The 119,908-nt window shown below is 43.0% G+C and overlaps 9 protein-coding genes and 1 long non-coding RNA gene across 13 annotated transcripts; 5 read left to right on the top strand and 5 right to left on the bottom strand.

The window, feature by feature from the left end:
* The first annotated feature begins 15,709 nt into the window (after window positions 1-15,709).
* LOC127768270 (zealexin A1 synthase-like) lies at window positions 15,710-18,290 on the top strand. The gene is made up of 2 exons (XM_052293819.1): window positions 15,710-16,627; window positions 17,422-18,290. The coding sequence occupies exons 1-2, from the start codon at window positions 15,710-15,712 to the stop codon at window positions 18,040-18,042; spliced, it is 1,539 nt and encodes a 512-aa protein (XP_052149779.1). The 3' UTR covers window positions 18,043-18,290.
* A 5,936-nt stretch (window positions 18,291-24,226) lies between these two features.
* On the bottom strand, window positions 24,227-27,591 carry LOC127765382 (sugar transport protein MST2). Its single transcript, XM_052290267.1, has 4 exons — window positions 27,262-27,591; window positions 25,850-26,172; window positions 25,119-25,766; window positions 24,227-24,814 (listed from the first exon to the last, which is right to left on the bottom strand). The coding sequence occupies exons 1-4, from the start codon at window positions 27,398-27,400 to the stop codon at window positions 24,356-24,358; spliced, it is 1,569 nt and encodes a 522-aa protein (XP_052146227.1). The 5' UTR covers window positions 27,401-27,591; the 3' UTR covers window positions 24,227-24,355.
* A 5,828-nt stretch (window positions 27,592-33,419) lies between these two features.
* On the bottom strand, window positions 33,420-34,086 carry LOC127765383 (uncharacterized). The gene is made up of 2 exons (XM_052290268.1): window positions 34,033-34,086; window positions 33,420-33,944 (listed from the first exon to the last, which is right to left on the bottom strand). The coding sequence occupies exons 1-2, from the start codon at window positions 34,084-34,086 to the stop codon at window positions 33,420-33,422; spliced, it is 579 nt and encodes a 192-aa protein (XP_052146228.1).
* A 6,262-nt stretch (window positions 34,087-40,348) lies between these two features.
* Window positions 40,349-43,814, top strand: LOC127768054 (uncharacterized). The gene is made up of 3 exons (XR_008016544.1): window positions 40,349-40,866; window positions 42,728-43,001; window positions 43,171-43,814. It is a non-coding gene; the product is annotated as an uncharacterized LOC127768054 (long non-coding RNA).
* Window positions 43,815-57,838: 14,024 nt separating this feature from the next.
* Window positions 57,839-63,934, bottom strand: LOC127766801 (uncharacterized). 3 transcript variants are annotated; one of them, XM_052291948.1, is made up of 8 exons: window positions 63,684-63,934; window positions 63,399-63,593; window positions 61,899-62,577; window positions 60,339-61,687; window positions 60,172-60,226; window positions 59,764-60,077; window positions 58,498-58,596; window positions 57,839-58,402 (listed from the first exon to the last, which is right to left on the bottom strand). In XM_052291948.1, exons 3-8 carry the CDS (start codon window positions 62,497-62,499, stop codon window positions 58,250-58,252), a joined length of 2,571 nt encoding a protein of 856 aa, XP_052147908.1. In that variant the 5' UTR covers window positions 62,500-62,577; window positions 63,399-63,593; window positions 63,684-63,934; the 3' UTR covers window positions 57,839-58,249. The 3 variants fall into 3 exon arrangements, with proteins under 3 accessions (XP_052147908.1, XP_052147907.1, XP_052147906.1); XM_052291947.1 differs by having other exon boundaries at window positions 57,842-58,402; window positions 60,172-60,247; window positions 63,483-63,593; window positions 63,684-63,933; XM_052291946.1 differs by having other exon boundaries at window positions 57,842-58,402; window positions 60,172-60,247; window positions 63,684-63,933.
* Window positions 63,935-70,694: 6,760 nt separating this feature from the next.
* On the top strand, window positions 70,695-73,181 carry LOC127766802 (dolabradiene monooxygenase-like). The gene is made up of 2 exons (XM_052291949.1): window positions 70,695-71,722; window positions 72,274-73,181. Exons 1-2 carry the CDS (start codon window positions 70,799-70,801, stop codon window positions 72,892-72,894), a joined length of 1,545 nt encoding a protein of 514 aa, XP_052147909.1. The 5' UTR covers window positions 70,695-70,798; the 3' UTR covers window positions 72,895-73,181.
* Window positions 73,182-80,720: 7,539 nt separating this feature from the next.
* Window positions 80,721-82,635, top strand: LOC127766803 (dolabradiene monooxygenase-like). The gene is made up of 2 exons (XM_052291951.1): window positions 80,721-81,746; window positions 81,954-82,635. The coding sequence occupies exons 1-2, from the start codon at window positions 80,829-80,831 to the stop codon at window positions 82,572-82,574; spliced, it is 1,539 nt and encodes a 512-aa protein (XP_052147911.1). The 5' UTR covers window positions 80,721-80,828; the 3' UTR covers window positions 82,575-82,635.
* A 21,432-nt stretch (window positions 82,636-104,067) lies between these two features.
* LOC127768882 (uncharacterized) lies at window positions 104,068-106,122 on the top strand. The gene is made up of 3 exons (XM_052294548.1): window positions 104,068-104,296; window positions 105,426-105,520; window positions 105,651-106,122. Exons 1-3 carry the CDS (start codon window positions 104,194-104,196, stop codon window positions 105,924-105,926), a joined length of 474 nt encoding a protein of 157 aa, XP_052150508.1. The 5' UTR covers window positions 104,068-104,193; the 3' UTR covers window positions 105,927-106,122.
* A 463-nt stretch (window positions 106,123-106,585) lies between these two features.
* LOC127768883 (uncharacterized) lies at window positions 106,586-107,743 on the bottom strand. 2 transcript variants are annotated; one of them, XM_052294549.1, is made up of 3 exons: window positions 107,509-107,743; window positions 107,174-107,249; window positions 106,586-107,003 (listed from the first exon to the last, which is right to left on the bottom strand). In XM_052294549.1, the coding sequence occupies exons 1-3, from the start codon at window positions 107,648-107,650 to the stop codon at window positions 106,859-106,861; spliced, it is 363 nt and encodes a 120-aa protein (XP_052150509.1). In that variant the 5' UTR covers window positions 107,651-107,743; the 3' UTR covers window positions 106,586-106,858. The 2 variants fall into 2 exon arrangements, with proteins under 2 accessions (XP_052150509.1, XP_052150510.1); XM_052294550.1 differs by having other exon boundaries at window positions 107,174-107,243; window positions 107,509-107,740.
* An 8,702-nt stretch (window positions 107,744-116,445) lies between these two features.
* Window positions 116,446-117,685, bottom strand: LOC127768214 (probable glutathione S-transferase). Its single transcript, XM_052293748.1, has 2 exons — window positions 117,355-117,685; window positions 116,446-117,010 (listed from the first exon to the last, which is right to left on the bottom strand). The coding sequence occupies exons 1-2, from the start codon at window positions 117,664-117,666 to the stop codon at window positions 116,627-116,629; spliced, it is 696 nt and encodes a 231-aa protein (XP_052149708.1). The 5' UTR covers window positions 117,667-117,685; the 3' UTR covers window positions 116,446-116,626.
* Between the last annotated feature and the right edge of the window lie 2,223 nt (window positions 117,686-119,908).

Below are 119,908 nucleotides of genomic sequence, written 5' to 3' on the forward strand. Positions count from 1 at the left end.
GCGTCTTATATCGTGGAGTGCCAAGTGGAATTTGACCTTTCCTTAATGGCTTTCAAGGTTATTCCAACTTATAGATATTGTTTACACCCAAATTTGGCACCTAGGGATAAAATAGGAAAAATTACCAAAGTTTGGAAATCTGCCGGTTTTTCTCTGATTGGGCCGGTCTGACCGCCGTGTATAGGCTGGTCAGACCGCCGATGCAGGGCCGGTCAGACCGGTGGTGTGTGGCCGGTCTGACTGGCAAAGTCCGAACCCGAGTCTGTTTCGTCGGGTCTCGAGGTTTCCTTGCTCAGGAAGGCATGTTTCGGGTTTCCTTTGGATTATATCCCGAGTTGGACGTGGAGGAGGGCCTGTAGAGGGCAAGACCAATCCCTATATAAGGGGTAAGGCCGGTTCATTGTAAAATCAATCAACTATCAATCAATCGTATCGTTCTTTTACTTTTGCTTCTAGTTCTAGTTTAGTTTGTCTATCTTTGTCGATTTGCGCCGTAAATCGTCCGCCGCCACTGTGAGAGTGCAACACCTCTTTGTAGGTTTGTCCTGAAAACCTTCCGTTTTGCCCACGAGATGGATAGTTATCTATCGTTCTATTTAGATCGGCTCCGCTAGCCGGTTTAGCTTATCAAAACCCATCTTGATTTAGCTTTTGCTAGATTGAGGTGGTTGGCGACTCTAGGATCAGCGCAAAGCTTTAGGTGCTGTGATTGTGCTTGTCAACTTGTCACAAAAAGTCGCCAACATGATTTTTGGCGACTCCACTGGGGAAATCTGCTCAACACCATCTCCACTTCGACGCCGCCATGACTAAGCCGCCATCAACCAAGTCGGAGGTGGAACCATCCAATATCATGCCAATCTCATTGGAGAATCTTGATGGGGAAGCGCGCAAGGCCATGGAGGAGTACATTAAGGCGATCACGCATGAGGCACTGATGAGAACATGCACTAGGACCCGTCAAGGTGTGGTTCTCAAGCCTGGACCGTTGCCTAAACCTATTTTTGATGTGGTAAGTACTGAAGAGGTATCAATCCCTATCCAATAACATGTAGCAAGTACAATAGATTCATCCATTGCTGCTTTAAATAGTAAGATAGATGCATCTTTTGAATCTCGTTTTGATGATTTCTTGAGGAATAAACTCGGTTCTTTTTTAGCCGATTTCTAATCTAAAGATAAAGCCTCTACCAGTGCTAGCAAACCTCCTATAGATCAAATATATAGCAAAACCGATGGAGCGAATATGCAAACAACCGGCGAGGGATGGGCTGCGCACTCAGCTGGTTCGACCGGGCCAGATGGCCGGTCAGACCACAAGTTTTCCGCCGGTCAGACCAGCCAGATGGCCGGTCAGACCGGGTTTTCTCCCGGCGGTCAGACCGGACCCCAAACCGGTCTGACTGCGCCTCTGGATGCCGGTCAGACCGGGCCCTGGACTGGTCAGACCGGTGCAATTATCCCAATACAGGGCGGTAGATCCAATGACAAATAACGGGCTTTTATACCATGTTCGAGCACATGATCCCCTTGTATCTACTGTTAATCCCCAAGCTCCCCCACATGTCCCTAATGTTTACAATGATACTACTAGGGGATATCATCCCGATACTAGGTATGGCCAATATAATTATATTGCGCCGCAACAACCACCTCTTAGGCCACCAAACCCACCACCAAATCAACATAGGCCTGAGAATATGGAGGAATTGATTAGTGGTATTATTAGGGATAAGTTCGGGATTGAAGCTAGGAAATCGTGCTAAGGTTTATCAAAAGCCGTATCCTGATTACTATGACAATATCCCATATCATCGTGGTTATAGAGTTCTCGGATTTACCAAATTTAGTGGTGAGGATAGTAGGATCACATGGGAGCATGTGGGTCAGTTCTTAGAGCAATGTGGTGAGGCTAGTAGTTTTGATACTTTTAAATTGCGCTTGTTTTCTTTATCTTTGTCCGGTACTGCTTTTACATGGTTTACTTCTCTACCGACAAATTCTATTCATACTTGGCCTCAATTAGAGCAAAGATTTCATGATTATTTCTATACTGGTGAAACTGAACTTAGGCTAAGTGATTTGACATCGGTTAGGCAAAAGTACAATGAATCTATCATTGATTATATTAAGAGATTTAGGGATGTTAGAAACCGATGTTATAGCTTGAATATAATTGATAGAGATTTGGCTGATCTTGCTTTTAATGGTTTAATTGCTCCTATTAAAGAAATATTAGAAAGCCAACAGTTTCTTGATGTTAGTCAACTCTTGCAAAAAGCTCTGGCTCAGGAAAGCCGGGTTAAGGATAGTAAGAAATTTGTTAGACCCTATGAGTATTGGCGGTTGTTAAATGCCAATTCTATACCGCCAACATCTGCATAAAGTTCAGATAATAAAATATCCAACATAGTGATAGGTGCTTAATCTCACATATTCCACAAGTGTTGGTGTATATTTGTATGCTGGTGATAAACCCTGAGGTTGGGAGGAAATCTAGACTAAAGTGAGGAGAAATATATATCCATACAAGGATGGGTTGTGAACTTCATCAAAATACCATAGAATCAGCCCAAAATACTAAGGAATGGATAGAGAAGTACCAGAAGAGGAGCCAGGCCAAAGGTCAGGCCAGGGGGGCCCAGCCCAGGTTCGGCCGAACCTTGGTGATCACCGTTGATCCTAGGTTTTGGCTTGGACGCTCCAGATCACTCCCTGATGGCGGTTGCGGGGCAGTTCGGACATTTCCGCTTCGCTAACCATCATATCTACCTCTATATAAAGACCTCACTTCACTCACTTCAACACACACTTCTAAGCTTGAGCTGAATTATAAGAGGCTCTATTGTACTATATTGTATACTAAAATAGGAAGAGAGTAGAGTAGAAGAAGTCGGAAGAATTCCGAAGTTGTCGGTAATCTTCTCTCATTTATTTTATTCTGTTTATTACTCTGAATTCAATATAATATTCTTCCTGAATAATTTAGATTTATCTCGTGAGAATTATCTCTTGGTTAGTTCCTAAATAGCATACGAGATCATTGTTCACTATAGTCCATTTATTTATAGTGATTGCTTTAGTGCTTGATCGGCACTAGAGTAGTTATTAATTGCGTAGACGCGGTGTCTTGGTAATTAATCTCCAGTGGTTGTTGTGTATCCCACAGTATGTTTGAGGTAGGTGTAGAGGTGGTGATAGTCCTCAAGAGCACTTAAGTCCTCCCTGTCCGGGTGCGTAGTAGAGCGATATCTGGGAACAGCGGGTTGCCAGTGCCTGAAGTATTGCGTTAGGATTAAAGTTAAGCTTTCCCTAGACACTGTTTCTCGCTAGTAAATCCTCTCTATCCTGGCCTATCATCTGCTTAGTGTCCTTGGATGAACCGGAAGAAGACCTGACCACACACGTTCCCTTGGATTCGATACCTTTGGAATACTCCGTAGAGAAAGTGCTACATCGGTAATCCGTGCGCTTGTGGATTTCATCTGTGATCGTAAGGAATACCAACAAGCATTTCTAGCGCTGTTGCCGGGGAACGGTTGCTGATCATTTCCGAACCCAGATCATCCTCGTATCTCTTTTTCATTTTTTATTCTTCCTTTACCCCTGCTAACCAGAGAAGTATTCCTGTTAAATTCTTCTCGACTATGGAGCAACCTCTTTTTGAGCTATCTGCTCCTAGGGGCGAATTCTATGAGCCACCTCCTTCATCGGAGCCCATTTATACAACTGGCTATAAAATTTGCCCTGAACTAATCAGCATGGTTAAGGAAAATCCTTTTTCTGGCTTTGATCTAGAAAATACCTACCATCATATGCGAGACTTTGAGCAAATCTGCTCATGCCTTAAGATTCGTGGCATGAGACAGGAGACTGTACGGTGGAGATTGTTTCCATTCTCTCTTCAAGAGAGAGCGAAGCAATGGTACACCTCTATCGTTGGATGTATAAACGGTAGTTGGGAAAAGTTGCGAGACAGATTCTGTCTTACCTTCTTCCCAGTTACTCGTATTACTGCTCTTCGGGTAGAAATTCTCAGTTTCCAGCAGATAAAAAACGAATCAATCGGTGCAGCTTGGTCCAGATACACTAATTTAGTGCAGTTCGGACCAGGATTCTTAAAACAAAGCATACCAATCCTCTAACATGCAGATGACATTAATTATTTTTCTACTCTAAAATGACTTTTTATGTAGTTAAAAACCTCAATATATTATTTTAATTTTTTTTAGCAGAAGTTAGGGCTGAAAATCAACTTTCATAAAAGTGACTTGTACTATCTGGGGTTGCCAAGAAAAAAGAACTAGTGTATAGCCAGATACTAACTTGTTGTGGCTGCAAAGAAAAAATTAAAGAACTAGTGTATAGCAAGATACTAACTTGTAAGATTGGTTACTTTACTATGAAATATCCGGGGACACGGCTTACCTTAACAATTTGGGAGTCTCGTGCGAAATAAACGAGTCCTTATCTTTAAAAATATACTAGCTAATTGCATAATAGATAAGGGATATGCGTATTGTTTATAATACATGGGGTGGGTCTCTATTGTCACTCTGCTTTATTCTATATCTCAACTGCCTTCCAACCATGTTACGAAAGGTAGCATAAGTCCGGTACTCCTTTCTTTAACTATGCCCTGCTATCAAACAAGCAAGAATTGTTTTCAACCAATGAAAACAAGCCCACCCACGTACATATGTAGTGGCGTTCCAGCTAAGCAGAAAAAGAATAATTGCAACAATTCATTTTTTTCTTACTAAATAGAAAAATGAATCCTCAATGACTAGAACGTGCGTTCACATCGTTGTCATGAAATACACTTCTTGGATGTAGTTATGATTGCCATCGAACACTTCGTGGAGTTGAGAAGAAAACAACTCATTCTCGCTGATTCAATGGAACATAAAAAGTGAAATTTGAAGGAAACAAAGGAATCGAGAGATTTTATATATATATCGGAACGTATTGTTTTAAATGGAAACACACATAATTTTTTGAGCCTTGTACGGTGGCATAGCTCGTACGTGCTCAGGGACAGGTCTTCCTGGGGATTCCTATTGATGAAATAAAGGACTTGTAATAAGTATTGGAAATTAAGCTGCAGAAACATAGACGCTAAGCCTATGTTGGCAAGGAATTCTGCGTAGTTGTGGGGAGATTGACCCTTGTTAACTCTAGTCTCAGGCTCTCAGCAGCATACATTTTTTTTTTGCTTCAATACATATTTATATGATGCCATTTTATTTCATGCCTCAAGAGGTTAAAAAGAAATGGAGTACTTTAGGACTTGTGGCAGGAAGACTTGGAAGCCAGGAAATATCATATATATGGTGAGATGGTCTGTTGTATGCAGACCAAAAGTTCGTGGTGACTTGGGGATACTTGATTTAGAAATCATGAACAAAGCCTTGTAAGGTAAATGGCTATGGTGAGAATAAAGAGAATGGTAACTTGGGGAACATATATTTGAACAATAAAAATCTTAGTCAAAGAAGATTCAAAGCTAGCTTCCTTATTTGGGTTCACAAAATAAAAATTGCACAAGGAAGCCTGGAAATGGTCAACGAACTCTATTCTGGGAAGATATCTGGGTGCGTAGTCAATCCCTAGGTGATCAACTCCCTTCCTTATTTAACATATCACACAAGAAATGTGATGGTTGTTAAGGTTCTAATACTGATTTTGGAGTGCTTAAGTTCAGAAGAAGCATCTCTGGTGACAAACTAATCCAATGGAAATTACTGAATAGTAGGTCCCAGAACGTTGTTCTGACTAGTGAAAGGGACAGAATTTGGTGATCTTAATGAAAACATGGAAGTTCAAAACCTACTACTCATTGTTCTGTGATGGTGGGCTCCTCTGTAAGCTCCTTTTATAGATATTTACAAATTCATAACTTACGGTTTCCTTTTAAAAAAGTTTTGGAAGTTCAAAATTCCTGTTAAAATCAAAGTGTTCATGCCGCTACTACTTAAGGAGAGGATGGAAATTATTGCATCCTAACTTAGAGATAACTTGATAAAAGAGAGGATGGAAAGGTAAAGAGAAAAGTTGTTTGTTTTGCTCAGAAGATGAAAGAATTGAGCATTTATTCCTGAAATGTCATACGGCTCATTTTATCTGGAGTGTTTATAAATAGCACTTTTAAGTTTGGGAAAATAGAAAGAATTCACCATAGTACGTTTGAGGTCTGGTTGCTGCCATTCCTTCCAATGTGCGGAGTTTCTTTGGCAAAGCGGCATATGCCAACTAAATATAAGAAGCGGCATGCCAACTAAATACTCTCTCCGTTTCTAAATATTTGACACCGTTAACTTTTTAGCACATGTTTGACCGTTCATCTTATTCAGAAACTTTTATGAAATATGTTAAACTATATGTATACATATAAGTATATTTAACAATGAATCAATGATAGGAAAAGAATTAATAATTACTTAAATTTTAATTTTTTTAATAAGACGAACGATCAAACATATTTAAAAAGTTAACGGTGTCAAATATTTAGTAAACGGAGGGAGTATAAGATTTCTCTTTAGTTAGTAATTCTGCGACGTTGTTGGACGGCCGACAGGATGCTCAGTCGGGGATAGAGAACCAATCGATGTGCCCCTTCTATGAGCAAGAGGAGGAGACGACGGACGCTGTCCTTGTTGACCGTGTCTTTGCTAGGCAAGTTTGGTGCAAGCTGAAGATACTCTCTCTGTCTCTCTAAGCCACCACTCAGTGGTCCAAGGCAGGTGGTGCACTTCCCTTATCTACCTTGTAACCTGGCACTTGTGGAAGGAGAGGAATGCCTGTATATTTGATAGGGTTCTGCCTCAAGTGCCGACGGTGGTGGATGTATTGTAGAAGAAGGGCAACAATGGGTGGCAGCGACTGCCAATCTGGTTGAGGAGCGATTAGGCACATAACTTAGCATAGCATCGCTTCTTTCTCTCTGTCTTAGCTTATATTAGGAGCTTCGCTTGGTTTAGAGTAGCTTATGTTCAATGAGCTATGCGCTCCTCCTAACCTGCCAATGACCGCCTCGGTATGTCACGGTTGTATGCTATTCTTCGAAAATATTTATGTGCAAAGCTTTTGCCTATCGCCGAAATAAATAGTTTAGCAAAGAGAGAAAATAACTGGTGTTATGCGTCTTGCAGCTATTCTTGGGTGGGAGGGGGGTTATTAACTACCACTCTTACATAGTGGCACTCTTGAGATACCACTCTTCCAAATTTCATTACAGAAATGCCACATGAGAGAAAGCTAATATATATAAATTGGCAATTTTATCTAATTAAAGTTAAAATTACTCTTTTGCCCCTATTTTTATATGATGAAGTCACCACAAACGCCTCGCGGTCGAGGAGTACGTCGTCCAGAAATGTCACAAAAGGGAAAGCTACTATATATAAATTGCCAATTTTTTTAATTAAAGTTAAAATTACTCTTTTGCCCCTGTTTATTATATGATGAAGTTACCATGGACATCTCGCGGTCGAGGAGTACGTCGTCCAGAAATGTCACATAAGAGAAAGCTAATATATATAAATTGCCAATTTTATTTAATTAAAGTTAAAACTACTCTTTTGCCCTTGTTTATTATATGATGAAGTCACCACGGACGCCTCGCTGTCAAGGAGTACGTCGTCCACCACTGAAAGAATAAATAGCCGTAAATACGAGAACCCATATCAAATCTAGAATTTAAACGTAGGTGGGCTGATTCCACCACAAAGAACCTACCAGTTGAATTATGTTCGCTATTTGCCATTGGATTTCGTCCTGGTCAATTCTGAAGAAGTCGCAGGCAAGGGGAGAACCGCTGCTAAGCGAGTAGCAATGAAATCTACATCACCAAATAGGCAAATACAGCTGGAGATGGGGCATCAGAAAGTTGCAGTGAAAGAGGAGGTTTCTAGGAAAGCAAGAGAAATATGGTTGCTGAGATGGTTTTTTGAGGCAGGATGGCGCATTTCTATTGTGTTCTGGACTGTGATAATCCTGAACTGCTTGATGAGAGTGCTAGGTTGCTAGATCTTAGTAGTTCTAGCGGGATGAATTCCTGAACTTACGTTAATTTCAGCGGCTATATATCTTTGTGTGATGAGATGGTATCACATAGATGTCATTATAGTTTTCTTGCATTGTCTTTCAATTTCAGCTGTAATAATGAACCTGGTAGTCTGCCATTTCTGTTAATAGAAATGAACCTGGTAAGCTGGTCTTTCCTGCTGGAAGTCCTACAACGTTTTAGCTTCGAAACAAGATGGCACAATTGGGTCTCAAATTTGCTTGCCTCCTCTTCAAAGATTCTCCTCAATGGTTCACCAGGAGAGGAAATAAAGCATTGCAGAGGTTTAAGACAAGGTGATTACCTTTCACCTCTCCTATTTATTCTTGTCATGGAACCGCTGCAAAGAATGATTCGTAAAGCTGAAGAATTGTCTATTCTCATACCGGTGTCAAACAAAATGAGCCGTTTTCGCTGTTCTCTTTATGATGATGATGTTGCTATTTTTGTCCAGCCAACAAAACAAGATCTCGACATGTTGTGCCAGATTTTAATTTCATTTGCCAGAGCATACGGTCTGCACACCAACATTAAAAAGATTGAAATATTCCCAATAGCTTGTGAGGGGGTGGATGTTCAAGATATAACGCAAGTTCTCCTAGGGTCGATAAAAACTTTCCCCTGCCCCTATTTAGGTTTGCCGCTGCATACGTGCAAACTGAGGAAAGTGGACTTCATTCCCTTGATTGACAAATTTGGTGCACGCTTACCAGGTTAGAAAGGAAAGTTTTTCACTTCAGAAAACCGTGAAACTCTTGTTAAATCAGCTCTCACCGTCCTTCCAATATATCATATGATAGGAACCCAAACACCTAAGTGGGTTATTAAACGCATTGATCGTTTTTGTAGAGCATTCCTTTGGAAAAGAGACGACCCCGAGAATATCAGCGCAGGAAGCAGCCTAGTTAATTGGAGCACAGTTTGCATGCCGAAAAATTTAGGAGGCCTCGGAAGTGTAGACCTCAACAAGTTCTCTAGAGCCATTCGTCTTCGCTTTTCTTGGTTCAGTTGGAAGGAGGAAAACAAGCCTTGGTTGGGCTCAGAGTTGCCTTGTGACAATGTCGACAAGAGTCTTTTCCAAGTTGCTACAGAGATCGTGCTAGGAGATGGAAAAAAAGCGTTGTTTTGGGATGACAATTGGCTCTCAAACCAATGCCCAAAACACCTTACTCCAAGGCTTTTCAGCTTAGTAAAATGAAAAAGAAATACAGTGCATCACGAGCTGACTAACAATAATTGGATCTTCTCCTTTCGGTAGATTACTACGATTGAGGAGATCCATGCATTTATTTCTCTAGGAGCCCTCATTCAGAACGTGCACCTCTTTTCAAGTTTGCCAGATGATATCCTTTGGAAGTTCTCATCTAACGGAATTTACACCTAAAAAGCATGCAATTTCAGGGCATATTCGCCACCACCGATTTTACGAAAATCTGGTCAGCTCCTGCTAAGCCAAAACATCACTTTCTTGGCTGGCTCATTCTACACCAAAAAACTCTAAACCGCGCAAAATCTTCATCGACGTGTGGAACAAGATTTGTGTTTGGAAGGGTTTAGGTCAAAATACTTTGCCTAACACCTTAGATTTAAAAAGTTGGTGGAATTTGCTCTCAGCCATTCGACCAAAACCCCAGCAAAAAAGAACTCTAGGGTGCCTAATCACCTTCTGGTTGAACATTTGGTTGGAGTGGAATCAACATATTTTTCAAAATATATGCACGACGACCGACAGAGTGACTTCCCTAATTCTATAGGATCTCGATCTGCGCCATACGGCCTTTGAACCCCCTTGATGTTTCTCTTGTAAATAATTTTCTTTGCCCTTTTTATGTTTGCCTGAACATAAATTTTATTTCTCCTAATATATTCCAGCAGTCCTTCTGCCGTTGTTTTCCTTAAAAAAACAAGAAATGGAAAGGGTGGTCGCCCTACTGTTTCAAAAAAAAAAAGTGTAAAATGCCTAGTATAATTGAGTTGCGCTTGAACTTTAACTTTAGAAAACCGGAGAGCCTAGCTCAGCTCGACTGACTTAATCCCATGTCCTCAAATTTAGGCATATACAAGTTGGTCTCATCTACAAACCCCCTCACCTTACATCGAGAATTAATCCAACGCGCCTCTCTGTCTCTTTCCCTCGACAGTGCATCAGCGCCGTGTCCTCCCACGCCGGCCATCGCTCACGCCTTCTCCTACTCTCACGCTAGTAATCATGCCCAAGACTATGCACCACTCATCGGGAGTTTAATTTGCAGCCTCCATCAACAGGTCCAACCCAAGAGGCAATGAAGCCAGTTATATAGCATCACCGTGATTCTGTGTGCCCCTCTTGGATGAGGATGGCTCCATATAGCAAGTTGTCTGTCTTTTTTCCATGCCTTTGATCTAGACGAGTTGATTGTTTCTTTTTCAATGCCTTTGATCTAGACGAGTTGACTGTCTCTTTTTTCCATGCCTTTGATCTCGAGAACGGGATGAGAAGAGAGACACATAGATGGATGTATCTCCTTCACGTTTTCTGTTCCTTTTTCTCCTTTCCTTGGGATTTTCGATTTTCTTGATTGGATTTTTTTTATCGATGTGTGACTTGTGCTTTGTCATGTATATGCCTGACTGAATGGATTTGTTTTTTCCCCTGTTGTTATTAGCCAATGGAAACCCTGATCATGCGGCCCAAAACCAGAACAGGAGCAAGAAACTTGTGTTGCGTGTTTCAAAGATGGTTAGGCAGCTTCATGCTAAAATGGTCCAAAATGACTTCACTACAATTCAAATTTTCTGAAAATAACACTACGCATGAAGGGATTTTCTCAGCAGTGGTGTCACTGGATTTCTAGAATGGTTGAAGAGGGAAGTGTCCGTATAAAAGTCAATGATGATTTGGGTAATAAATTTGAAACGCACATAGCCCTGCGACAAGGGATCCAATGTCACCTATACTTTTAAATATTGTGGTTGATATGTTAGCGGTTCTCATTGAGAGAGCTAAAGTCGATGGTCAAATTCGAGGACTCATTCCACATTTAGTGGAGGATGGTTTGTCCATTCTACAATATGCCAATGATACAATATTTTTTCTAGATCATGACCTTGAACAGGCCAAAAAACATGAAGGCCATCCCGTATGTGTTCGAACAACTCTTAGAGCTGAAAATAAACTTTCATAAAAGTGAGATTTTTTGCTTTGGGGAGGCCAAGGAAGTGGAGGATCAATATAGACAACTATTTTGTTGTAATTCTAGATCTTTCCCCTTTAAATATCTTGGTTTTCCTATTCATTATCGAAAACTCCGGAATGTTGATTGGAAAGGAGTTAAAGATAGATTTGAGAAAAAACTCAGCACATGAAAGGGGAAAAACATATCATACGGTGGGAGATTGGTCCTTCTAAACTCAGTTATTTCGAGCCTTTCTCTGTTTATGTTATCTTTCTTTGAAATTCCACTAGGTGTGTTTCAAAGATTATATTTCTTTATGTCACTTTCTTTTGGAGTAATGATGACCGGAAAAGAAAAATATAGACTAACTAAGTGGGAAAACATATGTCGACCAAAACATCAAGGTGGACTAGGTGTCCATAACATTGATATCAAAATTAGCTACTTATTAAGCAATTGGATTTTCTAGTTGCTTAATGGTGAAGGCGTATGGCAAGACCTTTTGCGAAATAAAGACTTAAATGGTAAATCATTCTCTGGTATGTCCAGCAAGATAGGTATTTCTTAGTTCTAGGCCGGTTTAATGAAAGTTAAAGACCAATTTCTTAGATTTGGGTCTTTTAGATAATGCAATGGGACAGATATAAGACTTTGGGAAGACACGTGGTTGGAATCGCGTGCTCTCGAAGTTCAATATCCTACTTTATATAATGTCGCTCGAAAGAAGCAATCTACCGTGGCAGAGGTTATGGGCACAATGTCGCAGGATATTTCTTTTAGGAGAGCCATTGTTGGTTAAAATCTAATCGAGTGAAACAATTTGATCCCCAGGCTTTCTAATATAACTCTGTCAAATGAAAAGGACTGTTTTGTATGGTCGCTACATAAAAATGGCCAATTTTCAGTCAACTCTATGTATACCACGATCATGAACTCTAATGTTCGGATCCAAAAGAGAATTCTATGGGACTTCAAGGTTCCACTAAAGATCAAGGTCTTTATGTGGTTTTTTCACAAGAAAATAATTCTATCGAAAGATAACCTGACTAAAAGAAAATTTGTTTGGGGGGGGGGGACAAGCACCGTTCTTTCTGCTATGCATAAAAGACAATCCAACATCTTTTCTTTGAGTGTCATGTTGCTCAATTTGTTTGGAGATGTGTGTTTTTTTTGCTTTTAACATTCCTCCACCCCGTAACACCAAAAATATTTTTGGTAATTAGCTTAGAGGGGTATCTACGTCCATTAAAAAGATGATTCTATTTGGAACTAGTATTATATGTGTTGGTTAATTTGGCGTTGTCGTAATGATAATGTTTTTAATGGTAAACAATTATCTGACCCTATGTAGATTATCTTCATGTCTTCCTATTGGCTCCACTTTTGTTCTACGATGCAACCATAGGAGGAGCATGATACTCGGCGCAATGATGCTACACTCTTGGAATCGGTAGCCAAGGGCCTCCGTGCGCTTGCGAATTTTATCTGTAAGGTTAAGAAATACCAACAAGCAATTCTGGCGCCGTTGCCGGGGAACGGTTGCTATTTATCTCTGAGCCTTGTTCATCCTCATATCCTTTTTTATTTTTTTTCTTCTACCTTAACCCCTGCTATCCGAGAGAAGAATTCCTATAAAACCTTCTCGACCAATGGAGCCATCATCAATTTTCAATTATCTGCTCCGCGGGGTGAATCTTACGAGCCACCTCCTTCATGGGAGCCAATTTTTACATCTGGCTTTGAGATTTGTCCCGAATTAATAAGCATGGTTAAGGAAAATCCTTTTTCTTGTCTCGACGGGGAAAATCTTTACCATCATCTATGGGAATTCGAATGATGGACATCACTAGGATATTAATGTCGGATTGAATTAGAGATATGGTAAGAGTCCGCCATGTGGACTTGTTTGTATTTTATCTTTAGGAAAGTTTGAATCGTGTCCAGAATGGACAAGTTTTGTACTGAGGGTATAAATATAAAGCCCATATCGTTGTAATAGGAGACAACAATCCAATCAATACAACTTTCGATGCATCGCCACCCTTTTCTTTTTGCTTTTCGATGAGTTCTTTGCTTCAAGTCAGGGCATCGACTACGATCTCTCGACAAGAGGTAACTTGTCTCGATGGCTTGCACTATCAGGGCTATTATGTTGCTTTATATGTATTAGTCCTTTTATCGTGACCATTGTTATCACATTATCTTAATTAATTTAGTTTTAGTATCTCAATTTAGTCATATCAGTTGATTCTCGCTTTAGGGTTTATGCCGGTATCGGCTAAATCGCTTTACTAGATTAGATTAGCTAAGGTATCTACCATCGTGAAAAGTGGTTTATTTCTTGATTGTTTAGACTTGTGGTTTCTTTATTTACTTTGAGTTGCATCAACCCTAGTATTGTCTAGAGCCCTAAAAACTAACCTAGAATTAATCATAACTAAGGATAGTATCGGGGTTTCAGCCGATTTTACCTAATATGCATGATAGTGCATGTTTCATGATATATTTTATGTATGTTTGCCATTTATATAGATAGATTGCTCTATATAAATAATCAAGTTAGATTGATCTCGAGTAAACTCTATATTTGGTGATCGATTGCTATTTGACATGTTTATATAGATTGATTTATTTATATAAGTTTGTATTGGATTATTAGCTAGTACATTATCTATCTTTGTTCTAAATATTGATCTATTGGCTATTTTTATAATATTGTCTTAAGGCAATCAACAAAAACAAAAGAGATAGTATTACAGCCGATATGGCATATTTAGGGTTTTGCTTTATTTGTCTATCATAAAGCCGCAACCGATTTGGTTTGCCCGTATCGGCTGGTCCCGACTATACGTCATCGGCTCTATCGGTCGATCGGCTATCATTCATCTAATTACGGTTTATTATCTTTCTTGCTGGTTGCAGGATCAAACCAGCTGGTACGCTCTTGACACTCGACACAAGCCTTGGACCTGCACTAGAGTGAAGCATATTTCCCAGGGCGCCATGTTTTCCGTCAACGAGGGTGTCATTATTCTTACCTTGAATAGAGGGCAGCATAGGTGCCCACTTGGGGTCGGCCAACCCCCTGGCTCGGCCGAACCAGGGGTGGCTCTCCCGTATAAAAGCTATCCCATGACCATTGCTAGCTCTCATTGCCCCGAACCAAGTTGCAGTAGTTTGCTCTTGAGTGTTTCTCCTCCTCCTATAGTTTCTTTCATGATCTTGTCTCAAATTTGAGCATTTCCTTCTTCCTCTTGCATCTCAAGTTACTTGAGTGTCAAAACTACAAGAATGAGTTGTGGCGGTGTCACCATCCCACAAGAACAATGGTTGTGGTGCATTCTCGCCCACAAAAACAATTTTGTGGATTGTTTTTTTTTCTTCCAATTGATTGCAAAAATCGATTCCCCAATCATCATCATCATTTTCCTCATGATTTCCTATTTCAACTCGTCTTTAATTTGCCGGATTTAATTTTAGTTGCCGATGATGGCTGGCCGACGAGCTTTCATAGTTGTTTTTATCCCGAGTTTCGCTTCGTTTTTGGGGGGAAAAAAGGGGAAGACGAGATTGAGTGGATCAAAAGCCCTAAACCAATTTTGGGAGATTGAGAAGGATTCGGCTGGATTTGATGGAGATGATCGACTCTGGCATAGAGGCTCAGGACTGTCTTTCGGAGGTTGAAGACGACAGTTGCTGTGCAAGCTGGACAGGCGGCTCCACTATAGGCTCGGTCGCTCGGACAAAGAGAGAGGATGGCCAAGCGGAGGGAGATAGTGGACTAGCCTCGGGCTAAAAAGGAAGGAATGGGCTTTCGGCCCAAAACCAAGGATGAATGGCTATTAATTTTTTTCAATTATAATGTATATGTAACAATCCTAATGTTTCAATGTTTCAATTTATTGTTCAGCTCTTAATAGCTATTGTACCACTAAAAAAACGTCTTCACCTGTTGCAATGCACGAGCATTTTTTTCTACCATTATACAATATGAATATTACGCATTGATTAGTTTTGTCAGGTTAGTATAGAATTTAAAATTATGTTAGGATTTTAATATATTTTAATTATAATAAAACATAAAAATATACATAATGCTACGTGAGAAAAAATATATATATACGATAGTGCACCATGCTAGCTAGAGCTAAACAATAAGGGAATGGAATTCGGGATGCTACAAACCACACGTTACCTTGGAACCCTCATAATTGTTTGAAGCAGTGAAAGCGAAAACATGAACAAACAAATACGAGTAAATTTCCATGCTGCGATTCTGCGAACAAGAAACCCCCACACTTCTCCCGTTCTCCGGGAGGAAGACGACACCCAAAAACTAAGATTGGGTAGCAATCGCTTCAAAGAAGCCAAGAGCGAGTCCACTTCGTAATTCGTCACCTCTGCTGAAAATTTCACAACACGGCGAAGGAGTCCTTCTTGAGACGGAGGAGCAGCAGCGACAGCGACAGCCATAGTGAGAAATTGCAAGATGGAGTTATCACTGCCATTGCTGATCGGCGTCGTCCTCGCCTTCCTCCTGCTCTTCGTCCTCGTCAACGTCAAGAACTCATGCCGCTCCTGGTGGCCTCCGCCGGAGAAGGAGAAGAAGAAGCTGCGGCTGCCGCCGGGGCCGTGGCAGCTGCCGCTCGTCGGGAGCCTGCACCACGTCCTGCTGTCGCGCCACGCCGACCTGCCACACAGGGCGCTGCGCGAGCTCGCCGGCAAGTACGGCCCGCTCATGATGCTCCGCTTCGGCGCCGTGCCGACGCTCGTCGTGTCGTCGGCCGAGGCCGCCAGGGAGGTGCTCAAGACGTACGACGCCGCCTTCGCCAGCCGCTACCTCACGCCGACCCTGGCCGTCCTCAGCCGCGGCGGCCGCGACATCCTCTTCTCCCCCTACTGCGACCTGTGGCGCCAGCTCCGGAGGATCTGCGTGCACGAGCTCCTCAGCGCGCGCCGCGTCCAGTCGCTCCGCCACGTGCGCGAGGACGAGGCGGCGCGCCTCGTCCGCTCCGTCGCCGCCGAGTGCGCCGCCCGCGGCGGCGCAGCCGTTGTCAGCGTCGGCGAGCTGATCTCCCGCGCGGTGAACGACTCCGTCGTGCGATCCGCCGTCGGCGCCCGGTCGGCGCGGCGCGACGAGTTCGTGCGCGAGCTCGACGAGTCGGTGAGGCTCTCCGGCGGGTTCAACCTGGCCGACCTGTACCCGTCGTCGTGGCTGGCGCGCCGGCTCAGCGGCGCGATGCGGGAGACGGAGCGGTGCAATCGGAGCTTGATGGCCATCATGGACGACATCATCCGGGAGCACGGCGACGGCGAGGAAGACCTCCTCGGCGTACTCCTCAGATTGCAGAGGAACGGCGATGTGCAGTGTCCCCTCACCACCGATTTGATCACTAACGTCGTCTTGGTAATTAAACACACCATCATCTGAGATTTCTTTACACACCATCATCGAAAAATTCACAAGGTATAGGTACTAAATTTTTTTTTCACGCGTAGGGCCCGGGCCCAAATTACCCTAGGCCCAGTTCCGCCACTGAGAAGACATGTCCTACTATGCACATGCACCGTACGCACACATCCACGAAAACAGTCCAGCAATTATAAGTATTTCTAGCTATAAATCTGAATAACTATACGTCCTAATTTATAGCTAAAAATTATTATATTTTGGAACGGAAGTAGTATTTGATTTTGTGCATTTTAGGTGCAGTACCATTCCGTATTAGGTACATAATTATACCAGTTAATTTTGAAACAATTAAACGCTAGTATCAAACTTACTGCTCCCTCCGTCCAAAATATAAGCATTTTTGGACCTCAACACAGTATTTAAGATGCTACTTTGACCAACAACATTTATAAAAGTAAGATTATCTAAATAAAAAGAGTTGCATATTATGATAGTTTGTTTAATAATAAATCTAGCAACATCAATTTTACATGATTGATTTTTTTTTATTTTGTTATTAATGGTCAAAGTCGAAAATGTTTGACTTAGCACTATTTTAAAAATATTTATATTTTGGAATGGAGGGAGTAGCAACTAGTAACATCATCAGATCTACATTTTGAATTTGTTTGCATTTTGCAGTTTAGACAATGATGCTTACCTATTTCTTCTAGAGAAATGAAGAATTCATCATTGCTTCAAATCCAAATGATTACTCTGTGAACTCATTATTGCTTACAAAACCACAGGACATGTTTGCGGCTGGGAGTGAAACCTCGTCTACGACACTTGAGTGGGCCTTAACAGAGCTAGTAAGGAACCCACACATCATGGAAAAGGCCCAATCAGAGGTGCGGGAGATATTTAGGGGAGAAAACAAGCTAACAGAGGAAATGATGGACAAGCTAAGCTACCTCCGCTTGGTGATTCGGGAAACACTCCGACTACATTTACCGGTACCATTCCTTCTTCCTAGGCAGTGCCGTGAGCCATGCTCGGTTATGGGCTATGACATACCAGTGGGAACTAAAGTGCTTGTGAACGCTTGGGCCATAGCTAGGGACAATCAGTATTGGGATGATCCCGAGGTATTCAAACCAGAAAGGTTCGAGAACAATCATGTCGACTTTAAGGGTATAGATTTCGAGTTCATTCCTTTCGGTGCTGGGAGGAGGATATGCCCTGGGATTGCACTTGGGCTAGCCAATATAGAGCTCATGCTTGCCAGCCTCCTATACCATTTTGACTGGGAGTTCCTCGATCGAGACAGGAATGACGAGATTGACTTGTCCGAGACATTTGGTATCACTGCAAAGAGGAAGTCGAAGCTCATGGTGTATGCTACACAACGTATTCCATGTTTGGGTTAACTGTTTTGTGTATGTGAACTCTTGCATAACTAGGCACGTTCTCCATGCTCTTATGGCTCCTCTTTATCTGGTAGACGAAACTTAATTCTCTGGTTACTTATAGATAATGTCACCCTAGGGTGAGTGATGTGAAATGTATTGATTTGAACTAGATAGTACCAAAAATATGTAATTTTGATATATGATAAAAGTGTGCACCATTTTATGATGACAATTAATTATTTTGTAAGTATACCTCTCTCCGAATAAATCTAAACCTGTGTAAATTAGTATGTCTTTGTACATTATCACTATTATTCAGTAGCACGGATTCTCACATCTATAATGTGCCATGGACCAGTTAAAACTGTTACAAATTTTGACTTATGTAACGGGTGGCATAGATGACCGTTATAGATGACCAAAGCACCCTTGAGCCATCATTGAAGCCTCCTCATCTGTAACGGCTCTTAACCAATAGCTATTACAGATGTAATCACTTTTATCTCTAACGATACAAAACTAGAAGCCATTACATATGACCCCTCGTCTATAATGGCTCGTAATCGATATACTGTTCTTTCCCTACGCCCCACGGTGACCTGTGGTGCTAGCTCCGAAGGATCTGCCTATAGATGGCTATAAGGCCCACACGGCACGCCTCGGCCTCGGCACGGGCTAGGCACGAGCCAAGGCGATCGGGCCGGCACGGCACGATCGGCACTTCAGGCCGTGCCGTGCTGGCCCATGGGCTGCACACCAGGCCCAGGCACAGCCCACCAGTTGTCGGGTCATGCCATGCCGGCCTGAAGCACAGGCGGCCTATTGTCTTTTTTAAAATAAGTCTATTTTTCCTCCTTTTTTTTTGCTGTGACATATATATAGCTAAAATAAGTTTATTTTATATCCCTACTCTATGGGCCGTGCCATATAATATGTCTATTTTTTTCTCCCTATTCTCTGTGACGTGCCTTACATATGGCTGAGAATAAGTCTATTTCGCATCCCTTAACTTCGGGCTGAACCATGCATGTCCAGCGTGTTGAGGTACCAGCCCAAGCACGATGGGCCGGGCCACCGCGAGCACGACCCAAGTCGGGCCGTGCCATGCCTGCGCCAGGCCAAAATCACCGGACTTTGGACGGGCCATCAGGCCTCGGTCCATATGACCATCTATACATCTGCCTACTCGAGCTCTTTAGCGCGCCGCGTCCAGTCGCCTCGCCACGTCCGTTAGGACTAGCAGGCGGGGTACCTAGTCCACGCAGTGGTCGGCGAGTGCGCACCGGGTGGCGCCGGCGCCGTGGTCCCCATCAGCGAGAAGATCTCGCGCATGGTGAACGACTCCGTCGTGCGCCCCGCCATCGGGAGCCGGTGCGCGCGGCGCGACGAGTTCCTCCACGTACAAGCTCGTGGTCTCCGTCAGGCTCGCGGGCGGGTTCAACTTGGCCGACCTGTACCCATCGTCGTCGCCAGCGAGCTGGCTCAGCGGCGCGCTGCGGTAGGCCGGCCGAGCGTTGCAGCCGGAGCGTTCGCGCGCTGCGTTAGGCCGGCCGAAACATTTTTCAACATGGACAATTTACGAACTCACGACACTTACAGAAAAAAAAATCACTCTGGAAATTCACAGCACTGTACTGCATTTTCAGCATTATCGTTTTCAGAATTACAATTGAAAATGACCATTTGGCAAAGTCACCATTACAAATTGCCTATTAATCTCAGGAAATATTTTCAGCAGGGAGCGAGACAGCTCAACGACACGTTAGTGGGCAATATCTGAGCTAGTGAGAAATATCCACAAGTCATGCAGAAAGCCCAAACGGAGGTGAGGGAGAAGTTCAGGGATAAGACAAACTAATCAAGGATGACATGAATAGGCTAAGCTACCTACACCTAGTGCTACAAGAAACACTTCGTCTACATGCACGAGGTACTGTTTGGCATACCTCAATTAGGTTCCGAGATTTAGTCCCTCCGAGCTCCCTCATCGAAGACGATGTCCCACATCACCATATACTCCAACCATCGAGCTTTTTTTTCGTGGCTGTACAATCTTTGCATGCCTGATGCAGCTAAACATGAGGAGGAAGTGCACCGGCAACTACATCTCTTGCCGCACCCCATTGAGTGTGATGTTGTTGATGCACTGTCCATGCATCCAACTTTGCAGCATTTTCTTATTATCATTTTGTTTTTCCTTTCCGCCTTAGTCTTCCAAGTATTCGTCTCGGTAGTCAAGTGTGTATGATTGGCCTAGAGTGCCGACAATTGGTATCAGAGCAATGTCAGCACCAGTATCCCTCGACATACCAGGAACAACCGGCAAGTGGAGATGACATTGCTCTGCTACCAGTTGTCACCACTCCAAGCCAATCTAACACACCTGAACACCTGGATGAACTCCTAGAAGATGAAAGCGGAGAGAAAAAGCAAAACGAACGATTTGTGCCACCAAACTTTGCAGCGCTTCTCTATTTAAGAAGAAAAAAAGGAACGACTAAAAATAGTAGTCTTTCGATGCCACCTACATGTGCGCCATGAACCACCCGTACATTGTGCTTCATCGATCCCACACAATCGGTCCATTCCATGGGACTCGGACTCGTGCTGACTAAAACAAAGTGTGCCTCCAGCTACAAACGTGCAGATCAGTAAAAACTTATGATCACTTAATGCATGATTATAATGTTTTCTGTGTATTCATATTATATAAGTTAACAATTAAAACTAATGGAGAACAATCTGGGCTAAACAATATAATTTGGGTTCAGAAGTTTCATTTCTTCTCCTTGTTATCATCTGAACCAACGGGAGATTTAGAAATTTTCTAGAGAGCTTGGGTAAAACATGTGTACAAACAATTTTAGACGTCAGTAACCATTGGGAAAACAAGTTATGCATCTTAGTGGTGTGATTCGTCGGCAAGCACTGGTGGCCGCCTGGGGTCATCGGCACTGGATCTTCTGCTGATTCTGCAAACTTGGATTAATTCGACGCAAGATTTTTGTATGCTATTTTCTTTGTGTTTTAATTTCCCCTCTGCGTGACTATACTTTACATGACACTTTCTATCTTATATATGTGCTGAATCAAGCCAAGACCATTGTGACCTGAATCATCTAATAATAGTTATTACTCGTTTTCTTTGTTTTTCACTAAAAATTCAATCAAAAGTTTGATGTGGTTGGATGTTCATATACTCATGCAGCACAGGCATTTAACAATTAAGAGGTAAATATCCTATCTTACTATAAAGTTATAACCCACTAATTCTAAAGCTCAAAATGCAAACATGCCACCTCATCATCCATTAGCAATAATAACATGCAAAACTTATACAAGTATGCAACATCATCTAGAATTCATTGAATTCTACAAATCATTTTCCTTCACATTATTTTTCATAATATTTTTAAAATATATATATCCATCATTTTTTTAATCCTTAACATATATCCATGACAATTGCTCCTTTGACCATGTTTTGAAGCATAACTACTAATTTGACTCTACTTTTTACAGTTTGCTTATTTGACCTTACTTTTCAAAATTGGAGTTGCCGTCTGACCTTGGTTTCATTTTTGACACCGTTAGGGTTTCATTTATAAAATAGAAAAAAAAATGTTTTTTGAGCCACAAGTGACCAAAATACCCTTGCACACATAAACATTTCCCTTATCCTCTCCCTCTCCTCTCTCTCACCAGACTGGAAATCCTTATCCTCTCCCTACCTCCTCCCGCCGCCCTCCTCGTGCAACGGCAGCCGTGCGGCGGTGGCTACATGAAGAGGAGGGTCGGCAATGGCCCGACGAGGTGGAGGAGCGGCGGCGGCATGGGAGAGATGGCGGCAGCTTGATGAAGAGGAGGAGCGGTGGCGGCGGCTCGACGACGAGGAGGAGGGGCGACAACGGCGGCACACGGAAGGGACCAACGGTGGCGGCGGAGAGGCGCGGATTCGCACCGGCGCCGGCTCGTGGGGGAAGGAGTGGCGGCGACAGCGGCGGAGGAAGCGGATCCGCACCGGTGCCGGCTCGTCAATGGAGTGGCGGCGGCGGTGGAGGGGCGCGGATCCGCGCCAGCGCCAGCTCGTGGAGGGAGAGAGCGGCGGCGGCGGCGGAGGGGCACGGATCCGCGCCGGTTCTGGCTCGTCGAGGGAAGGAGTGGCGGCGGCGGGACACGGTGGTGCGCGGATCCGCGTCGGTGCCGACTCGTGGAGGGAGCGGTGGCGGCAGCGGAGGGGCGTGGATCCACATCGGCGCCGGCTTGCGGTGGAAGGAGTGACGACGGCGGCGGCGGTGGGATGTGGAGGGAGCGGCGGCGGGGTCTGGATGCGCCGGTGCCAGACTTGAGGATTTTTTTGTTGAAATGTTATTGTTGGATGATGTTCTTAGCAAGGATTTCTTTGCATGTTGATACTATCTATATCTATGGATACTGAAGTGTGGCCGGTACTTGAATTTTTCGAAACAACTTTTTGTTCTTCTTCTTCTGAGAAGCCTCTGTTAACAATCAGTGGTAAAGGCATTGTATTGAAAATGGATTTGAATCAATGCTGTCATATTGTTCTAGATCCATTTGTGTGGCGATCTGATTTGTATTCCCAATTGTATTTTTTGGCTAAAATTCAAATCTAATTCAAATTCACACACAACATATCAATTCCAAGTGAAATTTTTTAGAAATTGCATCATGTACACCAAGTGTATAAAATTAGGTTAAATATACAAAAACTCTAAGATAACAGGGTCAAATGAGCAAGGGTATAAACGGTATTTCGACCTCAAATTAACACCGTCAAATTGGTTTCACGAAATGGGGTCATGTCTGATGTCCATAGTTAAAAAGTAGGGTCAAAAAAGTAAACTTAAAAAAATAGGGTCAAATTGGTAGTTAGCTTGTCAAATATGCAATTGCCCATATAATCAAAGTGCGGGATATCATATTTCATATATAATCTCATACAAGGTCTACTAAATGTATTTCTTTCTTAACATAGTTTGACAACCAGTTTTATTTGTTATTAATAACTGATATACTTTTTTACTTTTAGCTCGATTATTAAAAATATATTAAAAGTTACTTAGGAATTTTCACAGTAAAGCGCGGGGAATCATACATGATGAGCGCCGCCACGGTGGCATGGAGAGGAGTGAGTGGATAGAAAATAGAACGGGAATTGATTTAGGGTTACATTCCATGTCAAGTATATATACCGCATATCATGTCATGTCATGATAATTACATGATGTAACTATATGTTGTAATAATTGGCTGTAACTCGTTGAGCAAAAGTCAAGATATTCTATTCTATTATATCTAAAAAAATGATTAGATGGGACAAATGGGACAAGATACATGGATGAGCAAAAGGCATGAGTTATCGACAGGCATAATGCAAACGCCACGCCTGCTGGGATTCGAGCTTGGTTGAGGCGTGCCCACAGGCAAAAAAAAAAAAACAAAAAAAAACAAAAACAAAAACAAAAACAAATAATGAAGCTATATATGGCCGTGCCCAACAAGCATGGTACATACCCACTGGTAAGATTTAGATTATTGGTTCTCATAGACTCTACAGCTCCGGCATCCTTTATCACTGATAGATTATATTCTTGAGTCTCGGTCTGTCTTATTATTCGATGATTTTTCCTCCTCTGGTCCTCCCCCATTTGGTGAGTTTATGGAATTTCAGATACAAAAGGAACATCGATCAGTAGCGCTAAGCATCATATTTGTGTTATAAATTTTCATTGAAGTTAATGTGACCATCAATCTATATATAATATCTATATCTATTTCCCATTGTTGCTTCAAACAATTAATTGTATTAGGGAAATGCAATTCTGGCTTTTTATATTTACGACATTGTGTTTATATTCAGAAATTCATTCTTGCAATCCTTAACAACTACAGGAATCGCGCGACAAACCCATCCATACATTTTGGTTTAACTAGGCTATCATATTATGCCTGTTATCTTTCCGGCAGTTCCTAGCTGATTCAGAATTTAATTTCACGCCATTCCATTTGTCTTTTTGTGTTCGAAATACAGTACGGACGTAAGCGTTCATATATATACACGCGCTCACCCCTTATGATCGCATAACACCATTAATTGGTCTTTTTTCCTATTACCAGTGGGGTGTGAGCTTTCCTAAAAACGTCGATAAACAAAACCATTGCTTTGAGATTCCTATGGGTATTTGAACTTTGCTCCGCGCTACTTCGAGATGCGCATGCTGGATATCAGCAACAAATTAACCAGTCCCAAAATACGCATCTCACATTTGCTACATCTGTATAAAATCAGACAGCAGTGGCATTGTGCATTTCAAACTTTGCTGTTTGCCACTTGAACGTGTGCATCTGCATCCTGGTTACAGTAAAATCTACCCCAAAACCAGTGCGTTCTCCACACGACGGTCATCTTCTCGATCGGCACGCCCTTGGTCTCAGGCAGGAAGGCCGAGACGAAGAGCGTCATCACGAGCACCCATCCGCTAAAGAAGTAGAAGAGGCCGAACCTCATGTGGCAGAGCATCGGGAGGAAGGCCTCCGCGACGGCGAACGTGCAGAGCATGTTCACGGCCACGCTGATGCTCTGCCCCGCCGGCCGGACCTCCAGCGGGAAGATCTCGCTCGGCAGGAGGACGCCAAGCGGGCCCCACGACCAAGCGAAGCCGGCGACGTAGACGCAGATGAACACCACGATGCAGACCGCCAACGCCCTCGAGATGTTGCCATCGCCACTCGTACCAAACACCACACCGATCAGCGTTCCAATGATAACCTGTAGGAATCGATCATAAGCATGCATGCATACACTCGATATGCCTTGACTTTTTTTCTAGCCAAACTTCTTTATGTTAGGAAAATATAGAAGCACTTTTATCACAAAACAAATATATTATCAGAATATATTCAATGCTAGATTCGATGAAACTACTCTGGTGTTTAAAATATTGCTATTTTTTCTATAAATTTAATCAAAGTTTGACTAAATTTAACTAGGAAAAAAGTGACTAATAATATGAACAGAGAGGGAGTAGGTCATAGGTGTATATATATCAGCTTCTATATATATTTGTGTGTACCTGGCTCACAAGCATCTGGCAGCCTCCCTGGAACAAGAGCTTGCGTCGGCCAAGGCTGTCGACGGTGGCGATGGACACGAACGTGGCAACGATATTGACCAGCCCGGTGATGACCGCCGACATGAGCGACGCGTCTCCTCCGAGGCCGATGGTCTTGAACAGCACGGGCGCGTAGAACATGATGACGTTGATGCCGGTGAGCTGCTGGAAGAAGGGGATGAGGACGGCCATGGCGAGCTGCGGCCGGTACCTGCGCTGCAGGACGTCGCGCCACGGCCGTCGTCTCGCGGAGCAGCCGGAATACACCTCGATCTCGCTGGCTGCTGCGACGAGGTCGCCGTACTCGTCGTCCACCTCGTCGGTGCCGCGGATGCGCCGCAGCACCCGCCGCGCCTGCTCGTGGCGGCCACGGTTGATGAGGGAGCTCGGTGAGTCCGGGAGGAAGAGCGAGCCCACGGCGATGACGCATGCCGGGGCGGCAGCGAGGCCGAGGCTGACACGCCACCCCCAGCCACCCCTGATCTTGGCCGCACCGTAGTTGACGAGATTGGCGGAGAAGATGCCCACGGTGATCATCAGCTGGAGGCCGATGTTGAGCATGCCACGCAGCCGCGGTGGCGCCATCTCAGACAAGTATATCGGAGTGGACTACACATTCAAGAACGATCTGTCAAAATGTGTTGTGTTGATGCTGCCAATGTGTGTCTAATTTGATTTCTCCAACGACTTACCAGACCACAGAAGGCGACGCCGATGCCGAGGAGGATGCGGCCGACGATGAGCATGGCGACGTTCCGCGCGGCGCCGTTGAGGGTGGCACCGGCGAGGAAGGAGACGCCGCCGCCGAACATGGACCACTTCCTACCCAGCGCGCGCGTGAAGGACGCGACGAAGAAGGAGGCCACGAGCGCCGCGAGGTACAGCGACGAGGTGAACGCGGTCAGCGGCTGGCTGTTGAACTTGCAGTACTGGCTTGTGCCCTGCGCCGTCTGTTCTTGGTGGAGAACCGACGGGAAGAACTTCCCCAGGAACGTGTCCATCGATGTCACACCACCTGAATGTCGACACTCATTATACTAGCTAGTTTTGCTAAAATTTGGCACCACTTTTATTACTTAATTGATTTCAGTCTTTTCTTTATATATATGTAAGTATGTTTGTATCAAGCCAATCTTCTCTTCTAAATTAGTTAATTAATCTCTTATATATTGTGTATTAGAGAAAACATAGCTTAATTTTTAAAATTAACAATGTAATCATAGTATACTTTTTCAAATTTATAGTTTAAGGGATGTGTAAATGTAGGTAATTTGTACTGTAAACACCAACTTCAAGAAATGGTCATCTTTCGAAAGCAATAGAACAGTTTTCGATCAGGAGCAATTCTGAACTACTCAACCGGCTAGAGTCTCCGGATCAGCCGACCTGAGTTTACCTCGAAGGTTTAACCACATAAAGAAGTGTAGACATGCTGATCATCGATATCAAGTTATCAACAGATATATTCAGTAGGAACTAGCCAAATATCCGTGCTTTGCAACGATTTATTCAAAATAGCAAAAGGTATCCCCTGTTGAAAGTATTAATTTGTTCGTCTTAACAAACAAAAGGATTAATGTCATTATTAGTTTTCAGTATAGATCAATGACTCCAATCATGTTAACAAGATGTCATTTGATATGATGTTAAAATATGTACTCGTCAATAAATTGTGTTGCCTATTAATGGAAACTTAAATTAATTGTGAGGTCTTTTAATTAGGATGGCAAGAAGTAAATTAATAGAAAAATAAAGACTTGCAGCTCACAGAGTAATGCAAGACTAGCTATAAAGAGTAAAAAGCACACAGCTACTCCACAAAAGTACAGACAATGAGACAAACATTGACCAAGCACTCAACTTATACGAACACCATGGTCCACGTATCAGTGGTGGTGGTGGTAGAATGTCTTTTAGAAATAGCATAGATATAGAAGGTCCAAATGATTATCTTAAGAGTTTTTGCATGAAGTCTGTATAAGCAAAGGCTAGCGCTGCTCTTTTCTCCTATGCTTTTTTCTCCCACTACAAGTCACCATGCGTATAATTCCCTCTAACCAGTACATATATACTAAAAGATAGATGAGATAAATCGCATGTTTACCAGAGATGCCGATGTCATAGCCGATGATGAGGCCGCCGGTCGCCGCGACGCCGCAGGTGAGGAAGACGTAGAGGGTAAGCTTGCCGGAGTACACACTGGCCGTATCCTCGGCAACATCAGCTGCGGTTGCAGCTGCCATGGCGCGCGTCGCGTGTGAGCCTTCTCCGACGAGCCGGCCCAGGCGATCTCGTTCGCTTACTTCTCAGTGGATTGATAACGCAGGAGGGATCTGGCGAGATTTTAATCATTGAGTTAGCTAAGCTGTCACATACACAGTCGTGGTACTCCACTGTAGTACAGCACAGAGAAAAAAATGGGGATAAGGAGACCGATTGGAGATGGCAACTCTGACTTGCTTGCTTGCTTTCCATCACTTTCAGCGGTCAAATTAGCTTAGCAACCCCATGCCACCATCGCCGCCAGCTGATGCGTCCTGCGTGCACACTACCACCCTGTCTAGGGTCAAACACACCAACTATATCTACCTATCTATCTATCTATTATATACTAAAAGTCTATTAAACTTCCTATAAACACTCTCAAGCCACCGCATAGCCTCCTACGAATACTCCTAAGTCGCCACGTGGCACTCTACTAAATTAGAAAAAATCTGAGAAAAAAAGAAAAACATCCATCCCTCAATTTCACTTAAAATTTGTGGACCCATCATTTTCAACCATTGGATCAATTAATAAAATAATCCCAACAATCACGCATATACACGCATATACAATCCCTCAATTCCACCTCTACCTCCACGTACGTACGAATCTCCCTCCTGTACGTAATCACGCATATACAAAACTATACGCATGGGCAGTTCCCTTTTCTATCTCTTATTTTATATCAAACACTTCTATGAATAACTTGATAGTTAAATGAACAGAAACTTTAAGCAATATCTCCTGTTTTTATTTTTAAAATTGTTTTAAATTTATAATTAAACTAATAATTTGAGATTAATATTGCTCATATTTTGGTATATACGAAAATACGTAGTTTGGACATAGAACCCTTTCTTTGCATAGCAACCAAACAGCAATAAAACATTTAAATTGGTAGAAATTATATATTGTTGTGAACATTTTACAAGTCTAAATTAGATTGATAGTATCGAAGCAGATAAAAAAAATAAATTCAACCATGAATAGATCAATATAAAAGAATAACTTGTCTACGTACCATACTTCTACATTTTTGCATGTTATCCAAGTTTGCGCTTATGCAATCCAAGTGGACATGAAAATTATGAAAAATATAACTCCCTCCGTCCTAAAATATAACAACTTTTAGTACTCATGATTTGTCCCAAAATATAACTTCTTTACCAAGGGTGTGTTTAGTTCACTCCAAAATTGGAAGTTTAGTTGAAATTGGAACGATGTGACGGAAAAGTTGGAAGTTTGTGTGTGTAGGAAAGTTTTGATGTGTTGGAAAAATTGGAAGTTTGAAGAAAAATTTTAGAACTAAACTCAGCCCAACATTCACTTCTAAACCAATCTCAACCCTCCACCGTTCACTTTTCTCACCTACCTCCACTTCTCAGCCAATAACATCTCTCTATTTAATTCCACCTACTTTCTTAATAACCGTGTCCAACTCTAAAACTTCTTATATTCTGGGATGGAGAGAGTAAAATATGGAGTATATTACTATATACTCATTATCAGTTCACAAATATTCACGGCTAAATTAGATTTATAATGCAAAAAAGTAATATGGCCTATCTTGGTGCTTTACATGACATTAGAGAATTATGAAAAATCATGAAAAAAATTAATAACATAGATTATATCACCATATAAATATGCTTAAGATATAGGATCCAGTCTACTCAGCCCATCAATGAATTAACTAGGATTTTTTATATAGGTGATCCAAATTATACAATTTTTTAAATACTTTAAACATAACATGGTTATAACTCTAAATTGATCAAATGTACATCATAATATATTAATAATGAAGTTTTTTTCCTTTTTCCAAAAGTTTCTTTTCACATATGTTTATATGCATTGGGCTAGGGTTATTTTTGGACCGGGACCACCCCTGGATCTGCCCTCCTATATATGACAACTTCGTAATAATAAATTACCAACAAAAGTGTACTTGAGTCTGCAACACTTAAACATTTATAAATTCTGTACGTCTACCAATTATATTTTTTTAATTGTGCTCTTATTTCAATTTAAATTCATTTTTCAAAGAACATACGAAAGCATATAAAAAGGATGGAGTAAAAGTAAATAGAAGTCTGCTTTTAATTATATGAAATAGTCTTATTAACCATATTTTTAATAGAAAATATCTTCAATTAATACATCCTAAGATATGCTAAATATTCCAAAAAGATATACAAATAGTACAAATGTTAGTTTCATAGGAACCAACTCAATTGTTCTGACATAATATTTTCTTATAAATTCAAGCTGGTACGGTTTTAAGTAATTTTAGTTTATAATTTTATATGTTGCAAGGGTAATTAGAAGAAATTAATAATCAACATACAAATTAATTCCAAACAAATTATTGATAAAGATAGATTTAGAATAGAGTTAACGAATATTACAAGAATAAGTCAACCACATATAACCATTCGTAATAAAAATTTCAAGCAATATTAAATAAAGCGTCCGCGCATTTGCGCGGGTTACCTTACTAGTTCCTAGTTTTAGTAATAGTGTTCTCGGTATTTTTGGAAATTCTCATTTTTTTTAATCTTTCTGTTAGAATTTTTCTATATGCTTATCATGCATCCTCATAAAGTGATGTGGACAAGGGTTCCCGATCTTTCGAAAGGTTCTGATAAATAGTCGATTTGGTGGAGTCGCGACACAAAATCGACTCGGCTTCTAAACGAACACGCTCTTGAGCCCCGCAGTCACTGCACCATGTCTCCTTTGATTATCAACCGTGTCGAAAACCAGTTGACCTCGCCGATAAGGCTAATCCCTGTTTGTGAATTGAAGAACACACAAACAAGAACAAGAAAGAATAGAACCAAATTGTGCATGAATGATTAAGCTCACAAGTTGGGGTCTTACAAACCGAAGGTTGGTGAAACTGTTCTTGACAGATTAATCTAAGCAAAACTCAAACCCTAAAGGTGGCGACAGCTACTAATATATAGAGTTTAGGGTCGTGCAAACAACCCTTGACAACGCAATCCTAACGAGCTCCAACACGATACACGGCCCAAAGACCAAAATACGGCGACGTAGCATCGGAATAGATTCTGAACATCAACTTGTTCGGTCGATTCCCGATGACTTGGAAAGAATTTGGATATGGGACCAGAACCATTGAAAAGGTTATCTTCTTAGCTTTCCATCCATATAAAGAACGCTCCAATCCGAGCTCATATGCAACTTGGGCACCCGTTTTAGTGTAGATTGGTCCTGGACTCTGAAACGTACTCGAAATCGACTTGATGTGGGCCCTCCATCTTGACTTGGACGCCCTTGCTGATCCAGGATTTTAGGGCACTAATGTCAGCACTCACTTATTATATAGTGTTTGGAAGGGCTTCATTTCTAAATATTTTGTAAGCTAAGGTGTCCTTGAACTGTTATTTTTAGCTAGAGCCGGTAGAATATTGCTGTTGTTTCAATGAGCATGTTTATTTCAGACTAACTCTTAAGAGTAATAAGAAATACAAATCCATTATTCTTTTGGTCAGACAACAAGTTATTCAAGTTATTTTCACTAATACGTAAAAATATGGTTAACTTTTAATAGTTGATAATAGAATTATTGGCCTAATTACATGGATAGAAACATTAGCTAAAAGAAATAATTATAGTCAACGGATCAAATATTTTAAACTGCGACATTAGTGGTGGCTGACGGTCAGGGGCGAAGCTAGGATTTGAGATTAGGGGGGTGTAGGGTGAAGATAAACCATGAGACTAAATAACTAATATTGATAGTAAAGGAGGTCAAATAGTTACCGTCAATAATAAGCAATGCGTAAACTAGTCCTTTTAAGAAAAACTTGAATTTCAGCTCTTTAGTAATATCATTGTAAGTTTGAAACTAGTCTTGCTAAATTCTTTTAATGTAAACTATTAAATAATCTCACAAATAAGTATCATCTATTTTACTTTGAAAAAGAGGAGAAATCACAAACTAATTTTGTAAATCATGTTTATTGCTAATATTTTTAGACTTACTAACTAACTAAACTGATAATACTTTCAAGCTACACAAAATAAACTAGATAAATACTTATCTTAGCTAACTTAATATAGAGTAAAAATATGGGGGGTGTAGTGGTGGTAGTGTTTGGATAGGGGGGTGTTGGCACCCTTTGGCACCCCCCTACCTGCGCCACTGCTGACGGTACCAAAACATATAGTCCTCCGTTTCCTGTTATAAAACGTTTTGGTTTTTTTATCTCTTGTCTAAATTTACTAACATACATATGAAGTTGAATATATATATGTAGCACATATGGATGTATGAATGAATCAAGATCTTATAATGTGAAATAGGAAGGATGTTGGAAAATAGATTCAGGCTCCAACACCTACCATACCAGTTAAACTGTTTAAGTTTTCAAAGATGGAGCTATATTGTTTAGCCTCTGAGCAGCTGCAATTTAGCGGTTGGGGTCAACAATCTTGCACTGTCGGGGTAAGTGTGTATAAATGCTAGCAATACACTGGATTGGTTGGATGGCATCTGTGTCATCTGACACCAATGATACTAATATACATCCGCCCCTTTCATAAAGTGAGGAAGCGTGTTTGATTACAGGAAAAAGTACACCGAAGGTCCCTCAGCTTATCATCGAGTTACAAAATCGTCCTCCAACCGCAAAACCGGATACAACGCATCCCCCAACTTACAAAACCAGTGTAAACCAGGTCCCTTAGGCCATTTACAATGCGGTGAGGTGGCGTTCAGCCTCACTGCGCCAGCGCATAGATTCCTTGCCACGTTAGCTTCTGGCACACTTTTCTCAAGTCCGCGCGTCCAACTTTAGTCACGTGTTCCTTGGCCAAATCCAGGGTGAGCGGCGTGAGGAACGGGCACTTGCGCGCATTGTGGAGGTCGTGACCTCGTTTCGTCGTTCTCCCGCGCTCGCGTCGTCGTCGAGTTCATCCTGCCCCGCGTCGTCGTTGAGTTCATCCCACAGGAGAGAAGGGAATCCGGCCTCTGCAGATTCAATCACCAAATACTCCTTCAGTTTCGTCATCACCAAGACGAACAGAAGAAGAGAAAAGCGAGCAGAAGGAAAAAAAAGGAGCAAACATATATGCGAGAAACAGAATATTTGAGAAAGAAGAGAAGAATACCTTCGTTGGAGGCCATGGACGACATTAACTAAACGGGAGGAGCAATTGCTGCCGATGCTTTCTTGCATTGAAGTCGACCAACCGTTGAAGTAGAGAAGAAGCAAACCAAACCAACTCCCGGCGCCGCCTCTCCGCCCGGGCTGGATCTAGCCGCCTGCCGCCGCCGTCTCGTCAGCAAGCGCTGCCCGGAAGGAGAGAGAGAGACACGCCCACGCCATGGGGAGGCCGAAGGGCGGCGCCGCGGCGTCCTCCTCCTCGTCGAAGAAGCCCAAGGCGAAGCCGAAGCAGCGCGGCGGCGCCGCCGCCGCTTCGGGGGAGGAGAGGGTGGCCGCCTCGGCACTGTCACCGCCCGCGCCGCCGTCTCCGCCGCGTTGCCGCCGGCGCGCTCCGCTGAGCCCACCTCGGGGTCATCCGCCGCTAGCGCCCTTCGCCGAGATCGCCTCGGGGTCGTCCGCCTTCGGCTCCCGCGCCGTGTCGCCGCCGGCGGGCCGCCAGATCCGGAGGGGGAGAGGGACGCCGGCGGAGGGGGAGAGGGGTGACGGCGGTGTGTGGGAGGCGCCGGCGGCGCACTAGAGGAGGGAGCAGTTTTGTGGCCTGGTTGGGGAAGGCAGGGAGAGAGAGGAGAGGAGGTAAAAAGTGAGGAGAGAGAAGGGTGGGACCCACTGTGAAGGAAAAAGAAGACCACATGCACTGTGGAGGTTGTTGCTTACAAAGTTCTTAGTCTAGGTGGCAGTGTTGGCTCCTCGAAAATTGGTGACGCACTGTGAGTGCCCTTAGCGGTTTTGACCCCGGTTTTATCTGACGTAGCAGCTGAATCATCGTGGGACCCACGTGGGCCCCACATGTCAGGATGCCACATCAGCAGACCGGCCTCTCCCCTTCCTCTCCTTTCCTCCTCTCTCTCTCTCTCACTCCTCTCTGGACTCTATGCAGGGCCGGCCAGCAGTGGGGAGGAGGTCGCCGGCGCAAGGAGGTCCGACGGCCGGCCGGCGACGCGGCGATGGAGGCACGGGAGAAAGGGAGGGCGGCGACAGGGCGAGGCGGTGTCCACGGATGCGGCGGCGGAGAGGCGGTGGCGGCTACGACACGGGGCGAGGAAGTCCGACGGTCGGCCGGTGACGCGGCGGTGGCACGCTCGTAGTAGTCGTGCTCGGCGCCCATGAGCCCGCCCCACCGCTCCAAGTCCCTGACGGCGAAGCCGCTGCCGTCTGCCGCCGTGAGCTCCACGCCGATCGCCGCTTCCGTGCCGGCCTTCCAGATCCACCCGGTCCCCATGTAGTACAGCATGTACACGCACTTGTTCTTGTCGTTGTCCCCGCCGTCAACCAGCTGTCCACGGCGCGGCAGCGCCGCCACGCCACCCGGCAATCTTGATCCGGCGGCCTGCACGCGCGTATGCAATTAACATGATCAGATCAACTCACAGGTCACAGCAGAGCAGAGAGACGATCAGAAAAGAAAATGCATGTACCAAGACCACCACGGAAACGAGCGAGGCGAAGTGCAAGAATCTGTCAGCAGCCATTGTCAAAGGCTTGAAGAACTCCCTCTATTCCAGAGCAGATCACAAGCAGGTGACAATCATGTAATGCACAAGGAGAGAGAGTATGGGAAGTAAAGTCAAACAAACGAGTACTACATGATGAGCATTTTTAGATGGATTTAGGACTTCACGAGTTGGCTAAAAAACTGATAAATCAGGTACGTTCGCCTCCTCCAGCTCCACGTATGTGAACCTCGCCGGCAACCCGGGGATGAGGACCTCGTCGCCGTCGCCGTCGTCTTCTTCGCGCTGCTGGTCCTCGCTCACATACGACGCCTGCTGCGACGACAGCATCGGCAACTTGAACCAGCTGCGGTTGCCGCCTAGCTGCGGCCATGGCACCACCGCTCGCCCGCCGACGCCGTGTCGCCGCCGCCGCATCGCCGGCCGGCCGTCAGACCTCCTCGCCCCGCGTCGCAGCCGAAGCCGCCTCGCCCTACCGCCGCCCTCCCCTTTCACCTGTGTCTTCGCCGCCACGTCGCCGGCCGACCGTCGGACTTCCTCGCCCCGTGTCGTAGCCACCGCCGCCTCTCTGCCGCCGCATCCGCGGACACCGCCTCGCCCTGCCGCCGCCCTCCTTTTCTTCCGTGCCTCCATTGCCGCGTCGCCGGCCGGCCGTCGGACGAGTCCAGAGAGGAGTGAGAGAGAGAGAGAGAGGAGGAAAGGAGAGGAAGGGGAGAGGCCGGTCTGCTGACGTGGCATCCTGACATGTGGGGCCCACGTGGGTCCCACCATGACTCTGCCGCCATATCAGACAAAACCGCTAAGGGACCTGATTTGCATTGGTTTTATAAGTTGGGGGATGCGTTGTATCCGGTTTTGTGGTTGGAGGACGATTTTGTAACTCGATGATAAGTTGAGGGACCTTCGGTGTACTTTTTCCTTTGATTACACCACATGGGCAGAGGGTAACAGCCCAAGTCGGTTCAATATCTCTCTACTACTCCTACCGTGTGCGATGCTGACAGATCCCTCTTATAAGATTACAATGGCGTATCTAGAATTTTGGATATGGGTGACCCGACTTCAATTATTTTGAAACACCGCAAAGTAACAATGCTAATATATACAATCCAAGAATAATTAACAAAATTAGTCAAAAGTTGATCATGATATATTAATAAAGTATCTTACAAACAATAATTATATAAGAAATTTGAGTTAAAGAAATAGATATGCTACACAAGTTTGGAGAAGATTGCCATACTTTCAACAATCTGTAATACAATAGTATAATATGAGAAGGGTCAACTAAAAGCTGAAAAAAGATTACTAACTTTAGAGTAGTTAATCGGCTAACAAAATAATCAATAAGCTGTTAATCATCTATTCTTGCTTTGCTTACTTACAGATTTCCATCGGCTATCCTTTGCTTGCTTCTAGATCTCGACCTAGCTCCCTTGCTTTGCTTAGCTGCTTGCCGTGATATGTTGTCCGCCGCCGGCCGTCTGCCCGTGTAGGTGACGCATCTTGCAGGATTTTCGTCCATCGTCGTCGGCTCGCCGCCACCGCTGCCGCCGGTCACGGCACCCACACACGCGCTACCCTTGCTGGCTTGCCATCGATTGGCAATTTGCCGCGATCGTGATGCTGATTAGTCCTCCGTGGCGTCGTCACCGCTGGATCGCCGGACGTCGTCGTCGGGAAGGAAACAGCTGAACAGGAGTCCTAACCTAGCTAAGCACTCGTCAGTCGCACGCTGCTACGGTTGATCGAGAATTCGAGATCACGTGAGGCGGGCTGTGGAGAGGGAGCGGAAGCAATGACGCGGCTTTTCTGTTTCACGATTTAACAGCTGGGATTCAGGGGGTTTTTTTTTTCTTACTATCATATATGCATGCTATTTGGGCCTTTGGACCGACAAATATTTGGGTGGTCCGGGGACCAGCCTTTGGATCCACCAATGTGTAAGAATAGCCAAATTATTGTGGAACTCTAACCTCTTTGGTTTTCTACCATTTGAATCATTAAACACGTGTTCTTTTCTTCCTTGACCTCTTTAGGATTTTTTTTTAATGGAAAAACAGTAGAAGAGGCTCATAGAGTTTATGTACAAGAGACTTTACAAGAGGGGAATAGGAAAAAAAAATACAAATTATCAATCCATGATTGCCATATGGGTCAATCTGGTTCCTTTAACCTATGCAAAAGTAGGGTAAAATCCTCTAAGAAAAAGGGAATAAAGATATTGGACGAACTGAGGTACCACCAAGTGATTGGTCGGAATATGGATAATTAGATGAATAGAAAATCTATAGAACGGCGTACCGTTCGAACGGGATAGACTAATCAACGCCCCACACCTCATCTTGGCTCGTTTATGCAGCGTCGTCCACCACCCACCGTGCGCAAGCTACTCCCTCCATCCTCTGTCCCCCTCTCTACGCCCACGACCACTAGCCGCTGGCCACCAGGAGCCGTTTTCTCGCCGCATCGACCGCAACGCCATCTGAGCCGGCCATCGGCGACGTCCCCAGCAAGCCGACATGAGTGCAACAATGGCAGAGCCTGTATGAGGCTAGATGTCCACAGGAAGAAGGGAGAATATGAGGATATGGCTTTTCTAGTAGTTCGTCGCCTGCATCTACTCACAATCTCATCTCTTTTTTTTTGTTCTTGTTGTTGCTGTTGCTTCGATTTCATGCTAAGGAATCAACACATGGATGAGGATATAGTGTGTTGGAGAGAGGAAGAAGATGACTTGTTTGGTACAAATGATACCTCTGGGTACCAGGCTTTGATACTTTTCTTTTTTGTTGGTACCAAGCCTAATATGCAACTACTGGTCTTGACACCTCGTGGATACCAGACCAGGTACCATCAACCTTAGTACCATGGGTATCAGACATACCATGGGTACCAGGTCTGATACCACAAATACCGAATCTAATATCCTAAGTATCGGATCTGATACCTATGGTACCAAACTGATACCTTGGGTATCAACCCGATCTAGTACCTCAGATATTAAGTACCGATACCAGACTAGGTACCACCAACCATAGTACCATGGGTACCAGGTCTGATACCTCAAGTATCGAATCTAGTATCCCAAGTATAGGATCTGATACCTATGATACTAGATCCGTTACAGGTACTAACCAGATCTGATACCTCATGTATCAAGATACGGGTACCAACCAGATCTGGTACCTCTGATACGGGTACCAACCAGATCTGGAACCTCAGGTATCAAGTATCAGATCTGATACGGGTACCAACCAGATCTGGTACCTCAGGTATCAACTATCGGATCTGATACCTGAAAGTTGTGTGGGTACTCAATACGAGCGCATGGATGCGTGGGGGAGCGCAACAAACACGTGAAGGGTATGGGAGAGCGATGCGTACGTGTGGGAGGAAGAGATACAGACGCGTGGGGACACATGCGCATGGTTGGTGGGGGCAACAACTCGTCATTAACTCATTATAATCTATCCCCTTACACGGGATACCGTGATCTAGCAGTTCTCATAAAAATTTGATCTTGATTGTGCTACGCACCCCGCAAGCGCACGGGTGCCACCGAGTAGTGGCGAGTGTCGTGTTATCCACAGGGACTAGGCCATGGCTACTAGTGTTTAGCTAAAGCTAGGTCAAACAACAATTGAGAACAAAGGAAAAAAATAGAAATAAACAACAGGAGAACTCGGAAATTAGGAATCAGATCGTCTGACTTCACCTGGAATGATGGTAGAGAGCAGTCACGCGAATCCCATCGTCCACCCGCAATCGAACGATGGATCTAACGCTACTCCTCTCAGACACTGGGCCTCAGCGACTCGGCCCAACAAGTGCTTCTATGGATAAGGAAAGGGTTCACTGCCACCGCGTCATCCGGACTTGCAGTTGAGGATGGAGGACCGTCCCGTCGCCGTTGTCACCTAGAGCGGCGCCGTCCTCACCGAGAGCAGCGCCGCGCCGTCCTCGCCGAGCGCCGCGCTGTCCCGCCGAGCGCTGCTCCGTCGCCGAGTCATAGGTGCCGATCCAAACGCGCACCCGGTTCTGCAGCAGCCAGATCTCCGCCACCCACTTGCCCCACTGCGGCTGCCCCGCACGCCGTGGTACAGCTTCTGCTGCAGCAGCATGGCCTCGTCAGGCGGCGCAGCAATTGTAGCACGTCTCAAAATGGAGTTGCTCCTCGTCTCAGAATGGATAGGACCCGCTGGAGGGTTGCCACAGCCGTGATTCCAATTAAGCTAGAAGATGTCTGTACGATAGCAGGGATTGGAGTCGACATATCTGAAAATGATGTCTGTAGGATAGCAGTGATTGGAGTCGATATATCTAAAATTTCCAGTGTGTTTTATTCATCGTGTGCTATGTCTGAAATTTTCAGTGAGTAACAGAGGAAGGTTGTCTTGCCTGTGAAGTGACATTTGTGCTAGAGCTAGCAAGACTGTAACTTGTGATTGTCATTGTGTTGTAAATTGTTTGGAATTGAATAAAAGGTAATTTTGAATGTTGCAAGTTCAGATATGCACAAAATGCTCTGCTATTCAGAAATGCAATTCTGCAATTCCCTGAACTTTACACTTCGACGAAAGCAAAAGCTATCCCCCTAAACAATCTGTTATATTTCAGATTGCAGCAACTGTCCATACTACTAGAAATTAGCCAAAACATCATCTGTGATTGGCCCCTGTAAAATAAAAGGTTCAGAAAAACAATTGAGAGAATGTATTGATGGCCATCTATGGTATAGAAAAATGGTGTGTTGGTTTGAAATATTACCGTCAATATCTGAGAGAAGGTATTGATGGCTATGTATGGTTAAGACAATTCTTCCATGGGCAAAGAAGTATTAGGATAAATATTTTGCACTGCTGCACTGTCTTGTACCGTTGCTTCTTTTTCCTTTTTTTTCCCTCCCTTCTTTACAGTTCCTTGTTCCTTCAAATAAAAGAAAATAAAATAGAACATGTTCCCACTTAGCACAGTAAAAGAGAATCAAATACATTTTATGTAATCACATACCTTTGATCCTTTTTCCTTTTTCTTACCTCCCTTCTTACTTCCTTTCTCTGTGGACTTGTGCATCTTATCAAGCCAATTTCTTTTCCGCTTTGAGCTTTTTGTTTGCACCTCCTTTTTCTTTAGGCATGCTGTACTCACCAAATCAATTGGAGGAGTAACATTTGTGGGAGCAGTGACCGGAACCATAGTATCAGCGCATGCATTGATTTCTTCTTCAACTTGCTTGCTAAGGACGTCCAGTGTGTTGTTTACTAATAAGGTAGACTCTAGATGGCTGGCAGCTCTAAGTGCCAAATTGAGAAATTTGCGGGTCATATCTTTGTAGCGAAGCATCTCATTTAATCTTGGGTTCTCTATTATATTTCGCCCATGGTTGTCTTGTACTATCCCACTACGTGCTCCACGTGTCCATCGCTTCAGTACATATTGTGTTGGGAGAGATTTGATATTCATCAGATCAAGGACTTTTAAAGCATGGCTACACAATATTCCAGTTCTACTAAACATCCCACAGCTGCATGTACTAGTTTGCTCTAAAGGATCACCAAAAACTTTGTACTCCTTCTCAAAGGTACAATTTTCATCAAGACTGCCAATTGCCACAAGATAGCAATTTTTGCCTTCCAATGCCGTGCTACATTGTCACATCATGATTTTAGTTTTAGGATTTATAAATTATTTAATAAATTATTATTAGAATTTATATTAAATGTTCATTAATTTACAAGAGAAGTTAAATGTGGGAAATAAAATTTCCTAAATATAAAGCATGGCTGGATTTAATTTTTATTAAATTCTCCAGGGTTAATTATACTCTCTGGAATTTTCTCGGATTTTTCGGAGCTCAATTCCTAATTTTAACCATACAAAGAACATTTCAGTAATTATCCACATATTAAATTAATCATTAAATGGTCTAATTATAATTTTGTTAAGTACTTTGAGTGTCCAAGTATTTTCAGGATTTTTCTTGAAACTATTTGAGCATTGGAAGTATTTTTAACAATTCAAAGATCATTTCAGTGATTATTTTAATTGGAAAAAGTTTTTAAATCCTCTCCTAAGCCGTTGGACTGATTTTAGCCCAACATCTCTCTCCCTCGCGCGCGTGCTGTGCAGCCCAAGTCGGCCCAGCCGAGCTCCTCCTTCTCTTTCTTTCTTTGCTTTGTTTTCAGCCAGCCCAAGAAGAAAAGTCTAATTTGCCTCCCTGCTACAGTGTCGTCTTCAAGCTTGGACAGAGCCCGAGCCAGCCGTCCTGTACCTGTGCAGCCGCCGCTTCCTCCACCAAATCCGCCGCATCCCGTGCTCCGTTTGCAAAATTAGTTGAGGGGAAATATTCCTCTTATCCTCCTCTATCCTTTCCCCCAAGAATCGGACTTTATCCCGAAGAAATCAACGCGGAATCGAATTCGTTTTCGAGTTTATCTCTACAACTAACCCTCGGATTTTCCGGCTTCGATTCCTCTCGGTTGGAGTCCGATCTCTTCAATCCAAGCCTATAAATAGCATCCCCTAGTTGTCCTGTTTCATTTGCCCCATCTCCCGAGCTCTCTCGTGCCCCGTAGGGCCGCCGCCGCGCCACCCAAACCGTCACCGTCGCCGGCCGGCGAACAGCCGCCTCGCGCCGTCGTTTTAGCCGCTGCCGCCGCCTCCTCACGTCGCCGTCGGGTGCACGTGGAAGAGGGGAAGCTCGCCGCCCCTTCGCCGTTGCCACCGGTCACCGGAGAGCCGCCGCCGCCGCACAAGCTCGTCGCCGGTCGTCATCTGTCGTCGTTCGTCGCATTGGTTAGTACCGGTGAGATCGCGTTGTTCTCCTCTACGCGTAGGTACCCTCCAAAAGTCCGGCCGAGTCTTCTAGCGCCGGCGAGGTCGTCGCTGATGTCGAGTCGACATTGATGATGTCAGCGATGACGTCATTAATCCCTTTTTCTTAGTTTTCTCTATTAGATGAAAATCGATTAAACTTCGGAAATTCATAACTAAATCATCGTAACTCGGATTCGAGTGGTTCAAGTTGCTAAATTTTTCTAAAATCATGATCTACATGTTTGTTTACTTTTTATGTACTGTTTATTTAGTTTTTATTAGTCTTTTTCTTCGTTTTGCGTGTTAGCTTGTCGTTTCCGTCGTTGCGAAGGTTCGTGAGTGCGTCGGAAGTGTTCAAGAAGATTAATTGAAGACCGATTATTGCAAGGCAAGTCATACAGATCCCAAACAACCCTTTGAGCATGTTGAACCCGTTTAAAGCTAATGTTTTATTTCAACTTATGCATTATTTTCGAATGTCATTGGGTGGTGAGCCTTTTCCCATTTAATTATGGCCGAAGATGACTGTATTTTCCTATGGGTTATAATTTGATTAGCTAGAATGTTATATATTGGTTTGGTTCAGCTAAATGCTATATATGTATAATTGCTTAGCCATGCTTAGAAACATAAGCTCATTAATGAGATGAATCATACTCCATTATTACTTATGGTTATACTTAATGGTAGCTCACGATGGTTAATCGTGTTATGTTAATTAATTAATAATTAAAACATGATTAAAGGTGGGTTGTGAGCGCATGGTTTTGATGGTTGTGCTCATGACAATTAAGGACCGGTTCACGAGCTACTGTTGTGAAACATTTATCGTGCCAACCACAAGCCAGCGTGGGCAACGGCTTTACTTTTTGTATAGCATTCATTATGGGGTGCCAGACTGAGAAGCGGCGAGAAGTCCGTGGAGGTCACTGGGGAGTCCATGCCTCTAGTTGTAGAGGGGGTGATTATGATCCAGGTATGGTGCACTGTGGTGAGTTGTGCTGTGCAGAGGGTATTGTCACAGCCTCTATTCGGGTACTTTCCAGTATCGCGACGCATGGTAGACATGATGTTGAGGCTGTGTCTTGTGGGTACAGTGGTACACCTCTGGCCAGAGTAAAACTATTCTAAAAGCCGTGCCCGCGGTTATGGGCGAGTTGAGCAATGTTTTTCGTGATTAGTCTCACACCTCTCACAATAATTATTGATGCTATAATTGGTAATAATTTGCTTAGCTCCTGGTTTGGAGTTAGATCTGTACAGCCGGGGTTGGTTGTTCAGGTTTGGTTGGGCCTGTGCATCATTGGGGTGCTGTTCAGTGTTGATTAAAATTGATGATTAATTACTCTATTGTTTTACTACTCTTAAATCTTTGCTAAATGCTGCTTTTGCAAATAAGCCTATATTATGCCATCTTTTGTTTGTGTACCGTTTTCTCACCTCAAACCCTTTCTGACCTCCATAGCTATTCCAAAACATCCAAGCCTCATCTGTACTGCTGAATTCCATGCCAACTTGAGGTAACAAACTAGGGGAAAACCCATCCCTACAGCAAACAAAATATTTAATTTGATGGTGGTATGATAAGCAACTAAAATATATCTGTACGCATTGGGAGAAAGAAACAAGCATGGGTTACACACCCCTTTTCTTCCATCTCATATATCCTGCTTCTATTTTTTGATGAATCGCAAGTTGATGTTTCGTTAAACTATTTCCACACAGGCTAACATAGGAGAGGATGGCAAACAAATTAGAAGATTGTTGCAATCTAAACACACACACATGAAGACTGTGCAAACCTGCGAGCATGATCTTGTTTTCTCTGTTTTTACTGCAGCTGATCGCCTCACCCTCGTGCTCCACGGAGAAGCCGATTGCCTCACCCTCTTGCCGACGCCTCACGTTCGCTCGCGGGAAAAGCAGATGGGATTCGCGACAAAAAGGAAAAGACGGCGCCAAAAAGGGGAGCAACGGGCTGACGATGGTGCGCTTGTTGGGCCTAGGCCCAAATAACAAAGGAGCGAAGCAGCCGGACATGCAGCTCCACGCAAAGGCGTTCGATCGTGAGCTGACGGATGGATTCGCGTGACTGCTCTCTACCATCATTCCAGGTGAAGTCAGACGATCTGATTCCGGAAATTAAACAGGATGAAGAAGAAATTAACTATCGCAGGATCTTAATACTCTCATATATCATAACAACCAGAGATTCATGCATTTGATTAGCACTGACAGAAATTACAAGCTCCAAATATTAAATTCTTAACAAATCTGAAACAGTACAAGTAGGAGGAAGAAGATAGAAATCGTGCAGTAAGAAGGAAAAAGAAGAAGGGGAAGAAGAGGATGCAGCAGCAGCAGGTTACAGATCAGTTGTCAAGGAAGTAGTAGAGGAAGAACAGCAGCAGTAGCAGATTAGGTTGTCTCCACTGTCCCGGTCGATTTGGAAGAGCTGCAGGAGGATGTGTATGACATTTTCAGGCGAATTGGAGCAACTTTCTGGTGGGAGGGGATGTGGAGTAGCTGGAGATGGTGGCTGCCGACGAGGTTAGGCCTGGCCCTCGCTGGTGCCGGAGCTGTAGATGGGATGGGGAAGAAGGGAAGGGAGGAGATGGGGAGGAAGAAGAGAAGGGGAGAAAGAAAATGCCAGGCCCAGTTGTACAGTAGCATTTCTAGGGATTTTAATCCCCATCGATTTGGTTCGCTCTTTGGCACTTTCAACCTTCATCTCCCCAGAAATTATGTTTAGGTCCTTGCTTCACTTGACTTCTTTTGTCTTGCCACACAAAAACTGACATTTGTTTGCTGTTGGAGACCAAAATAGCAGATTACGTGCCTCATCGCGCCATTCTGTAGAAAAGTTAAATAATGTATGAAACCATATAAAAGGGACATATTGTACCACAAATAATGTCTGAAATATGCATTAGGATTAATTTTAGCCCATCATAATAGCAAAACAAGAGGAAGATCATGAGATTAATGATGCAAAAATTGATTGTATCATACCCCCATGCTTAAACATTTGCTTGTCCTCAAGTAAATGAACAATAAGTTTCAAGAACCAGGAAGAAGCAATGTGGTAAACAAAAACTAGTCAGATGAATGTGATAAGTCTCATGGCATACATTTAGTGAACTTTAACATCATGTAGATTAGCTTGAAGTTAGCTTGAACTTACAAAATTAACCATACTGAGTTTGAAGCATACAGAACATAGCTAGCCATGTCAAGTAAAGGAGGTAGGCATACTTAAATGCAAAGGATAAAAATGATACTAAGATATAAGAACCCAAGCAAATCATGGATAACTAAGGTATCTAAAGATCCTCAGGCTAAAACATGATGTTAACCAAATTTTGCAAGGCATTGAAGTTAGTCATAACATCAAGAATGAAAATATCAAAGCTTATGCATAGCTGTTCGAGGTAAAGATTCTAAAACTCATAATCTTTGTGAACAAGTCCAAACTTGAACCTTGATACTCAATTTATTTAAAAAGCATTTTGGAACACTGGGCACATGTGCCACTTACCATTGGAACGACATAATCATTAGTCGGACACCTCAACCCTAATGTGATGGCGGGTGTGCATCAGCTTGCGTGCATGTGCTAGTGCTGGTCGTGATTACTGTATACTTCTTTTGGGGAAGCAATTCACAAACACTAGCTAATTACTACTACTCTGCGCATCTGCCATGCATGACATGACAAGTGCTCCTCACTCATGCAACCATAGATTATGAATGCCTATCCTTTTGGTCACACATAACTACAAACTCCTCTATAATTGCGTGCTTAGCTATACGACATGATGTTGTTATTATAGCTATACTCAGCGGTTGGGCTGGTACCTCAGTATCTTATATTATTATAGTATTTTTTACATGTCAAAATATGACTATCTATAATAGTACCTCGAAAGTATCGTAAAGTATCTATCATGATACATGTGGGTAGCAAACCAAGCACATATCAGCCGGTATATGTGGGTCTCAGTTTTAACATATACCTAGTATGATACCAAGGTATCACGTATGATACCTATTAGCTCTAGTATTTGTGGTACTAAGTGAAGCATCTAGGCACCCGGTGTTAATTTTGGTAATTAATGACAAGCGCTAATTGTGGACTAACCGTTGTCTTTGAGCTATACATTTTAAGTTAGGTCCACATCATATGTGCGCATGGATGATTATCGATGGATTAAAAATGACGGTGCAAAGCAAAGGGAAAGAAGACGGTAAAATTAGCGCTTTAATTTAGAATTGATCGAGGTGTAGGGCGATCAAATTTGCTAGTTTACTTTTAGTTTCGCCGTACTATTAAGAGGGGTAATGACCTAGCAAAGAGATGATTTTATTTGCCACATTAGGTCATTATGCATTTCGACTTGTGCTCACATTTCACACACACTTTTCACTGGGTTCAGCCTGACCAGGAGCGGTCAGACCGGCCACATAGTGGCGGTCTGACCGGAGTGCCCTGGCCGGTCTGACCGGCTCCACAACGGCGGTCTGATCGGCGCATAAGGACGGTCTGACCGGCGGCACTTGCGCGGTCAGACCGGCCCCCTGGAGGCCGAGATGGTGCTGCTCGGGATGGCCGATACAGAGCCGACGGAGCCGTATTCGGTCAAACCGAGCCGATGGCGGTCTGACCGAGCCGAGGCCGGTCTGACCGGCCACCCCATGCTGGTCTGACCGGCCAGGCCGATGGGGCCCTCTGACAGGGCTACAACGGTTAGTTTTCTAGCCGTTGCAGAGTAGCACGGTCTGACCGGCCACATACCTCCGATCAGACCGACAGAGCAAAGAGTTGGGGGATTTCGCCCCCAACGGCTAGTTTTGGTGGGTAGGAGTATAAATACTCCCCCACCAGCAGCAAGGGGGCTCTCTTGGCACCCAATTCAATTGCATACACCCCTTGCACCTCTCTCACACTCACTTGAGCTTTGTGTTCATCCATCTAGTGTGTTAGAGGGTTGTTTAGCCAAGAGTCAAGTGCATTTGCTTCCATTGTAGAGCTAGTGTGGCACTTGATCATCTCCACACCGGGTCATTGCTTGTTACTCTTGGAGGTTGCCGCCTCCTAGACGGCTTGTGGAGGAGTTGCCCGGTGACCTCTCCGAGAAGATTGTGGAGGAGGCCCGGCGCCGGCTTGTGAGTGGTTTGGAGTTCACCACCTTCGGAGTGAAGGAAGAACTACCCCGAGTGATCGAGGCTTGGGTAGTCCTCTCCGCGGGCCGACTCCCGCCTTGCCCACCCCTTGACGAAGGGGGCGTGCGGTGGCTTCGTGGTTGAGCGGTAGTGTTGGGCTCGCCTCAACGGGGAGTAGGAAACCGGGGAGTTTCCGAACCTCGGTGAAAAATCTCTTGTCTCATTGTCTCATTTGATTATCGCATTTACATTTGTGCAATTTACTTTCCTAGAGATATAATTGAGCCACTATCACCCTAGGTTTGCAAAACATAACTTAGTTGCTTAGTTAGAGTTCACCCTCACCAAGCCTAGCAACTTAGGTTAGATTTGATTAGGTGTTATTTATTCTTTAAATCGCCTATTCACCCCCCCTCTAGTCGACATCTCGATTCTACAAGTGGTATCAGAGCTTGGTCTCTATTGATTGGGCTTCACCGCCTAGAGAGAAGATGTCGAACGAGGTGAACCATGTAGGGAAGGCTCCCATGTTTAATGGCACAAACTACTCCACTTGGAAAATTAAAATGTCTACTCACCTCAAAGCTATGAGCTTCCATATTTGGAGTATTGTGGATGTAGGCTTTGCCATCACCGGCACACCCTTGACGGGGATTGATCACCGCAACCTCCAACTCAATGCCCAAGCCATGAATGCCTTGTTCAACTCTTTGAGCCAAGAGGAGTTCGATAGAGTGAGCAAACTTGAGACCGCATATGAGATTTGGAACAAGTTGACGGAGATCCATGAGGGTACAAGTGAGTACAAGGATGCCAAGCTTCATTTCCTCAAGATCCAATATGAGACATTCTCCATGTTGCCTCATGAGAGTGTGAATGACATGTATGGGAGGCTCAATGTCATTGTGAATGATCTCAAGGGGCTTGGGGCAAACTACACCGATCTTGAGGTTGCCCAAAAGATGCTTAGAGCCCTACCGGAGAAGTATGAGACCCTTGTCACCATGCTCATCAACTCGGACATGTCAAGAATGACACCCGCGAGCCTCTTGGGGAAGATCAACACCAATGACATGTACAAGTTGAAGAAGAAGGAGATGGAGGAAGCCTCACCCTCCAAGAAGTGCATTGCTCTCTAAGCCGAAGTTGAAGACAAGAGCAAGAGCAAGGTGAATGAAGTCAATGAAGACTTGGAGGAAGAGATGGTCCTTCTTGCTAAAAGGTTCAATGATCTCTTGGGAAGGAGAAAGGAGAGAGGAAGGGGCTCCAACTCCAATAGGAGAAGAAATAGAAGACCCAACAAGACTCTCTCCAACTTGAGGTGTTTTGAGTGTAGTGAGAAGGGACACTTTGCTTCCAAGTGCCCTTCCAAGGATGATGATGGAGACAAGTCATCCAAGAAGAAGAGTGGAGGCTACAAGCTCATGAAGAAGCTTAAGAAGGAAGGGAAGAATATTGAGGCCTTCATCGGGGAATGCGACTCAAATGAGGAAAGCTCCGCCTCATCCGGGTCCGAGGAAGAAGGTGGTGATGATGCAAGCTCCAAGAAGAAGAAGATGGCCGTTGTTGCCATCAAGGAGGCTCCATCACTCTTCGCTCCACTTTGTCTCATGGCAAAGGGCTCCTCTAAGGTAACATCTCTTAGTGATAGTGAGAGTGATGATGATTGTGATGATGTTTCCTATGATGAGCTTGTGAGTATGTTTGAGGAGCTCCATGCTTATAGTGAGAAGGAGATTGTCAAGTTCAAGGCCCTAAAGAAAGATCATGCTTCTTTGGAGGTCTTGTATGAGGAGCTAAAGACCTCTCATGAGAGACTCACCATTTCTCATGAGAAGCTTAAGGAAGCTCATGACAACCTCCTTTCCACTACTCAACATGGAGCTCACATTGATGTTGGCATATCTTGTGATTTGCTTGATGATAGTGCTACTTGCCATATTGCTCATGTTGCATCATCTAGCATTTCTACCTCTTGTGATGATCTTATGGATATGCCTAGCCCTAGCTCTAGTTCTTGCTCTTGTGTTTCTATTTGTGATGCCTCACTTGTTGTTAAGAACAATGAGCTTAAGGAGCTAGTCGCTAAGCTCAACAAGAGTTTGGAGAGATGCTTCAAGGGTAAGAACACTCTTGACAAGATTTTGAGTGAGCAACAGTGCATCCTTGACAAGGAGGGACTTGGATTCATTCCAAAGAAGGGTAAGAAACCTTCTCACCATGCCACTCGTTTTTTCAAGAGAAATGGTAAGTATTGCTCCAAGTGTCGTGAGGTTGGGCATTTGGTGAGTGATTGCCCCGGAGGTAAGCCTCCTAAGACATGCATGTTCAATTCTCATTAAATGCTTAGGAAGGCTTATGATGGTAGTATTGTTGCTAGATATGTGGGTTCCCCTATACTCGGTGGTAAAAAGAATGCCATTTGGGTGCCCAAAGCTTTGGTCTCTAACCTCCAAGGACCCAAACAAGTTTGGGTACCTAAAAGAGCTTGATCTTCTTTTGTAGGTGAACTACCGCACCGGTGGGAGCCATTGGGTGCTTGATAGTGGATGCACTCAACACATGACCGGTGATAGGGCTATGTTCACCACATTTGAAGTAGGAGGGAATGAACAAGAGAAAGTGACATTTGGAGACAATAGCAAAGGAAAGGTAATTGGGTTAGGTAAAATTGTTATCTCCAATGATTTGTCAATTGAAAATGTCTCTCTTGTTAAATCACTAAATTTCAATTTGCTTTCAGTTGCTCAAATTTGTGATCTTGGCTTGTCATGTGCCTTCTTCCCACAAGAAATTATTGTTTCTAGCCTTCTTGACAAGTCTTGTGTGTTCAAAGGTTTTAGATATGGAAATCTTTATTTGGTTGATTTCAATTCTAGTGAAGCAAATTTGAAAAGTTGTTTAGTTGCAAAAACTTCATTGGGTTGGCTTTGGCATAGGAGGCTAGCTCATGTTGGCATGAATCAATTGAGCAAACTTTCAAAACGTGATCTAGTTGTCGGCTTGAAAGATGTGAAGTTTGAGAAAGATAAGCTTTGTAGTGCTTGTCAAGCCGGCAAGCAAGTTGCATGTTCTCATCCTACTAAGAGTATCATGTCCACATCTAGACCATTGGAGCTCTTGCATATGGATTTGTTTGGCCCAACAACCTATAAGAGCATTGGTGGTAATAGTCATTGTCTTGTGATTGTTGATGATTATTCTCGCCATACTTGGGTGTTCTTTTTGCATGATAAGTCTATTGTTGCCGAGCTTTTCAAAAAGTTTGCAAAAAGGGCCCAAAATGAATTTAGTTGCACTCTTGTGAAAATTAGAAGTGACAATGGTTCCGAATTTAAGAATACCAATATCGAGGATTATTGTGATGATCTTGGTATCAAACACGAACTTTCCGCTACCTACTCACCTCAACAAAATGGTGTAGTGGAAAGGAAAAATCGTACATTGATTGAGATGGCAAGGACTATGCTAGATGAATATGGTGTTTCCGATTCCTTTTGGGCGGAAGCTATAAACACTGCTTGCCATGCAACCAATAGGCTTTATTTGCATCGTCTCTTGAAAAAGACTTCCTATGAGCTAATTGTTGGGAGGAAGCCAAATGTCGCCTATTTTCGAGTCTTTGGTTGCAAGTGTTATATTTACCCAAAGGGTGTTAGACTAACCAAATTTGAAAGTCGGTGTGATGAAGGGTTTCTTCTAGGTTATGCCTCAAATAGCAAGGCATACCGGGTCTACAACAAGAACAAAGGTATTGTGGAAGAAACCGCCGATGTTCAATTTGATGAGACTAATGGCTCCCAAGAGGGGCACGAGAATTTGGATGATGTAGGTGATGAAGGCTTGATGAGAGCTATGAAGAACATGTCTATTGGAGATATCAAGCCTATTGAAGTGGAAGACAAGCCATCCACCTCCACTCAAGATGAGCCATCTACTTCCGCTTCGCCAAGTCAAGCTCAAGTTGAAGTGAAGGAGAAGAAGGCACAAGATTCACCTATGCATCCAAGAATACACACCGCTCTTTCCAAGGATCACCCAATTGACCAAGTGTTGGGTGACATTAGTAAGGGTGTTCAAACTCGATCTCGTGTCGCTTCGATTTGTGAACATTACTTGTTTGTTTCTTGTCTTGAGTCAAAACATGTAGATGAAGCTCTTTGTGATCCGGATTGGATGAATGCTATGCATGAAGAGCTCAACAACTTTGCAAGAAACAAGGTGTGGACTTTGGTTGAAAGATCTAGAGACCATAATGTCATAGGGACAAAGTGGATCTTTAGGAACAAACAAGATGAGAACGGATTGGTGGTGAGAAACAAGGCAAGGTTGGTGGCGCAAGGTTTCACACAAGTTGAAGGTTTGGACTTTGGTAAAACTTTTGCCCCCGTGGCAAGACTTGAGGCTATTCGCATCCTTCTTGCATTTGCATCATGCTTTGATATAAAACTATTTCAAATGGATGTGAAAAGTGTTTTTCTAAATGGTGAAATTGCCGAACTTGTCTTTGTTGAACAACCTCCCGGTTTTGAAGATCCTAAAAATCCTAACCATGTTTACAAACTCTCAAAAGCTCTTTATGGTTTAAAACAAGCTCCTAGGGCTTGGTATGAAATATTGAGAGATTTTCTTTTGTCAAAGGATTTCAAAATTGGAAAAGTTGACACCACTCTTTTCACAAAAATCATTGGTGATGATTTCTTTGTGTGTCAAATTTATGTTGATGACATCATATTTGGTTCTACTAATAAGGTATTTTGCAAGGAATTTGGTGATATGATGTCTAGGGAATTTGAGATGTCCACGATTGGAGAGTTGAGCTTCTTCCTTGAACTTCAAATCAAGCAACTCAAGGATGGGACGTTCGTGAGCCAAACCAAGTACATCAAGGATCTACTCAAGAGGTTTGGCTTAGAGGATGCGAAGCCCATCAAGACACCTATGGCAACCAATGGGCATCTCGACCTTGATGAGGGAGGTAAACCGGTAGATTTAAAGCTTTATCGTTTCATGATTGGTAGCTTGCTTTACCTTACCGCATCTAGGCCGGATATCATGTTTAGTGTTTGCATGTGTGCACGGTTTCAAGCCGCTCCTAAGGAGTGTCACTTAGTGGCCATGAAAAGGATTCTAAGATATTTAAAGCATTCCTCTACTATTGGCTTGTGGTACCCAAAAGGTGCTAAATTTAAGCTTGTTGGCTATTCCGATTCGAATTATGCCGGTTGCAAAGTGGATAGAAAGAGCACATCCGGTAGTTGCCAAATGCTTGGTAGATCCCTTGTGTCATGGTCATCCAAGAAACAAAACTCCGTAGCCCTCTCTACCGCCGAGGCGGAATATGTTTCGGCGGATAGTTGTTGTGCCCAATTGCTTTGGATGAAACAAACCTTGTTGGACTATGGCATATCCTTCACCAAAACCCCACTCCTATGTGACAATGATAGTGCCATAAAAATAGCCAATAACCCGGTCCAACATTCTAGAACCAAGCATATTGACATTCACCATCACTTCCTAAGAGACCATGTTGCCAAGTGTGACATAGTCATTAGCCACATAAGAACCGAGGACCAACTAGCCGACATCTTTACCAAGCCTCTTGATGAAACCCGCTTTTGCAAGTTGAGGAATGAGTTAAATGTCATAGATTTCTCTAATGTGGTTTGAGATGGTGCACTATGGTTGCTTCTTTTGCATTTTGTATATTTGCTCCTATTTGCTCTTATGCTTTGGACTTATTGCCATTTGGTTCTTCATTGCGAAAATGGAGCATGTCACATTAAGGGGGAGTTTTGGACTCTTGCATGTGCTCTACTTCCTTTTATATGTGAGCAAATCAACCAAAAGTGCTAGTAGTGTTTTTCAAAATGCCCAAATCAACATAAGTCAAAACTTTTGCAAAATCAATGATATTTGAAAACTAACTCTTGGAAAATGTTTCAAAAGGGTCCCTATATGTTTTTCAAGCCTCACATTGCTAGAAAAATGATTTTTGAATGAAAAATGCCATTTTGGCTCTCTTTTGAAGAATCTAGATTCTTGTTTTTGGCCAAAATGAGATTAAACCCCAAAATGAGTTTGAGAAGGAATCTGAGAAAAGATTCAAAACAAAGTTGGTAGAGAGGAGGATTTGAAATGTTTTTGGTATTCAAATCATATTCAAAAACCAAATATTTCAAAAGTTGTTTGAAAATCAAATTCGCCCAAAAACCCCTATAGACCATAAAAGGCCACCTCCTAGCACTCAAGTGAGTTTTGTTGCAAATCTTCATAAATTTCAAATATTATGAATGGTTGGCAATATTTCAACTCACACATTTCAAAATTGCTCCAAAAATCAAAATTTTATTGATTTTTATTGAGTGGGGGCAGCCAACTGTGCAAGGGCTGTGCACAGTCGGCTGGGGGGCCAGGCAGTCTGACCGGCGCTATATGCGCGGTCTGACCGGCCTGGTGGCAGCGGTCTGACCGGCCACTAGGGCACAGTCTGACCGGCGGCAACCCGGCGATCTGACCGGCCGCGTAAAGCCGGTCTGACCGGCCGGGGATGGTGGGCCCAGGACTTTGTCCTTTCTTCCTCCTCCTTCTACCCGACCCCTCCTCATCCCATCTCATCTCTTCTCTTCTCCAACTCGAAAAAACTCCTCCTCTCTCCTTTCCCAAACCCTAGCCACCTCCCTCCACCAAATCCATCCGGTTCAACCGTCAAAATCACTCCGGTTACACCGTAAGTGAATCTCCTCCTCTTCCTCTCTCTATTCCATGGATTTGTTTGAGTTTTTATTGAGTTTGTGATCCATGGCATGGAACCCTAGGTGAAGGAAGAGGTGTTCTTCGATTTGCACCAATAGAGGGTAGTTTCTTGGTGTGATTCAACTCCTTCAACCGGTAAATCACTCTCCCTCTTGTGCATTCTCTCAAATCGGTCTATTTCAATTCTAGGGTTAAGGGTAGTTTCCCCATTTGCTTCAATCTTTATGAAATAGACCTACACCTTGATGTTCATGTTCCAATCTTGTGCAACTTTGTCCTAGCAATTTTTTAGAATCATTTGTGTGGATTGTGGAAGGATTCGGTTGTGCTACTGTCAGTAGCGGTCTGACCGGCCGAGAGCCTACGGTCTGACCGGCCGAGACCATCGGTCTGACCGGCCGTGAGCCGCCGGTCTGACCGGCCTATGGCCGTCGGTCTGACCGACTTGGGGCTTGCAGTCTAACCGGCCTTGGCTCTCGGTTTGACCGCCCCTGACAGACAGCACTCCCCCTTCTCCCACTTCACTATGTGGCTTCTAAAATTGTTGCTTATCCATCCTTTGCTCCTTGTTTTTCAGCCATGCCTCACCGCACTCACCATGGTCGTCGTGAGCCCACGCCCGATCCCGTCAGTGAGAATGAGGAATCAAGCGGAGATGAGTATGTTCAAAGTGATGATGACAATATGGAAAATGTTGAGGGTGATGAGATGGAAGTAAGTGATGATGGTGATGACAATGAGAGTGGAAATGGTGAAGATGATGAGGCAAGTGATGATGAGAGTCCTCTCGATTCCTCCATCCAATTTGTGCTTAATTTGAGGAATGCTCAACAATACACTATCCTCCGTCATCATGATCAATTCCGGAGGCCTAACGATTGTAATGATCCAAGATTTCATACACAGTTCCAAAAGTCCGTGTATGAACAAGTGTATGCCAACAAAGCCTTTGCCAAACACAAGTGGATTTCGTGGAGGCACATTGGTGAGACACCGGAGTTTGAGAATTTGCAAGAGATGTTCCGGACCGTTGGGATTGATAGAATTGTCACCATGAAGCAACCTTTTGATGAAGATCTCATCCGGCAATTCTATGCCACCGTATGGGTGTCCGGCGATTGTGATGCAATGAAGTGGATGTCGGGGACCCTCCGATGCTCTATCAACCGCCGTGAATTCAAGGAGCTCTTGCACATTCGCTTCAACAACGGGGATGACCTTCATGATGAGCACACCCACAACCCCTTCCCCATTGATCACTTTTCTCAGTTTTATGAAGAAGGGGGAAGGCACACATATGGCAAGGTGGCGGGTTTGAGGGCTCTCCCAAGTGTGATCAACCGCATAGTAAGGGCCACCATCCTCCCAAGATGCGGCAACAATGATGACATACGCGGAGTTGCTTGGCATGTTATTGATGCCATTATGGATGGTCGTCGGTTTGATGTTATCAACCTTATGATGAAGGAGATTGCCATCTCAAAGGGGACTATTAGACAAGGAATCTATTATGCTCCCTACATAATGAGGTTGATTCAAAGCAAGTTGGGAAAAATTGGTCACAATTTAAAAGAACATAAGGAGTACAAGCCTCGTCTCCAACTCTCCTCCCCTAGAGCTCCTCGTGTGCGCCAACCAACATTTGATCAAGGTGCAAGCTCAAGTGCAGCCCCCCCTCCTCCTCAAGGGTATGATCCAAGTACTTTATTCCATCCACAATATGCCTACTTTGGAATGCAACCAAATGACTTCTTCAACCCGGTCCTTGGGGCTATTAATACCCTAAGTGAAAGCATTCAACGCTTATCCACCGGGCATGAAGCATTGCATGAGGATGTTCGTGGCTTGCGCACCGATGTTGGCAACTTGAATACTTCGGTGGGAAGATTGCATACTAGGGTGGGTGTATTGGATTCTCACGTCCAAACCTTGGAGAGTACCCAAGCTTTTGTCTATCATCGCCGCCGTGATGATTCTCATCCTTCCACTTCGGCGCGTCCTCCTTCTCCTCCACAAGAGTGAAGACCTTTTTGGAGCTTGATGCCAAAAGGGGGAGAATAGTGTGTTTTATGTTTTGTGGGTTGGGACTAGTAGTAGTGAGGTTAGTCACCTCATATTTAATAGGTTAAGGTGGATTGGGCTATATTTAGTATGGGTATGGGCTATTACTCTATATTGTGTGTTCCTTTTTCGTTTTGTTGTTCTCTATGTCATTTGGACCCTTCGTGGTCTTGTAATAGCCTATATTTATTTGTGAGTCTTTTATGTAGTCTTAATGTGAACTTGTGCTATGATGGATGGTTGGTATGACATTGATATATTTGTGACCATCTTATGCTCATGGATGAATATTTCTTGAAGTTCACATTGAGATATTGCTCTTGTGTTTGTGATATGTTGAAATGTGAAATTGAATTGTGCATTGGCTCCATATTTGCTATTTGTGATTGTTATGCATATGTTTAGGGGGAGCTTTTGCTTGTCAATACAATATATGTCCATGTGCTCTATGTTTGATTATATATATTTGTGGTGTTTGTCATCAATTACCAAAAAGGGGGAGATTGAAGCATCTAGGCCCCCGATGTTAATTTTGGTAATTAATGACAAGCGCTAATTGTGGACTAACCGTTGTCTTTGAGCTATACATTTTAAGTTAGGTCCACATCATATGTGCGCATGGATGATTATCGATGGATTAAAATTGACGGTGCAAAGCAAAGGGAAAGAAGACTGTAAAACTAGCGCTTTAATTTAGAATTGATCGAGGTGTAGGGCGATCAAATTTGCTAGTTTATTTTTAGTTTGGCCGTACTATTAAGAGGGGTAATGACCTAGCAAAGAGATGATTTTATTTGCCACATTAGGTCATTATGCATTTAGACTTGTGCTCACATTTCACACACACTTTTCACTGGGTTCGGCCTGACCAGGAGCGGTCAGACCGGCCACATAGTGGCGGTCTGACCGGAGTGCCCTAGCCGGTCTGACCGGCTCCACAACGGCGGTCTGACCGGCGCATAAGGACGGTCTGACCGGCGGCACTTGCGCGGTCAGACCGGCCCCCTGGAGGCCGAGATGGTGCTGCTCGGGATGGCCGATACAAAGCCGACGGAACCGTATTCGGTCAGACCGAGCCGATGGCGGTCTGACCGAGCCGAGGCCGGTCAAACCGGCCACCCCATGCCGGTCTGACCGGCCAGGCCGATGGGGCCCTCTGACAGGGCTACAACGGCTAGTTTTCTAGCCATTGCAGAGTAGCACGGTCTGACCGGCCACATACCTCCGGTCAGACCGGCAGAGCACAGAGTTGGGGGATTTCGCCCCCAACAGCTAGTTTTGGTGGGTGGGAGTATAAATACTCCCCCACCAGCAGCAAGGGGGCACTCTTGGCACCTAATTCAATTGCATACACCCCTTGCACCTCTCTCACACTCACTTGAGCTTTGTGTTCATCCATCTAGTGTGTTAGAGGGTTGTTTAGCCAAGAGTCAAGTGCATTTGCTTCCATTGTAGAGCTAGTGTAGCACTTGATCATCTCCACACTGGGTCATTGCTTGTTACTCTTGGAGGTTGCCGCCTCCTAAACGGCTTGTGGAGGAGTTGCCCGGTGACCTCTCCGAGAAGATTGTGGAGGAGGCCCGGCACCGGTTTGTGAGTGGTTTGGAGTTCACCACCTTCGGAGTGAAGGAAGAACTACCCCGAGTGATCGAGGCTTGGGTAGTCCTCTCCGTGGGCCGGCTCCCGCCTTGCCCACCCCTTGACGAATGGGGCGTGCGGTGGCTTCGTGGTTGAGCGGTGGAGTTGGGCTCGCCTCAACGGGGAGTAGGAAACCGGCGAGTTTCCGAACCTCGGTGAAAAATCTCTTGTCTCATTGTCTCATTTGATTGTCGCATTTACATTTGTGCAATTTACTTTCCTAGAGATATAATTGAGCCACTATCACCCTAGGTTTGCAAAACATAACTTAGTTGCTTAGTTAGAGTTCACCCTCACCAAGCCTAGCAACTTAGGTTAGATTTGATTAGGTGTTATTTATTCTTTAAATCGCCTATTCACCCCCCCCCCCTCTAGTCGACATCTCGATCCTACACTAAGCATGATACATATATGTATTAGGTTGATACCCATAGGTACCGGGTCTGATACTTATATGTACTAGACATGATACCTAGGTACCGGTCGTGATACATGTAGTTACCAAGTCTGATACTTTTAAGTACCGTACATTATACCCAGGTATCAGTCGTGATACATGTAGGTACCAGACATGATACATGTAGGTACCAGATCTGATACTTATATATGTACTAGACATGATACCAGGTACCGGTCGTGATACATGTAGTTACCAAGTCTGATACTTATAAGAACCGTACATTATACCCAGGTATCAGTCGTGATACATGTAGGTACAGATCTCATACTTATATATATGTACTAGACATGGTACCTAGGTACCGGTCATGATACATGTAGTTACCACGTCTGATACTTATAAGTACCATAAATGATACCCAAATATCGGTCGTGATATATGTAGGTACCAGACATGATACCTAGATATATAAGACTCATATACTCACGCTATTTTACCTTGAAACAGGACCGTTCATCATCAGGTCACATAGGATCACATATAGCAATAGAGAATCAAGTCATTTTCTCTTGCTCATGGGCACTGGCAACTTTAACTTCAATTTGATGCATATGGCATCATCAAGGCAGGAGTAGTATTAGACCGTCAGACAGCGACAATAGTAGACTAGTAGTGCATGTACTCCTCCTGTACTACTAGTGCATGCAGTAGTATATGGCAGTCAGTAGTATAGTACGTAGTACTACTATACTAGTACTGCATGCGCAGAGAGTTAATCCGTGGGTCTCGTGGGACCCAAGCGGGAGGAGAGATGGGTAGTTTATCGCGATGCTGGGTTGGACGGTTTGATATCGTGCATAACTTGTACCGTCCTGACGGTATGCCGTTTTATAGCTTTTTAGATGAATTATACAGTCAAATAGAAGTTATACCGCCACTGCAAGTTCTCCTTGAAACTTGGATTTGTTCCCTGAAAATATGTCATGGTAAGAGGACAACAATAATCATATTACAGCAGGTCAATTCTTGTTTACAGATTACAATGTGACCTTCAAATCAAGCAATTCCCAAGCTGCTTTACATGAATTACATGACCTTTTGCATCCAAACAAATAGGACAGGAAAACAATATCGCGCTGGCAATGTTGTCAGCCTAATCCCAGTAAATTCCAAGGCTTTACAGCTAACAAACACTAGTTTTTTGTTGCATCTACATCTTACAATGAACGGAAGCATTCTCCTTCCACTACAATCCGATTGCGAGCAGCTTGTTTGATCTCTTGTTTATCAGAAAGCTTACATTGTTATCATCAATGTCCGTGATAGCAACTAGTAGAAATGATGTTACTCGCTATGGCATTCAGAAAGAAGAGAGTTTTGTCCATCAGTAAACATCTTAACATGACAGAGCTTTCCTCCAGTTTCATCGGCAAATGTTATCTTCTTTCGTTTTCTTGGAACTTCAGAATGAGAAACAGCCTTCTTCCCTGCTAATCTCTGGCATTGAACATTTAAATTGAAAATGTCAGTCGAGTTCAGGAAAACACTCAATACTCCAAAGTTAGCATACAAACTTAAAAGCAGATACCAACCAGTATTTTACAAAAGCGGTTGCAATCTTTGTTCATTATTGTCAACCATTTCCTTGTAGTTCTCTCCACCTCTAATGCATCCTCAGAGGCTGCTCTGATCTGCGCAAGAGAATTATAAGATTGCTGTCAAATAAATATCAAGGTAGATTTGCTTCACTCTCAGCTAAGACCAGATTGGCAGCAAACAAATCTATAGGCTCAACTCTCAAATCTTCTCATTTTTCATATTATGAACAAGACTACCAGGAAGCTACTGCTCATCATGGTTAATATCAATTTCAACAATCTTATCATATCAGAGTTAGTTCACAATTTCTTATGGCAAATAAAGTACTACTCCCTCTGTTCCACATTATAAGATGTTTTGGCCTCCCCATCCCTAGATTCACTAACATCCATATAAATTTGGACACATATATGAAGCACATACATAGATCCATGCATGAATCTATTCAAAACCCAAAATGTCTTATAATGTGAAACATGGAACTTTTTTGAAAGTTAGGAGTAATCACTAGTTGAAAACAGATGAAAAGTTACACCTGCACTATTAATAGGACAAAGGTATGAAGTACATATGTTAAGTGTTGATAAGCCAGTCAGGAATATGCTCCTTTTTAGGAATAGTCTATTTGACAACCCTGAACTTTCAAAGACTAAAAACAACTTGAACTTCTATACTGTGCACTTGTTCGAACCTGAACTACTATTAAGAATAGAGTTGTTTTTTGGACATTCGTGAAATGCGGTTGTAAGATGGGACATAATTCCTTGTATGACAGTATAACTGCAGATTAGTCCACGGTGATTCTATGCAACGAGACTCTTGTACTGATCCTACAATATAATAGCTGGTCCACAAGCTTAGATAGGTACTTATGTGATATTTACATAAAAATAACTAAGGCGCTAATGAAGTGCAAACACAAATGCAGACTCTTATGTTTATGGGGTATCTGAAATTTCCTGCGGAACTTTGGATATCCAAGTAAGGATTCTTCAACCAGTATTAATATTTGAACTAGAATTATTATACTGAGAAATATATTTTTGTGCTCCAGTGTCTAACAGTGTGACTTCATTTCTTTAGCTAATGAAAACTCAACTTTATACTTCTGCCCTACCTATTAAAGTGTGTACGGTGTAACTTCATGAATCATGATTACTACAGCCTAGCTATATTCTAGAATCATCAATTAATCACAGAGCAGCAAAATTAAGTGCAACTCAAAATAGTATGCTCAAATTCCATTTATTAATACTCACCTCAGCAGTGTTGAAAGTAGGTAGCAAAGAATGTGATTCTGATAACAAATTTCCGTCTACTATACTTCTCATGTCATTCAAGCTTCTCATAAGTTTGGATGCAATGTTTTCTATATCATGCATTTGCCTTTGTGAAAACTCAACAGCCTTCTCGGCGTCCAATATAACTGAAGCAGCTTTCATGCAAGTACAAGTAGTCTTTTGGGGGGATGGGGATTCTGTTCCCTTCAGAATTCCTTTGCTTGTAGGGGAGAGGGAACTCCTGCCATTGGGTCTCCTCGTCTTGCCACAATCTTCAAGAAGGATCTTTCTCTCTGAAAGAATAATGGCCGCATCAATAATGGGAAATAGTATTTACTACTCTTATAAAAAATATTAGAAACACTACAAACAGCATAGATTGCTTACTGAGCCTTTGGACCCCGCACAAATCAATACCAGTCAAAGCACTGCAAAGCTTCTCCTGAGAAGTCGGGGACATAATCTTAAAAAAAATTAAAAAAGGGAAAATAAGTATGGCAGATTTATTCATACATTTTTTGTTTCAAGGTTAGGTTAAAACAATGAGAGCAGACCTTTCTCTTGGACAGCAGTTTTTTTGGAGCATGCTCTTCAAGAGCTCCTTCATCAATGAAAGGTTGTAACTTTCCATTTTGTCCATCAGTATCGAGAGAGGCTGCAGTTGAATCCAAAGACCCAGCAGGCATTTCCTGTGTTTCTTCAGGACTCGAGCTCTCTGATGTTACACAAACTTTGTCCAAGTCAGAACAAGATTGTAATAACTGCGGCTGAAGGCCAAATTGTTCTCTTGATCCTTGATCACTGTTAGTTTTACAGATGTCATCATCCACTGTAACCTTTAACTGATCTGTATCCTTTGATAACCACTCTGTAACACAAGGAAGTAAGAGCTGACCACCATGTGGAGCTTTGGATCCAGTGGGTTCTCTGTCAGTGCCCTCACTTACGAATGGGCTTGAAATGATGGCAGCACCTGAGACACCAACAGGAGTTTCAGTTTCAGTACTCTTCCTCTGTGCATGATTATTCAGAGCATCATATACTATACTTTCTAGCCGTCCATCTTGTGCGGTAAAATTGGCAGCTTTCACTGAGTCAAGAGTCTTGTTAAAAGCAAAAGTGCAATCGTTAGTTGCATGTCCAACATCAATAGGTAATACATCCTTTGTTCCAACACTGTGCTGAACTAGTGAATCAAATTGACCATCTGCCTTCATCTGCACAACCTCTGCAAGCGACGTGAAGTTGCTTTCTGCACTTCCACATAAATCAGATTGGATGACCACGGATGGAGACCCCACCTCTGCGTTACACTGATCAGTAGAACTTTCTATAGTCTTTGTGCTTTCCAGTGTACTGCCATGTAGATCTCGTGGATACCAGTATTCATCGATGTCTATATGATCTTCACAAGACATATTAACAGAACATACCAAATAATCATTGACAACTGAAGACTTCTCTTCATCTAAATTTGTTATATTGCCTGATGTTTTATGGCAGTTGCTCATTTCATCAGTGATATCCAATGAAGAAAGACTGTCATTTGTCTTGTTTTGCAGTATAATGTCATCCAAACAGTATGCTTTGATACTGTTAGCTAGCTCACAGGAATCATCAGAAACATCCTTTAGTTCAATCGGTTGAGGGATGACACCACTGTGTTGTTGACATCCATCATACTCTATTGGCTCCCTATGCAACTCAGCAAATGAGTCCTGAAAGGAGTCCTTTCCTGGACTAGATACTCCAACTTGCTCATCAGAGTAAATATCCTCATCCTCAGTCTTGATTTCGCAAAATATGTCTGGGCTTCTACCACTTATTACAGCACCAGTTGATAATGGTGTGTTTTCCATTTCAGCATATAAAATGTTCTCCCCAACTATTTCTTCAGTATTACCTGAAAATAAAGAACATACACAGCATTTACAATATGTTTGAAAAAAAGGAACCTAAGTAGGTCTATTTCAAGAAAAATGTACTGGCGAAAATAAGAAAGAGGTTTTGCAGATTCATCTGCTACATCCAGTTCATCCATATGTTGCATCTATACTGAAAAAAGGGTATTTGTATTGAAAGACTGCGGTATGTTTGGATAAGAAAAGACTCACCAGCAGCAATTGTGGAGTGTTTTACATCTGCAGCACTCCTTTCCATCTTCTCTGCAGTTGACATAGAGTCATGTGATGTTACCTCAAGTGGGGGTAATTTTATAGGCTCAGTCTCCTCTCTCCTCAATGTTGTATCTTGCAGTTTTACAGCATTTAGAGATATTGGTTTGCCCATTGTTCTGTTTGATTTGGTAGGGGATGTCTTCAGCCGCTTCTGTCTGAATGCAATAATGGGCTCATCAAGATCAACTTCCTCTTTTGGTACTTCATCTTCAAGGTTTCTCTTTCCACATTGTCTCTGATTCTTAAAGTCAGGTCTTTCAGAATCAACTTTCAAGGCCCTCCTGTTCTTAGCTTTACACTGAGCTCTTAAATCCTTCAGAGACACATTCTGAAAGTCTTCATCACCAACAGAATCATCATTAAATTCTGGGTTGGAAGGAGATGCAATTTCTTCAAGATCGATGACCTCAGTTTTGACAGGCCCCAAGGTAGGATAGTTCGTTTCAGAATGTTCACCATATATAACATGGATATTCTTGAGCCTAGGAGATCGCCTAGGAGAAATCAGGTTAGTCTTTTTGCAAGCAGCACCAGGCATTGTCACTTTCAAGTAGCAGACTACAGATTCAAACTTGTATCGAAATCAACTTGGCAATTGTAAATGTCAAAAAGTTTCCTGCAGGAGTGAAGAAAACCAGATGTTATGACCAAATGTATGCACAATAGATGAATAACAGAAGCCATATTATCTTTAAGATGAAACATATTCTTTTTCTAGATGAAACAGGGTCATATTCAATTAAAGCAATAGGCAAATCGTGTCATTACGAAATCATAATATATGCTGGGACATTATCATTAGCTCTCCTATTTCCCATCATAGAACAGAAAAATAAGGTGCACATATTATAAAAATAACAGGAAAAAAAGACATAGAAAGTAGCAAGTGGTTTTGCAATAATCAATTTTGTGATTACACAGGAATGCTTCTAATAAACATACGGGAAACTTAGTGCTAGAGTGAATCAATAAGGCTTCGTTCAGCAACAAGGGGGGGAGGGGGGGGATTTCCCCAGGGAGATTCACCCAAGGGGGGGGGGGATTGGGTTAATCCCCTCCCACCACCCAATCCCCTTTCACCCTGAGATTTGCATTTCACATGTTTGGAACGTGGGGATTAGGGGATGACTCTGGAGTAACATTTAAGTATAGAAGTTACAAACTTTAAAGATTGTGTTGTAAAAAATTCAAATTGCAATAAAAAAATCAGGTTTGAAATGAGTCTATAGGGATTAACGATAGCATTGCAGAAAATTCAAAATATTGTATGGTACAATTCAAAATTTCTTTGGAAAATCAGCAAATTTCTGAAAACACCCTAGAAAATTTGAATGAGTGTGCGCCATCACATCTGACATGCTTTTTTTTAAAAATACAGTATCAGGTATAAGCAATGTTAATATGCTAAATCTGTAGGAATTGAAATCAGGCACTTACATATAACCTTCTCTATCAAAAAGTAAAGGATTCCTCTCTACAACAAAACTAGAGTCCCATCTGGTTCCTGTCAAAAGTGCTGACCGCAAAACTAAGATGAAGAGTCCCTCGATGTCCTTGCCGGATCTTGCAGGGAGAGAGTGCGTGCCGCCGGATCTTGTAGCGGGGCAGGGGCAGGGGCACGTGGCGGCAGATCTTGCACGGAGGGGAGGAGGCAACAAACCCGTAAGTAAGCTTCTTGGCGGAGGAGGAGGGCAGCGCCATGGAGAGGGAGTAAGGGCGTACCTGGAGGCTGGGCGGCGGATCTGGACAGCGCGCCGTACAACGGTCGAGAGGGGCGATGTAATTTGCAGGGATGGGAAGCGGCGGCGGCGGCGGCGGTAGTGGGGGAATGGAGGCGGTGGCTGGCGCTGGTGGAGGGGAGGCGGCGGCGGCGGATGAGGCGGAGGCGGCGTTCTTGGCGGCAGAGAAGGGAGGGAGTTTGTGGAATGGAATTTTGAGTAGTAGGGTTTTTCCTCCCTACTGCTGGGCTTCCCGTTCGGAGGCACTGTTTTTATTATTATTATTGCGTTGCGGCGCCCAGCGCCAGGTGGAAGTGGAAAAAGAAGGGGAGGGAAATTTTGGCGCCAGCTAGAGCCTAGAGGAGGAGAGGGTTGGCGGGAAGGAGAAGCAAAATTGCGCGGCCGCCCGCTCCTCCTCCTCCTCGATCAGGTTTCGTTTTAGTACTAAACTAAAATTACCGCGTCAGGTAGCGCGCCCGTTATTTCATACCCCCACATGGCCATATATACTTGTTTCTCCTTTCTGCTAATAGGTTAAACAAGTTTATATGAAAATGTAGAGACAGTTTTAACACCCAAAAATATATTCAATGGTGGTGGTGTAAACTATGTTTTTCTATTAACTCGGTCAAAATCGAAATACTTTAACTTAGAAAAATGCCATGCATTCTAAAACAAATGTATTATCTTGGCATCTAGTTTGTATTAGCTTCTAATAGGCTATTAAATAAAGTATTCAGTGGTTTTATTGCGTGACAAACTTCTGTAGTGCTGCTCCCAAATCTTTCGATTTGGCATTTTCACTTTGATGTTCTGTGCTGCAATTTGATGGTGGGATGTCTCGTCCTAAAATCACCCTAAAATTTTATCGTCTGAATTATTTCTAGAAATTAAAAAAGTCAAAAATAGCCTTCAACAATTAAAAATCACCAAGTTTCAACTCAAATTTGTGTGCGGGGATTTTTTTTTTTAATTCCTCATGCTTGAAATTATTTAAACAATTTCTAATTGAATTTCATAGCATTATAAATATCTTTAACCTTTCTTAGTTTTTATTAAAAGAAAAACTAAAATAAATCTCCCTCCCTTTCCTTGGACCATTTTCAGCCCATCTCTTCCTCTATCTCTCTCCTCCGGGGTGCCCCGGCCTGCTTTTCCTCTCCTTCCTCCTTCCACCGTCGGCCGCACCTACCTCCTTCCCAATCCAGCTGAGCCGCCAGCCCACTACCTCCTCGCGCCACCTATCATGCCGACCAGCCCGAGCCGCCCCCTCCCCAGCCCAGCCGAGCCGCTGCTCCTGTTGCACATGAGGCTGCCACGCTGCACGTGCGATGCACGCGCACAACGTCGTGGGTCTCGCCTGTCCGAGGTGTCTCCTACCTCTAGTCGGCCTCGTCTCTCTCTCCCGTGAACTCAAGCGTCGCCGCCCCCTTGATCTCCCTCCTCAGTTGGTTTCCAAAAACCGGTTTCTTGTGTAGTGGACATCAATTCCCCCCAACAAATCCCACTTAATCCCGCACTAAATCGCACTCAATCGATTTCTTTAACTGGTGTCTTCAATAGGGAGTTTCACTGTCGCTGGTGCCGTTTCCCATCCTCACGGCAGACCGAGCAAGTTTAATAGTATAGTCAACTACTGGCTCCAATTTATCTATAGCCAATCTAACAGCTCATTCATACAGTGGTTACATACTACACTATTAATATCTGGTCCCACCTGTCATACACACACTGTGTCTTGGAGTCCGTGTTATAGCTGGCTACAAATCTGTAGCCCGCTACTCTTCTCTCTTCTCATTTATCTACTTAAAGTATGTTTGCAACTGGCTTATAGCCTGCTATTGTACTTGCTCTAAAGGGAACCCCCAAGACCTCCTCCTCCTCCTCCCATTCCCTGCGCCGCTCGAGCGCCATGCTCGCTCCATCGCCGTCACGCCGCTTCTCTTCGAGTACTGCCGCCGGCGTGCGCTCCAGCCGCCGAGGCTTGGCATCGCAGGTACTTCGCCAAGCCTTGGTTAGGCCACCGCCGGCTTTTCCGTCTCCTCTCCCTCGCCCACGTCGCAGGATTTAGAGTAAAGGTGTCAATTAAATAGGTGGTTCACTATACAATTTTTATTATGTTAACTAGCACATATAATATAGTTTTAATCTCGATCAAATTTTTAGGTGGTCTATAGACCACAGTGCCACCCAGCTAGCTACGCCACTGCCACGTCGTCTCCAAGCTCGGCAAGCCCCGGAGCTCCATCCGCGACGTCAACCCGAGCCGGCCACTTCTTCTTCCTTGTCGCCCTCGCTGTTGTCACCGTCCCCGCTACTCTGGTGAGCCCTGCCGCCGCCCTCACCTCTCCCGTTTCGCGCCGCTGCGCCATGGCTGCCGGTGGAGACCAGTTGCCAAGTCCTCACCAGTCACTGTCATCTATCTCCCTCCCCATTGTTTCTCTGTTTCTCCCCCTCTATCTCTCTCTCTCTCCTCTTCTCTTCTCTGTTACAGTACAGAGTAGACTTTTTTTTACAAAATTAATTCACAAATTTGTAAAATGCCATTCAAATAACACCTAAAATTCAAATGGCTATATCTTGACTATTTGAGCTCGGAATCGACCCGTTCAATTTGCCATTTTTTCCCTTAAACAGTAAAAAACCTATTTTTATGCTTTGTTTATGCATCTTATGGTTTTAATTTATGTTTTGGCCATTTTTCTTTGCGTATGCCGTGTAGACTCTGCAAATCCGGAAGAGCCGCTCTACCTCGAGGTTGATCCAAAATATTTTGGTAGCGAGCAAGGCAAGTCATGTCATTTTGATCATATTGCTGTCCCAATTTACAAAATTATGTTTATTTGAATTATTGCATTTTGTTCTATTAAATTCATGTGCTTATCACTGTTTTATTTAGCCTGACCAATTCTCCTTATTATAGCCTTATTATCTGTATTATTACAATCCTTGATTAACCCTAGGAAAAATAAAACTAGTGAGAACATTATATGTGTGGTGCTTACTAGTAAATTTAGGAATATGCTTAGCTCTGCTTAAATAGAAACATTAGATGTTTTCCAATAATTAGAATTTGGGAATAACTTTTAAATAATGGTTAATATAGTTTAGTGGGTGTTTAGCCATGACATGATATTTCCCCTTCAAAAATCCCCAAACATGTTTTCGGCTAGGCTCGGGGTGCTTGGTTTCGCTATTCACACCTTGGCTGTCATAAGGAATGGTCTTCGGGGTCTCTCTTGCAAAGCATATTCCGTACAACCACATGTTTAATGGGTAAGGCTTAACACATCGTCTAGTACGGTCATAAACAAGGAAAGACACTGATAGGGATGGATGCAGCTCTTGATGGTGGTCGACGTCTCTAGGTGTATGCCGGGGGCATAGACTGTCTGCTCGACCTAAGGCACATAGCGAGGGAAGTCTATGTCGATCCTCTTTGTTTAGAGCAGTACTAAACGATGGGTTATGTCATGGCTTCTATCCGTGCCATGGTGGCATGTGGCACATGGCAACATGTGAGGAAGATGTGCCTGGTGGGTAACGATGTACACCTCTAATTAGAGTATAATCTATTCGAATAACCATGCCCTCGGTTATGAGCAAGTCGAGCAATGTACCTAAGTTAGAGTTTATTTCTATTAAAATTTGAATAACTGGGGTTATCACTTGTTGGACTGGGTTAAGGCAAGATCGTGTTGAAGCGTGGCTTGGTAATAATTTGACTAGAGATAGGTTTGTGTTTTATTTAAATGCATTTAAATATGTACTCTCCATGTCCCATAATATAAGGGATTTTAGATGGATGTGGCACATAATAGTACAATAAATCTGGACTTGGATGGAGGAGTAAATGCTTTGAAATGCTAGTTTTCTGTAACATAGCCTTATAAATAAATTTTTTGCCACCGTTAATTCATAAAGGATAATTTAGGAAAAAAATATTATTAATAAGAATAGCTTAGTAATTGATCCATCACCAATTCTCCATCCACTGCCTAGCGTTCACGATTTCCTTTTCTCGATTCCAGTGTTTAACCCTAATCAATTCCAATCCCAATTAAATGAGCTCGGAGGCAAGGAGTAGGGGCTGCGCGTGCGACGGCGGCGACTAGCAAGCACGTGCGAGGCGGCGATCGGCTGGCGCAAGCAGTGGTTGTGACCAGCGGGTGTGACGGGTGCTGCGGCGGCGGTGATGACAACCGGCTGCCGCATACGTCGGCTGCGACGGGCGCGTGCGGCGGCGGAGACGGTGACCGAGTGCCACATTAGTCTGCTGTGACCGGAGGGCGCATACGGCAGCAGCGACCTCAGCACGTGTGCAGCGGCTGAGACCGGTGGGCGCGTGCAGCCTCGGTGAGCGGCGGGCGCGTACAGCGGTTGCAGGTGTGCAGATGTATATGCACATATCGGTAAAAGTATTACATAAAACTACAGAAAGAAGCACAACGTTCTTCCTCCTTTGCTGCATGAATGCAGCTTGTCTTGAAACAGATAGGAGTAGGATACAGATCTAAAAATAAGACGATTTTGTCCTTAGCCGTACAAATCAATTATAAAATTCAATTATCATTTTAACTTCTACCTTCCATACCTGGCATACCCTTTTAATATCATTCTCCTAGTACCTTCTCTCTTGGAGCGTTAGATCATTAGAGATCAACGATCCTAATTAATTTCCAAGCACATAAGAATATCTCGTTTTAAGAACACTGGTGGAGAAACCATCTTTGATCGGTCGACCCAAATCTACAATAGTCCCGGTTCTATTAAAAACCGGGACTAAAAACGATTTTTAGTCCCGGTTTATAAGAACAACAGGACTAGATGATTTTTAGTCCCGGTTGGTTCCATGTCAGACCGTGTCAGGCGCCTAGGATCTTTAGTCCCGGTTTGTAACACCAACCGGGACTAAAGATCTAACTTTAGTCCCGGTTGTTGTTACTAACCGGGAATAAAAATCAACACGTACTATATAATCTCTATTACTTATCATCTTCTCTCGTCCACACAACAAACTCTATCTCTTTCTTTCTTTATTCCTCTCTAACTCCTGCCTTATCTCTTTCTTCCTTCCTCTCTTTTATTTTTGTGGATCGAGCGAGATCGAGGGCCGGCCGGGGGCGCGGCGGCGCCTGCGCAGCGCGTAGGGCCGCGCGGCAGGGCGGCGGCACGGAGGGCCGCGCGGCGGTGGCCTGCGCGGCAGCGGGCGGCGGCGCACAGGGCTGCGCGGCGGTGTGGCGGCGGGCAGCGCCACGCGGCGGTGGCCGGCTGGCGCGGAGAGGAGGCGGCAGCGGCCGGCCGAGCAGCGCCTCTGTGGTTTTTTTTTTTAGAATTTGTGATTTATTGCATAATTCTGTGATGTATTTGATTTGTGTGCAATGTGAACTTGTGATGTATTTGCGATGAATTTTGTAGAACTTGTGATGTAATTTGATTTGTGTAATATTTTTTTAGGATTTGCGATGTATTTGATTTATGTGTATAAGTAACTTAAAGATTTGTGATGTGAGTTTGGGATGTTACTTTGATTTGGGATTTGGGGATATGCATCCTACTTGATTCGGGAGAAAATAAAAAACAAAAAAAAGGAAAGAGGACCACCTATACTGCTGTTATTTCCTCTTTAACTCCAATCGGGACTAAAGATCCCTATCTTAGGGATCTTTAGTCCCGGTTGGCACCAACCGGGACTAAAGATCGATCTTTAGTCCCGGTTATTTCATCCGGGACTAAAGATAGCGATCTTTAGTGCCGGATTTGTAGTCCTGGTTAGATAACCGGGACTAAAGGGGGTTACAAACCGAGACTACAAAGCACTTCTCCACCAGTGGAATGACGACAATAAACATCTCGCTATCGACGTTGTTACTCAGGATGGGAATGGTTAGGGTCGAACCATTTATCCACTAAACCTATCTGTAAATTTGTCCTAACGGATTTGTAGGGTCGCTCCAAAATTATAAATGGACCAAACGGATCAAACCATTAGAACCTAAGGTTCAAGGGGTTCGACCCAAAATGACTTCACATGTATAAATGTTTCAAAAATTTGTACAAAGCTGCATCGCTATATAATAATTCATTCCTACAAAATTCAACTAAATTTAACAAGTTTTTAGAGTGTGAACGTGAGTTTAAAAATTTTAGGTCCGAGTTTTACATGTAACTAGAATTTTTGGGTCTTAGCAACGCATCGTGGGCCCCACATGTATAAAGGGCTCAAAATTTACACAAAGTTGCTTCTACGTACAATAAATTATCCCACCAAAATTCGACTGAATTCGATAAGTTTTTATAGTGTGGACGTGAGTTTAAAAATTTTGGGCCCGAGTTTTACACACATATAACTAGAATTTTTGGGTCCTAGTAATGCATCGTGGGCCCCAATTGTATAAAGGGCTCAAAATTTATACAAAGTTGCTTCTCTGTGCAATAAATTATCCCACCAAAATTCAACTGAATTCGATAAGTTTTTATAGTGTGAACGCGAGTTTAAAAATTTTGGGTCCGAGCTTTACCCACATGTAATAAGAGTAGCCGATCCATTTGGATATCCATGGATAACCTATTGATATAATGGACTCATGGTGGATCGATCCTATTAAATCATGGATCAACGAACTCACTTAAAATGGTTTAGGTTCAATCCATATCCTAACCATTCCCATCCTGAGTTGTTACGTCGTTTACCACTGAAAAAATAATTGGTTTTAAACATCATATCATAAGTCCACCACAATAAATCTTAGCCGATTAAACCACGCTCAACACTTCACAGCTCTGATTGTGAGTCTACGTAGACAAGTAAGCAACTAGCACAAGTTAATTATTGGCAGTTTGCCATGAAGCGATGAACCGATCCGGATCAGAAATCCAGAGCAGCAAACAATAACGAAGATCATGTTATGGAGCCAAGCCCTCCCCGTGACATGGACACGTTACATGCTGCTTACAACGAGACGACGACAGCACAAGCAGATCAGATATTACATAAAAATAGCCACCACCGATCCATCCTCCAAATCTCGTGGCGGAAGACAAGCCAACCCAACCCGCACCTTCTCGCTGCTTCTACTACTCTTCCCGTGCTACGGTAGCGAAAGGAAAGAGACGCAAATGGAGATGACCCTGCCATTGCTCGGCGCCGCCGTCGTCCTCGCCGCGTTCCTCCTCTTCTTCCTCGTCAAGAACAACCGTTGCTGCTGGTCGCCGGCGGCAGAGAGGCGGCTGCGGTTGCCGCCGGGGCCGTGGCGGCTGCCGCTCGTCGGGAGCCTGCACCACGTCCTGCTGTCGCGCCACGGCGACCTGCCCCACCGGGCGCTGCGCGAGCTCGCCGGGAGGTACGGCGCGCTCATGCTGCTCCGATTCGGCGCCGTGCCGACGCTCGTCGTGTCGTCGGCGGAGGCGGCCAGGGAGGTGCTCAAGACGCACGACGCGTGCTTCGCCAGCCGCCACATGACGCCCACGCTCGCCGTCTTCACCCGCGGCGGCCGGGACATCCTCTTCTCCCCCTACGGCGACCTGTGGCGCCAGCTCCGGAGGATCTGCGTGCTCGAGCTCTTCAGCGGGCGCCGCGTGCAGTCGCTGCGCCACGTCCGCGAGGACGAGGCGGCGCGCCTCGTCCGCGCCGTCGCCGAAGAGTGCGCCATGGGCGGCGGCGGCGCTGTGGTCCCCATCGGCGACATGATGTCCCGCATGGTGAACGACTCCGTCGTGCGCTCCGCCATCGGGGGCCGGTGCGCGCGGCGCGACGAGTTCCTCCGCGAGCTCGAGGTCTCCGTCAGGCTCACCGGCGGGTTCAACCTGGCCGACCTGTACCCGTCGTCGTCGCTGGCGCGCTGGCTCAGCGGCGCGCTCCGGGAGACCGAGCAGTGCAACCGGAGCGTGCGCGCCATCATGGACGACATCATCCGCGAGCGCGCTGCAGGCAAGGACGACGGCGACGGCGAGGACGACCTCCTCGGCGTCCTGCTCAGGCTGCAGAAGAACGGCGGCGTGCAGTGTCCCCTCACCACCGACATGATCGCCACCGTCATCATGGTAATTAACCCCAATTAAGAAGCCGATTATTCCCTGATGCTTATTACAAAACATTTTTAAGATAAAAAGGTTTCGAACTCACCACACACTAAACTGAAATCACTAAATCACTCTGCATGTTCGCTTTCGCTACAGTTTAGAATTGAAAATGACCTCAAGGCTCCGTCACCGAATGTTTGGATATATACATGAAGTATTAAATATAAATAAAAAAACTAATTACACAGATTACGTGTATATACATGAAGTATTAAATATAAATAAAAAAACTAATTACACAGATTACGTGTAAATTACGAGACGAATCTTTTAAACCTAATTGCGTCATGATTTAACAATATGGTGCTACAGTAAACATTTGCTACTGATGGATTAATTAGGCTTAATAAATTTGTATCGCAGTTTACAGGCGGAATCTGTAATTTGTTTTGTTATCCGTCTACGTTTAATACTTCAAATGAGTGTCCGTATATCTGATGTGACACGCCAAAAATTTTCACCCATGGAACTAAACAGGGCCTTAGAAACTACAAATTGCTTATAAATCTCAGGAAATATTTTCGGCCGGGAGCGAGACAGCATCAACAACGCTTGAGTGGGCAATATCGGAGCTAGTGAGAAACCCACAAGTCATGGATAAGGCCCAATCAGAGGTCAGGAAATTGTTCGAGGGACAAGACAGTCTAACCGAGGACGACATGAGCAGGCTAAGCTACCTTCACCTGGTTATACGGGAAACACTTCGCCTACATGCGCCAGCACCATTCCTTCTACCTCGAGAATGCCGTGAGCAGTGTAACGTCATGGGCAACGACATAACCGAAGGAACTCGAGTGCTTGTAAATGCTTGGGCCATTGCAAGGGATACTAGGTATTGGGAGGATCCCGAGATTTTTAAACCAGAGAGATTTAACGCGAATCTCGTTGATTTCAAGGGTAATGATTTCGAGTATATCCCTTTCGGCTCCGGTAGGAGGGTGTGTCCTGGGATAACACTTGGGCTAACTAGTATGGAGCTTGTGCTTGCAAGTTTGCTTTACCACTTCGATTGGGAGCTCCCAGGTGGCAAGAGGTGTGAAGAGATTGATATGTCGGAGGCATTCGGGATCACGGTGCGCAGGAAATCGAAGCTTGTGTTGCACGCTACGCCACGTGTTCCGTGTTTGCATTAACAGTGGTTCGATGCTTTCGCACGTGTATAGACGATGCATGTTATATTTGCAGGATTGTATATTGAAATACTTAAGATTCTTATGATAATGCTATTTAATTATAGATGGAGAAACTACTCCCATCTGGTCATAAAATGCTTCACTTTCATGTATTATCAAATGGACTAGTTTTAAGTTTCGAAGATATATATACAGTATCCAAGATATATGATGTCAGAATCACTTACATTGTATAAGGTATTAAATCAACAAATTTGTCTACATGGTATTGCAACAAATTTGCCTACATGGTATTACCTTTTTTCGCAAATGTATGTATGCCTGTATAAATTAGGAAAATGAATTAGACATCAATCGATCCGTAGGTTACCGGACAGTGCAAACTTTTAGTTCTCCCAAACACATACTCCAGTAAAAACTAGGTGGCCAACTTGGCCATGGTTCGTTCTTTGATCAGGCACCTTTCCAGTTTGCTTTCTCTATATCTGACGTTTTGTTTATTTAAATGTGTGGTATAGGTATGCAGCTCGATGCCATCGCTCGTACATCGGCCAGTAATCCCTTTCTGATGTAGTACACCGAAACAGTGACATGCATTTGCGTGGCCAGGAGAAAAGGGTGTTATAATATAGAGAAAGTTCATTGTATACTTCCTAAAATTTTAACTAATCTCTTCTATATTTCTGAAATTCGCTTACTTCCTCGTATACTTCCAAAATTTGATTTTCATCCCTTAAATGACCCTCCTGTCAGTTGACCGTTTAATTTCTATAAAAATGATCATTTTATCCTTTGGATGAACGTAAAAAAATATAAATTATATAATTGAAAATGTAAAAGTTAGTCGCATGAGACTATTATTGTCGACGTTTGATGTCGCGATTCCGGTATTTGCATAGTATGGGGATCGTTGGGACTAGGATATATGCGAGACTGAGATAAAAGAGATAGGGACGAGAATTTTTATACAGGTTCGGGCCCCTGAATTGTCAGGTAATAACCCTACATCCTATTGGCCGAAGCCGGTCGTTGCTCTTATTCATCATAATCACACCAGTACAATATTTGGGGTAGCCTATCTAACTGTCGTTGACATGGCGGTCTGAAGGTCTGACTCGTAGTCGACAATAGGGTAGTCTTCCTCCTCGAATCCGTGCCCGGCGAGATCAGAGATAGCGCTTTCGTCTCTCCTGACAATATCCAGAGACACCGTAGGGGACTAGCCATGCTTATCCCTGAAGTCGATATCCGGCGTCTTGTCTTGGCGTATGTTGGCTTGTATGTTGTGGCTTCTGTTGTTCCGTGTCTTCTATGGTGGGTGTCCCCTCTCCTCCTAAGGGGTCTTGTATTTATACCCATAGGTGTCCCCTTGTCCAAGTAGAACTAGGGAAACCAATATGGATACAATCCGAGTAGTCCTTGTCGTTTCCATGTTGTCGGTGATATGGGACCGGGGGAATGCGAAGTATGGGGGAGTTACCTCCCGATCCAGCCACGTGGCCCTACAGCCTGGCCCTCCCCCGCACCTCGGAAGACGCAGAGGCAGCCAGGGGGCCTCGGGGTGCCACGTCACGCCCCTCGGGCCCTCGCGCTGCCTCGCCCCGAGGCCCTAGCCTAGCTGCCATGTGGCGAGGGGAGCGAGCGGGGAGGAGACTCAGACTGAACCACTATCAATGCGCGGCGCCCCAACCGTCCCTCACCGCATTTAATGCGGTAAGGGCGGACGTGCAGTGCGGCCCGATTGACCCACGTCAATCGGGCATGACCAGGCCGTGTCGCCGGTCACAGCCGATCGGACGGGCGGCCGTGCCCCCACGATCGCCCCTGTACCCGGCGGAGTGGGGGCAGGTATGCTGCGTCCCATCGAAGCATCATCCGGAGCTCCCTCCATGTGAGAAGGACCGCCATAAGTCTCAGTTCATTTAAGAAGGAATGACGGGGCTGTCCCCCGTGTCACGCGGGGGGCGGCGCTAGGTCCCACTCAAGGACGGACGACTGCTTAGCTTCCGGGCGAAGATACGGATCGTGGTCTGGTCTAAGTAGCATGGGTCCCCCTCTCGTAAAAAAGTTAGGTAGAAGCCGTGCTTGTGGTATCCCCTTGAAATATAAAAGGAGGACCTTGCCCACCGAGGAAGAGGGGGAGGCTCAGAAGGCCTGAACCCTAGGAGAAGAGGAGCGAGAGTGCTCTCCGGAGTTTAGGAACCTTTGTAACACTCAACCATAAATCCCACACACAGGAGTAGGGTATTACGCTCGATAGCGGCCCAAACCTGTATAATCTTGGCACCCGTGCGCGATTTGGAAGCACTTAGGGTGGATACATGATCTCGACAAGCGAGCCCTTTTCCCCAGCCGAACTCACAAAAGGGGGATCTCACGATCACCCGCTAGAGAGGATCACTCCTCGACACATGTAGAACTCTAGTCATCCTTCCTTATGCAAAACTCCTCCTATATCCGAAGGTTGTATCCGTATAAAACATTGTATGTGGTGGGTCTTGCCGAGATTTAGTCAACTACTATTAGGTATGTGGTATCCATAACCCTGACAGTAGCCCCCGACTTCAATGCAAATGAACGAATTCATATTCTCAACCGCAGACCTTGGAGAAACTGTTATCGAGCTCACGTAACCGTTTTCGGTGAGTTCAGAGATAACGTTAGACTTCCCTTATCAGCCTCATGCAGGCACCTATAGGGTTTGTCTGAGTCAATCTCCAACGTCAGCCAAGAAAGTACAAAGCATACGACTAAGTCTCTCGTCTGGCTGTAATCGAAAATCTGGATTGAAGTCAAGAAATTTTATTTCGGCGGGTACACCATCTTTTCACTCCGTATTCCTTGTCGAGATCCACCAACCGTTCTCGAGCAATCGAGAGGGCGTAAAATCTACAACGAAGCCTTGTCAACATTTGTCATACTCGCCTTAGTCGATCTTGGTGTAGGACCATAGAGACATAGAGTCTTCAACAATGTCGAATAGAATTTTCCTGAAATCAATACTCAGAAAAGAATATTAGATAGAAATAGCCCCCGAGCGAACGCTCAAAGGGTGACATGTTATAATATGTATGAAAAACTGAAAATGAATTAAATTTATAGACCAATGTTTTGTATATGAGCGTCAACTCTTTTACCGACTTCGATCAGTCAGTTTGTGAGTCATACACTCTCCCTAGCCCCCAGCCTTGTCATCGGAGAATCGTTCTCGGGAGATAAGGCTCTTGGACCTTTGACTTGCCTCGGTTGAACAAGCACTGATCCTAGCCCCCAGCCGTGAAGTTGGAAAACCCAATTTCTGATTACACGGTTTGGTTAATACGCACGACAAGAACTCTTACACGACCAGATCTTACATGGTCTTTTGTCTCTATAGGATTCGACAAGGCCTTATCGGCTCTGGGTGTCCCTAGCCGAAGTTCCCTTAGGTTCCTCGGAGGCCTTGTCAAGACGGTGTAAAGGGACATGAGGACTGGTTTCAACGCTAGGTGTCATCGTGGTAAGGGATCTCTGGGTAAAACACTTGGTGATATTATGTACCTGATATCAACTTTGTTGTAGTAGAGGTAGTGGGAGAATCGCTACACCTCTAGTCGAGGACCAGGTAGTAGTCGTAACTCGACCACTTGAAGTAAAAATAGTGGGAGAACCGCTACACCGCTGGTCGAGGACCAGGTAGTAGTCGTAACTCGACCACTTAAAGTGGAAATAGTGGGAGAATTGTTACACCGCTGGTCGAGGACCAGGTAGTAGTCGTAACTCAACCACTAGAAGTGAGGTGAGAGAGATCACTACGTCCTACTGGTTTGAGAACCAAGAGTAGGAATCTCTCAATCACCTATAGGGGCGCTAAAGTTGGTTTATTACATGTGCATATCATGTGGCCAGTATGACTCACATACCCAACTTATAGCATATCCGGATGTTCTCTCGCAATCATATCGGGTGATCAAGCCGACGACGTTCGCGAGGAATTATCCGTTAACAACCTTTTCTCGAGTAGTCCAGCCATGGCCGGTGCAATGAGATAGGTCGTCGGTCTTCGTTGGCAGGTTGGGCGCGACGACTCTGCATTTGTCGAGATCGTTCTCGATAATGGGGTGTACTCGACCACAACCTACTCGAGTGCTCAATTGTTCCTTAGTAGATACATGCCGTATGTATCTACGAAATTAGTAAATTAATTTAGAAAATCAATTTACTAAATACCTCTGTCAGCGATGCTAAACCGTATTGAATTTGCATACACCGAGGTCAGCATGCACATGTATCCCATGCATGTACGTGAACATATTCAGCTAACAAGGCCTTGAGTTCTTGTACTGTATCGTGGGTCCTAGTGCATGCTGATGTTGGCGCCATGTACTGTAGTCCAAAGCGATCTTGGCAAGGCAGCAAGGGCGATGTATTGTGATTTTCCGTCCGTTTGGCAAATCACGAGTCCGAGAAGGAGTTTAATCAAAGCATATATCTGCTCTGGGTTAGCCTCACAGTAATCGGACTCGGTTGGTTATAACATGCAGAAAAGTTTGGCGTCGACATCCATCGCGGCGGCGGGGTTGGTCAATTTATGGCGAAGCACCACGACTGACAACCTTAAAATCGACGTGATTCGCAGCGGTGACGTCTTGAAGCTTGGTCGATCTCGCCAGATCGAATAGTTGATGACGATGATTCCGATCTCGTCGGGATATGTACTCCGGTCGGGTTAGATCTCCTCACAGCCGAAGTCGTCGAGTAGCTTATTGTTGAAAAATCCATCTCTTAAACCCATCTCGTCGAAACCTTGAAGCACGAAATCCTCTACCTGGCGCATCACTGTCGATGTTTGATGTCGCGATTCCGGTATTTGCACAGTATGGAAATACGCGAGACTAAGGTAAAAGAGACAGAGACGAGGATTTTTATACAGGTTCGGGCCCCTGAATTGTCAGGTAATAACCCTACATCCTATTGGCCGAAGCCGGTCATTGCTCTTATTCATCATAATCACACCAGTACAATATTTGGAGTAGCCTATCTAACTGTTGTCGACATGGCGGTCTGAAGGTCTGACTCGTAGTCGACAATGGGGTAGTCTTCCTCCTCGAATCCGTGCCCGGCGAGATCAGAGATAGCGCTTTCGTCTCTCCTGACAGTATCCGGAGACACCGTAGGGGACTAACCGTGCTTATCCCTGAAGTCGATATCCGACGTCTTGTCTTGGCGTATGTTGGCTTGTATGTTGTGGCTTCTGTTGTTCCGTGTCTTCTATGGTGGGTGTCCCCTTTCCTCCTAGGGGGTCTTGTATTTATACCCATAGGTGTCCCCTTGTCCAAGTAGAACTAGGGAAACCAATATGGATACAATCCGAGTAGTCCTTGTCGTTTCCATGTAGAACTCTAGCCATCCTTCCTTATGCGAAACTCCTCCTATATCCGAAGGTTGTATCCATATAAGACATGGTATGTGGTGAGTCCTGTCGAGATTTAGTCAACTACTATTAGGTATTAGTTATGTGGTATCCATAACCCTGACAGTTATAGCAATGAATTTGTTGTGCGATACAATATTTATGTCAAAAATTATTTTTAGGTAATGAAATAAAAATATGTATTTATTTTATTTTTTAAAAAGTCATAAAAATATAAGGAGTATTCATACAAATATAGAACTAGGAATGCTCACGATATTTTTATTATGAATGCTCCCGATTAAAAAATCTACTGTCATATTAAATTTCAAATAAAAATTTTAATGTATTACATTTGTTTCATTTTCAAAATTTGTCAAAATTTTCCACACTAATTATTTAGTCTCATTAGTTACATAAAATACACATACTGTGGACTCAGATAAAATTTTCAATCGTTTTTCAAGCTTATATTCAAACCTAAATCATCAAGGGCATTAAAAATATTTGTCACTAAACTTAATAGTGAAATGAAGGAAAATGTAACAGAGGGGTATGGAAGATATATCAAGTTAAAATTTTAGGGGTATGATACAACCTATTATCTCTCTTCCCTATCCTCCGTAGCTCCTCTCAGATATGATACAACCTGTTATCTCTCCCTTCCCTATGCTCCTTGGTTTTCTTCTCTAAGAGCAAGGTCAATATAGTATATAATAGTACTAGCCTATTGTTAGCAAACGGTACCGCCACTGAGGACGGGCGAGCTGGATTTTTCACATTTTGGTCCTTTTGAAAAACTTATTTCGCAAATAGACCCCTAGAAAAACTTATCCCAAAAATGGTCCTTTTTGGGGCGCCAGAGTGGCTGGCGCCGTTGTTCAACAGGACGACGCCAGCCTCTTTGGCGTCGTTCCCCTGCCGATGTGGCGGGGCGATGCTGAGGTGGCTAGGGGGAGTGCGCCAGAGTGGCTGGCGCCCCCCCCCGAAATTTTTTATTTTTGTTTTATTTGTTTGCTATTTTTTTCACGCTTAGGGACACACAAGAACCAACCATAGAAAAATTGAACTCAAATGGACGTAATATGTGACATGTAGAATTTTTCCTCTCCTCTCCTCTCTCCGAACTAGTGCAGAGGAGAGATGTGCAACTTTTTTATTTTTATTTTATTTTTTTGATATTTTTTTCACACTTAGGAACTCACAGGAACCAATCATGTAAAAAATAAACTCAAACCGACGAAACATGTGGCATGTAGAATTTTCCAAAGCTCCACCGAAAAACTTCTCTCCTCGAAAACACAATCTTGCAAGCGGAATTTGGAGGTTTTAATATCGCCGAACCCGGCAAAGCGGGGAGAATCGAATGTAACTTTTTCTGTAGATGTCCGTGCATATATTATTTGCCTGATTCCGAGTCCGTATGAGAAAGTTACGCCTATTTTAATAGATGACATATTTTGTCCGTTTCGGTAGAGTTTTGAAAAATTCTACATGTCACATATTTTGTCCGTTTGAGTTTATTTTCTATACGGTTGGTTCCTATGTTCTCCTAAGTGTGAAAAAAATATCAAAAAAATGAAATAAAAATAAAAAAATTACATCTCTATGTACTGTTTAACTTATATATGTCATTTCATGTGGTTATATTTTGAATTAGATTAAGTAATTTCATATAGTGGTAGAGTGCATTATATTTAACATGCTGATCAAAGAGTTTTACTAAAGGAGTTATGGTCTAATTTTAGTGAAGGTGCAAAGTAGACTAAGTGGTATACTAGATATTTTCAGACTTAGCTAAGTGGTAGTTCGAGTTTAAATTTTTTTTGTGGTTGGTTGTATCGTGATCCTGAGTGTGAAAAAACATCTGAAAAAATAAAATAAAAATGACACCCTTGCAACTCTATACAGAGAAACAGGAATGGAGGCGGCGGCGCCAGCCATGCTGGCGCCCTCCTCCCTAGGGCGGCGCCATCATGGCTGGCGCCCTCCTCCTGCCACGTCGGTTCGTGTGCGCCACGGTGGCAGGAGGACGGCGCCAGAGAGGCTGGCGCCGTCCCGTTGGATGACGGCGCCAGCCACTCTGGCGCCCAAAAAGAACCATTTCTGGGATAAGTTTTTTTAGGGATCTATTTGTGAAATAAATTTTTTAAAAGGACCAAAATGTGAAAAATCCAGGACGGGCGAGACCCCAACGGATCAGCCACCCCCCGTGCCTCCGCCAGAGCCTCCGCTTCCGCCGCCGATCTAGAGCGAGATATTTTATACATGGGTGCAGTTACCGTTGTGTATAGAATACGGTGGGGTCCATCGTATACAATCATTTTTGTTTTTCCACCGATTTTGGCGCACATGTCTCGATGATCCCATGGACGGCAGCGATAAGGGTGCCAATAGCAAACGGTTCCCACTTTCTATTTCTATATACAATCTCGTGGCGGAAGACAAGCCAAGCCAAGCCCGTCTTGCTCACACAGCCACACCTTGCTAGCTACTACTCTTCCCGTGGTTAGGTACGGTAGCGAAAGAAAAAGAGTCGCAAATGGAGATGACCCTGCCATTGCTCGGCGCCGCCGTCCTCGCCGCGTTCCTGCTCTTCTTCCTCGTCAAGAACAACCACTGCTGCTCGTCGCCGCAGGCAGAGAAGCGGCTGCAGTTGCCGCCGGGGCCGTGGCGGCTGCCGCTCGTCGGGAGCCTTCACCACGTCCTGCTGTCGCGCCACAGCGACCTGCCCCACCGGGCGCTGCGCGAGCTCGCCGGGAGGTACGGCGCGCTCATGCTGCTCCGGTTCGGCGCCGTGCCGACGCTCGTCGTGTCGTCGGCGGAGGCGGCCAGGGAGGTGCTCAAGACGCACGACGCGTGTTTTGCCAGCCGCTACCTCACGCCGACCCTGGCCGTCTTCACCCGCGGCGGCCGGGACATCATGTTCTCCCCCTACGGCGACCTGTGGCGCCAGCTCCGGAGGATCTGCGTGCTCGAGCTCTTCAGCGCGCGCCGCGTACAGTCACTGCGCCACGTGCACGAGGACGAGGCGCGCCGCCTCGTCCGCGCCGTCGCCGACGAGTGCGCCATGGGAAGCGGCGGCGGAGCCGTGGTCCCCATCGGCGACATGATATCCCGCATGGTGAACGACTCCGTCGTGCGCTCCGCCATCGGGGGCAGGTGCGCGCGGCGCGACGAGTTCCTCCGCGAGCTCGAGGTCATCGTCAGGCTAATCGGCGGGTTCAACCTGGCCGACCTGTACCCGTCGTCGTCGCTGGCGCGCTGGCTCAGCCGCGCGCTCCGGGAGACCGAACGGTGCAACCGGAGCGTGCGCGCCATCATAGACGACATCATCCGCGAGCGCGCTGCAGGCAGGGACGACGGCGAGGACGACCTCCTCGGCGTCCTGCTCATGCTGCAGAAGAACGGCGGCGTGCAGTGTCCCCTCACCACCGACATGATCGCCACCGTCATCATGGTAACCCCAATTAAGAAGCCGATAAATCCCTGATGCTTATTACTAAACATTTTTAACATGAAAAGGTTACCAACTCACCACACTAAAATGAAATCACTATGTATGTTCGCTTTTCACTACAGTGTTCTATCTTTTTTTTTAACTTTCGTCGTTTTCAGAATTTAGAATTGAAAAACTTACAAACTACAAATTGCTTATGAATCTCAGGAAATATTTTCGGCCGGGAGTGAGACCGCATCAACAACGCTTGAGTGGGCAATGTCGGAGCTAGTGAGAAGCCCACGAGTCATGAAGAAGGCCCAAACAGAGGTGAGAAAACTATTCGAGGGACAAGACAAGCTAACGGAGGACGGCATGAGCAAGCTAAGCTATCTTCATCTGGTTATACGGGAAACACTTCGCCTACATGCGCCAGGCCCGTTCCTTCTTCCTCGAGAATGTCGTGAGCAGTGCAATATCATGGGCTATGACATACCTAAAGGAACTAGAGTGCTTGTGAATGCTTGGGCTATAGCAAGAGATACTAGGTATTGGGAGGATCCTGAGGTTTTTAAACCAGAGAGATTCAACTCGGATCTCGTTGATTTCAAGGGTAATAATTTCGAGTATATCCCTTTTGGCTCTGGTAGGAGGATATGCCCTGGGATAACACTTGGGCTAACTAGTATGGAGTTTGTGCTTGCAAGTTTGCTTTACCATTTTGATTGGGAGCTCCCAGGTAGCAAGAGGTCTGAAGAGATTGATATGTCAGAAGCATTCGGAATCACTGTACGCAGGAAATCGAAGCTTGTGTTGCACGCTACGCCACGTATTTCGTATTTGCATTAACAGTGAACGATGCTTTCACACGTATATATATACGATGCAAGTTATATTTTGCAGGATTGTATATTGAAATTCTTAAGGCTTCTTAGGATAATGCTATTTAATTATAGATGGAGAAACCACTCCCATCTGGTCAAAACATCTTTCACTTTCATGTATTGTCAAATGGACTAGTTTTAAGTTTCGAAGATATATACTTCCTCCATTCCAAAATGTTTAACGCCGTTGATTTTTTTTAAAAATGTTTGACCGTTCGTCTTATTAAAAAAATAAGTAATTATTAATTCTTTTCATATCATTTGATTTATTATTAAATATACTATTATGTATACATATAGTTTTACATATTTCACAAAATTTTTTGAATAAGACGAACGGTCAAACATGTTTAGAAAAGTCAACGGCGTCAAACATTTAGGGAAGGAGGGAGTATATACAGTGTCCAAGATACATGATGTCAGTGTCACTTACATTGTAAGGTGTTAAATCAACAAATTTACCTATATGGTATTACCTTTTTTGCAAATGTATGTATGCATGTATAAATTAGGAAAATGAATTAGACATCAGTCGATCCGTAGGTTCACCGGACAGTGCAAACTTTTAGTTCTCCCAAATACGTACTGCCTCCGTGAAAAAAAAAAAAAACCTAATCCTGGGTTTAAACCTGGACACGGATTGGGTTTAAACCTAATCCTTCTTTGATCAGGCACCTTTCCAATTTACTTTTCTCTGAACAATTATGGCCAACGTTTTGTTTATTAAATGTGTGGCTATAGGTATGCAGCTCGATGTCATCCCTCGTACATCGGCCAGTACACATAGTCACTTTCTAATGTAGTACACCGAAACAGTGACATGCATATGCTTGGCCAGGAAAAAAGGGTGTTATAATATAGAGAAAATTCCCCCCTTTTTTTTGACAAATTGATCCTTTACAAAACTTATTTTGAAACTAGTACTTGCAAAAAACTTCAATCAAAAATAGGCCATTGACTCAGCGCCAATGTCCTTGGCGCTGATCAATAACGTCTCAGCACCAACATCATTGGCGCTAAGTCCTAATCCGAGGTGGCATGGATTTGCTAAGTCATCGTAGCTCAGCGCCAAATAGGTTGGCGCTGAGGTCCTGACAAGTTAAATCAACGTGAAGGCAGTCTTTTCCAATGAGCCACCTGTGGTAGTAAGCTGTAGCTATAGCCCCATAGACCAGGGTTCGAATCCCATCTCTCCCAATTTTTTTTTTCTTTTTCAGTTTTCCCCTTTCTCTTTTCTCTATATTTATCTATATTTTTTCCTATTTCTCTTTTCTCTCTCTTTATTTATTTATATGTTTTTTCTTTTCGGTTCTCTTGTTTTCTTTTCTCTCTCTTTATCTATTTTTTTCTTTTTCAGTTTTCCCCTCTTTTCAGTTTCCCCTTTCTCTTTTCTCTATCTTTATCTATATTTTTTCCATTTCTCTTTTCTCTCTCTTTATTTATTTACATTTTTTTATTTTCGGTTCTCTTGTTTTCTTCTCTCTCTTTATCTATATTTTTCCTTTACTGTTGTCTCGTAATATTATCTTCAAAAGATATGCTTTATTTGCAACTTTTTTTTTGAATTTGGAAAAAAATATTAAAGTGGTATATTATATGGCAAATGGGAACTTAAACTGAAATTTCAAATCAAATTTAAAATAAAACAAATTATAGAAAATTGAAGGAGCATATACTTCTTTCATATTGGCACTCAAAATCAAATTCAAAATAAAACAAATTTACAAACGAAAATTGAAATTTAAGTTTTCAAATTTGCGATGTAAATTGAAAATTAAAATAAATTTATAAGTAGAACATTTTAATTTGATGAGAAAATTACTCTCCTAATATTATATAGATTTTAATATATAGTAATCTAAATATTATATAATATAAGTTTTCAAATCTACGATGTAAATTGAAAATTAAAATAAATTTATAAGTAGAACATTTTAATTTGAAAAGAATGGTAGGAAAGTATGCTAGGAGGAAGAGAAAAGGAAAAAAAAAGGAGGGATAAGCAGGATTAAATTAAAATAAATTTATAAGTAGAACATTTTAATTTGAAAAGAATTGTAGGAAAGTATGCTAGGAGGAAGAGAAAAGGGAAAGTATGCTAGGAGGAAGAGAAAAGGAAAAAAAAAGGAGGGATAAGCAGGATTAAATTAAAATAAATTTATAAGTAGAACATTTTAATTTGAAAAGAATGGTAGGAAAGTATGCTAGGAGGAAGAGAAAAGGAAAAAAAAGGAGGGATAAGTAAGATTTGGACCTAGCACCTTAGGCCTATGGGTTGAAGACTTGAACCACCAATCTATCACAATTTTGTTGGAATGTAATGATTGCGCATTTATTTAATCTTATTTAGACCTCAGCGCCTAGCTTGGCGCTGAGCTATGATGACTTAGCAAATTCATGCCACCTCGGATTAGAGCTCAGCGCCAATAGCATTGGCGCTAGGAAGTTATATCTCAGCGCCAAGGTCCATGGCGCTAAGTCCACGGCCTATTTTTGGTTGAAGTTTTTTTGTAGGGACTAGTTTTAAAATAAATTTTTGAAAAGGATCAATTTGTCAAAAAAGGGGAGAAAATTCATTGTATACTTCTAAAATTTTAGCTAATTCCTTATATGACCCTGAATTTTGATTACTTCCTCGTATACTTTCAAAATTTGATTTTCATCCCTTCAATGCCCCTCCCGTTAGTTGACCGTCTAATTTCTATAAAAATGACCATTTTATCCTTTGGATGAACGTAAAAATTTATGAATTATATAATTGAAAATGTAAAAGTTTGTTAATTAGACTATTATAGTTATGAATTTGTTATGCAATACATTATTTATGGCAAAATTTATTTTTAGCTAATGAAATAAAAATATGTATTTATTTTATTTTTTAAAAAGTCACAAAAAATAAGGAGTATTCATATATAGGGCTAAGAATGCTCATGATATTTTTATTATGAATGCTCCCGATAAAAAAAATCTATTGTCATATTAAATTTCAAATAAAAATTTTAATGTATTACATTTGTTTTATTTTCAAAATCTATGTCAAAATTTTCCACACTAATTATTTAGTCTCATTGGTTACATAAAATGCACATCATGTGTACTCACAAAATTTTTAATCGTTTTTCAAGCTTATATTCAAACCTAAATCATCAATGGCATTAAAGATATTTGTCACCAAACTTAACAGTGAAATGAAGGAAAATGTGACGAGAGGGGTATGAAAGATATCAAGTTGAAATTTCAGGGGTATGATACAACCTATTATCTCTCTCTTCCCTATGCTCCTTGGTTTTCCTCTCTAAGAGTAAGGTCAATAGTATAGCCTATTGTTAGTTCCAATTTATTTCATATCATCTTCAGTTAAATTAAGAGACACCTGCTACAACAAAAGGCTACAATTCTTACTGATCACGGCTTTATTTTATTTTATATGGACCCACCTATAGTTTCTCTTTGTTCTTGCTTTCTCCTCCTCTACCAAGCCCGTGAAAGATATTGCCACACCAAGAAATCAGATCGAAGTAGTATCAAAGATACAAAGACTTGATGCCTGACAAATCAAATCGAAGCAAGGAAAACCAAGTACGAATCGTAGGATTGAATGCAATTTATACATCATCGTGGAGCGATGGGAAGAAGTCAAGCTGCAGCTCGATCACCATGTGGCAAGTCTAGGTTGGTAGGACCGGTGTGAAGAAATTTCACCATTGCCGCCGTGGGCCATGGACCTCGGCACCTCGCTCTATGGAAACTCGTTTCCATCACCATGGCTTGAGCTTCATCCATGCGCCTGATTCTAGCCAACCTCATGCCTGGATCCAAGAGATTTTAATCAGATCTGAGTGCCACGAGCGCTCGCCGGCTTGCCGCCCAACCGCCGATTGAGATGAACCTGAGGGAGAGGTGCCTTACAGCGCCGCCGCCAGCAGACGCAAGCTCAACAACATCGAGTACCAGCGAAGCTGTAGAGAAACACAACAATGTCTGTTGAAAATATAAGCACATAATAATTTAATTTATTCCATAAATAAATCATGACATTGCAGATGTAAACTAGCATGAACGCAACATTGGATCTACACATATAAACTAAGCAGTAAAACATGAACAGATCAAATATACGTAACATATTGAATACGTACCGAGGTTGCGGAAAGACTGGTTGCTCGGCAGGAATCACTCGCGGTTGCGGGCGTTGACGAAGGCGCGTAGCACGCGAGCGAACAGGAAGACGAGCCGTCGTGGACAAACAGGGAGCAGTCACGCGAAGCGCTTCCCAAAAACCTTATTGCTGCCTTCTCCCGGTGCAGCATATCGAAGGCAGAGGTTCCGGAGACCTACTCTCCTAATCGCCGGTGCACGCCGGTAAGCGGGATGGAGTAGTCTACGAGCGACGGCGCAGCACAGAGTAGGAGGCAAACCCTAGATTGATTTCGCGTGTGTTGCGTGGAGGCGGCAGCTCGGTTTATATAGAGAAAGGTCGCTTGATTAGAGCGCCCGCACGATCTCCACTCCGCGTAACCGAACCGGATAAGTCGCGCGTAACTTATCCGGACTCCAAGCCATTTTCACGCACCGGATTTTTCGGAATGTTTCCAAAACAAAACAAATCCGAATTTCCCGCAGCAAAACAAAACTGCAAAAGGAGGCTGCATTTGCGCAAGGGAGAGCGAATTTCCTGCAGCAAAACAAAACTGCAAAAAGAGGCTGCATCTGCGCAAGGGAGAGGTACGTCGTGCATGCGCGCCGCCTGCTAATTTCCCGCAGCAAAACAAAACTGCAAAAGGAGACTACATCTGCACAAGGGAGAGGTACGTCGTGCACGCGCGCCGCCTGCCTTGCCCTGCTCGGCCAGGCGAATGAGTGCGCACGTGTGTTCCCCTACTTCTCTCCACCTCACATGCTTCAAGTGGCTAGGAGGGCATCCTCCCTTTTAAGGAGATCCCCCTCTCCTAGAATAAGCAAGCTGGTATTAAACTCTCCATGCATACCATCCCATGAGGTGGGCTTTTGTGTTTTTTCAAAGAATTAATCTTCGAATGGGCTAAGACCCATCTATTAATTCCAACAATGTTGAGTCATTAGTCATGGTCACGATGCGGCGTCGAGTCATCGACCAGCTCATCTTGCAACTCTCGTCTGCTAGCAGTGGGCCTGGTTTCCGGTCTGACTGCTGTGCTGCCGCCGGTCTTACCGCTCGTACGCCGCCTTGTCGCCGATTGAACCGCCTCCCTGCCGCCGATGTGACCGCCTGCCAGTTAGACCACCGATTCGCCTCCGGTCAAACCGTCGAGATCCAAAAAAAAACGTATTGACGAAACTCTCGAAAGTAGATCAACTTTATTACACCACTATGTGTTTATAAAATGCACCTAAAGCACTCGTCTCTGAGGGCTGCAAAAGTATGAGGAGAAAATGTCTATTTAATTCTTCCTCTGTTCAAAATATACAAAATACTAGATGGAACACGACATAGTACGAAACCTAGACAGACAATCCATTTAGTATTAGTTGCAATATTCTGGGATCAAGGAAGTACTTTTTTTCTTCTTTTGATCGAAAACAACAGGAAAATATTTACAATAACGAGAAAATAATTTGTAATGATCTTAATTTAGTGTTCCTAACCCTGATATCCAATTTGGTTGTTCTGCTCCATTTACTCTAAACACATGTTGACCAAATTCCTCGAAGCTTTGCCTATAAAGCTTGGGTAAATAATGTTAAAGATAAGATCATTTCTTATATATGCACAAGATGTCCCGTGTTTCAATAGTTGTTACTCCAATAAAAAGGGGTGTGCTAGACAATTTTTTGCAGTTAACACCATGTCGGTGAAGTTTGTCGGCAAGTCGAAACTAATCATACACTACCTGTTTTCACACAAGGAGAAAACAAATCAAGATTAACATGTTTGGACCAAGGTTTATTAACCATAGTTATAATTATGAATATATGTAATCTACTCTTTAACCAACGCCATACCTGGCAACAACACCATAAATGCTTGTTAGTATTGTTATGATCACAAATAAATCCACAAGCTCACGAATACCACTGTAGCATTTCTCCCGGGAGTATTCCAAGGATATCGCATTTGTTTTTCGGCAGGGAAGGCGACGGTGTAAGGAGAGAGTTCGTATATTCTTAATCATGCTATAATTAATATACCATAGTCTAAACATGGGTTAATTAATAATAATGATAATGGAGTAGTGTGACACACATGAGATTCATCTCCATAATAATACAATTATTAGTGGAGAAGAACAACAAAGATCAAAGATTATCATGGTTACGGATAAGGCATACCTCCTATCCTAGGACTTATGAAATATACGGAGATGGTATACCTTCATGTATATGATATGTTTCCGTATGTGATAAGGAAATTTACAAGATATTATGGAAATTATCCTCACGGGCAACTGAACATCAGAGTCCTATTCGGAGAGGATTGGGTTTATACCACATGGTGCAGGATCCGTTGTCTCCGAGTTCTACTTGGAGACTAAGGCGATTCACGGTATAAAAGGCATACCCCCTGAGGGGTTCAGATCATCGAATCTTACTACCAACATGCCCACCATAGTCTACGCGTCGGAGGATGCGAAGCCTACTCACCGGGAGATCTTGCCGAATCATCTCGACAAGGATCTCACCGGTAACGTCAGGTTCATCTATTCTCGTTGTACTCTGTGGTTTTTCATATCAATCTCATATAAACTGGACTATATAGCTATTATTTTATGAGGGGCTTGAACCAGTATAATCTTTGTCTCCTTGTTTGTTTGATGCCGTATCATGTAGATCCTTGTACCAGCATACCCCAATACCCTTTTTATCCGGTCTACGGGTAACCCCCGTCGATAGTGGAGCGCGAGGTAGGGGTATTTTGGTGCTTCAAGGCTTCGATGAGATGGGTTCAAGAGATGGATTCTTCGACAATAAATTACTCGATGACTTGGGTTGCCTTTAGGTGTTCAATATATCTAAGCACCATGCTCACATTATTAAATACTACTCTATACCTGTGCACCCGACATAGAGTAACTGATAAATCAGACATTAAACCTGCACCATTCAACCTCTCTGGTAGGCTACCCACACAATTAACATAATGCAGATATAAAGTAAGACCAATACTTAGACTAAACAAAGTATCGAAGATATTTAAAGAATAGTATTTCATTAATTCGGAAAGTATTACAGAAGAGATTACAAAAGCTGCTAGAGCCATACCGAAAACTCTTCTGAAGACTCCCAGGACTTCCGAACACTATTATATACTACTCCACTTAGCACTATACTACTAATACTAATATATGAAGAGGAATTAAGCTTGCTTGAGTGTGTTGAGAAGTGAAGTGAGCTCCTCCTTTTATAGGGCCGGTATGACGGTTACTTTATGCGAAATGTCCATTTTACCCTCGTAATTGCCATTAGCAGCGCATCCTGGACGTCCACGTGTTGGGAGGGGGGGGGGGGGCGAGCCAACTTTCCCTGGTTCGGCAGGGGTTGGCCGAACCAGGGTCGGCTCCAACCGACCTCCCCTTCGGTACAGTGGCTGACAAGTGGGTCCCATTGTCGGTTTTGACAGTTAAGGCAGTTTCCGGACGGTTACACCTGACATATGGGCCCTCCTTATCCATTTGCTTGCTTAGGAGTGAGGTTTTCTCCATTTTCTCTTTATTTTATTTGATAATTCCTGCAACATGTTATTCTCCAAGTACAAGTGGAAACATATTATTTGGAAATAAACATGCATTGTAAGCATGGCTAGTTCTCCATTATTTTAGTTATATTGATGGTCGAAATTTGTCGGTAATGACCGTCAACACCTACTCCTGGTTCTCGACCAGTCGGTTGTACCGTACTCTCGCCACCTATCAATTGCCTTCAGGTGATCGAGAGATGCCTACTCCTGGTTCTCGACTAGTTGGTTGTAGCGATCTCTCGCCGCCTATTAATTCAAGGGATTGAAAGATGCCTACTCCTGGTTTTCGACCAGTCGGTTGTAGCGATTTCTCGCCACCTATCAATTGTCTACATGTGATTAAGAGATGCTTACTCCTAGTTGTCGACCAGTCAGTTGTAGTGATCTCTCGCCACCTGTCACTCAACTTCTATTAGTCGAGGTGACGACTACAACTGGTCTTTCGACCAGCGACGTAGCAGTGCTCGCACCTCAACTTCTAGTGGTCGAGGTACGACTACAACTGGTCTTCGATCAGTGGCGTAGCTATTCTCCCACTACCTCTGTGATTTGTTGAGTACAACTACACACTCGGTCTTCGCCATGTGTGGTAGTCACCTCATCAACCCATGTACATCAAATTCTATAAGTGTTTGTATGTGCAATATTCGTCCGTTGATCCCCTTTTCTTATATCTCCTTGTCTTGAAGTCAATCCTATCGTTCCTTTACGCTATTCTGAATGCGTATTAACTAAGCCGTGTAATCGGGAATTGGCTTTCCTAACTATATGGCTGGGGGCTAGGATTTCGTCAGCTTCAGCTTGGTTTGTTATAAGATTTAAGCCGCCTTTGTGGAAAAATGACTTTTCCATAAAGACAACTGGGGGCTAGGAAGAGTACCATACTCCAATTGCTGAGGGCAGCTTTAGCGAGAATACTCTTTTATTGTCACATGCAAATTCAATTTATTTTCAATTTTCAAATTCATATTATATCGTGTTACCCTTGAGCATTCGCTTGGGGGCTATTTCTATCTAACAATCTGTTTTGAGTATTGATTTCAGGAAAGCTAGATATCAGAATAGGGAAGTCAGATTTCAGGGCTTTGTCGCATAGTCTACAACTACTCAATTACTCGAGAACGGTTGGTGGAGTTCGACAAGGAATACGGAATAAAGCAACGGTGTACCCGCCGAGTTGGAATTTTTTTGACTTCAATCCAAATTCTCGAATACAGCAAGATGTGGAATTTAGTCGCATACTCCGCACCTTCTCAATCGTCCAAAAATGGTCAAGCGAGCACGACAACTGTTATTCCAAGGTCTTCGGTCGAGAACATTAACTCATATATTTGCATTGAAGTCAGGGGCTACTGGCATGTTTATGAATACCATGTACCCAATATTAATCGACTAAGCTTGGCAGGTCCCACCATATACCAAGTCTTATACGGAATCATACTGTTGATGTGAAAACACGACGGCCTAGGAGATCTGCTTAACTCCAGTCCAAGGCTAGCTTCGAGTGTATCAAGGGCGTGCCAGCTGATTTGATCCTGCGATCAGCAAGAAAGAATATAAGTGGAATTAGTCGACCGATAGCTGATCGGCCGATAGGCCGATAGCGTATTGTTGACGGTCTCAGCTGATGGAGTTAGACCAAATCAGCTATGAACTGGATATATCAAAGAATAATAAACCCTAAACACGTCTAATCGGTTGTAATACTGTCTAGTTTAATAGATTGGTTTAAGACAATATTATAGAAGTAGCCGATGTGATGGTATTTAGAGCAGGAAAGATAATGTACTAGCTAATACTCTAGTACAAACCTATATAAATAGATTGATCCATATAAACATATCAAATAGAAATCTGGCATGAAGGTGCAAGAATCTAACCGATACCGACTAAAGCTTGATATGCTTATATAAAGCGATATGTCTATATAAGTGGCAAATATACATGAAACAGGGAGTGAAACATGCATATTAGGTAAGATTGACTGAAACCCTGATACTATCCTTATTATGTCTAATTGCATGCTAGTTTGCATGGTTCTAAGCACGACTAGGGATGATGCGTCTAAAAGTATGAAAAGAAACATGCAGTCTAAATAATCAAGGAATTAGACACTTTTCAGGATGGTAGATGCCTTAGCTAATCTTACCTAGCAAGACAATTTAACCGAAACCAGCATAAACCCTAAAGCGAACAGCAGCCGATAGAGCTAAATTGAGAAGCTAAGAATAGATTAACTAAGACATATGATAGCAATGACTCGCGATATCGATCCTAACACGTCTAAAGCGACATGTTAGTCCCGATAGCGCGGGCCATTGAGATAGGTTATCTCTTGCGAAGAACTCGCCGGAAACGAGAAAAGTAAAAGGGTGGCGACGCGCCGACGTTGTGTTGGATTGACTCCCCATTACAATGCTATGGGGTTCATATTTATACCCCGAGTACAAACTTAGTCCATTATGGACACGACTCAAACCTTTCTAAAGTTAAAATACAAACAAGATCATATACGACGGTCTCTTACCAAATCTCTAACAAACCGACTCAATATCCTAATTAATAGTTACAATTGCCTTAACCGAGCTCTATCTCTAATTGGCAATGATGGTTATCCCAATCTAGGCCTATGCCGAGCCCAAGTCATGTTGTATCGGCTGTACTGGCCATCGGCTTCATCAACTTTATACTCTATTTTCAGCCGATACAGTATCCAGCCGATGCGCAGTGTGACTCTGGGTCCAACTTGATTCAACACCAAATCCACTTCGATTTTCTTCTTTCTTCTCTAAATATGATGCCAAATTCCGTTGTTAACTCATAACTCGTATATAGAAGGAGTTCCGGATAAGAAAGGACAAGTAGAGTTCTATATGGAAACTATAAGAACTACTCAGATATCCATATTAGTCTCCCTAGTTCTACTTGGACAAGGGGACATCTATGGGTATAAATACAAGAAACCCCTAGAATGAGAGGGGACACACAAGCCAGAACAAACCAATACACCGCTAAACATCGACATCAAAGATTAGCTTAGATAGACCCAATATGGTGCCAGCGGAGGCCAACAAGAGGGATCTAGTGCTATCTCTGATCTCGACGAGTTCGTATTCAAGGAGGAAGACTACCCTGTCTTCGACTATGTGTTGGTGTTCATGCCACCGTGTCGACGACAGCTAGATAGGTTATCCCAAATATTGTACTTGTGTGATTCTAATGAATGAGAGCAACATCGGCTTCGACCAACAGAAATAGGGTTGTTACCTTCCTGTGAAGGGGCTCGAACATGTATAAAAATAATTGTCTCTATCTCTTTTATCTCAACTAGGAAGGTAACCCGCGCAAATGCGCGGGCGCTTTATTTAATGTTGCTTGAAATTTTTATTACGAATGGTTATATGTGGTTGACTTATTCTTGTAATATTCGTTAACTCTATTCTAAATCTATCTTTATCAATAATTTGTTTGGAATTAATTTGTATGTTGATTATTAATTTCTTCTAATTACCCTTGCAACATATAAAATTATGAACTAAAATTACTTAAAACCGTACCAGCTTCAATTTATAAGAAAATATTATGTCAGAACAATTGATAGGCCATATTACTTGTATATCTTTTTGTATATCTTTTTGTATTCCTATGAAACTAACATTCGTACTATTTGTATATCTTTTTGGAATATTTAGCATATCTTAGGATGTATTAATTGAAGATATTTTCTATTAAAAAAATATGGTTAATAAGACTATTTCATATAATTAAAAGCAGACTTCTATTTACTTTTACTCCATCCTTTTTATATGCTTTCGTATGTTCTTTGAAAAATGAATTTAAATTGAAATAAGAGCACAATTAAATAAATATAATTGGTAGACGTACAGAATTTATAAATGTTTAAGTGTTGCAGACTCAAGTACACTTTTGTTGGTAATTTATTATTATGAAGTTGTCATATATAGGAGGGCAGATCCAGGGGTGGTCCCGGTCCAAAAATAACCCTAGCCCAATGCATATAAACATATGTGAAAAGAAACTTTTGGAAAAAGGAAAAAAAACTTCATTATTAATATATTATGATGTACATTTGATCAATTTAGAGTTATAACCATGTTATGTTTAAAGTATTTAAAAAATTGTATAATTTGGATCACCCATATCAAAAATCCTAATTAATTCATTGATGGGCTGAGTAGACTGGATCCTATATTTTAAGCATATTTATATGGTGATATAATCCATGTTATTAATTTTTTTCATGATTTTTCATAATTCTCTAATGTCATGTAAAGCACCAAGATAGGCCATATTACTTGTTTGCATTATAAATCTAATTTAGCTGTGAATATTTGTGAACTGATAATGAGTATATAGTAATATACTCCATATTTTACTCTCTCCATCCCAGAATATAAGAAGTTTTAGAGTTGGACACGGTTATTAAGAAAGTAGGTGGAATTAAATAGAGAGATGTTATTGGCTGAGAAGTGGAGGTAGGTGAGAAAAGTGAACGGTGGAGGGTTGAGATTGGTTTAGAAGTGAATGTTGGGCCGAGTTTAGTTCTAAAATTTTTCTTCAAACTTTCAACTTTTCCAACACATCAAAACTTTCCTACATACACAAACTTCCAACTTTTCCGTTACATCGTTCCAATTTCAACCAAACTTCCAATTTTGGAGTGAACTAAACACACCCTTGGTGAAGAAGTTATATTTTGGGACAAATCATGAGTACTAAAAGTTGTTATATTTTAGGATGGAGGGAGTTATATTTTTCATAATTTTCATGTCCACTTGGATTGCATAAGCGCAAACTTGGATAACATGCAAAAATGTAGAAGTATGGTACGTAGACAAGTTATTCTTTTATATTGATCTATTCATGGTTGAATTTATTTATTTTTATCTGCTTCGATACTATCAATCTAATTTAGACTTGTAAAATGTTCACAACAATATATAATTTCTACCAATTTAAATGTTTTATTGCTGTTTGGTTGCTATGCAAAGAAAGGGTTCTATGTCCAAACTACGTATTTTCGTATATAGCAAAATATGAGCAATATTAATCTCAAATTATTAATTTAATTATAAATTTAAAACAATTTTAAAAATAAAAACAGGAGATATTGCTTAAAGTTTCTGTTCATTTAACTATCTAGTTATTCATAGAAGTGTTTTTCATAGAAGTGTTTGATATAAAATAAGAGATATAAAAGGGAACTGCCCATGCGTATAGTTTTGTATATGCGTGATTACGTACAGGAGGGAGATTCGTACGTACGCTGAGGTAGAGGTGGAATTGAGGGATTGTATATGCGTGTATATGCGTGATTGTTGGGATTATTTTATTAATTGATCCAATGGTTGAAAATGATGGGTCCACAAATTTTAAGTGAAATTGAGGGATGGATGTTTTTCTTTTTTTCTCAGATTTTTTCTAATTTAGTAGAGTGCCACATGGCAACTTAGGAGCATTTGTAGGAGGCCACGTGGCGATTTGAAAGCGTTTATAGGAAGTTTAATGGACTTTTAGTATATAATAGATCTCGCATATACCCTGGTACCAACAATCCCCATACCATGCAAATACAATAGTCATGACCTAAAACATCGACAAAGATTTATATGTATTCCTATATTACTAATATTTAATATACACTTAACTATTACATACTTACAAGGCTAAGACTTAGTAGTAGGCGCCCAAGTACTACCGAGAGATCATTCCATGCTGGTTTGTTAGCATGGTTATGGCATTTAACGAACTCTTACGTGATACCCGGACATGAAGGAATACAAAGGATGGAAATGACTGTCAGCATATGTCGCCTACCTCACTTTTTGTGTGGCATATCTGCATCTAACTGCATTTAACTAACCTAAGCACCACACTTATGTTAATAAATTCCCCTGGGACTCTCACCCTTCGGATGGACAAGTTAGAACTAGTACAACCTATTAAGATCATTGAGTCGTTACTGTAGCGTAGATCAACTAGCCTAATCAAGTGATGCATATAAATGAAATATAAACTATTCATATTGAATAGAAGATTGACCTGGCTTATGACACTCCAAGGAAGAAATCTAAGGTTCAGCCCATCTCCAGCATTTTCTCCCAAGGCCCAAAGGCTCAAAGTTCAAAAGGCCTCCCTCCTCCAATACAAGTGCAGCAGTTGCAGAAGATTGGCACTGATCAGTGTGGCATGCTTCCTGAGGATGTAGCCACAGATAAACTCCTCAAGCAGGAGAAATGAATCCAATCTCTTGCTATTTTCAGGCTTTGCGAAGCCTCTACTTTTGGTGTTGTAATAAGGCTATACTCTTGGCCACTCTCATATGTTCTCTTTTGGGTGTTGGATTGCTGAAACTCTTTGATAATCTGTTATGCTGGATGATATTTTGCTTCTGCTTATTCTTGGTCATGGATGCTATATCTCATGTCGTATCTTTTGATTGTGATTGGTTGAAGGCCTGGGTTTGTTTGATGGAAAGGCTTCTCAATTATTTTGAGAATGCCATTATGGAACAACAGCTAGATTTTTTCCTTTGCTCTTCAAGATTTATAAGCCAATTGATGAATAATAAGAACAATAAGTCTTGTCAAATTCTTTGTTGGAATGTCAGGGGAATCAACTCTAGTAAAAAATGGCTGGCTCTCAAAGATAAAATTGATGAAACCAACTGTTCTATCATTTGTATTCAGGAAACAAAAAGAGAACATTTTGATCACTCATACTTAAGGAACTTTTGCTCTAAACGTTTTAATAAATTCGTCTACCATCCTTCGGTAGGAGCTTCTGGAGGTCTTATTATCATTTGGAATAGCGCAATAGTAACAGAAAATGTGATCTCATGCCTGCCTTATGCTATCACTGTGGAATATACAGCAACATCCACTTTAACTGAGAAATGGAACCTTACCAACATCTGTAGACGATGTGCAGGAGAGTTAAGAGATGAGTTTGTAAACTGGATGCTTAATCTTGACATAGAACCTGATCAGTGCTGGATTCTAATGGGGGATTTCAACTTTAAAAGATCATTGGAAAACATAAATTTGCCAGGAGGAGACATGAATGATATCCTTATTTTTAATGAGATTATTAGCAATGTAGGTCTGGTAGAAATCTCTTTAAAAGGCGGAGCCTACACTTGGAGTAACATGCAGGATCAACCCTTATTGCAGCAATTGGACTGGGTTTTCACCTCCACAGCATGGTCTCTAAAATTCCCCCACACCATGGCCACAGCAACTTTGAGATACATATCTGACCATGCTCCGAATTTCAATTGAAACTTCTGTTCCAAAATCAAGCATTTTCAGATTTGAAAACTACTGGGTATCAGTTCCAGGTTTCCTAGAGGTAGTTTAGCACTGTTGGAATATCCCAGTCAGAGGAAATAATCAGGCCATCATAATAAACTCCAAATTAAAAAATTTGAGAAGAGGCCTTAAAGCTTGGAGTAAAAGATTCTCTAATCTCAACAATCTGATCACAAATTGTAATGAGGTTATTTCATGCCTTGACAATCTAGAAGAACAGAGAACACTGGCCATTCAGGGAATATCAGGATCATTTTAAAAGAGCAGATTCTCAAACTGCTGAATTACAAAAATGAGTTTGAAAAAAAAGATGTACAATCAGATGGGTAAAATTTGGAGATGAAAACATCAAATTCTTTCAGGCTGCTGCAACTGACAGTCTTAGAAGAAACAAAATCTCTCATCTAACTCTTGAAGATGGAACAATCATCACCTCTCATGCTGAGAAGGCACATGTACTATATACATCATACAAATCCAGGATGGGAACCCAGGGAGTAATGCAAATGGTTCTAGACCTTTTAGATCTTTTACATTCATCTCAAGAGTTGGAAGCTCTAAGTGGAATACCTTCAAATGATGAATTGGATTTAATTATAAAGCACCTGCCTTTAGATAGAGCTCCTGGGCCAGATGGTTTTAATGGAATGTTTCTCAATAAATGTTGGAATATCATCAAACAAGATTTCTATGAGTTGGCTCACCAATTCTTTCTAAACAATATTCCTTTGGATAATCTGAACCATTCTTTCATTACCCTCATCCCAAAGAAACCTTCCCCTGAAACTACAAATGACTTCAGACCAATTACCTTGCAAAGTTTTGCTCTAAAATTTCTCACAAAGATCATGGACAATAGATTGCAACCAGTAATCTAGAAACTTATCCACAAAAATCAATATGGTTTTATTAAAAGCAGAACCATACAAGATTGTCTAGCATGGAGTTTTAAATACCTACATCAATGCCAGCAAACTAAGAGAGAATAATCATTTTGAAGATTGACTTTGAAAAAGCTTTCGACCTAGTTGAACATGAAGCAATCCTTCAAATCTTGCATGCAAAGGGGTTTAACCAATCTTGGATTAACTTGGTCAACAATGTCTTAAAATCTGCTTCCACATCTGTTATGCTAAACGGAGTACCTGGAAAAACCTTCAAATGCAAGAGAGGAGTCAGGCATGGTGACCCACTTTCCCCACTGCTGTTTGTGCTAACTGCACACATGTTGCAATCAATTGTAAACAAAGCACAAACTTTAGGCCTCCTCATAGCCCCAATCCCAATTGGAGATAATCAATTCCCAATCCTGCAATATGCTGATGATACTCTGATAATCATGAAAGCGGACCAAAAGGAGGTTTTTTACTCTTAAAGCCCTGCTCAACACTTATGCTCTCTGCACTGGGCTGAAAATCAATTTCCATAAATCTTGCATGATCCCAATAAACACAGACAGTAACAAAATGAAATTTTTAGCAGGAACTTTTGGTTGCTCAATAGGCAAAAGGCCGTTTACCTATCTTGGACTACCTATGGGAGAGTGACTTTGCTCCCCTAATTGACAGAGTAGAGAGAAGGCTTCCCTCCACAACAGTTTTTCTATATCATGGACAAAGACTCTCAATGGTAAACTCAGTTCTATCATCTCTGCCAACTTACTATATGTGCACATTAAAGCTTCCAAAAAAGGTTCTTCAACACATTGACCGTGCTTGAAGACATTGCTTATGGAGGAAAACTCTAAAATGGAGACTAAGACACACTCTTTGGCAGCTTGGGATATAGTCTGCCAACCAAAGAAAAAAGGGGGACTGGGGATAATAAATCTGGAATTTCAGAACATTGCCTTGCTCATCAAACATCTGGATAAATTCTATAACAAAAAAGATTTACCTTGGGTACATCTCATTTGGAACAAACATTATCTTGAGTCAGACAAACCCCCTCATGCACACAAAGAAAAAGGATCCTTCTGGTGGAAAGACACTTTCAGATTAGTACCCTTGTTTAGAGCTTTTTCTCAGGTTAATATGGGTCAAGGTGACACTGCTCTATTGTGGAAAGACAAATGGACTGACAATTCCCCATCTTGTTCTCATATGCAAAAAAAACTAGGATACCTCAATTCAGAATTTCACTATGGCATCTGATTTGGATATGCACTTTCATCTTCCTCTCTCAAAACAAGCTATGCACGAATGGGAAGCTTTACAGGATAAATTGCAAAGTGTACAGCAAAACAATGAGCCAGACAAATGGACATTTATATGGAATTCGGATTAGTATCAACCCAAAAAAGTATATGTTTTTTTGATTATTTGCAACTGGATAAACCTCTAACCCTACTCTTGGTTAGGCCAAACCAAGAGTTCAGCTGACCTCTAGGCCCCACCTCTCACCACCAACTTTCATCGGGGGATGCCATGTGGGCCCTTATGGCGGTTGAGGATGGTTTGGCCCTACTTTAGGTCGGTTTAATCTAATTTGTGGGCCTATCGATTTGTGTGGTCGCACGTTATTCACTGAAGGCATGTTTCTTTGCATGCCGGCTAATTTCTTCTTCACTTTTGTGTATGCTCTCTGCATACAAGATATTTCTCCAAGACAAGTGGAATTACATTATTTATAACTAATATACGTGTAAAAAAAATGTTAGTTCTCATTTTATTTATTGAGGTAGTTGACGGTCAAAATCGGTACTTGATGACCGTCAACAATGACCATGGTAGTTATATACTTCCTTTGCTTTTAATATATTATACCGGATACATTTAACCATTCATCTTATTTAAAAAAAATATGTAATTGTTATTTATGTTACTGTGACTTGATTTATCATTAAATTTTCATTAAGCATGAGTTATATTTTTCTAGGATGGTTTTGTATTATCGAAAGTTTTCTTTTTTATTTTTATAGGATGAAAAGTTTGTTTTTCACTTTAATATCATCGAAGTTATCTGTATTACTTTTTTCAGCACTCTTTAGAACCTCTGTCACTTTAAAAAGCGAATGGTCAAATGTATCAAAATATCACGATGTCATATATTAAAAAAACGAAGATAGTATATGGGAAACTCTTGACCTGTATGCACCAGCCGTATTGCTTCTTCCTCCGTAATGCCATGAGCCATGCAGTATCATGGGCTAACATATTTTTGGGAAACTCTTCAGCTGTATGCGCAAGCCCTATTGCTTCTTTGTCTTTCAGTTGTCTTGCACTGTAATATACTCTAGTTTTAGAACAATAATTTGCAAGTTTTCAGAGACACTTTAGTGAATCTGAATTTACTGTCAGCTGTAACTCTGTTTAAATGTCCATGTAAAGAAAGGAACTTGAAGAAAACATCCGGTACACAAAAATCCAACCAAAACAAATGACTAAATGAGTACTGGTACTATGCAATCAAGCTGCAAGTAGTAGGATCAAGATGCAATGTCAAATCAAAAGCTCACAGCGCCTAGGGCAAATGTGACGTCAAAATTATGAAATTTCTCATCAACGACACGGTCTCCTTCCTCAACCACAGCGGCGGCGGCGACAACAGCGGCTACTACGACGCGTCGAGCAGCGGCCTTGCTGACGGCGCCCAGCCACCTCCTCGCTGTGCTCGCGTGGCTATGCATCCCCCGCTGCCGCCACTGGCTACCGTGGTAGAGAGCGCCGCCGCGCCATTGTCATCTGCGGTGCTCGCCTGCCGCTCCAGCTCCAGTGCCCACCCTTCCTCCCGCCGCCGCTTCAGGTCTCGCCGCAGACGTCTGAAGGGGGATATGGGAGAGAGAGAAAGATAAAGAAGGTAGAAGGGAAGGGAAGGAGTAAGGGAGAATGATACGTGGGTCCTACAATATTCCTTTTTCAATGATAAATGAGTATATATATATATATATATATATATATATATATATATATAGCTATCTAGACCATCCATACATGCCAAGATGTGTGCGGGATAAATGTTCCTTACTCATCATAAATGAAGTACTACTATAGGAAAAGGCTGCATGAAGGTACACAATGCTACGGTTGCTCCTCCCTTACTTTTTCAGCATTCCAAATTTACCCTTGACATGGATTCTGGTTCATTTATCCAACTTTTTGTTCACGGTTCATCACATCAACAAATCTCATCTGAGTATGTGAAGTCTACAGTACTCATTATACCGATAAGATGTTTGGTATAACCCGCACGATACTTTTGTGCTCTTATTTAAATTTTGTACACATTCCAAATGACATTTCACAAATGTTATCTATTTAAAATACTAATATTACCTCATTTCTTTTAATTTGCCAACAATATAACTCTAGACGACAATAAGAGCATGATATATCTATAAATGACACTCTGGGTTTGATATTACCTGTAAAAATGAGGGCCACAAACAAACGATATATCATATAATGAACTTGAAACCCAAAGATTTGCAGAATATATGCAAAAGAAAAAAAGATATATGCCCCAATCAGAAATTAGGTGACAGAGATTAAAAAATAGATATATGGAAAAAAAAAGCACATATACTGAGATTTTTACTCATGGAGCTGACTGGTGAGAGAGACCAGAAATTAGTATGACTAATCACCAATCATAAATCAACAATCCGAGCTCACTTGATCTGTTCCTCTCGATTGAATCAAGAATCCTTACTAATCCCCAAATTACCAATCATAAATCATAAATTCATGCTCCTTTGCATGTAGCTCAATATTTTGAAAATAAGTTCACGACAGCATGCACTTGCAAGATGGAAGAAATATAATATGCAATATTGCTTTCCAAAAATAATAAAGAAAAAGGTTGAGCAGATGTCTACCAGCTTTCCTTAGAGACGAACAAGCATCCCAAATCAGAGAACTTAAAAAACCAAAAAAGAAAATCAAATAAGACAGTAGCAACAACCTCCACTGCCGTCATCTGTACTCTAGCACAAATCACCAACCAAAAATCCAAGAATCAAACATCACAAATCACAAATCACCATCCAAATCCTTGTTAACTATCTTGCAGGTATGCAGCTCCTGCTCACCTCCCCACCTGGCCGCATCAAAGTCGCACAGACGTGGCCGGCCATTGGTAGGGTTTATTGCTACCTACTTTTAAGAAGTATAATGTGCATTTTGTTTTATTAGGATGTCTCGATACAGTAGCATTTTCTACGTTTGAAAAAAAAAATCTCATTTTAAGACACGATGTGATCTATCTTGATACAACAAATCTGAATAAAAGCTCATTCAGATTTTTAACTAAATTTTCATAATATGTTAACGTAGTGTTTGATATTTTAAAGTACGACTATATATATTTTTATGCAAAGATCATACTCCCTTAGTTTTTTAATATATGATGTTATTTGCTTTCTAAAATGCGTTTGACTATTCGTCTTTTTCAAATAATTCAAATAATTATCATTTATTTTATTATGAGATGATTTATCATCAAATGTTCTTTAATCATGACATTTTTTTAATATTTGTTTAAATATTTTGAATAAAACGAATGGTTAAACTCTTGTAAAAAAATCAACGGCATCATATATTAAAAGACGGAGGTATTATATCCACATTTTAAAATAGATAGAGTATTATGCGATATTCTTTTTATGCAAAGAGGCATGCCGCAATGCATATGGAATGGACACTTCGATATGCCATCCTCACTTAACATGGATGTGACAAATGGTTTGATGGAGCAATGTAACCTCTTTTTTTGTCAGAGCAATTAAAACACTCAGTGCTATAAATAATCAAGACCACTTTTTGAAATGGGAGGAGGCAGGATGTCAGAGGGAGCACGATGTGCTAGTTGAATGGGAAAGAAGAGTACTACTGTACTGGTAGCTGAATGGGAAAGAGGAATACTAGTTGGGGGGCATATCAGGGAACGTGTTTTGCAAAATGTACCTTGCCCTCCAGGGTCTATAGAGAGAAAAGCAAGGTTTGGTACATATTAGTATGGTTGAAAATGTACCTGCCTAAGAAATTGTTGGCACACGTGTAGAGCATAGGATTTGGGTGCATATGAACCAAGGTTCATATTATCCAGCTCATATATATATATATATATATATATATATTCTAATACCATATAAACGCCACGTCAACACCACGTAGGACTAAGATCATATCAACGCCGCCAAGTAGTCGCCACGTCAGTGTAACCACCCTCTAAAGCCATCGAGAGAGTTAAACTGCATCAGTTTTAATATTTGGAGTCGAGATATCCGGTACTGTTGTTTATGTTTAGGGATACGAATCATATTCCGCCACTAGCTAAGGAAACCAAAGTGAACTTATTTCGTGGAGATAGGCCCGGGCTATGTGATCCAATGGGCCAGGCCCCATCCGGCTCATGGGCCTTCTCTGATTTCGGATCGGGTGAAAATGGGATCAACCCATGCCATTGCCTGCCAAGAAGAGCTGCGATTGCGAAAGCGCAGCCGCAGTGGAATCCGAGCTCCAAGCTGAAGCTGCAAATCCAGAGCGAGAGGGGAAGGGGAGGGGCTGATCCACCGAGGCCTCTCACCTCCGCGGGGCTCCATGGCCGCCTCTCACCCTAAGCCGGCGGAAGCAGTCCCGCCACCGGAGGATGCTGCCACGGCCGCCGCCGCTGCCGCCGCCGAAGAAGAAGAAGACGAGTGGGGTAAAGTTAACAAAAGAGCCTATCTCATCTCGCCACTTCCGTACAACTGTTGCTTCTTGCTTGTGCCCATCGGGGGCACCCGCTTGGAATTGTAGTTATCTAGGACTTTGCTTGAGGCGCCGCGAGCGTGTTATATATCTGTGGAATTGCAGAGTTCGTGGCAATCTGACATTCTTGGTTAGGGGGATGTTATTGCGAGATTGCGACAAACAGACTAGGGTTCAGGGGTTGTTGATGTGTATCTTTTTTTCCATATCAGTGTCAGGAGTCCACAAATTAGCTAGCACTTGTAGTATGTTAGAACACAACTTCGACAAATTAGCTGGCACTGGTAGTATGTTGGAACAACTTCGATAATTTTGAGGTGGGGAAGCATGCAGCTTTTTGTCCATGTTGTGCTTTTGGGAGATAATCTATCAGTCTAAGAATCTGACTTGTAACATTTCATCCAAAATTTCACTTGAAATGCGATTGTTTGGTGCGTTGGGTGCCAAACAAGTTCAAACTCAAACTGCAATTTAATAGCATTTGGCACTTGATTCTTGATCTTCCAAATTCAATGTTACAACCTTATTTTTTTACAAACAGGACTCTTGCATTTTTAAGTTGCTCAACTAAATAACAACTCACAAGGATATGTAGGCCAGGTTTCTGTGTCAATCTTTTTTCTAAGTGATGCTTTTGCTTACATATTAAGCTTTTTTGAACTTTTCTAGTGTCTAAAAATGTATATAATACACAAATGCATCATATACTATTAGCTAGCTCTACCACCAGTGGATCAGGAAAAAAAAAAGAATCACTCAGTATACTAGTGATTTCCAGTGTTTACATATCAAAAACTGAGCACCTACTATTTACCAAATTGCAGTTTTAATTCCTTGAATTTGAGTACCATGCTGAGTTTTGCTAAAGGTGGTGCCATTTTTCACTAGGTTAATTTTATCATCCTTGAGAAAGTACCAGGATGTATCATATTTTTTAGTGTAAAACTTGGTTTCTGGAGGTACACGTGTACTAGATACCTCCAGGTACCAAAACTTTTAGTGTAAAATTTTGGTACCTTAGAGATACTTTCTCAAGGACTGTAAAATTTCTCTTTTCACAAAGTTTTATGGTACACTTGCAGATGCTGATGGATTTGTTATTCCTAATTTGACCACTCAAGAAGATGATGTTACTGAGCATACTACCCCTAAACCTAAGGATCCTGAACCTCTGAAGGTAAGTTCTAGAATGTCCTTAGATCTCTATGACTCTCTATCATGTATTTATATGTTAGTAATTTTATCTTCATTAACAACTGTACTGCAGTTGATCATACTTCATTCGGATGTAAATTCAATTTGAACAGGAGAAAGAGGAGAAGATATACTTGGGACCTCATGGCGCTCCACCATCTCAAGCAAAGCAGCAGGAGATCAACATAGTTGGCCGTAAGCAGCGATTCAGAAACAAGCTGAAGGAAGCAGATAATAAATTCACTGGCAATGCTCAGGAGAACAAGGTGGAAACCCTGAGGGAGCTCATGGGAGCTAGAACACATAGCAAGGGCGTGCCAAAGAGCTCTCCTCGTGATTGGCTTGATCCTCACTGTCATGAGTCTGAATTTGATAGGAAACCACACTAGGCAACCTCCAAATGATGACCACCGTTACTTCAAACATTGATAAAATGTATATCTGTGGGTGTTATTGCTCAACAATATATATATACACATGGTCGTCTGATATGCGAAAGAAAAATGTTTATGTGGTGTAACCCGCCGAGCCGAAATTCTATGGCTTCTTTCACCAAATCAGATATATCTACTGAAATTGCGTTGACAGGTGTGTTTTTAGGTGTATAACCGTGGAGAGAAATGGGGGAAATAAGCTGTTGAAGCAGCTGTTATATCCGTAACCTGGAAGATATATCTACTGAAAATTTAGTATTTCAGGTTTGCTTCAAATGATTCATAGATGATACTGAGATTTGCATTTATGCTTTTGCATTATTGGCCTGTCTGGCTGGTTTCTATATTTCACGGCTGTATGTCTGTAGTTTGATCGGCAGTTCAGCATAGTCCTTGTTCTCTTTTTTTGGCAATCCGTTGGTTATGTAATAACTGCACATAAGCTGTTTTTACTGCAGACCGAATTGAGATTTGAAAGACCGTAATCAAAGAAAAGAGAAGCTGTTTTACTGCAGACCTTGTTGAGATTTGTAAACTGTAATCTAGTTCAGATTCTGCAACTTGCACGTTAACTGAATATCAACTGACAAAGCTGATGCCATAAAAACCTCCTCTTGTACATGACAAAACCTCCTTGGATCAGAAGCAGGAAGGATGTTAATATGAACTGTAATTACTTACAGATTTACAGTACTGGGAAAAAAGGTACTTGTTTATCACATACATTACGTACTGGTATGCTCAAGATCTCTATGAAATTTTACTCTTCAGGGCTCCCGGTAGGAGTGCAGTGGTCGCAGTGAGGAGTTTCTTGGCAGCAAGTAGCAACCTTCCAAGATTTGCTGATGTGATGAACTGATGATGATGCGACATGGACGGGAGGAGGTTCACCGGACGGGGACCTTGATCCAGCCATTAGCGAAGGCGATGGCGAGGATGACGAAGGGCGTCGACATGCCAAAGATGATGATGTAGGGCAGCGGCGTTTTCATCGGGTTCTCGCCCTTCCTCTCCCCTGCCGCCTGCCAATACCTGCATTTCCATCAGTTAGCAAGATCACATGTTTTTTTCTCTCATGTTTATTTCTCTCAACCACACATCTCTCTGAGAAGAACATAGTTCAGATTTTTTTTTCTTTATGTTTCAGGGAAGAAGGGTAAACAAAAATGCAGAGCTGAGTTGAGTTGAGTTGAGTTGCTTACTGCTCTGGCTCCTCTTCTCTGGTGATGAACTTCTTCTTGTTACCTGCAGGCTTCACCTCCCCATCTCCACCTGTACCTTGCATCACTCAAAATCTTAGGAGTTGTTCAGATTGATATCATTTTAAACCATACCAATTTTTGGTAAAATTGTTAAAGATGTGTAACCATTTAGTTTTTTTTTTTACCAAACTTTGGTAAATACATAAGCAATACTGCCAAAACTTGGCAATATTGCCAAATAAATTTGGTAAGATTATTTAAGTATACTTCAAAGTTCAAACAGCTTGCACAGAAAATGGAAGGATACAAAGAGGAATTCAGGAGACCATTATTACCGAGATTGGCTGAAATCCTGGGCCGCCTGACGGTGATGACGCGATTGCGAAACAAACCGGAGCCGGTTTTCTTCGACGGCTGAACGGCGAAGGCGGCGGCGCCACCGACGGCGAGGAGGGAGCTGAGAGCTACCTTAGCCATGGCCGGCTTGGTGTGGAATGGAGGAGGACGAAAGCTCTCAGACTGTCACACATGTCACATGATATGAGCCAGAAACACAGAGATTATTTTGGATAAGATGGCTGCATCCCTGGCTCATTCTCTTCCATAGCAGAAGGCCATGGCTCATAGGATGTTAGTGACGTGGACCAGCTACATGCTGCCACGTCAGGCTCCATTCTGCAATGCTACTTAACTTGATATCACTAGTTTCGATTTTCATACAGCAAGAGCAGCTAACATAGTTGAGTTCAGTGCAGGTGAAAGCTAAGCTATGTTTGAATGGAATTTCATAAGGAATCGATCACAAACTTTCACAACAGATTTTACTTTTCAAAAATGTCTTCACAATCAAGTTTCCATTTCGACAAATAATGATGGATATGGGACTATTACCTATAACTGGTGGAGAAACCATATTTGATCGGTCGACTCAAATCCACAATAGTCCCGGTTCCATTAAAAACTGGGACTAAAAACAATTTTCAGTCCCGATTTAGAAGAACAACAGGACTAGATGATCTTTACTCTAAAGATAATTTTTAATCCCGGTTGGTTCCTGTCAGACCGTGTCATACGCCTAGGATTTTAGTCCCGATTTGTAACACTAACCGGGACTAAAGATCTAACTTTAGTCCCGGTTGGTGTTACTAACCGGCAATAAAAATCAACACGTACTATATAATCCCTATTACTTATCCTCTTCTCTCGTCCACGTAACAAACTCTCTCTCTATCTATTTTTTTCCTCTCAAACTCACTATCTCTTTGCTGCTATCTCTTTCTTTTTCGGATCGATCGAGATCGAGCGAGAGTGAGAGCGGGCCGGCCGGGCGGCGGCCGGCATGGCAACTGGCGGCGGCGCGGCGGTGGGCAGCGCCGCGGAGGGCCACGCGGCGGTGGCCGGCCGGCGCCTATGTGAATTTTTTTTTAGAATTTGTGATTTATTGCATGATCCTGTGATGTATTTGATTTGTGTGTGATGTGAACTTGTGATGTATTTGCGATGAATTTTGTATAATGTAATTTGATTTGCTGAAATTTTTACATTTTGGTCTTTTTTGAAAACTTATTTTATAAATGGACCCTAAAAAAACTTAAACCGGAAATGGTCTTTTTTGGGGCGCCAGAGTGGTTGGCACCGTCTCCCAACATGGCGGTGCCAGCCACCATGGCGTCGTGCCCGTGCCACCGTGGCACTACGGCGTATGTGGCCGTGCTGACTAGGCAGGGGGGGCGCCAGCCACATTACGCCGCCCCACGCACCACAGCGCCAGCCATGCTGGCGCACCCCTTCAGCGTGGGCCACCCTCTTTAACCCGCGTGGACCCCACCATCTTCTTCTCCCCACCCTCATTCGCACCCATCTCCAGCCCGAGCAGAGGAGCAGCAGCTCTCCCCCTCACCTCTCCACCTCAAATCCACTCCATTTGAACTCGTTTTTCGCGGGATTTTTTGTGGAAATCGAAGAGAAAGGTAGACTCCTCCATTCCTCTCTCTTTTTTTCGTTTTTATTGGTTGAATTTGTAGATCGGAGGGTAACCCTAGAACCCCTTTTTGCCCAAATTTGTGATTTTTAGCATTTGTTCTTGGGATTAGCTTGTTGTAGTGCTACATGTTTGCAATGTACTCATTGGTGTCACGAATTTTTGAACCATATATGTGGTAGTGTTAATTTTTGGATGGTTTGGTTGGATGGATGGATGAAAAATTAGGGTTGAGGCATGAAAGTAAATTTAATTTGATGGACTTGATGCTATAGCCTATAGGTTAAACTTTTAACCATTAATTATACGAAGGGGAGACAAATTTGGTTGCATATAGAAATTGATTGTAGTTAATTAGAACTGGATTGGGTTGTATGACAGAGTTTTTGTAATATTTTGATGTGTAATGCACTAGTAAACTTGTTGATATTTGTACGTGGATTAAATATTTTTTGTGGAGTACTAGCTTTGGGACAATTTAAGTTATGCATTGGTTATAATATATCGGTTTCGACTACATTTAGGAAGGAAGATTTAATTTTTGTTGTAAAGTTACATTTGATTTTTTGGTGTAGATGGATAGACTTGTTCGTGTTTACTACGGTGGTAGAGTGGTGGAACCTTACGTTGGTGCACATGTTGAGTTTGAGGATATGGCATTAAAGACCATTTTGTTTCCCACCCACTCAACTCTAGATGAACTAAGGTCACGAGTGAAAGAAGTTCTTGGATGGACCGAGGATAATGTAGAGATTCGTTTTTATGAGAGATACTATGTTGGTCAAGGGCATAAGTATATATTAAATGTGATAGGTCAGTTGGAATGGGAAGTTTATTTTGATTTGGTAAAAGAGTCTCAGTTTAGATCTCTAGAGGTGTTTGCATCAAAGTTGGTACGTACCGTAGAAATTTTGGATCTAAACAAATCTCCTTCTTATCATTATGTTGAGAAGAATTTTGTGACATATTCTTCTCGTCGTGGAGGGGGTGCAAGTAAGACTGAGTTGGTACGAGAAGACTTGGAGGGGAAAGGAGAGAAGAAGAGACCTTTGTTTGGTAATGATTTAGGGGAGGCAGGACCATAAAAGAGACATTGCGGTAGTGATGATATGGACGCAGCGAGGGAGATGAAAAGGGAGTTAGTACAAGAGGGGCTTGATCTAAGTGAACATTTGTCGGAGAGTGTACATTGGTCGTCGTATGGAGGCAACCCTAAATACCCGACGGAAGTAGCAGGCCAATATGTGAATCCAAATGATTACTTTATTATCGAATTGAGTGGTGGTCACGATTCTGTCTCAGTAGAAGTCAATAGAGAGGAGGTTGACGAGGAGGCAAGTGTTGAGCAATATGATGCTGAATTTGCTGAAGACTCCGATGATGACCGTCCATTCCCTCCACTAACTAACAATGACAAGTTAGCATTAGAGGAATGTCGTGCGTTTGAGAAGGTGTTTGGGAGGAAGCGGACATTCCTGAGTTTAGGGACCTAACACATGCCCATGGTGCAATACTAGATAGCGGCATCAACCTAGATCAGTTGCCAGAACCATTCCAGGTGGATGGTCTCAAAAAGGGTTTAGAGTTCCCATCCATGGTCGCATTGAAGCTATGGCTCCAGGAGTATGCCATCGTGCACCATCGTCCATACCGTGTTGTCAATTCTGCCGCAAATAGGAGGTACACTGTCAAATGTGAAAACCCACGGTGCAAATGGAAGGTCCATGCAACTAAGAGGTCTAGTGGCACGTGGAGGATATCACGGGTTGGTAAGGCACATAGTTGTGCTGCTGCTGAAGGTTCAGGGAGCCACCGGCACCTGACATCTAAGTTCATAGCAAATAGATTATGCAATGCCATAAAATTGCAACATACACTCTCTGCTTCTGCGTTAGCTTTGTATATATTTGAGGTTTTCCAGTATAGGGTGAAGTATGGCAAGGCTTGGAGGGCACGAGAGGAGGCTATGAAGCTCATTTACAGAGAATGGGGTGAAGTGTACGTCCGTTTGCCCACTTTGCTACAAGCCATTAAGCAGAGAAATCCCAGTATGGTCTACCACATCGATACTCATCCTGATAGGGTTGTCAACATTGATGGAGTGACCAAGAAAATTTTTATGCGTGCATTCTGGTGCTTCGGTCCTTCCATTGAGGCTTTTAAGCATTGCAGGCCAGTACTAGCTATAGATGCAACCTTCCTAACTGGGAAATACAGTGATGCCTTTATGACTGCATTATCAGCTGATGCGGAGGACTAACTTGTACCTTTAGCTTTTGCCTTGGTGGAGAAAGAGAATTCACGAGACTGGTGTTGGTTTATCGATCTTGTCCGACGGGTTGTGGTTGGGCCGCATAGGGAGGTTTGTATTATCTCAGATCGACATGCTGGTATAATGAATGCCATGAGGGCTCCTGTTCCAGGATTGTCACCGGTTCACCACCGATGGTGCATGAGGCACTTCAGTGCTAATTTTCACAAGGCCGGTGCGGATAAACATCAGACAGAAGAGCTCCTAAGGATATGTAAGATTGACGAGAAGTGGATATTTGAGAGGGATGTTGAGGCACTAAGACAGCGTATTCCCGAAGGTCCTCGTAAATGGCTTGAAGATGAGTTGTTGGACAAAGATAAGTGGTCTCGTGCATACGATAGAAATAGCTGCCGGTGGGGTTACATGACAACCAACATGGCCGAACAGTTCAATATCGTGCTAGTTGGTGTTCGTAAGGTTCCAGTGACGGCCATAGTGGCATTTACCTTCATGAAGTGCAATGATTACTTTGTGAACAGACAAAATGAAACAGTGAAGTGAGTCCAGTCAGGGGAGCGTTGGTCCGCCAAGGTCGCTAGTAAGATGAAGGTGCAAAAAAGCAAGGCGAACAAACACACTTCAAGGTGTTTCGATAAGCAGAAAAAGACATACGAGGTCATAGAGAAGGGTAGTATAACGTGTGGTGGTGTTAGATTCGGCGCAAGAGCCTTCAAAGTTAAAGGTGAGGGGAACTCATGTTCTTGCCAAAGGCCATTGCTCTACCATATGCATTGCTCACATCTCGTCCACGTTTATCTGATTCATGCAATTGATGAGGAATCTCCCAACTGAATGCCGTATCAGTTCTCTTCTAGAGCCGTTGTGAACACATGGGCAAGACGCTTTGAGCCATACCTCGACCCCACACAGTGGCCACCATACGATGGTGAAGAATTTGTTGCTGACCCAGATTTGAAGATTAAAACAAGAGGGAAGAGGAGATCGAAGCGATTCAAGAACGAATGGACTCGGGTCTTGGTGGTTCTAGAATCAGGTGTTCAACTTGATGCTGCGCTGGTGCAAAATAGATGCTCGTTATGTCACCAGGAGGGTCACAAGAAACCTAAGTGTCCTAAGCATCCAAAAAAGAAGAAGTCCAAAAAAAATAGAAGTGTTAGGGAGGCTTTTGTTTTCCTACTTAAGTCAATGCATGTTTTATTCTTGTCTATTTAATGTCTATTTATTTATTTTGGATTCTCACATTCATTTTTTTTAAGTTATGTCATGTTGGTAACTAACGGTGAATTTATTACTTTTTCATGTAGGATGGCCGAGGAGGGACAACCACCGACTTACCTAGCCTTGGAGGAGTACTATGAGGCCCGTCATCGCGGGGCTGCGATCAAGGCGGGGAGGGTATGAATCGGCATCGATTCACTTGTATCTAAGTATCGGTAGCGTGTGTTTGACATTATATTCACTAATTGATTTACAATTGCTAATGCAGGTACTTCAACCGCTCCGAGTTAGAGCTCATGCCCCCCCAATGTTCGACGATAGGTACATCCCATACCTAAGGGCGGCCGGGTTGCTCGGGGTGGCCTTGGTCGTGAACAAAGGAATGCCAGTGTTCAACGCTCCTGCGTTGATAACACTTGTGGGCAGATGGAGGCCTGAGACACACAGTTTCCACCTCACCAGTGGTGAGATGACCATCACTCTTCAGGATGTGGCTATGATCTTGGCCCTCCCATTACGGGGGCATGCAGTGACGGGCAGGACAGAGAATCCTGGATGGTGTGCACAAGTGGAGCAGCTGCTTGGCATTTCACTTAACATTGAGCAGGGGCAAGGGGGCAAGAAGAAGCAGAATGGAATACCCCTATCTTGGCTGAGCCAGAACTTCTCACATCTTGACGACGACGCTGAGCCATGGCGTGTTGAGTGCTATGCCCGTGCATACATCTTGCTCTTGTTGGGAGGAGTTCTGTTTCCAGATGCTAGGGGTGACATTGCTTCGGCGATATGGATTCCTTTGGTCGCCAACCGTGGCATACAAGCATTATGTCAATGAGATGGACTGCTTACAACCTCAACATGTAAGTACTTCCAATATCACTTCTAGTTCGACATTTACTTCTATAATTGAGATACTAACCTACGACATCTCTTCAACTTTTGTAGATTGGGTGGTTACCATACCACACAATGAGGCTTCAAGTCTGACCCTGAACTCGCTGTGCAATCGAGACTCCGATTACTTCATGTACCAGTGCCCATTGATTTGTTTCTGGGCAGTTGAGTACCACCTTCCGCACCGTGTCATGTGACAGTTCGGGAAGAAACAAGATTGGCCGGTTGAGAACATCTCAACTAGAGTTGAATTGGACAAGTAAATATTTATTATCTTTGTTTGCTTTCATTGTCAATGTTCAATTTTGTACCATTTGACCCTTGTCGATGCTCACTTTGCTTTCATCACCTTCCATTTGTCAAGGTACGACAGGGTGAGAACAAAGAAAGTGAAAGACTGGGGGCTAGAGCATAACAGATACATTGATGAATGGAGGACAGCGGGAAGGAACGACAGGTACATCGAGACAATACACCAAAATCATCTTTTCTCAGAGTACCTTCGTTGGCTGCATAGGACATATAGACTATTCCTATGCCCTACATGGACGGAAGCCGACATAGAGGAAGACCGCGATTCTGATGAGGGGCGGAATCCCTATGACGTCTAGACTAGGGTCGGTTATCAAATGGAGCACGCCCCACTTAGAGACAGAGTCGTAAGTTTTCTTGCATTTGTCAAAGTGATTTCCATTTGCACCCTAAACCCTAACATACATCTTCTCACGCTTTCAGTCCAGAGAGCTCTTTAGGAGTGTGAACGAAATGGGGCATACCCTCAAATCTTCGAGGGGTGGTGAGGAAACGGAGAACACACTCCGCAATGTCTTAGAGATAAAATTGATTTAATACTTCGCATTACTTGAGTTATACCTAACAAACTTCTTTTTTTAAAATGCAGAAAGTTCGTCAAAGATGCCGGAAACTTGTTGCAAGATTAGGTTGCGGGTCGGTTGGATTGGATGACGTGTACCAACCGCGGAGAGTACTACCACCACTACCTCAATCCGCACCTATCTCCGCGCGTACAAGTATCGCTCGACACTCCATCAGGATAGAAGAGCGTGAAGAAGTTGGTGGTTCGTCGTCGTCACGCATTCCACAAGGGAGGGGAAAGGGGAAGGCGCCGGCTCCACCTAGCGACGACAATGATGACGACAACGACTCGACGAGGAGGATGAGGACTACGTCGCACCAGACGCTGAGGAGATAGACATGTCGCAGCTTCCCGATGCGCCTCAGGGGACGCAATCCACCCAATACAACTTGCGATCCACTCAGGCAGCGAAAAAGAGGTAAAATGAGCTTACCATTCTCAAATGTTATTTGATTTCACTCATTTTATTTTTTAAATGTTTTAAACATTGGATTTTCAAATGTAGGTACACTCTGGGCTCGCAAGCTATTCGGCGCCAACGGAAGAAGTGATTTGTATGAAGTTAATCTATTTGTTGGTAGTATGACGTATGTGGTGCACTATGTGATAGAAAATGTGATGGACTATGTGATGGACTTTTGGCATTGTTTCATGTGTGGAATATGTGAGGACTATGTGATGGACTTTTGGCATTGTTTGATGTGTGGAATATGTTATGGACTTTTGGCATTGTTTCATGTGTGGAATATGTGATGGACTATGTGATGGACTTTTGGCATTGTGATTTGTGCAATTGGAACTTGTTTTAGTCTGTATGAAACTGTGAATTGTGATTTGAATTGCGAACTGTGAATTGGTACATTTGTGCAATATAGATTTTCGATTTGCAGGGAGGCAGAGGGTGGCGCCAGCCACCCTAGCGCCACAGTACGTGAGGGCGGCGCCAGCCGCGGCCCGAAGGTAGAAGGTCCTCGGAGGAGAGGGGGCGGCGCCAGCCGTTGCCCGGAGGTAGAAGAGACTTGACGAAAATGGGAGTGGGAGGAGAAAGTTGGTGGGGCCCATAGAGGGGGGGTGCGCCAGACATGCTGGCGCCGTCGTATGCGGTGCGGTGCTAGTGTGGATGGCGCCCCGCTCTGCCGAGTCAGCAACGCCACGTAAGCCCTGGTGCCACGGTGGCATGGGCACGGCGCCAGTTTGGCTGGCGCCGCCATGTTGGGGGATGGCGCCAGCCACTCTGGCGTCCCAAAAAGGACCGTTTCCGGTTTAAGTTTTTCCAGGGGTCCATTTGTAAAATAAGTTTTCAAAAAGGACCAAAATGTAAAAATTTCAGATTTGATTTGTGTGTAATTTTTTTTAGGATTTGTGATGTATTTGATTTGTGTGTGGATTTGGATGTTACTTTGATTTGGGATTTGGGGTTTAATTTAGGGATATACATGCCACTTGATTCGGGAGAAAATAAAAAAGAAAAAAAAGAAGAAAGGGGACCATCTGGACTGCTGGACTGCTGTTATCCTTCTTTAGTCCCTCACCAACCGGGACTAAAGATACCGGGACTAAAGATCGATCTGGTTATTTCACCCGGGATTAAAGATAGCGATCTTTAGTCCTGAATTCGTAGTCCCGGTTGGATAACCGGGACTAAAAGGGGTTACGAACCGGGAGAAAAGATAGTTTCCACCAGTGTATGAAAAGTAATGCAATTGCTATGTAGGTTTGTTGGTTTGTGTATGCCAACTGAAGCTGATTAAATTAACGTGTCCACTAAGTTAATGCAAGTTTGCAATATTTTTTTATAATCTAGCAGCGATATGGTAAAAGAATGACTTAGGTTGCTCTTGATCTTTGATAATTTTTGAGAAATACGTTGCGGACGTTTTTCTAATGGGTAACTTTTACCATCCTTGAAAAGATATCGATAGATACCACATTTTCTAAAATTTGGTACATCTAGGTACTTAAGTACGTACTTAAAAAATTAATTTTCTGACTGACTTACTAATAAGAAAACTGATCTATAGGTGTAATTAATTTTCTTGTCCATATTCAGACTCCATTTTATTCAAGAAATACCATATAGTACTCACTGACATACAACATATTAATTTATTAATCATACGGAAAGAGATGATCAAGAGGTCTACTCCTACATGGCACTCACAGAAATAGCGGAATATTGATCTGTTCATCATGCAGTCCGAATAAAAATCACTGCTGCCGCAGCATCGCCCTGGCCATAATCTTGTATTTGTCCTTTGGCGTGAAGAAGGCGGCGATGCGCTCTCTGTTGGGCAAACACAGCTTCACGGCATCGTTGGCCGTGTACTCGTTGGTCCACCGGCGCAGAGCGGGATACTCGTCATCGCCATCGTCGCCGGCGACCAAGCTCACTCCGGTAACCTCCTCCAGTACGCCGACCCAGTGAGCCAGCCCACCGGCGGCGATGTCCAGGTAGCCGATGGAGTCACCTGCAAAGAACCTCTTCCCCCCGAGCTGCGCTTCCAGGAGAGCCAGGTTCTCCTTGGTCTGCTTCAAGAACCCCTTCTGCTCCTCGCCCTCCAACCACAGCGCCAGCCATGACGGCCTCGTGCTCTGCACACGAACGATCAATATGGTAACAAACGGGAAAAATATGTAGTAAAAATTAAAAATTAATCTCATATCTAAGTGCAACCTAGAGATTTGTCACGTCATAGCAATCAGGAGTAAAAGTTTAACTAAAAGTAAAGATTTTACTCATGGGCTCATTGTGACATGGATAAATTTCGAACGTCTTTTTTTTAAAAAAAAAATATGATCATATAGTGTTACATTACATATCGAATTCGCATCGCATATTTTTCTAAAAGAAAAACATAAAATGTGTAAATGATATTACGTCCATCTTAAAATAAACCGACGACATAGGATTTAAAACTATGACAAGAAAATATTGCCTTGTGGTCGATGAAGTGAGCCCAAAAGCGAGCCATGGCGCGGTGGTAGGGGTCGGCCGGCAGGAGGGGCGGGCCGTTGAACGCCTCGTCGTTGTACTCGACGATGACGAGCGATTCGCAGACGGCGCGGTCGCCATGGAGGAGAACGGGAACCTTCTTGTGGATGGGGTTCTTGGCGAGGAGCAGGTCGCTCTTGTTGTTGAGGTCCTCGTGGATGAACTCATAAGCTACTCCCTTGAGCCGTAGAGCCACCTCAGTTCGGTGCACGAATGGGCTGCCAAAAGCGCCGATGAGCTTAACCAGATTGGCCATATATGTGCTTGCTTCCAAATATTGTGTTCTTGTTTTGTATCATGGCCAAATCGTATACCATTGGTATTTATAGGGGTACGAGGGGTATTCGATCTGCTTGCCTCAAATCTTTAAGAGTAAATTTCACAAAACTACATGTATTTTGACCAAATTATCACAAAACTACAGATTTAAGGAGTTGTATCACAAAACTACACATTTAGCACTAAATTTATCACAAAACTGCAGATTTTAGGTTAAGTATCACAAAAATACATATTTAATATTGAACTTATCACAGAACTACAATATTTGGAGTTTAAATCCCTAGTACTATTATTATGGTGGAGCTATAAACTAATTACTTTGTGATTAAATTGGTTCTCAATCTGTAGTTTTATGATAATTTAGTTACTAAACATGTAGTTTTGTGACGCTTCATCTTAAATGTGTAGTTTTGTGATAAATTTGGTGTTAAATGTGTAGTTTTGTGAAATTTACTCAATCTTTAATAAATTTCAAATGGTGTACTTCTGCTTCTCCTAAAAAAATGTATGTTTTTTTAAGAACAACCCGCACAAGATAGTGCGACGTTTCTATATATTGATATAAAAAAAGGTATAAGGGTATAGTCCTTAGAGACTATAATCAAAAAAAGAAAAAAGACAACAACAATACGCAATACGCGTTTATGTATGATCCTGCCACTGAAAAACGAAGTAAGGACACAACACCCTCTAAGGAATGGATCTTTTGAACGATGTCTCCAAGGAGGAAAACAACGCCAAGAGCGCCACCGCCGCCCGTCCTAGAAAATCAAGACATGGGTTTCACCTGAAGAAACCATTGTGGGAGGGGAAAAACATGTAACAATACCCCAAAGGGAATGCGGCGCCCGTTGCTAGCTCGCAAGCTAGGCCTTTGCCTGTAGTTTTCCTACTCACCCACCATCACCATCGCCTTCGTCCTTCCACCGTGGAAGCCTTGCCGCTGCACCGCCCTAGCCTTGTCGTGCTCCCACCACGGTAGGCTCGCCACCACACCGCTCCAGCCTCCACGCCGGCCTCGTCACCTCGCGTCGTCGGCCTTCTACCTGCGCATTGCGGTCTTCACCTCGAGACGTCAGCATCCTCCTCATGCACCGCCAGCCACAGCCTCCACGTATGGTCATAACACTGGCGATTGCCTCGCTCCACTAGCTCCGGCAATGGCCACAACCTTGTGCGCCACCTGTACGCCGCCAACCTACTTATGTGTTGCCTGCCACGGTCTTGCATGTCGTCGGCCTCCTTTCACGCTCTCTGCGCCGGCCACATGCAGATGTCATTGCCCATGCGGCACTCCTGCACGCCGCACCTCTACTGATGCTTCTGCGCTCCTCGCTGGACCGCCGCGCATCATTCCCATCACCACCGGTGTGACGCTAGATCCGGCTATGTGGGGACCGGATCCGGCCTCACCGACGCCGGATCTAACCGTCACTCGAGGTCCTTCCTCCGGTCTTGGCAACGCCCCGGCCGCCTCGTTTGCGGGAGGGGGTAGGGAGTCTTGCTGCCGCCATCCTTGCATCCACCCAACTTTGCCTGCGGCTGCTCGAGCGGCGGTGAGGCAGAGGGGAGGAGAGGAGGGGCTGGTTGCCGCTCGTGCTGTCCTGGGGCTGAGCGGCACTAGCGCTATTTTTTTAAAGGTATGTGTTTTTATTTTGTCTGGGTTCTTTCTATCAGCCTAGTCGGCCATTCTGCTATCAGTTACTTCGCTTGGTTCTAATAAGCATTGATGAAGGCGTCACTGTACATGTTTGGGCACAATAATAGGATGCTTTTGGTAAACCATTGATGGACACGATAATCTATTCTATGTTACCATCATCTTCATGCGCACTTAGACTAATGCAAGTGTGTGCATCTTAAAACATCAAGATCAGATTTACCAAAAGATATGTACTTATGTACATGAGTAGGTCGGAAAGATAATGTACTGTGTACATGCAAAAGGTCAGAAAGATAGCTTACTGGCATGATAGTGATTTACTACCTCCGATTTAATGTTTAGCGCTGTTAACTTTTAAACATATTTTTGATATTCTTTTTATTTAAAAATTTATGAAAATATGTAAAATATAAGTCATTTAAAGTATGAAAATATGTAAATTAATAATAATGATATATATTTTTTAATAAGATGAATGATTAAATAAAGGTATAAAAGTCAGCGACATTAAAAACTCGAGGTATTATTACTGTAACGTGACAGTACTGTACGC

Source organism: Oryza glaberrima, chromosome 3 (genome assembly GCF_000147395.1).
Source record: "Oryza glaberrima chromosome 3, OglaRS2, whole genome shotgun sequence".
Lineage (NCBI taxonomy): Eukaryota > Viridiplantae > Streptophyta > Magnoliopsida > Poales > Poaceae > Oryza > Oryza glaberrima.

What these genes read in the sequence shown, in the direction of transcription:
- LOC127766803 (XM_052291951.1), top strand. Translation starts at nt 80,829, where the DNA reads ATGGAGATGACCCTGCCATTGCTCGGCGCCGCCGTCCTCGCCGCGTTC. An exon ending in TGATCGCCACCGTCATCATG is followed by an intron (nt 81,747 to 81,953) that starts GTAACCCCAATT and finishes TATGAATCTCAG; the next exon opens with GAAATATTTTCGGCCGGGAG.
- LOC127768214 (XM_052293748.1), bottom strand. Translation starts at nt 117,666, where the DNA reads ATGGCCAATCTGGTTAAGCTCATCGGCGCTTTTGGCAGCCCATTCGTG. An exon ending in CTCACTTCATCGACCACAAG is followed by an intron (nt 117,011 to 117,354) that starts GCAATATTTTCT and finishes GTTCGTGTGCAG; the next exon opens with AGCACGAGGCCGTCATGGCT.
- LOC127768882 (XM_052294548.1), top strand. Translation starts at nt 104,194, where the DNA reads ATGGCCGCCTCTCACCCTAAGCCGGCGGAAGCAGTCCCGCCACCGGAG. An exon ending in AGAAGAAGAAGACGAGTGGG is followed by an intron (nt 104,297 to 105,425) that starts GTAAAGTTAACA and finishes GTACACTTGCAG; the next exon opens with ATGCTGATGGATTTGTTATT. An exon ending in AGGATCCTGAACCTCTGAAG is followed by an intron (nt 105,521 to 105,650) that starts GTAAGTTCTAGA and finishes CAATTTGAACAG; the next exon opens with GAGAAAGAGGAGAAGATATA.
- LOC127768270 (XM_052293819.1), top strand. Translation starts at nt 15,710, where the DNA reads ATGGAGTTATCACTGCCATTGCTGATCGGCGTCGTCCTCGCCTTCCTC. An exon ending in TGATCACTAACGTCGTCTTG is followed by an intron (nt 16,628 to 17,421) that starts GTAATTAAACAC and finishes ACAAAACCACAG; the next exon opens with GACATGTTTGCGGCTGGGAG.
- LOC127766802 (XM_052291949.1), top strand. Translation starts at nt 70,799, where the DNA reads ATGGAGATGACCCTGCCATTGCTCGGCGCCGCCGTCGTCCTCGCCGCG. An exon ending in TGATCGCCACCGTCATCATG is followed by an intron (nt 71,723 to 72,273) that starts GTAATTAACCCC and finishes TATAAATCTCAG; the next exon opens with GAAATATTTTCGGCCGGGAG.
- LOC127765383 (XM_052290268.1), bottom strand. Translation starts at nt 34,086, where the DNA reads ATGGCTGCTGACAGATTCTTGCACTTCGCCTCGCTCGTTTCCGTGGTG. An exon ending in TCGTTTCCGTGGTGGTCTTG is followed by an intron (nt 33,945 to 34,032) that starts GTACATGCATTT and finishes ACGCGCGTGCAG; the next exon opens with GCCGCCGGATCAAGATTGCC.
- LOC127765382 (XM_052290267.1), bottom strand. Translation starts at nt 27,400, where the DNA reads ATGGCAGCTGCAACCGCAGCTGATGTTGCCGAGGATACGGCCAGTGTG. An exon ending in CTATGACATCGGCATCTCTG is followed by an intron (nt 26,173 to 27,261) that starts GTAAACATGCGA and finishes GTCGACATTCAG; the next exon opens with GTGGTGTGACATCGATGGAC. An exon ending in GCCAGATGCTTGTGAGCCAG is followed by an intron (nt 24,815 to 25,118) that starts GTACACACAAAT and finishes CGATTCCTACAG; the next exon opens with GTTATCATTGGAACGCTGAT.
- LOC127768883 (XM_052294549.1), bottom strand. Translation starts at nt 107,650, where the DNA reads ATGGCTAAGGTAGCTCTCAGCTCCCTCCTCGCCGTCGGTGGCGCCGCC. An exon ending in CAGGATTTCAGCCAATCTCG is followed by an intron (nt 107,250 to 107,508) that starts GTAATAATGGTC and finishes GAGTGATGCAAG; the next exon opens with GTACAGGTGGAGATGGGGAG. An exon ending in AGAGAAGAGGAGCCAGAGCA is followed by an intron (nt 107,004 to 107,173) that starts GTAAGCAACTCA and finishes ATGGAAATGCAG; the next exon opens with GTATTGGCAGGCGGCAGGGG.
- LOC127766801 (XM_052291947.1), bottom strand. Translation starts at nt 62,499, where the DNA reads ATGCCTGGTGCTGCTTGCAAAAAGACTAACCTGATTTCTCCTAGGCGA. An exon ending in AACTGCTGTCCAAGAGAAAG is followed by an intron (nt 60,248 to 60,338) that starts GTCTGCTCTCAT and finishes ATTTTTTTTAAG; the next exon opens with ATTATGTCCCCGACTTCTCA. An exon ending in ACCGCTTTTGTAAAATACTG is followed by an intron (nt 58,403 to 58,497) that starts GTTGGTATCTGC and finishes GTTCAATGCCAG; the next exon opens with AGATTAGCAGGGAAGAAGGC.